The sequence below is a fragment of the Aplidium turbinatum genome, chromosome 5 (genome assembly GCF_918807975.1).
Source record: "Aplidium turbinatum chromosome 5, kaAplTurb1.1, whole genome shotgun sequence".
Classification (NCBI taxonomy): Eukaryota; Metazoa; Chordata; class Ascidiacea; order Aplousobranchia; family Polyclinidae; genus Aplidium; species Aplidium turbinatum.
Window position 1 is genome coordinate 8,909,038 of NC_137476.1, and position 144,179 is coordinate 9,053,216.

At 37.4% G+C, this 144,179-nt stretch overlaps 7 protein-coding genes across 7 annotated transcripts in view; 2 read left to right on the forward strand and 5 right to left on the reverse strand.

Annotated features, from left to right (window-relative positions):
* Positions 1 to 2,872: 2,872 nt before the first annotated feature.
* On the reverse strand, positions 2,873 to 9,546 carry LOC145771267 (uncharacterized). Its single transcript, XM_082583003.1, has 5 exons — positions 9,305 to 9,546; positions 7,780 to 7,986; positions 6,981 to 7,096; positions 6,605 to 6,761; positions 2,873 to 3,404 (listed from the first exon to the last, which is right to left on the reverse strand). Exons 1-5 carry the CDS (start codon positions 9,479 to 9,481, stop codon positions 3,039 to 3,041), a joined length of 1,023 nt encoding a protein of 340 aa, XP_082439129.1. The 5' UTR covers positions 9,482 to 9,546; the 3' UTR covers positions 2,873 to 3,038.
* A 6,448-nt stretch (positions 9,547 to 15,994) lies between these two features.
* On the reverse strand, positions 15,995 to 16,573 carry LOC145770914 (general transcription factor II-I repeat domain-containing protein 2A-like). The gene has a single exon (XM_082582658.1). It carries the CDS (start codon positions 16,571 to 16,573, stop codon positions 15,995 to 15,997), a length of 579 nt encoding a protein of 192 aa, XP_082438784.1.
* A 7,916-nt stretch (positions 16,574 to 24,489) lies between these two features.
* Positions 24,490 to 38,356, reverse strand: LOC145770324 (L-rhamnose-binding lectin CSL2-like). Its single transcript, XM_082581924.1, has 7 exons — positions 38,099 to 38,356; positions 36,162 to 36,291; positions 35,256 to 35,459; positions 34,583 to 34,708; positions 31,032 to 31,134; positions 26,928 to 27,172; positions 24,490 to 26,000 (listed from the first exon to the last, which is right to left on the reverse strand). The coding sequence occupies exons 2-7, from the start codon at positions 36,229 to 36,231 to the stop codon at positions 25,996 to 25,998; spliced, it is 753 nt and encodes a 250-aa protein (XP_082438050.1). The 5' UTR covers positions 36,232 to 36,291; positions 38,099 to 38,356; the 3' UTR covers positions 24,490 to 25,995.
* A 9,969-nt stretch (positions 38,357 to 48,325) lies between these two features.
* Positions 48,326 to 57,539, forward strand: LOC145770561 (L-rhamnose-binding lectin CSL3-like). The gene is made up of 6 exons (XM_082582245.1): positions 48,326 to 48,619; positions 49,479 to 49,624; positions 53,620 to 53,728; positions 54,442 to 54,732; positions 55,378 to 55,553; positions 56,161 to 57,539. The coding sequence occupies exons 1-6, from the start codon at positions 48,450 to 48,452 to the stop codon at positions 56,163 to 56,165; spliced, it is 897 nt and encodes a 298-aa protein (XP_082438371.1). The 5' UTR covers positions 48,326 to 48,449; the 3' UTR covers positions 56,166 to 57,539.
* A 1,123-nt stretch (positions 57,540 to 58,662) lies between these two features.
* LOC145770915 (L-rhamnose-binding lectin CSL3-like) lies at positions 58,663 to 67,110 on the reverse strand. Its single transcript, XM_082582659.1, has 6 exons — positions 67,041 to 67,110; positions 64,150 to 64,270; positions 62,758 to 63,048; positions 60,117 to 60,407; positions 59,410 to 59,591; positions 58,663 to 58,700 (listed from the first exon to the last, which is right to left on the reverse strand). Exons 1-6 carry the CDS (start codon positions 67,108 to 67,110, stop codon positions 58,696 to 58,698), a joined length of 960 nt encoding a protein of 319 aa, XP_082438785.1. The 3' UTR covers positions 58,663 to 58,695.
* Positions 67,111 to 98,564: 31,454 nt separating this feature from the next.
* On the reverse strand, positions 98,565 to 105,218 carry LOC145770510 (L-rhamnose-binding lectin CSL3-like). The gene is made up of 6 exons (XM_082582179.1): positions 105,089 to 105,218; positions 104,010 to 104,130; positions 103,235 to 103,525; positions 102,260 to 102,550; positions 101,428 to 101,603; positions 98,565 to 99,203 (listed from the first exon to the last, which is right to left on the reverse strand). Exons 1-6 carry the CDS (start codon positions 105,135 to 105,137, stop codon positions 99,199 to 99,201), a joined length of 933 nt encoding a protein of 310 aa, XP_082438305.1. The 5' UTR covers positions 105,138 to 105,218; the 3' UTR covers positions 98,565 to 99,198.
* Positions 105,219 to 114,415: 9,197 nt separating this feature from the next.
* LOC145770917 (cysteine-rich motor neuron 1 protein-like) overlaps positions 114,416 to 144,179 on the forward strand; it is a 37,377-nt gene continuing 7,613 nt past the window's right edge. The window contains exons 1-10 of the mRNA XM_082582660.1: positions 114,416 to 114,438; positions 119,627 to 119,772; positions 125,100 to 125,261; positions 133,500 to 133,745; positions 134,050 to 134,167; positions 136,184 to 136,308; positions 138,012 to 138,215; positions 138,667 to 138,819; positions 141,019 to 141,144; positions 142,009 to 142,159. Of these exons, the coding sequence (XP_082438786.1) occupies positions 114,416 to 114,438; positions 119,627 to 119,772; positions 125,100 to 125,261; positions 133,500 to 133,745; positions 134,050 to 134,167; positions 136,184 to 136,308; positions 138,012 to 138,215; positions 138,667 to 138,819; positions 141,019 to 141,144; positions 142,009 to 142,159 (1,454 nt within the window). The remainder of the gene's footprint in view (positions 114,439 to 119,626; positions 119,773 to 125,099; positions 125,262 to 133,499; positions 133,746 to 134,049; positions 134,168 to 136,183; positions 136,309 to 138,011; positions 138,216 to 138,666; positions 138,820 to 141,018; positions 141,145 to 142,008; positions 142,160 to 144,179) is intronic.

Sequence of the window (144,179 nt, forward strand, 5' to 3'; positions counted from 1 at the left end):
AAGGAGTGACCCATCCATAAGGCTGTTGATGGTGCATAATGCTTTGCGTCAAAAACACGATGTCCGGCTAGGCTACAACCTCGATCTCAGTCTTCAACATGGCATAAAGAAGCCGTTTTTATTCTGAAAAGGAATATCCGTAAGAAATAATGAAATAACGTTCTGGCCAAGGAAAAAAGTCTTCTTGGAAAATAAAACCACAGTAGTCTACACTAACCTACCGTACAATAATAAATGCGCCAAGTAGCCTAAGTGTAAATATGTGCATGTTAAATAGGCTAGCCTATATCACCTGGCAAAAAAATCGGATTTCGGTTCCTATTTTTGGCCAGAATTTCAGACTCTAGTTCCACTCCGACTCCGGCTGAAAACCGACACCCCACTCCTAAATGCTCAAAAACTCTGTCTCCAATAGGCTAGGTCCAGAGCCTCTGAGAGAAATTTTTACTAGGGGTACGAAGAGTCATTCCGGGCCCCCTTTGTCTTGGGAAAAAATTGTGATGTTTGCTTTGGCGTATTGCACACCACACCACATTTTACTGCAGAATTGGACATCTGTGCGCAATAACAACATATCAGGCTGCAATAAAACTATTATTTAGTGTTGTGCATATCATGTGATATTCCCACGCCAATTTGTGTATCCTGCATTGAATTCGTGTGTCAGTTGTTGATGGTGCTTTTGAGAGGTGTCGCTTTTCGTCGCGAGGTATAGGCCTAGATTTTTTTCGTTTTCGCTCTCATTTCTTCAGCTCATATCAAAATTAGACAAAATTGTTAAAGAATATGGCTAAGGTCAATGTTCATTGATTGTGTAAATATGTTGAGAATCGAATTTATTTTTGTAAAGTTAAAGCTTATACAAACCTTTTTGAAAAGTGTATAATAGGTCCTGCCCCTGAAGGACCTATTACACACAATTAAACATTGAAAAACAAAACATGTCGATTCACTTTCACTGCAAAAAAAGCGCATAAAAATGTGAAATAATAATACTTATTGTTTATGAACACTTTAATTGCCAAAGTAAAATTAATTAGCCTAGCATTACATGAATAGCTCTTAACTGGGAGAGAGACGTCTTCATAAGGGGGGGGGGGGGGGGGGGGGGGGAGTGTTAAACTCTTTTCCACCATAGCCAAATTTTATTATTTTTGTTGAATGAGTTTTGGAGCTTACGTGTAATAAGTTATAATGTTGCTAGAAAAGTAAGGTTTATTTTCAAAACCCACAAAATTTAATTCTTCAAGTGGCTTAACTCATTGTGTAATAGGTCCTGGACGACGTTACCGGTAGCCTACTGTATACTAATAGGTCCTTCAATGATTCATTTTTAATTCTTAGTTAATGCAAAAATATTTGTACAAGCAATCACTCTGAAATTTTGTGACAACTTAGGTTAATTAGCCTAATTACCACACAACCGCAAATAAATGCAAACTTTTACAAAGAGCTTTAATAACAAAATTTATCGCCTTATTGCTGAATTCCCAAAAATTTGCATTCTGACCCTAAAATTGAAAATCCTTTGTTTCTAGCTTTTATCACACGAAACTTCATACAACTTAGTTGGACTAAAATCTTGATCCAAAACCATAGAAACCGAAAACATTTATTTTGAAGTAAAGAAAATACAGCGCTGTATAATAGGTCCTGCATCTCCCATACATCTTTAATGTAAATTTTTTTTAAATTCATTTTTTTATTTCTCTTAGATGTAGCCAGGGCCGGATTTAGCTGATGGAGAGCCCGGGGCACTTTTAGATCGGGGGCTCCCCTGCAAAAAAATTGTTCGTGCCTACGGCGCGAAAAACCACCTCTGTGTCTATAGGCTACATGAGCATCAATCCAGCACTGCACAGCATTTTGCAGAGACTTCAAAGGCTGAAAGGAAGAAAAAAAAAACAACACAAAATCACATTTTTTCCACTTAGGGGGGCCCTTCAAAAGTCGGGGCCCCGTGGCACCTGCCCCCTCTGCCCCTCCCTAAATCCGGGCCTGGATGTAGCTTATAATTATTTCTGAAGAGGACACTATGTGGTGTCGAAAACGTTGGATTTAGTAGTTTTTTCATGTTTTTTTTGTGTGTTTAATGTTAAATCCGATAACGTTACTGACTGTTACAAGCCAAGCTTTCTACCAAGGCTTAAACATAATATCTTGTTAAAACATCATCTAGTTAATCATCTGACCAATCCTAACCTTTCTTCCTTAATTTTTGCATTCACCACAGGCCCAGCACTAGCAGAGGTGAACGAGAGAAGTCACTTTTTTGACTCCGGCTCCGGTCCTGCTCCGAAAGTATTCTCCGGCTCCTGCTCTAACTCAGAAATTCATTTTGAAGTGAAATAAGCGTGAAACTACCTTTGTCAAATAGTTTTTAAAAAACAAACAAAAAAACACCCGGGCTTTTTCTCAAACCTGCTTTTGCTACACTATGCCCCTCCCCCCCACCCCGCACAAGAGAATAACTAACTTTTATGATTTAATTTAAAGTGCTTTTAAGAGAATATTTTGCACGTAAAACCTTAAATTACCACTACTTTGGGCCCCTAATTTGCTCGCAAAGCACTCGATTACCCTTCTGGGCCCTTTTGCTAGATTACGGGCCCCCCGGACTAAAAAATAACAACTTTTATGCTTGAATTTAGTCGTTTAGGATGGTTTTAACCAAACATTTTTGCGCGTAAACTATAAAACCACAATTTTGGGCCCCCCAACAAGCACAGGCCTGGGCCCTCAAGGGTAGCCTACGCCGTACCCTCCGTAGCCCCCTCTCATAGGCCTTAGCTAGCCCTACACCTCTGCTGGCTACCTTATCGCAAAGAGTTATAGCTGGCTAATAGCGTTTTTGAGTAACGTAGAACTTTAAAAGCAGCGTTTATTAAAAAGAGAGAGACTATGCAAAATGATGTCGTAAAAAAATTCAAAAGCATTACGGTATTTTCTAAATCTTGAAAACCAGTCAAAATCTTGAAGAGAACCAGAAATAACTTCGCTTCAAGATGTGATTGCCATTCACTTCTGAAAGTGCAGGATCATTGAGTGATAAAAGTTACATTTTTCTTTTGACGGTCCCGCTTTATTTTGTAACTGCAAATCCAAGGAGGACTACGTCGGTCTGACGCCAGCTGACGGTCGTTTCCAGTTGTTTTCACACACGAACTGGATTGGGCAGAATACGGCATGCCAAACCTGCTTGGATGATACAGAGTTTTCTTTTTGCACGCTTCTGTGTTTCTTGACAAAGAAGAAAAATCTTGTGTCTTTTGTTCTTCTGCTTCTCCAGTGTGGCATTCTTTGATCATATTTTCTGAAGGAGTTGCCAGATTTGATTTTTTAATACCTATTGATGATTTCGAATTGATTATTGGCGATAATTCCATCTTGTTTTCAGAAGATATCTGTAGACACAAAACGACATGCATTTTAAACAGTAGTCTAGTCTCTTATAATGTATTATAGCCTATCTTGGCAGCTGAATGTAGCAAGAATTGACAGCGGTAGTATTTTAACTTACTTTGGATTAGGCTACCAACCAAACTACCGAAGTAAATATTTTAGAGAAGCCTAAAACTACGAAAACCCGTTTATTAAACAATGAATTTTCAACCAAAATCAATTCATTTTAATCAATTGTTTAGTCAGAAACGCCTTCGCTTTTATTGAGCTATTGCGAAAATCATCGAGTCTTTTTTTTAAATTTGAATGCTAAAATACTGCGCTTTCAAACAGAAAACATAAGCCATTGTTAACTTTAACGAACAAATAACTTTGACTTGGCCTTCGCGAGTGTCGACAGCTCTCTTCCAGACAGACGTGTGCTTGAGAAGTTCCCGCGGTCCCAACACCGGCCGTCCCTCATCATCGCCCCAAAACTTGTGGCTCCTGTCCCGAGTTCACCGGTGAAGCGATGGAACTTCAAAAAAGCCGATTGGAATCAATACAGCCTCCTAACCAATGAGTCTGCTGCAAAGTTACCACCGACTGAAACATGCAACGCAGACGAGGCATACCAGGACTTCTGCAATGCCATAATAACTGCGGCAAAGGCCACAATACCACGTGGCCATCGAACCATCTATACACCATGCTGGGACTCTGAGTGTGAAGCTCTCTACCGCTCATACCTAGCCGCCACAAGTGGTGCTGCTTCTAACACCGCCGCCACCAGACTACTTGAGCGGCTGGACACAAAGAAGCTTGAGCGGTGGAACGAAGCTGTCCAAACCATCGACTTCTCACACTCAAGCCGCAAAGCATGGAGCATCATCAACAACCTCACTGGGCGCTCAGCAAACTCCCCTTGTCAGTGCCCCGTTTCTGCTAATGCCATCGCTTCCAAGCTAGTGCAGAACGGGGTGTACAAGACAATGGACCGCAAGGCATGCCGCCTTGTTGCCAAGGAAGTATCTGCCCTATGGCGAGTGGAAACACCACCAGAAGAAACAATCTCTGGAGACTTCACTCCAGAGGAATTCGCCACCGCCTTCCGCCTAGTGAAACCACACAAGTCTCCAGGGCCCGATAAGATCTGCCCTGAGCTTGTGCTCCATGCTGGCCATGCCCTAAAGTCCTGGTTACGTAGATTCCTCTCTTCCTGCCTGCACCACCTCACAATCCCAAAAATCTGGAGAAAAGCTTTAGTAGTTGCGATCCCTAAGCCTCACAAGCCACCAGAGGACCCAAGGAGCTATCGTCCGATATCCCTCCTCTGTGTTCCTTTCAAGATCCTCGAAAGACTGATCTATGCCCGCGTCAACCCAATCATCGACCCGCTCCTTCCAAAAGAGCAAGCCGGGTTTCGGCGCGGAAAATCCACTGTAGATCAGGTCACACTGTTGACCCAGGACATCGAGGACTGCTTTGAGGCAAAAAAGAAGGCCGGCGCTGTCTTTCTAGATCTCACAGCTGCCTACGATACTGTAGGGCATCGCGGCCTTACTTACAAGCTGCTTCGCCTGCTTCCTGACCAACATATGGTCCATATGATTATGGAACTTGTCAGGAATCGAAGCTTCACCCTCACCACCGGCAACCCACGGCGAAGCAGACTGAGACGCCTGAGAAACGGCGTCCCACAGGGATCGGTCCTGGCTCCACTTCTTTTCAACATCTACACCCACGACCTGCCAACCACGGTCTCCGCAAAATACGCTTATGCGGACGATCTGGCAATTCTCCACTCCACAAAGTCGTGGGAAAATCTAGAAGACACCTTGAGCCAGGACATGCAAACCATCTCAGCTTATCTCCAGAACTGGCGACTGAAACTCAGCGAAACCAAAACTGTGGCGGCAGCTTTCCACCTGCACAATCGGGAACTTGATCGTGAGCTACATGTCCACAACAACGGAAAACCTCTGTCCTTCTGCCCCGAGCCAAGGTATCTTGGGGTGACACTAGACAGATCGCTCACATACCGCCACCATTTGGTGTCACTGCGCAAGAAACTGACATCCCGCGCTGCATTACTGAAGCGCATGGCAGGCTCTAGCTGGGGGGCGAGGGCTGACACTTTGCGAATAGCAGCCTTAGCCCTTGTCTACTCTTCAGCAGAGTACTGTGCACCTGTCTGGTGCCGCAGTGCTCACTGCCACAACATCGACACTGCCATAAACAGCGCCCTGCGCACAGTGACCGGATGCTTGCGTCCCACACCATTGGACAATCTCCCCATTCTCGCTGGCATCCAACCTGCTGAGCTTCGTCGCAAAGAAGCCACTCTGTCCCTCGGTCGACGGGCACTGGAGCCTAATCATCTTCTCCACCACAAGATCTCTGCCTTCCCAAACGGGCACCCCCGCCGACTGAAATCAAGACACCCATTCGTGCCAGCCGCTCGGCTTCTGATCAACGAAGCTGATGAACAAGACATCTCTGCGGCTACTTGGGCGGACCATAAATGGAATTCTGAATGGAGGTCAAGCACCACCAGACTCCATTCAATCATCCCCGACGCCGACACACGCCCCATCGGCCTGACACTACGGAGACAGGCATGGGTGCGCCTCAACCGTCTCCGTACAGGCGTCGGGGTTTTCCGCTCAACCATGCACCAATGGGGAATGGCTTCTTCCTCCTCCTGCGAATGTGGTGCCGAGGAACAGACCGCAGACCACATCATCAATGACTGTACCATCTTCAAGCCACCTAACGGAGTGGAAGGTCTGCGCGTCATGGATGATGAAACTAAAAACTGGCTGCTCTCTAGCAGCCTTCCAGTGTAGTCCGGAAACATCGTGAATCTGGGGTGGTAAAAGGATAGACCCTCGGCCCCAGAAGCTCAGACGACGACGACGACGACGACGACGAACAAAAGAAGCACAATATAACGTTCGCGTTTTGCCGCTTCTACTTTTTTCTAAGCTTAGACCTTTGCTATGTTGACGATGACGTGTATAGTTTTCGCTGTGATGGTCAGAAATAAAAACAACTGAATTGAATGTGTGTGAGATTCGTTTTGGACTTTCTAGTAACGAAGAGTGATCAAAACGAAAATTCTTTGGTCAAGCAATAATTACAGTAAACAAACATAGGCTACTTTGTGTGTGTAATTCGGCTAAGAAAACTTAGCCTTAACCTATCTTACGTTATAACACACCTGCCTTCTGATACCATATCTTTTCAGATTTTTGCCTCTAAGTAGTCTCGGAGCAGCAGACATAAACCGACTTTGATAACTTTCTAAGCGCCGGGATTTGTGTTCGTTGGGGAAAGTAGGAAGGAAATCGCATGGTAGTTGACAGCCCGGAAACGTGCTGTTCAACATAACAAATTATAAATGTGATAAACTATAATGACTTGGCGTCTCATTGCCTTCAACCCTCGACAAGAGGAAGGAGCTTAATGATGATGATGATAATGACAACTTACAAGCAAGTAGGCGGTAGCATCGGAAACTTGAAGTTTACCCTCTTCTTTTAAATTTAAAAGCATAGTTTTACAATGTAGCCTATCATAAGTCTACTCTTTTATACCGATTTGAATTCGTCAAACTGTCATCAAAAACTTCTGGTGTTGATGAGTGTTCAAATGTATTCTGGTCAGGTTCAATTATTTTAGACTTAAGTGTTCGACTGCGGACAAGCTTTTCCTGAAAATAAAATAGTTTATTAATGAAAAATAATGTTGTAGCTAAAATGAGTTAAACCAGATCAAGTGTTATTAGAAAACTGAAAGTAGGTTTAATGCAATCAAAAAATAAAGAGCCCAAAGTGTAGATACCAAACTCATGTTCAGCAAACAAACGTTTCGAAAACTATACTGTCTTCATCTTGAAGACAGTATAGTTTTCGAAACGTTTGTTTGCTGAACAATGAACATGAGTTTGGTATCTACATTTTGGGCTCTTTATTTTTTGATTAGATTAACCAGGCGTTCTAACCATTTTGCTCCTAGGTTTAATGCATTTCACAAATTGTGATAGCCATATAGCAAATGCATGCCATGCCTTGCCTTTATTGCTAGTGTTAGGTGTGTGTGTACCTGCAAGCTGTCGTTTCTCTTTTGAAATTTTGGTAGTTTAAGATAAGGAATATATGTTGAAATAGCATAGACCTACTAGTTGTTTCAGAGATAGGAATTTTGATTTCCATAAATAAACTTTGTCTAACTACCCCCCTATTGTGGATAGCCTAGGTATACGAAGCCGAGTAACGTTGGCTCAACAAGACAAACTCTCTATCAAAGCTCAATCTTCTCTTCATTGGACAAAGCGTTGCAGACTGAAATGTTGTAGTCAGAAGTCTAAGCTATGTAGGCAGAATTTCGTCTTACCCTAACACTGGGCAAATATCCCACGTTGGTTGGGCCAGATGCTGGTCTGCTGCTGAGTATCATTTCGCTGCTGGTTTCAATGTCGTTGCCCTTACAACCGATAGCCTCTCGAGCAAACGGAACATTGCAATGCAATACCAATCTGCAAGGATCCTGTTCTGTCGTTTGACCGTCAAGGCATCTTTGATCTGAGCTTTTTCTGGAATTCTGAAGACATGCAAGCACTACTGTATATCTATAATACCTATTGTAGGATACAAACATTTCAAACCGGACTGTTCAATAGGCTTACACTAAATTTTATAAACGTGATTTTGAATGTAACTACAGTCTAAACTGATGCATCAAACAACTTTTTAGGCCTATGTCTGATTTGCATAAAATTCTTAGGTGACGAAAACTGGAGCAAGGCTTTCCGAACAATAAAGGACAAACAGTGGCTATAAAAGTGAATTAGTTCCTTTAAAAATGGAACTGTTCTCTGAGTCAAAATACCAGAATGTTAAAGTACTATTTTAATTAACTTTTCTGTCAAAGGTAGATAAGTTACAGAATGAAGAAATCATACTTTAGAATTATATACTTTATATCAATGTGATCATGAGTGAAGTGATTGCGAATGGTTTTATATTAGGCTCATAGAGAGTTATTCATAAAACTTGTTTGAATACCATATCCCGGGACTTCACCGAGACAGAAATTCCAGAGCCTTATCTTCAGCATTACGCTCTTATATTTACTCCGAAGAAAGTAAGGTCAAATTATTTTTGCCATACCAGCCACAGATAGACAAAGCTTATACTGTATATGTAAAATGAAGACGTTGCCAGCGGTCTAATCCACCTGTTGAGTATATTTCGCTCTCAGATAATAAAAAGTTACACACCCCTGGTATAGTATACCAATTCAACAGCTGTCAAAGTGTTTATGAAAAAACAACTTTAGCATGGGCTACCACTGGTCAGGGATATCTAAAGAAGGGGATGCGAAGGCTCACAGCGATTGCATTATTCTGATGACACTACCAGGGCGGTAGTTTGTAGCGCGTGAAACATGCGGTTCTTTTCAAAATTGCAGAAAGTTTTGTAATGCAGCTGGTACAGTCAGCTACCAAAGACAGTTAGTAAATGTTATATAGAGCGTATTTAAATAATACTTGTTTGGAAAGTCAATTGAAAAGTTACCAGTAGCCTAAGCTGTTTTTCTTAACAAAGTCTTTGCAGCAGGCTAGATGTAAAGCAACTATATACAGGTACTTGAATTAACAAGTAAACATTATGAGCATGCAGTGAGCATCCAGGCCTGATGCAAATAGCGCAATGCAGGTTATCATAACAAGATTAATTAAACTACTATCGGTGCCAATTGTCATTTTATAGAGAGATTATTATTTACGATAAACAGAAGCCCTTCTATTGTCAGACGCAATAAAAGCCTTCGTATCCCCTTCTTTAGATATCCCTGCCAAAAGTCTATCTAATGTAGCCATCATTGGACTTTAAAAAAATCCAAAAAAGTCGCTTACTTGAACTTCTGCGATATTGACGCGAGTTGACATAGGCCAATTTGGTTTCAGGAACTGAACCTCTGTGCTAGGTTGGGTAGTAGTAGGCATTTGCTCACAGCTCGACCACGTAAATCGAAAAGGATTGTAACTTATGCAGGAAAGAGAAAGTTCTGGACGACTACGTTTGTTGTCCATGTTTTAAATAAATAATTTCTGCTCTAGCTAAGTGATGTTAGCAATTTTTTTTTTAATACTTCTGTTTTTTATTGTGCATACAAAAATTAAGATGAATGTAAAACTCAATGAAATGTATGTTGAGCATTGTGACATCACAAGCAAAACTTAAGTAAAAGGTAATTATCATCATCTTTTGCCGTCTCCAAGCCGAAAGTTTGTTATCATTTGCTTCCAAAAGTCACGTTCTCCGCTATTTTTTGTTGTTCTTCTTCGATGGTTGACACCTCAGGCAATTGTTGTAGCCTACTTCATTGTCCTTTGACGTGGTTTGATGGCAACATTTTTGTAGTTCAAGCATGACATCAAAAAGAGTTTTTTTCACTTGTTGAAATAAACAGGAGTGGTCAGATTTCTTTTGTGTCTTTGATTTAACAATGATTTAGTAGGAAGTAGATTTTGGATTGAACTAATTGTTATGAATTGTAGCCTACTTTCATTAAGTAAAAAGGTTTTGGACTGAGAGGTAAAATGCTTCAAAATGAGTTTCAGGCACCAGTGGGACATTTTGTTTATAAACGTATAGGCCTACATAATTGCATATACAACATATAGGCTACAGTGCTGTATTCGAGGGTATACGGCGGTATACGCAGTATACTCTCTGCTTTTTCGAGCAACTAATAGTATACCCTCTGGTTTTCCAAAGAGAGTGCCTATGCTATCCTGACTGATTCCTAATGTATGATGTTCTGCAAGAATTACCCATGTTATCCATTGAACTTCAGTCTCGAAGTACAACTTTAGCTTGAGCCGAACTTTTAATAAAAAGGACAATACGAATTATTGAGAGTTTCAAGGAAAATCCGGGAGAAAAAACACAGTTGGCTTTAGGAGCAAAGGATAATTTAATGTTCAGACATATTCCTCTGATACAGAATTCTAAAATGGTGCCAATTAATGCAAATCAATTCATTCAGAACATTGTTAGCAGAATGCAAATGAGACTTTGCGCTAATGCCGACACTGACAATGGTCAGCTACTGGCTGATAGGCTATTGCTAACTTGCAACCTGAAAAAATGATAGAAGGAAGTTTGCGTCATGAAGCAGAGGTGAGAAGAATTTGTAAACTCTTTGACATTGATGAAATACAGTCAATTCAAGGATTAAGAGACTTCAATGAAAAAGTTGAATTGTGCCCAATAATTTGAAGCCTCTCTTGACAGCTATTTCAACTTTACCTCGTTCGACAGCAGAAGAACGTGGTAAAGTTTAAAGAACAATATTAGGCTATCACAGGTTTAAGAACATCTTTGCTCACTGATAATGTGAGCTGTTTGATGTTTATTACTTGCAGTGGACCACCTGTGGCTCAATTTACCACTAAAAATATGTAAGATCATGGCTGCTAAACCACCGATCAGCTAAGAATACTAAATCCCAAATTTGTAAAGAGGATAAAGATGTAGATTCCTCTTGGCAGGCTGTTTGGAATGTATTCATAGAAAAATAATAAGAGAAATTCGTCGGCTGCGTAGTCGAGTAGTGAGAACGTCTGCGCGACGTTCGAAAGGACTTGGGTTCGACACCACTCCAGAGCACGCGGCTGTGTCTCGGCAATAGCACTTAATGGCAAGCCAAAATAAGGGGAGCAGTTGACTCGAAGACTGTATATGTCACTTCGCTGCTTCCTGTATGTCTACACGATTATTATTATTACAATTTGGTACCTCTCGTCCAATTTTGATGTTGATAATTCATGTTATGGTAGAACAAAGACTGGTATTTTGCAAGTTGTGTATTATTTATCATTTTGGCAAATATGACAGTATACCCTGTGCTTTTTTTAGGAATACAGCACTGAATATAACACAATATGATGATGTTGACAAATCCTTCTCTTCAAAAAAGTCGTGGGACATTTAAACAACTCTATTGTGTATTTTGTTTTGTTTTCAATAGTGTTTGTTTTATAAATTTGACAGTTTCACTGAGTCAATTCATTAAAACTATTTATTTCAACATTTGTTTTGATGTAAAGTGTCGCAACACGCCTTCTAATACACAAATGCATGCATGAAGGCAATGTAAAATCTCTGTTTTTTTTATTTGCAACTAGTTTCTTGTTGCATTAAATTTTTCTTTAAAGTGTAGGCAGAGGTGGGCAGTAACTAGTTACAAAAGTAACTAGTTACTGTAACTAGTTACTTTTTGAGTAACTGTAACGGTAACTTCGTTACTATTTTCCAAAAGTAACGAAACGCGGTAACTAGTTCCTATTTTAGCACTTTTTCAATAGTTACAGTTACAAGTTACTTTTGTATTGAAATTTCAGTTTTTAATTCCCGCTTATTTCTCTACATGTGTTTGTGTCTTGCTTAGTGCGTGTTTGCTCCGTTTCGCGCAATAATGCATTTTTCTCGCAGATGTATCGGCGCAGCACTGCGCATGCGCGGTTCTTTAATCGATTAATCGTTCTTATCGTTCTTTAATCGATCGATCGTTCTTAAATCGATTTTTTAAGATGTTTAGCTTCATATTTATGATTTGGCTCCTTTTTGGCGATTTTTGATAACTGATTTGGCTAAATTAATTGTTCTTGGCGATTAATCAATATGTACCAAGACAGGCAAGACACAACAATACAACAGGGTTGAGCATTATAATAATATATTTTACATATTTACAAATGAGTTTAACAGTCAAACGTTTTCGGTTTAACTTAAGCCCTCATCAGGAAACTGAAAATATGTATAAAAATGCAGTAAATTTCAACTTCTTGAAGGTAACTAACTAACTGACTATAAGCATCAAGAAACACGCAGCAATTAAAAGCAATTTGTTGATGCTTATAGTCAGTTACTTAGTTACCTTCAAGAAGTTGAAATTTATTGCATTTAGTGTAACGCTTGCAATGCCTCTAAAAAGATTGTCTGACATTAAAACCAGCAACAGCATTGCTGATTGCTTGCCGTTGGTGGACGTTCTTGTGGAAGCAATACAAACCAGATTTGGTCATTGGTTCGAGGACAGCGACTTTCAGCTTGCGACTGCATTCCACCCACAATTTAGACTTATTTGAGTTTAATGCCTGATCATTAAGCGACACTGCTGAATTAAAGACCAAAATAAAACAGAACATGCTTCAAGCAATTAAAGAAGCAAACTGCTCTGCTAAAGAGGGGAGTATAGCAGCGACACCGAAGTGGATGGTGGTAGGTACAGCCACGGAGGACTTTTTGCACCACTTTACGCAAAAACCAAGAAAAGAAAGCAATGCGCGTTGAATCTGTTACAGAAGTATTTGGAAGCGGACCCTGAGGACAAGTTAAGCGGATCCAGATTCACAATTGGACGGATGAAAAAACTGTTTTAAAAACATAACACTCCCATTCCGTCAAGTGCTGCAGTAAAAATATTGTTTTCATTGCAGCACTTGTTCATCACCAGACTTTATTCGTTCATCCCCGACGCCGACATACGCTCCATCGACCTGACACTACCAAGACAGGCATGGGTGCGCCTCAACCGTCTCCGTACGGGCGTCGGGCTTTTCCGTTCAACCATGCACCAATGGGAAATGGCCTCTTCCTCCTCATATGAATGTGGTGCCGAGGAACAGACCGCAGACCACATCATTGATTGATTGATTGAATAAATCTTTATCCTCGGACTGGGAAAGCTTCTTGCAGAACTTAACCCTGGCAGTTTCGCATACTTGTAGACTAAAGGCTTTAAATCACTGACGCAGGCTCGGTCACCAAGATTGACAGAGTGAAGTTTCTGATTGTTGAAGTCTTGTTGCCGGGAAATTATTCCATCTATTAGATGTCGCTAAATGGAGAGCAGTCCTTAACGTGCGTTGCTCAAGCGTATGCCCTGAGAGTCGAACCAGTGCCGCTTGATCTTGAAGCTTCTTCGTTCCAGAAGTGACGCGCTAACCAATTGAACTATCGGGGCGGACATCATCAATGACTGTAGCCTAACATCTTCAAGCCACCTAACGGAGTGGAAGGTCTGCGTGTCATGAATGATGAAACCAAAGACTGGGTGCTCTCTAGTAGCCTTCCAGTGTAGTCCGGGAACATCGTGAATCTGGGGCGGTAAAAGGATGGACTCTTGGCCCCAGAGGCTCACACGACGACGACGATTGGTCAGGGACATTTTAAAGCCCAAAAGGGCAGGCCTGAGTGACGAGCACTTTGAAATGCTCGTATTTCTCAAAGGAAATAAACATATAAGCCACTGAGTATTTTTTTTAAATAAAACCTTGTTGGTTTTGTACTTGTGCTGTTATGTTAGCATGGTTGGCTTTAACACTATATATCAAATATTGCGGTTAACCTGGACTTGCATGCAGAGCTGGCCAGGTGCAGAATTTTATGTTGATTTGTGAGCAACTGAAAGTAACTAGTAACTGTAACTAGTAACGGTAACTAGTTACTTTTTAAAATCGGTAACTGTAACGGTAACTCAGTTACTATTTTGGCCAAGTAACTGTAACTGTAACTCAGTTACTTTTGAAAGTAACTTTGCCCACCTATGAGTGTAGGCTACCACTGCTCTTTTAGGTTAGGCTTAGGCACCAGTGCGACACTTTAGTGCGATATTTAAAACTGGAAAGTAAACATTCAAACATTACATTTTTTTGTTGAAATGATTTGAAGATGTGAGCAAAAACTAAAACTTTACGAAAATGTGGTTTGGCACACATTGCTCGTACATTATTTGAGTTAATACAGAAAAAAAGCTATTTTCGTCCGACTGGTCTCTGATCTCCCGTATTGCCTATAGGGCTGTTCGAAACAAAATGCTTTGTTTTAGTTCGAGGCGAAATTCCTTTTCTTTTATTAGTTTTGCTTCGAAATAATTTTTTTGTACCAAAGACAGGCAAGACACAACTATACAACAGGGTTGAGCATTATAACAATATATTTTAAATATTTACAAATAGTATTAACAGTCAAACGTTTTCGGCTTAAGTTAAGCCCTCATCAGCCTCAGAAATCTAAAAACATTTATAAAAATCAATAAATTTCAACTTCTTGAAGGTAACCAACTAACTGACTATAAGAATCAAGAAATACGCAGCGATTAAAAGCAATAGAGTGGAAATCAGACAGACAGACGGAAAAAATTAGCCTTTATTAGGAAAAGGCAACTACGTAGGCCTAACTACAAAAGAATTTGCATCACAGGGTACATGAAACATCAAGTAAATGTTGAGGAGAATGGACTCGCCTCCCGAAAATAATTGTTTGTTTAAATTTGGGTTGTAGCGTTTGATTAACAGCGCTTCCTGAATTTTTGTGTCAAATTGGGATTTGCGTTTGCTTAAAATTTTAAATGAGTCAGTGGAGAATTTTCGATCTTAGCAAAAAGAACACTCCATGATATGGTCTTTGATGGCACTTTTCTTTAAGTACCTAAAGTTCAGATGCTCCCGTACTCTCGTGGTAAAATGTCTAATGGACATACCGATGTACCACAATGCCGAATCACACGGACATGTAAAATGTATACAATATTTGAGCAGAAAGACAAAGGCATCTGGTACTTTAATAAATAGCTGAAAATACGAACTAATTTTGAATGTTTTGTAAATAGGAAAAACGTCCACATCAAATTTACTTTCATAAACTGTCTGATTTTAAGAGCAAACGTTTTAGATTCTTTTCCCATTCCTGTTTGTAAATATGTAAAATATATTGTTGTAATGCTTAACCTTGTTGCATTTTTGTGTCTTGCTTGTCTTTGATAGGTCTACAAGAAAGTAAACTCTTTCCCGAAACTACAAATAATTTTCTAGTGAACAATTTTTTTTGTTTCGAATTTCAATACATTTCGTTTCATTATGCATTACCGGCAAACACAACAGAATCCGAGAATGCAGAAAGCAATATAGGTTATTGTAGTTCACACTGTAAAGTAAACTAACGTTTTTTTCAAACATTTAATGCTTCAACTACATTCGGAAAACTTCACTTTGACAATCTCGGTGATAACCGGCCCTGCGTCAAAAGCCAATACAAGTGGACGAAACTACCAACAATAACCCATCAAAGGCTTTGTCAGTCCGAGAATAAAGATTCAAAACCTATTAACCAAAGCGACTTTGGCCATTTAGTGCAAGCAACCTTCAAAAACTGATGAAACAACAGTAGCCAGCTGCCATCAAACTTATTAAATTTCAAAGTCACAATAGTCATAGCCTACAAGATTGTTTTAATGACGAGTGATGGTAGGCTATAGGCTATGTACAGTTTTTTTTTTAATTTTGTATTTTTACAATATACAGCAGGCTAGTAGGGGCTTCGCATATTGTGCATTAAGTTAATTAGGCTACACCAGGGGTAGGCAAACTTCTTGTACTGAGGGCCACATTTGAAAAAATATTGCAGTCGGGGAGCCGCACACTCTCATTACAAAGTAGGAAAATTTACCTGGTGTGTAAATAAACGCATATTCATATTAAACACAACTTTTGTATTTCACAGTTACGTTTAAAGCTATGCAATCATCATCACAAAAGTTAATGAGACTTGTGCAACTGTTCACAGTTTTTTACAATCTTCTGCAAATTGGGAGCAAGTTTTCTGGTAGATATCCTCATAACATCATGCAAGTTGGTGTCTGTCAGCAAAGACCTGTTCTTCGACTTGTTTATTTTTAAACAAGAAAATGCTTGTTCGCATATGTATGTGGATCCAAACAGTGTCAAAAACTTAGGTGCAAAGTTTTTTAAGTTTGGAAACAAATCGTCAGACAATGACTTGTAAAAGTCAGGCAGTGAATCTGACTTAAACTTCTCTTTTAAGTCATTATTTGCTTGCAAGTCCAGCAGTTCCAGCTGTAAATCCTCAGGAGCCGAATAAACTTCTGTAGTGAGTGGAGAGCTGAGCATATTAAACTGCGGTTCCAGGTTCTTTAAGTCTTGGAACCTTCTGCCGAATTCGATACCCAAGGTATCCAACTGAACTTTATACTTTGCTGCAAGTTCATCAGAAATGTTTGCTTCTTTCAGCAAAGGAAAGTGACAAAACCTGTTGTTACGAGCTTGTTTGAGGAACAATGACAGCTTCATTTGGAATGATTTAACGTGGACGTACATCTCGGATCTCTGGACGTACATACAAACCATAAAACTGGCTTCCGTTGCAGCCTCTTGTATGGTCGACTGTTTGGTGAAAACACTTTGTTGTTTCTTTAGCTTGTTCACTAGCTCTTAGCATTTCCGTTTTTTTTCTTCACTGGTGAAATTTTGTCCAAAGTTTGCGTGCTTGGTTTGGTTGTGTCTTTTTAAATTGTACTCCTTGAAAACAGCCACGGACTCACGGCACAGCAAGCAAATACATGTTGCAATACATGCGCGACTGACGTATGTGTGTTTACGCACTGAAAGTGAAGAGAAAAACACACTCGTAAAGGGAATAATATTTTGTCATGTAACCTGTTTAATTAAAACAATAAGTGATGATTAGGAGTTTCTGCAAGTGCCGGCGGGCCGCATAAAATGGTCTCGCGGGCCACATGCGGCCCTGAGGCCGTAGTTTGCCCACCCCTGGGCTACGCAGTACATGATGATCATGGATATGAATACGATTCCCGAATGAAATTATTTTTATGGGGTAGCTTGAATTACATAAAAAACCATCAATGTCCTGATCAATAAGCGTCTGTAGTAACGTTGCTAAATATTCTTCCGCAAACCTGCAAAAGTAAAAAGCAAGTGCTGTATACAATATAGGCCTACACGCTCCAAATGCATATCAAGTAAGCTGCATTGTAGAATATGTATTGAGAGTAAAGGCAGGCGCGGATCTAGGAGTTTTTTCGGGGGGGGGGGGGGGGGGGGGAAGAAAGTTTGAAAATCAATTAAAAAGAAAGAAAAAGATAAAACAGATATAAACAATGATACTACGACATATAAGTTACGATATGTTATAAAATAAGCATTAAAACAGCCATTTTGATCAATTGTGAATGTTTAAAAAATATTTATTTCTTATATAAAAATTGCTAAGCATGCAAAGCAAACTTGAAACCTGGTTTAAAACCATGTATGCAGTGTCCATGACCAATTGGATATTTGTATGTTTGCAGGCAGTGGCGTACGCAGGATTTTTTTAAGGGGGGGCCATTGAAAATGCTTTTGAGTCGAAACAAAAAAAGTTAAAAAACGCCCATTTGCTAATAATAGCCGATAGTAGTGGCGTAGCCAGTAATTTTAAAAGGGGGGTTTTGACGGCCGGCGGGCGAAGCCCGACGGCGTCCTCGTCAAAGGCGACACCTAGCGGCGGGGAAATCTGGGAGGTCTCCCCCACAAAATTTTGAAAAACTACTTTAAATTTGGTGCATTCTGAGAGCATTTTCAACAAAAATGTGGGTATAAATATTCCTGTAAAATGGTGCTGTCCGGTGGCATAGCAAAACGATAAGATCATGTTTTCTTAGGCATTTTTCGGTAATAAAGCTAAGTCTCTATGTTTTAATAAAAGTAATTTGCGTTCTTCTGGTGACTATTTACTAGGTTACCTCCTGATGTTAAAGATGATAACTAGCTTTTGTATTTCCGACGTTTCGTAAATAATAAATAGTCACCAGAAGAACGCAAATTACTTTTATTATAAAATGCCTGGTGAACAGTCTCTCTCTGTTTTCTCTATGTTTTTTTGTTGCTAATTCCTGGCTGAGTTTTATTTGAATGTTTGGTATTGGCAAAACTCGCTTTTATAATGCAGTTTCGTTTTAAACTTTATTTTAGAGACATAGAGACTGAAAGCATCATTCTTAATACTTCTTAATATCGTGACGCCACACGCGTGCCAAAGGGGGAAGGTTGTAACCCCCAACCCCCCCCTCCTTGGCTACGCCACTGGCTGATAGGTTACTGGCATAGGTAGCCTACTCAGCTTGCATTGACGATAATGTTTTAATTTGCAACGGCTAGTTTACTCATATGGATAGATGTTGTATTGAAAACAAACGATACGACATAACATTCTTAACGTCGCATTTAATGCCTTACGTAAATGACGTAGTTGGCTTACTAAACCCAATGAATTACGCGTATTGAGGGTACGTTCAGTGGCGTACGCAGGATTTTGTTCCGTGGGGAGGGGGGCATTCGATATAATTTGACTTTTTTTTTATCAAGAGTTGCCTTATACTACTCTATAAGTATAGTCTGACCAAGGTGGTAGCTTATCTGTTGGTGAAATATAGACTCTCAAGTCTCACGGTCTTTGCGTATGTCACTGTACAGATACCGATTCTGAATATGAAAATCATGATAGTAGATCTAAACGGAGAAGTAAAAACCATAATAGTTCGATCATGATAGGCAACGTCATTACCTTAATTAAGCATAAATCGAACTACTCTGTGAAAGTTTAAATATCGAATGCAATTTTAACTTTAATCAAAAATTACCGCACTCTGAACTATAGAACGAAAAAGAAGGCCTACCTTAAACCACCCTCAAGCCAAGGCCTATGAGAGGGGGGTACGGAGGGTAGGCTACGGCGTAACATCATCTATAAAACAACATTGTCAACAACATCATCTATAAAACAACATTGTAATCCAAACAATATTAAATGCCTTAATCTACGTCGTTAACTACTAAAACATTTTTAGAAGGGGAGGCCATGGCCCAATGCCCCCCCCTGCGTACGCTAGTGTTTGCAGGAATATACGGTAATAGATTGGAATTATAATCATAAACAGACATAACCCAGCAAAACAATAAGCTAACGTTTTCGACTAGTCATACAGCCCTTTCCGAAAACGATAGCTTATTGCGTTTGTTTTTATAATGCTAAATGTAGTGTTGTTGCTGGGTTGTGTCTGTTTATAGTTTAAAAAAAATTACCTCTCTACCCAAATTATATGAAGTTATAATGAAGACAAAAAATTATAAAACAGCCATTCAAGGTTTCAAATTGTTTCAACTGACGTCATTTTGTTCAGCGTTGGTTTCAGCTGAGTCAGCTCCAACAAATGTTGCTATTAAAATGTATTTGATGTTGTATGAAAAAAAACAACGGAGTCTAATCGATGAATAATTTCAACCATAATAATAACAAAAAATTATCCCTCTCCGGGATAAGTTAAGTCCGCCGTGGGACTAATATCGTCTGTTTAGAAGCATATCAAACCATTTGATGCGGAAACATTACAATTTCAACAATTCCCCACAAAATTTCGGGGGGGGGGGGGCCGGGCCCCCCATAAATCCGCGCCTGAGTACAGATTATTTTGATAATATTTGTTTCTTTTCCTTAAATCTGCTCTCCTTTGCATCGTATTTGGTTTGGGCAGTCTTTTTGATATACAGTGCTGTATTAGTAGGCTACCATCTATAAGGCCATACGAATAACATGAAATAGTAGCATAGGCAGCATTAAGCCTAAACAATGTTCGTTTTGTTAGCTCTGTTACGGCACTCGAAGGGATAGCGGTTTGACACCGTTCAAAAGCACGTGACTGTGTCTTTGGCAGGGCACTTAAAGGCATGCCTGGTGGATACGAAGATTGGCTTCCTTGCCTTCTCGTCCACTCAATTTAAATCTTCAACCACCGGACGCAAGCCTGGATATGACAAAACACAGTTTTTTTATAATCTACCATTTCCCTATCTTGGTTTCATGGATGAACAAATTATAGGCTACATGTTTTTAACGCCGCGGTGAGAAAGGTATAGGCCATGGCGCCCTCTATTATAGCTCGCCGTGGTATAGGCTAATAGATTGTTTGATCGTAGCAATGTTTATCCTTGGACAAAGAAAGCTTGACAGCTTACTCCTGGTGTTCTCATGCCTGTAGAGGCTTTGAACTACTGACGCTGGCCGGTTAGCGAGAATGACAAATAGTGGTTGTCGATATCTTGTTAACAGATGTGACGATAATAGTAAAATAAAGAGAACTGATTATGGAAATACTGTATACCGTTTTGAAAGTGCTACAATTGTAAAGCTCTTTCTCTACAAGATTTTGCTAGTGCATTGCATACAAGATGAGAGCAATTTCATAAAAAATCTTTGTCCACAAAATGTTATATTACGCATGTGCTGATAAGAAATAAAACGTCAACCAGCTGAAGTTGACCGATTAACTGCTTAACAAATTGAACTGCTGAATACTCACGAGTTCTGCGCACGCAGTAGTACTGCATCTTCACATATTTGTTGCTTCCAGGGCATGGATCGATACCAAACGCGGAGTTGGAGGCATGAATTTCACAAGAATTGCGCCCATCGCATCGTACTTTGATGAACAACCAAGACCACGCAGCTTTACAATGGCCTACTCTGACTAAACCACCAGAACAGCTGAAGAATGTAATTATTCATAAAACTCTTGCATTTTTTTACCAAAATATACGAATAACATAAACAATAGGCTACATAGTCTGCAAATTAGACTCGATTTGAATGCATGCATAGCAATTGTTGCATAAATTAAATTGCATCGGCTTTAAAAAAAAAAATTCCATGGAAAAATAATTCCAACAAGCTTCAGTGTAGGGGTATATGCATTTTCTGTGTTCTAAAATTCCTGTTTTCTTATAGTGCAGCTGATAACCTCTCATAATCAAATCAATTGTGCAAATTATGACTAAAGCATGAAATTTTCACCAGTGTTAGCACATACCATAAGGGTCATTTAAAGATTGGGAGGTAAGTCAGATTTGACCTCTGATGACCTTGAGAGGTCAATGACCTCAAAGTATCAGAATATTGATATTTGACGTCATTGGTCAATCTTAAAGATGTATATGATGTACAAACCATGCATATGTGTCATAATAAAAGTGTCTACACATTCTACAGAGTGTTGACTATGTTAGTGTGTTGGTCATTACTATTGGAGTTGCCAGGTTGGTCCTTTTACGGTTAAAATTCACAAATGTGGCCCTTTTTGAAGTCGTTTGGCCAAAAAAATTGGGTTTGGCTTTTTGGCCTTATTTTGGCCTTATTTTGGCTTTTTTCATATTGGTTTGGCTCCAGATTTTCTGTTTGGCGTTTTGCATTTAGCTTACTGTATTTTGTAAGATTGAAACAACAATGGCAACACTTGTCTTGTATTCTTTCAGTAGTGGTGATGGTTATTTGCGCGCATCTGCAGAGTGTGCAAGAGTGTGCAGAGTGTGCAAACATAATAACGCCATGACAGCAGTCTCAAGCCGAAGAAAAGAGATCTTATAAAACAACAACACCTTGACAATGCCATTTGTCACTCGTACATGACTACAAAACTGTGTTCCGAAAGCTCGTGAAAAACCTACCTTTATCACAGCGCACCCGCAGCAATACGCTGTGAAAGTACAATCACTTGTGGGAAAGACTGGTTAACTTGCTTCTCATGGTGGTGTAAGTAAAACCAATTCAAGGCACAACGTGACTAGGTCAAGTTTTGCTCTTAGCTCTTTCGCAACCATCGAGGTCACGACGTTTAATCTAAATAACCAGACATTTTTCACAAAAATCTGTTCTATTTACGTCGTAAAAACATCTCATGTGATCGATGTAGACGCACAATCTTGACATCAAATGAAAGCATACATCTTCAGCTACCCGAAGATGCAAAGCTTTGCAATAAAATTTAAAACATTCAATGTACAACTAGCAACTTTCTAAACGGTATTTTTTCTAATTTCTAAAAAACTTAAAAATTGGAAGAAAAGTATACTTCATTACAATCTTTACTACCCAAGCATGATACAATAATATGAAAATATATGTAGTTTAATAATAATAATGTTATGGTTTTATTTATTGTCGCTCTACAACAACTAAGGTCTTTTAGCGACAGGGCTCATTTTTAATTTATATCAGGTTTACGATGTTATCACATTATTACCCGACTCATTCTCACTGCGCTATGCAGGATAGAACACAATCGGTACCGTTTTTAAAGTCTGCGGTTTGACCCGACCTGGAATCGATCTCAGATCTACCAGCACCAGAGCTGAAGGCGAAACCACTCGGCCACTGAGCTGGTTCCTATATGTAGTTTAATCGAATGCCAAAACAATTCTGCACTTGAGAAAAATTTTACTTCGTTTCTGCTCGCAATGCTTTAGGAGGTACAGCAGAATAATTATGGACAAATTTGGAAAATTTTAAGCAAAAAGGTTTACGTAATTTACAGTCTTTTTGATCGAAAAATTCCATAGTAAGGGGTTGCCATGGCCACCTGGAGATGCGGCCTGATTTGTCACATTTTGCAGATTTTGATTACAGCTACTGCTAGTGCTTGACTGACATTTTTTGAGATGTTTTTACTTTTTGTGGTTTCCTAATGACATAAAACTTTTTTGTTGTCTTGGGGAAGCAGTAGCAAATGAGAAAAAGTAAGTTGAAAAACGCAAAATCAGACTGTTATTGAAAATTAACAGTCTGACTAAAATCTTCGAAATCAAATTTTCTTTGTTTATCAACATGTGAGGATGTTAAAACCTATTGTATCATCTGGGTAAAAGAATAAAGAAAGCGTAAAAATCTAATTTTTAGAAAAATGTATTTAAACGTTCGTCCAAAGTTAGAAAAACCTGGAAATTTCTGCAAAATGTGAAAAATCAGGCCATATCTTTAGATGGCCATAGGGGTTGCCAAGCCAGTTTTGACTGCCAATTCCAATGAGTGAAATAAAAATAAAAAATATACTGTCCCCATCTTTAAGAAGTCCTCATCTGATAACTGCACCGCCAAAATATATATTTTTTTAATTAGCCAAAAAAGAACACGTAAAGACAATGGATCTGCTATCATTTACATTTTTTGCTTGAAATAGGCTACCTTTTAACCTTGGACGTATGGATACGTCCTTGGTCATCATGGCAAAAATCCAAAGACGTGTGCAGTGGCGTAGCTAGGGAATGTGCCGCCCGGGCCGGATTCTGATTTTGCCACCCCTTCAAGATTCAGATTTTGCCGCCCCATTTTTTTAATTGACTTAAAGTCACCCAGCGGCGGGGGGTCTGGGGGGCCTACAGCAGAAACTTTTGAAAAATTACTTTGGATTTGGTGCATTCTGAGAGCATTTTCAACAAAACTGTGGGCATAAATCCCCTGGTATAAATATTCCTGTAAAATGGTGCTGTCCGGTGGCATAGCAAAAGGATAAGATCATGTTTTCTTGGGCATTTTTCGGTAATAAAGCTAAGTCTCTACGTTTTCTTGGTGCTAATTCCTGGCTGAGATATTTGAATGTTTGGTATTGGCAAAACTCGCTCTTTTAATGGAGTTTCGTTTAAAATGAGGCAAACTTTGTTTTAGAGACATATAGACTGAAAGCATCATTCTCAATATCGTGACGTCACACGCGTGCCAAAGGAGAGGGTTGTAACCCCCCCTCCTGGCTACGCCACTGTTTTGAACGTTGCCATTCTGTTTGCTTTTATTTTTCGTGTACTTTTGCATTATCAACAAAAAAACAAAACGTCCTGTCTGAAAGTGCCGCCCCCAGACGTGCCGCCCGGGGCGGTCCGCCCCCCCCCCCCTAGCTACGCCACTGGACGTGTGTATACGTCCGTGGTCGCGAAAGAGTTAGAAAACTATACATAAAAAAATCACGGCGAGAGAGCTTGAGGTTTTGCAAAACACAGCACCTTAAGAATAAAAGATTTCTCCGGTCTGCGTCTATAATAATTAATCTTCTACGCACGCATACAAAACTGGTAGGATTAAGCTTACAAAGAGGTTTTCTCATTTCAAAATTAAAGATTCCCAGAATCAACTAATCAAACTATAGCCTAACAGGAAATCAAACTACCCTATGACTGACGAATGAGTCTGGAACAATGTTTCAGTGAAAAATATTTCGAATTGCCTAACAAACAAAGTCAGAGCTTTTTACTTTGCAGACATAAAAAAAGATCTAATTTGACTATTTATTGAAGAATTGGTGGGTGAGTTGACTAGCCTGCAAGAATTGCTGTCTTTCTACTTCAGAACAGAAATATCTACCAACTTCATTTTCCTTTTTCATTAGCTCACTGAACACAACAAGACCATCATGATATTCTGATGCATTTTGTTAAATCAATGATTTATTCGATCATGATTTGGTACTGAGTAAATTGTATTTCAATGTAGTAGAAGTAGATTTTGGTTAATACATCTACATACTTAATAATATTACATCTTGGTTAATACATCTTTGAGCATACATAAAAAACCGCTCGTCACATCCAAATTGATTGGATCATAATATATTTCTTTGCTCATTCCCCGTTATATCGGTAGCCTACCTAAATACCGAGTTGGTGGTGACCATCTACTTCAGATACTGTACGAACGAACATTACAACCAGGGCATTGGAGATGGGCTGATAAACAAGAAAGTTTATACTTTAGACTTTGCTTTTGATTTTTAAAGACCAGTGGTTCTCAATCTTGTTAGACCCAGGCCCCACTGTTTTCTTTAAAAAAAAATCAGGCCACACATGGCCACCTAAAGATACGGCCTGATTTGTCACATTTTGCAGAAATTTCCAGGTTTTTTTAACTTTGGGCGAACGTTTAAATAATTTTTTCTAAAAATTAGATTTTTACGCTTTCTTTACTCTTTTCCCCAGATGACAAAATAGGTTTTAACATCCTCACATGTTGAAAAACAAAGAAAATTTGATTTCGAAGATTTTAGTCAGACTGTTAATTTTTCAATAACAGTCTGAATTATCGTTTTTCAACTTACTTTTTCTCATTTGCTACTGCTTCCCCAAGGCAACAAAAAGTTTTATGTCATTAGGAAACCGCAAAAAGTAAAAACATCTTAAAAAATGTCAGTCAAGCACTAGCAGTAGCTGTAATCAAAATTTGCAAAATGTGACAAATCAGGCCGCATCTCCAGGTGGCCATGGGCCACACCAGAGCCACTACATGTTTTAAAAGCGTTTATTTTCTCTACGACTACATTCCTTAAAGTGTGATATGAGATATAAATGGACATTTCACAAGGTTTATTAAAAGTTATTACTAAAGGCTATTTAACAATTCGAATGAGTTTGAATTAATTTGATGGTGAAGATGCATATTTGCATTTTGTGTCTCGAGTCAATTTGAAATGCGAGACTAGGATAGTGATTAGGAAAGTCAATAAAGTGGTAGATCACCTTCAACTTCCACGACCAACCAAAATTTTGCCATACCCCATTTGTGAGGCACAGGCCCCGCGTTAAGTATTACAATTATAACCCAATTTGAGTCAGGTTTTATTTAATTTAGTTTTCTGATTTAACAGATTTTTTGACAATGCTTCATTTTCGTAGAATGCAAAAGTTTCAAAAGTAAACGCAGCATTTTGATATGGACCTGCATTGCTACACTTTTACTCTGGTAGCAATGAGGGAGTTTTATGTGCGGTCTATGATTTGGCGCAAAATCAGTTCGGCGAAATTGATTATATTTGAGCAAGAATTCTTGATAATACATGATAATATTGATAATATGGTAAGCTACATGATTAAAAAACGTCATCAATTCCGGTAGTTGATTTGCTTCTTTTGGATTTGTGAAGTCATTTCCATTAATCTAAAAAAATGATAGAATAAACAATATTATTGCTGCTTCTGAAACAACTTATGTGCATAACAACAGAAGTCTATCAATGGCGCAATGGGATAGTACAACGGTACACAATGAAATTCTGGGCAATAAAGAGAAAATACTTAACCTTTTTTTTTCCGAAACTAGATTCAGAATCATGGCGATCTATACTACTAGTAGCCTACTAGCCTTCCCAACGTCGCAACAACCAAACAATGTGGAGGCCTACAAAGTTTTGGCAACTAACAGGTATTAGGCGTAAAAAAGGTGTCTTTGCATGAATTATTACTAACAAACAAATACTTCTGGAGCTACTGAGTATAGGCTACTGAGTGTTTTAAAAGTTGGGTCACTCTTCATTTCGTGTACCTTGATTCTGTTGATATCTTGGTTCTGATGGTATTCTTAACATGTAGCTATTGTTCTGCTTTCTTACCACTTATTTAATAATATTACATCTTAATTACGTTTTGGCACTGTATTTACAGTTTTTAGGCTAAAAAACATTACTTGATCAATGAAAATTGCTGATTATATGTTCTAACACTTATTTCAGTGGGTAAATTGAATTTTCGTACCCCCACATTATTTGGCTGTTGCCACATTGGGAAGGCCAGTAGTATAGATCGCCATGTACTGAATCTAATTCCTGCTTGGCACTGAGCAATGGAAAAGATTCGGGTAATAATTGCGCCTCTATACGGCTGCTTTGACACTGTCTGCTTTGTAAAGCGCTGAGGAGCAACGCATTCTGCGATGAATACGGCGCTATATAAAAACAAGCATTATTATTATTATTTGCTTTCTTTCATATAACCTATATTTGAAAATATCATTTTTACTGTGCAAAATTTGTATGCACATTGATGACTTGACCAGGTGGAGAAGTGATGGTGTCTTGTTCGTACTTACCGATGATCGCTTTCACTTCTTTGGCAACACAAGTGTGTTGCATCTCCACATACTTAAAGATTCCACTACAAGGGTCACCAAACACAGAGTTGCTGGCATCAATTTCACAGGAATTGTATCCATTGCATTTTGTTTCAATGATAGACAGGGCATTCTTAGCTTCACACTTTGTGAAGATGTTAGCTCCGAAACATCTCAAAAAGCCAGCTTCACAATTTCTTAACATGACGCCACTCCCACGACATCTGGCAAAACAAATACAATTATTCAACAATTCCAATATTTCAATGTCTTTTTCTGTAAATATTTTGTTGTTGTTTCGTAAAACGTTGTTTTATTACAAGCCTAAGCAGTTTTTACTTAGCCAAGGCATGAGGACATTGTTGCATTGGTGATCATGCTGTATGATATCCTCCTTGAAGCTGGGTTACTGGGTATTCCAATAACAGATGGTCTACTTATTTGGGGCGCTGCATTTGAGACAGTTTGGTGGGGTTTTCATCCCCCATTGTTAAAGGTTAGTTTTGCTTCAGTCTGTTTTGCCTTTGTGTGGTTTCAAGTAAACCATAATTTTCAGGTAGCCTATCAAGCTTGAAAGAGCATTTTGTTTGGTTTTTAGTAAGGTTAACTCTACATCAATAGAGATTTTGTTTTTCACACTGTTAAAAGCAATAGTTATTTTATTTTAAGAGCTTTATTGGAGAAAAAAGAATGGTTAGGTTATATTTTCTAAGATTTTGAAAATTGCACAATAATGGAAGAGAGAAGTGCGTAGAGGAGATGTGCTACCTTTAGGACAAAAATGACATTGTTTGCAATAAAACGTTATTTCAACGCAAACTATGACTTAAACCAACTGTGTTATAAGGGGTAATCATTGCTTCATAAAATTAAAACAGTAACGAATGCAAAGTTCTTTTTTTTTGTTTTTTTTCTATCATTAAAATATGCCATCCCATAGGTTGCTTAGGGGAAGGGAAGGTAATTTGATACACCCCTTCACAGAAATGTACAAAAAATGTTATTAGAAAATTCTCTCCAAGTCGAAGGTCTGTGAAAATAATACCTACAAAAATGACATCTTGCAGCTATGTCGTGCTTTTGTGGCATAAAATAGGAAAAGTGTGTTTTTTGAGTATTTTTGTAAAGTTTTTAGCTCATGATTATTCTCGTCTGTAAGAAAATACAAATTTAACAAGAACGATGCTCCTCCAGCGAATAATTGCTTGTTGAGATTAGGGTTGTGCTGCTTTATTTGGAGTGCTTTATTCATGAGGCACTCCAAATAAAGCAGCACAACCCTAACCTCAACAAGAAATGGAAGAAAAGTTCCACAAAGATGAAACCAAACTCATTTAACAGTTTATTGATAAGGCTTCAAGGGCATGTCATGTTTCTTTTTTGCAATGTGCAATGTGCATCCAAGCATACAATAATCAAAATTTTATATTTTTTTTTTGAAAAAGATAAATTGATACATGTAGCAGAAGGATTGATTTAGTTGATTTAAATAAGTTATTCTTCTTTAACTAAACCGGCTACTTTGGGAAGCAGCTATTATATTGGCTTTCGTAGGCTTACAAGCTATCTGCTTTCAAAAAAACGAGAACAGCGTAAGGCCTGAATCTTGAATAAGAACTCCAGCCAATCATCCTTCCCATGTCCATCCTGCAACAGAAGCTTTGCCTCACACATGGGCCTCAACAGTCATCTTTGCACCCAAGCACACCAACCACATATTAAATTTTATTGTTTTGCTGTCAAAAGGGGATTTCTGTATTAGTTTTACTGTATCAAATTACCTTCCGGGTGTATCAATTTACCTTGCACGGAAGGTAAATTTAACAAATATGTATCAATTTGTGTATCAATTTACCTTCCGTGCAAGGTAAATTGATACATTTGTGTGACGTTTTTAAAATTTCAATTAAAAAAAGTAACAAAAATAGAAAAGTAATTTTTTTTTAAAAAAGTGTGTAAGGGACAGGGCTGTAGCCAGACCGCAGGGCAAAGGGGGGGGGCAACTTTTTTTAGGGGGGGGGGGGGCGAAAAAATTTAAATGGAGCTCTGCAACGGGAAAGATGGGCAAATGGGATTTTGCCCAGGGGGGGCAAAATTTTTTTCAGGGGGGCGAGGCCGCCCCTGGCCCCCGGCTGGCTACGGGCCTGATAAGGGATCAGATTTTCATTTTAGTATAAAACCAATAATTTGTGTCACGTAATTTTTGTAATTACCTTTCCTTCCCCTACATAGCTTACTAATGGGACAAAGAGATATCTCCAATGAGACACTTTATTAACCAATTGAAAGTAGATTGATTGTTGAAAGTATGAGGAAATAAAAGAAACTCAGGGAAAGGATCGCTGATATAGCTGATAGCAGGATAGCGGCTAGCAGATGTCAAAACAATTATGTTGTAAACATTATTCCATACCTTGGAGCCCAAGAGTTGACGATACAACGATACTTATTACTAGTTGACGATACTTATTACTTAGTTAGAGCTTGTGACATCTGACACAAAATATGTCGGATACCAGTCAAAGTGGAATTTTGTTTAAGCGTAAAATTTCCTTTTTTTCGTTTCGAATGGAAATAAAATTAAATGTATCAAATATGTAATTTATGATGTGAGGTAAAAAGCACCAGGCCTACTGTGCTTGCAGAACCATTATTATTACTATTATTATATTATTATGGCGATTTATGATATTATTATTACGACTATAAATAACGCAGCGGTTTTTGCTTAAGATTTAAAGATCAAAGTGAAATTTGTCATAAAGTACAAAAGAATGAACATGACGCTGCCGTGATGCAAAGTAGGTCTGGTGGGAAACAATATCATAAGCTACTCGCAAAGTGAAAACACTTCTGTTTCTCTTAAAAATGAAAAAAAAAAAACTAAAAAGGTTTAAATGTTCAATGCATCCAATCAATAATCGTTCGAATGCAATTTCATGTGCTACGCAATCTTTGTGTCAGGAAAATGTCTGTTTGGAAAGATCGTTGATGGTTTCAAAACTGCAAATGCACGTTTCAAAGATGTGGCAATAGCGTTGCGTTTAAAAAATTAAAAATTTTATTTGAGCTACTTGAGTTGTCCCATTGCTGGATCGGTTATGCAAATGCCTTAAAACAAAGAAGGAGCAAGATCAAACCAAAAGCATTCAACTTTCGAGGCGCGTGCTTGAGCAAGGCACTGCAAGGACAGCTCATTATTCAGCGCTTTTATTGGATGGAGCAACTCACAGGCTAAAACACTAACAACAATCACCAGCTCAGTGGCCGAGTGGTTTCGCCTTCCGCTCTGGTGCTGGTAGATCTGAGATCGATTCCAGGTCGGGTCAAACCGCAGACTTTAAAAACGGTACCGATTGTGTTCTATCCTGCATAGCGCAGTGAGAATGAATCGGGTAATAATGTGATGACATCGTAAACCTGATACAAACTAAAAATGAGCCCTGTCGCTAGAACCTTAGCTGTTGTAGAGTGACAATAAATAAAACCATAACATTAGTATTATTACTAACAACAATCGGAAACTTCACTCAGTCAGTCTCGGCAACATTAGTGTTACAGTTTAAAATCAAAACAAATATTGATATATTTGAATTTGATGACCTTAAACAAAGAATATGCCTATTTATGACTTTACAGTCTGATGATATTGTGCAATTTTTTCGTCCGCCCTGTTAGCTCAGTGGTTACGCGCCCGGCTCAAGATCATGCGACGCTGGTTCGACCCTTTGGGTGTGGGCTTGAGCAACACATTTCAGGACTGCTCTCCATTTAAGCTGCACCTAGTGAATGGAATAACTCCACGGCAACAACACTTCATCACTCGGAATACTTCACTCCGTCAATCTCGGTACCCGGCCCTGCGTCAAGAGCTTCTACAAGTATGCGAAACTACCAGAAATAACCTATCAAGGCTTTGCCAGTCCGAAGATAAAGATTCAAACCAACCAACCAAAATATTTTCACCACTAGCAAACTTTCTACAACTTTCTGCACCAGTAAAAAGTAAGACTTGTTACTGACCGTAGTGATGACTTAAAAAGACTACGTAAGTTACTCATAATTGTTATTCAATGATCTTACATCTGTTCGTCTTTGCGTCCGTATAAGGCACTGGTTACCTTTATCACTTGACCTGTAGGACATTGCACAGTTTTCTTGGATTTCTCACAAATCACATTCCGAGCTGTATCACCAAACAAAAAGATTTCATTAGTTTAACCCCAATGGCCATTCCAGTGTAAACACTGCACTGACGAGGCTGGGAGGCCGAAACGGTGTGCACAGTCTGCAGTTATATCTCAAAAATGTTTTTGATTTCTACAAGATTGGTGAAAAGGCAAAGATCAGCAAATAACTGCTCATATGCTAGATCCAGCTCAATCTATCAAGCTTTCTGGGACGCAATATCGGATGCTACAATATAGAATGCTTTCAACATGGCGGAATTGCTAACGTTGAGTGGTGGAGCTGATGAACAGAGTTTTGGGCAGATCTATTTCAGAGCTGATCTATTGGGCAGCTTTAAAGCATTGAATATTCCAATAGACAAAAGCATAATATAGAAGAGTTTGTGCATGATGATGAAAACAACGAAAAATTCATCAACGAAAAATTCTCACGCCGTTAACCAAAATACTATTTGAAGTTATGGGGTTCAGACTGTCAAAGACCATTCCCTATTTATCTAAAAACCTTTAACCTCGTAAAAAGCTTGTTCAACATATAGCGCAACAATTCTATTTGCTCATTTAACGCGATTTTAGAACTAACGCATTCAAATTGCTATGGTTTCTTTTAACAGTAAATGTTGCTTTTCTGTTAAATTGTAATTTTATAATGCTTATTTTGTGAATTAGTACCACGTTTATAATACAAGAATAGTTGTTTCAAGTTAAATTTTGGTTGGAGCTGCATTAAAAATTCCAGATGGATTATATAGTTAATATCAACTAAAGTAGATTCACGTAGTATGAAGAAAATAATACAGACCAAAGGCATGATTAAAACAGAGTTTTTGATTCAGCTCATCATCTAATAGGACAAGCCAAAATAAGTGTAAGCTATTTCTGAAATAATATTACTCAAATAATGAAAAAATATTTGATGTAAAAGCGACTTCACAAAAAATATGCCAGTCTGCTAATGCAGTTACAATTAACTTATCACGTACATCTTTCACAATCTTTTCCGGTGTAACCATTTGGACAAGTGCATGTGTAGTCGACACATGAATTTGCTGCTGTACAAGTTCCACCATTTTGACATGGATTAGATCAGGGTTGGGCAAACTTTTTGTACTGAGGGCCACATTTGAAAAAATGTTGCAGCCGGGGGCCGCACACTCTCATTACAAAGTAGGAAAATTTACCCGGTGTGTAAATAAACGCATATTCATATTAAACACAATTTTTGTATTTCACACTCAGTTACGTTTAAAGCTATGCAATCATCATCACAAAAGTTAATGAGACTTGCGAAGAAGAAGCGTTCTTCCCGGCCGTCAGCACAAGGCTGAGCACTCACTAGTACAGCGAGCAGCAGTTGTGATTCGCTAACCATAACGGTGTAGCTTCCACGCTAGCCATTCAGACCTCCAATAAACGATAAGTTTCTGGGCAGCCGATTTGTAGCAAGAATTGACAGCGATAGACACGTGTTTCGCCCATGAGGCTGGGCTCGTCAGTATCGCGCCATCAGTGGCAAGAATACGGTGCGATACTGATGAGCCTAGCCTCATGGGAGAAATACGCGTCTATCGCTGTCAATTCTTGCTACAAATCGGCTGCCCAGAAACTTAAAGTTAATGAGACTTGTGCAACTGTTCACAGTTTTTCACAATCTTCTGCAAATTGGGAGCAAGTTTGCTGGTAGATATCCTCATAACATCATGCAAGTTGGTGTTTGTCATCAAAGACCTGTTGTTCGACTTGTTTATTTGAGGAATAAGTCTGAGGAACAATGACAGCTTCATTTGGAGTGATTTAACGTGGACGTACATCTCGTGTGCAAATAAACCATTGCCCTGAAGTTTTACATTCAATTCGTTCAACATTTCCATGATATCAATGGCAAACCTAAAGTCCAACCTCCACTCTTCATCAACTACGTTGGTACTAAAATCACATTGAATGCTTGTGTGTGTTTACACGCTGAAACTGAGGTGTGTGTGTTTACGCACTGAAAGTGAAGAGAAAAACACACTCGTAAAGGGAATAATATTTTGTTATGTAACCTGTTTAATTAAAACAATAAGTGATGAGTAGGAGTTTCTGCAAGTGCCGGCGGGCCGCATAAAATGGTCTCGCGGGCCGCATGTGGCCGCGGGCCGTAGTTTGCCCACCCCTGGATTAGATGAACACGGTTGAGCAACACCTAAAATAAATGTTTCGTTGAATTTTAAAACTTCGTAAAAATGATAAAGTTCTGATTCTGTTGTTGGTTAAAGCTCAAAGTATGATCAAGTTTCTATGTTAAAATTGATTAAAAGTAAAGATGGAGTCCCATACTTGATTACAAGTGTCAGGGATGAGAAGATAAGATTCTTTTTGTAATAAGCCATCGGAACTAACGAGAGTAAGGTGGCCAGTTCCTTTCTCTCGGTCACCTTTTTTCATCAATTATGCCCACACAATTTATTACATCTTTGGGTTTAGGCAGAGGTGAGCGATGTTATCAACAACCAGCTTAAGCTGGGAGTCGAACTAGGTTTTAATTATTGGAAAGCCGACGCCTCATCCGCTACGCCATTCCACCGCCAAAAAAAAAACAATTAGGCGAGTAAATTATAATGTCTAACCTAAAAACCTAACCTAAATGTAATAAATTATAATCCAAAACAATGAGAGTGAAAGAAGAAGATGTTGCATACAGAGTGATGTGGAGGACTGCAATCTGCACCGGTAACCCCACTTTAAGTGGGCATTTAACCAGAAGAAGAAGGCGAGCAAATTATAATACAGAGTTAAACGAAACTCTTCTGCTTGAGACTTTTTTTATTCTCATCACAAAATTCGTTAATTTGATTGGGTTTCGAAATGCTTTAATGGTTGTTGCACATAGAGGTCGATTCCTCGAGCTGTGACAATAAATCACCATTGTCAAAGTTTAATGGTTGAGTAACTTGAGACCACGAAACACCGTCTTGTTTTTGGTTAACAAAGCTTTAATCATATAAGAATCTTGCTCTAATTTAGCCGCAGCAACTCTATTTATTTGGCTGCCGCGATTTTACGAATAGCCTACTTTCCAATCCTTGTGTTGTGTTTTTAGACAAATGATGCTTTTCTTTTAGCTTGTATTTTTAACACATTGGACGCATAACCAGGGTCAAATTGTTCTTGCAAGTTTGATTTTTGTTTTATTTAGAGAATAAATTTATCTGCTTTGCATTTTCTGACATCTTCGACAAAGCTATTTTACACAATCTTACATTCATTCAACATTTGCAGATCGATTTTCTGATAAGCTACATAAGCCCATTGAGGTCTTCGTGATCTCTGGCTGTTTTTTAAACTTAAACAAACCAACACAACATGGTAAATCTAGCTAGTTTTATCATTTTGTACGTATTGTGATATTAGAAAAACTTTGAGGATTTCATGAATGCCAGACTTGTATAATTGATCACTCACATGATTCACAGTCTCTTCCAGTATAACCGTCCGGACAAACACATCTGTAGTTCACGATGCAGTTTCTATACCCGATGCATAGTCCTTTATTTTGACAAGGATTATGTGAACACTCTTGTTTTACGCCTGCAATAAGAGCGATTTATATAAATCTAGTTTCGAGAGAAACTTTGATTTCTCGTACCAAAGACAGGCAAGACACAACCATACAACAGGGTTGAGCATTGAGCAATGAGCATTACTCATGTAATTACTCTGTGAAGCATTACTCTGTGATGCTCATTGCTCAACCCTGTTGTATTGTTGTGTCTTGCCTGTCTTATACAAATTTGTAATTTTAAAAGGATGATTTATTTGCTTGTTACAAAAACTGATTGAAACTTAAAACTGTATTGAAACAGCTTGTCGTTATTCAATTTTAAGAATATTTGTATTGTGTTTGAGTTGTACAACTAAACCCTTTTTATAACATACAGTATCTATGGCTGTAGAACGTGTTGGTGGAAGTAGTGCAATTATGTTTAAGTTAGTATAATTGCATCAAGATTACCAGTGCGTAATAGGGAGGGCCGTCGGGAACAGATCGCTTAGCAACTCGAGTTTCTTAGGAGGTTCGTCAAGTAAATGACGAAATCGAAAACCAAAATGTATATGTTTTATTTAGTAGTTTTACCTGGGCATTTATGGCAATAATTCCATTGATTATACAGATGTTCCGCATTATAAGAACACCACGGTTTATTGGGACTATTTATAGTTGTGCACTGGTTGTAAGTGACTTCGTTGTAAGTGAATGGAAAGGTGCAAGGAATGAAAGCAGTGCCTTTTTGGGTACAATAGCAATCATCTTTATCCGCACGCAACATCGAAACAAGTTCTGCAAAGTTTATTTAGATTTGACTTTTAGGAAAGCTTATTCTAGAGTTGATAAAAAATAAGACTTTTGAAAAAAAACTAGGATTTATGCCTATACTGTACAGTATATTGTGAAATTTACAATAACTTTGTCTGACAAACACTTTGGCATGTTTTGTCGTAGCCAAAACTGTTTGTGTTTGACAAAACATTTAAATGAAGTATATTAAGGCTAAACATTAGACAAACTTTGCAAGAGGTGGTCCAATGTTCTTTTAAGAGATGCTTATAACTCTGATCAAATACATAAACAGTCATAATCACATCGACATCAAAAATATAAGCTATGACAAAATCGGAATTATTCAAATTCTCTTCACTCGAAAAATCGGACAGAGTGACACTGTCTTGGCTTAGAAACATATGCTTTGAAATCCAATCTACAATTACACTAATATGTCGAGTAGAGTAATAAGGTCAAAGATTGAAGTCACGGCGTAAAAGTTTGAGCAGCTAATCAGATGCAGTAGTTTATGTTCAGCAAAAATAAAGATTGTAAAGAAAATAGAATAGATATTGCTCTAATACAAGTGGAACAAAAAACTTTGACAACAGCGTGCTACAAAGATACGAGTCTATGTCTACACATTGGAATTACATTATACAATGAATGCAATTCAAGAATGTATCAATGAGCATGTTGAAACGTAGTTGCAATACTTACCAGTACTTTCACTGAATTTGTGAAAACACACAGACAACGCCAACAGCATGAAAGACAGACGATTCGGCATTTTCTTACAGATCTCTTTTTTTGATCACAAGAGTTTAAAAAAACACAGACACACTTGCAACTGCAATTAAAAATAAAGAAAAAAGATTATAGCCTATGAGCTCATCCAGACAAGTGAGTCAGTAAAAAATTGAAAATAAGTGCAAGCCAAAGTTGCAAATCAGAAAGTTTTTTTCGTATCACGAGTCTTCGCGTTTGCACACCTGTATTTCAATTTATTCACGTTAATTGGATTTGAATGCAGGCACAAAATTCTGCATTCTTTTTTAGATTACCTAATGACCGTTTCATGACCATCGTACAGAGTTATTGTTTTTGGAATTTGAAACTGCAGTAAGAAGATTTTTGGTGGCTGCTTTTATGTTAAATTGGTTAATGAAAGGTCAATTAGATCCAACGAACGTTTTCCTTCCTTGTATTACTATCTTAAATACTGTGTCAACTAGAAGAAAGTTTCTTGAGTAAATCGGAAAACTAGTCCTAATATACAATCATACATTTTAGAGTAAATATACAGTACAGTATATTACCTTTAAAGAGAAAACATATGTAACAGGGTTCATTTAAATATCAAAATAACTTCTTTAACTATTAAAAAAAAATTAGGTTAAACCAACGTTTTTATAATTTTACGGTAGGAAACAAAAAGGAAAAAAAAGTGACGCAAAATATGTTTGAAAATTTGTTATATCCAAGCAAGTGAATAAAATCAGTTTGATAAAAAATTGATAAAGCATTGGCTTCCATAAAGCTGCCCTTCAATATCTTCCAACTCTCAGTTTCCAAATTTTATGTTCCGAATGACATTCAAACTGTTATTTGCTGAGATGTCAAACCAAACAAAATAAAGTAATAGGCATGTTGAAACATTTTGTACCATTATTAAAATTTTATTTCACATTCTTTATAAAACACAACATTTATAAATAATAAATAGCTATTATAAAAAAGCAGTTGAAAATTTACACTCTGATTAGCAATGTATTTGTTATCGTATTGGACCCCTGAGGGGTCCGCAGACTAGTTTTAGGGGGTCCATGAAGGTCCAATGGAAATCTTAGTGTATAATTTCAAAAATGGAATAAATTTTTCAAAAGAAAATAGATTAAGTTCAAACAACACCGATGATTTTCCTCAGGTCATCGCTACTCATTGCTTTTACATCGCCAAGCATTAGCATCGAAAACTCCCCCAACAAATTTGAAAGAAATTTTGTCTGGTAGTGTGAAAATCGTTAATTGTATCAGAGCTTGTACTTTGAACCATCGAATATTCAAGAGGTCATGTCAAGAAATGGGAGCGGAACATGAAGTTTTCCTCTATCATACAGAAGTTCGCTGGCTGTCAAGGTGACAAGTTTTGAAGCGCTTATTTGAACTTCGAATGAAAGGGTGTCCGACGTTTTCTTCGTAACAGTTCTTCGTAAAACAGTTCTTCGTAAACAATTCTTCGTAAACGATTCTTCGTAAAAGCAATTCTTTGTAAAACAATTCTTCCCAAAGCATTTCTTCGTGCATGCAATTAAGATTTGATGTAGCCTATACAAAGAAATGCTTTACGAAGAATTGTTTTACGGATTTCATTTCACCAGTAACTGTTTACGAACAATTGTTTTACGAACAACTGTTTTCGAAGAATTGTTTTACGAACAACTGTTTACGAACAATTTGCCTATAACCGAATGAAAGTTTCTTTTTTTCTAAGGGACAATGTGCAGACATTTGGAAGCATTGCAAAACTCTTTCAGAGGTTATGAAATTAAAACACTGCTGAACACTTCTAACAAGACGAAGCTTCCGATATCCGTTGAGACTCAACAATACTGCTTAGCCGCAGAGAATATTAAAAATACGGCATGGATACGTTACCCTGTCCTCGTTGAACTGGAACTTTCACTGATGAGGACCTTGCAAAAGATCAGTTCATTGAACTAAGAGCAATGGAAAATTCGAGAAGTATTGGCGATTTTTGGAGTGCGTTGACGCAAGCATATCCTCTTTTGGTAAAGAGAGCCATGGCTGTTTTCAATGCCGGTCTTTAGGGTGTGCAAACCGTGTGATTGCACAGGGCCCGCAAATTAGGGGGCCCGCAATTTACTCAGAAAATGCAGCGTTATTTCCGAAAAATGCCAAAGAAAACATGATCTTATCCTTTTGCAAGCAGGTAAAAGTTCTAAAAATAAAAGACATTCACAAACTAGAAATTGCTAAATTAATGTTTAAATATAACCATAATTCTTTACCCTGTACCTTTTCGAATTACTTCAAAAAAACATCAAACGTTCATAATCGCTCAACTAGATGTTCAATCAAAAATGATAATTACTTTGTTCCTCTGTATGCTACTACAAACTTCAACGAAGCATCAAGTATAGTGGAATAAAAATATAGAACTCAATCCCACTAGATATTAAAAAAAAAATCTTTTGACTCATTTAAAAAACTTTACAAAAACTATCTAATTGCAGAATATTAAAGTTGAATGCAGTGTAATTTACTAATGTGGACCGATACTCTTTAAGCTTTTAATCGTTGACTATCAACACCTAAAATTGGAACTTGTAATTTTGACATATCATAGATGCAAGTTTGATTCTGTCTTGACTCTTTGTTGCTAGTGTAGAAATTTTAGTGTAATGTTTACTAAATGTTTATTCATTGACTTGGCTGAGGGTGGCTGCTTGACTCGAAGACCGTAATGGTCACTTCGCAGCTTCCCGTTGTGATTTTACTTAATTTCTGACATTTTAAAGCATTTATTTGGAAACTATAGCCTAGTATGTAGTATTCGCTAAAGTCGTTAAGAATTACATCAAGATTAAAAATCAAAGCAACGTGTGCATGAAAGTGCCCTATTTTAATCAAACACCTCAACAACCATCTCTTTGAATTTTTGCCAATGTATGCTACAAAGCAAAGTCTGTCGTAATACTGAGCACACTCACACAGACAAATCGGTTTCTTCAGAAAACCAAAACAAAAATGAAGCAGTGGCCATGCTGTTCCAGAATAAAAGCAAACAAGGAGGAAATGCTTTTAATTAGATGCCAGGAAAATATTCAATAAGGGAAGATCAAAGGTTCTCTCTTTCCTGCCCTCCAATCTAGCCTGAAAAGATCTGCTCATACGCCTATGGTGATGAAAGGTTCTCTGTATGTTTTTTTATTGATCCTACGTTAACCAATAGCTTGATTCTGCATAATAAAATTTGCAGCTGTGCACCTCGTCACCTGGCGCAGCTGCAATGTTCAGGAAAAAAATATAAGAGATATCACCAAATAACTTAAGGTACTTGAAGAAAATGCTGCACAATGAAAGTGATGAAGTTCCTCAATTTACAACTGTCTCAAAAAAACAACACCAATTGGTATTACCGTATCTTTTACTTTTGAGACAGCAATCTTGGAAAAATGTTTGGCAAAAGTGTATCTAGAATTCATCAAATACTGTAAAAACAATTGAAACTTATTACAACCATTACAGATTACCCACACATGTTCATTTTTCTTCGTCTAACTTTAACATTGGACGAAAGAAAAAACCTTAAACCATTAACGACAGGAATTGTCGAAATTTGTAGTTTAGTTTCATGTTATTATGTTAAATGCCATCTGGTTGTTAGGTTTTATTAGCCTATGGTTAAACAAAAAATCCTTCTCTACCAAAATTGTATCAGAAAAGCGTTAACAAAAAACTACATTCTAAAACTATTGAAAATTCGATGTACCTAGAACGACCACACCGGTCAATGGACCGGTAGATGAGGATATTGTTGTTTGTAGATGTTTCCCAAATAAATTGTTTTGTCGAAATGATAAACCAAGCTTATGCCAGAAAGTTTGTCAAATAAGTTTGATTATTTGATATCTACAAGAATAATTTTATTCAATAATTTTTATAGTTCCTACCTAACTCGAGGATTAACCGTAATATCAGCCGAATGTACGCTCATTGTCAGAAAACAACGAAAAAAAACAAATGCCCTACCGGTCAATTGATCGGTATAGTAGTTGTAGGGTTAACTTTAACTTCTTTATGTTTCCAATCGTGAAAAATTAGTCGACAAAACAAGTACAGTATATAATGTTGTATTCTAGTAGTTAATATGCAAGACTATCAAACAAATAATACATTTTTGAGTGCATCAGTATTTGAGATTAACTGGCATCATGCTCCTTTTTCATCATGTGGGTGAAGGTAAGTTCTCAATTACAGTTTGCCTCAATAAAGTTTCTGGGAATAATTGTAAACGAACATTTGTCATGGAAATCTCATATGGAAATCTTGCTTCAAAAAATAAGATCAACAGTTTGCGTGACAAAAAAATTAAGCCTTTCCTAAACAAACAAGCACTTTTATCCATTTACCATTCTCTAGTTGAGAGTCAAATATTGTATTGTATCTCAACATGGTGTCATGAAAACAAAACTACATTGCAAAATCTGCAAGGTACATGCAATAACTTTCTTCGTACTGTATTTGACATTGACCGCAGAGAAAGCATAAAAGGTGTAATGGAACTCAATAATTTAAAATCAATAATTTAAAATCAATGCAAAATACAGAGATTGCAACTTTCATGTTTAAATATTCAAAAAAGCTACTTCCCACAACATTCAATGATATAATTATGTGTAAACAATCAAGTAGCCTAACAACAAGAAGTAACTCTCCTTATATTCCTATATATTGCAGAATTAACACTTGCAAACAATCAATACGGTACATGGGGCCAACAGTTTGGAACAAGCTTCCAACCACTACAAGAAATGAATGTAAAACAGTAACAGGCTTTAAATCAAAAACAAACAACTTAAATTTTCCTTGAAATAATCCTATCTAAGTATTACATACACCCTGGACCAAACATACTAATATTTTCTTGCCCATCAATGATAGGCCAAGGTGTGTAGATTTATAAGCAAAATAGTAAGATTGTAAATCCTCCTACTGGCTTTCTGGTTCTTGTGTTTTTTGTCCACAGAATTTTTACAGATTCTGCAGAAGTTTTTCCATCCTCTTTGACCAATCGCCATCTTTCGGTGAAGCGGTGGCCATGTGCTCCAACCAGTTGTTTTATATCAATATCTTGGACTGGATCGTCATGCTATTGTCTGTTTGTTTATCCATTTTCTAACGTAATATGCCGAATTGGATTTTTTTTACTTCTATTATCGTTTAACATGTAAAATATGCGGTAACCCAAATTTCTCATATTACTGTGGCATGCCACTACTACATCCCACCTAGAAATGCCTGTCATTTTTGCACTAATTCAACGTTTGCTAACGTTGGATCGGTGTAGATGTGACAAGTTTAGCTGACTGGGGTCTAAACTTATCGGTTTATCAACGCAATTTTATATCAAATGATATCTTCAAGACATAAGTACTTTCTTGGGTATAATTGGATTTCCGCAAGATGATGATGTTGTTTTTGCTAGTTTGTTTTAGTCATTGTTTTCATGTCGTCAAGTTATAACCTATCTATTTTGTGAGTCGTACTGCGTTGCGCTTGAAATGGCTTTGCCCGTGGTAGGATTTCTTTGTGAGGTTTTTCTTTGCCTGCCTTGCTCTTCTTTGCTATGAGCTAAACGCATCAAGACGTGTTCCCCTCACGACCATCAGCACTCTTGATAACGCACCATGGCCGATCTTCATAGCAACTGTCCATACAAATCTTAAATATATCAGCTAAAGCTGAGTGGGCTAATAAAGCTATAGCCTAAATATATGTTGTTTATTTGTTTTTTTGGTTTGTAACATTTTATTTTTTTATTTTTCCTTTATATTATAAATTTTTTTGAAAGTGTTGCGACCGTTCAAAATTTCTTTTAACTCAATAACTTACTTCGGTCACAAGCACGTTTTAACGTTCGCGTTTTGTCGCTTATACCTTTTTCTCGACCTTTGCTATGTTGACGTGTATTGTTTTTGATATGATGGTCAGAAATAAAAACAACTGAACTGAACAGCTTCTTCTTTCGTATGAGAGGTTGGTTTTTGGACTACGTTTTATTAGGGAGAAATGTCCGGGGATTCTTCGAGCAGTAACTTGATTGTAGAGTCCTCCAGCCTTGACAGACCGACTGCCCTTGGTGGAGTAAATGTCGGGCAGTGGTAGAGAATGTGGTCTGCTGTCTGTTCCTTTGCACCACAATTGCATGCCACAGTTACACCTCATTGTTTGTGAACAATTATTCCTACTTCTTTAAAAGTCGAGTCGTGAACTACAACTTTGCCATAGGCCCATGTCGCTTATGGTGTTATCCAGCGTAGTCTTGCGTTCTCCTGATGAAAATGAATCGTCTTCTTTCGTACGAGACAGGATTGTCTAAACTTCAGGGCAGGTTATGGAAAACCAGATCAGAGGAGCTTTCATTTGGTGTTTGTAGATGACACAATCAAGAGTGACATAGTAGGCAGTTTTGGCAGATGAAAGAGCCGAACACATTGATGCATGTTAGAATTGAAGAGGCTAGTAAACTTGAAGAATAAGATGATAAAGATTTTAAGGAGGATGTTAGGACGTCATCCTGGTTAGGCTTCTTCTATTTCTTTCCCGAGGATTCATCCTTTTACCATCCCAAAGATGCCTTGATGTGTCTCTATTTGTTGCCTAGCAAGCGTCAAAATTGTGAACACTTGCAGGTATTATTGGAACAATGAAGATTAAAATCTTTGGTTGTTAAATAATCGTTGCTAATTTGTTATAATCAAAATCTCTTTCTTTCTCTCCTAGGGGAGTTCTGTTACTCTAAGGCAAAGGTTTTCTTTGGAATAAATGCGTACTGGTGTATTTTTATGGCAAATACGTACAAGTGAATAATAATTTTAATTATTTAACTTAACATGGGTTCACCCTCAAAACTAAAAATCAACTGAAACTTGTTAGTTTATAATAAAATTAAAGGAGGAACCAATGTTATTAATTACAAGGCAAAGAGATAATCGTTCAATATGGACGGAAAGGTGAAAGGTATTTTCCTAAAGCACCTCGAAATTTAATGGGGTCAGTGTTGTTGTTTAGCATAGGCAAAAGATCAAAGACCAAAGGTGGCCTAATTTCCTTTAGAAACCACCTCAAAATTTAATCATGGTTTGTGTTGTTATTCAGTAAAGGCAAGAAGACCAAAGACCAAAGGTGGCCTAATTTCCTTTAGAAACCACCTCAAAATTTAATCATGGTTTGTGTTGTTATTCAGTAAAGGCAAGAAGACCAAAGACCAAAGGTGACCTCATATTCCTTCGAAAGCACCTCAAAATTTAAGTATGGTCTGTTATTTTGAAGCTTATTTGTTGCTGTAAACTACATCACAAAACTTATTGGATGATGAGATCTTTGCTGGTACATTTCAGTACATTACATTGAGTAATAAAAAACGGCCACATTTATACAGGTCAAGAAAAGCGATCTGTATAATCAGACGCAGAGCAGGACGATTGCAAAACATGGAACAGTATGAAAGTAGTAGCAAACCCAAGGAGGCACTTGGCCATAAACTCCTCCACAAAACCAAAGAAATGTATTCTAACATTGAACAAACGTGTTTTCAGCAGTGGATAATAATTTTACGCAACCCAAACCTTATCGATATAACTGTGTACATTTTGTAAACACAAGAAATTAACCCAGCGTAATTTTCATCAAATGTGGTTTTGAAAGCACCCACTTTGAAAGAAAGGTAATTTCGACATTGATTTTTCATTTTATCCAAAAAGTTACGTTGACGTCTTTCTGTTTACATTTTGTGAACTGTATCTTTTTATGGGTAGTTTCCTGGTTTCCACAACCGAATTGTAATTATCTGATGCAATAAAAATTGATTGAGGCTGTTCACCAGGCATTTAGTTAAATAACATGATAACGTTCTTCTGGTGCAAACTAAGCTATTATTATAAATACACTGATAATTAACATAAAAGTGAGAGAGGAAGAAAAAGAAAGACCTTATGAGGTCACCAAGTCAGCTTCCACCCCTGCGGCAGTATTTTACAGAAAATATTACCAATGAAAATTATACTGAAAACACTTAGAGAAAATAATGAAACGTTGAATAAGGTTACAATCGCAGTGAGTTAGTTAGGCAAAACCCTACAAGTACATACAAGCCAAAACATTACAAAATTGTATATGAACATAACATAACAACAAAAACACTGAAATCAAACAAACACAAATTAAATCCCAGAAGCTGTCAGACATGTCAGATCAACACTGTCAGATCAATTCCACAGCAAACTGCACAATGGAGTTGCCTTTAGCAAGAGTAACAACCAACCAAGTACATTTGATATTGCTTTTTAAATCTAGATTGGATGTGTTGGAATTAATGAATTTTATAATAGGTCTCAGATTCCGGAGTGACATGGCCGATGAACTTTGATCTAGGATCTTGCAACATACATATATATGTTCTAATTCTTTGACCAGTGATTTTGAAAACTTGCTGCCTTTTTTACATTTGTAAGTGTTTCATCAATGCGCCCATTAAAATAAATGGCAAATGGGGAATCAAAATCTGCATTACTGAAACTTTGTGCTTCTTTTCGGACCTATCTTTCTCGACGAATTTTATGTCGATCTATAACAGAGCTGTCATCATTTTTACTTATCACCCCAATATCCAGCTACAATGAGCTTGCAATAAAGGCTGCTGTTCTATCAGACACACCTGCTCTGTCGCATACTTGAGCTACAGATGAGAGACTCCGACTTCTCCTTTGATTGCTTTTACCGAAAATATTCTTAGAGTCAGCAAGCTCTTCTTCGCAAGTTAATGCATCACTATCTTCACATGTTACCGATGTGTCTGTGTCACATTCAGACGATGATGAAGCCAGTTCAATCCTGCGTTCAACGTATTGATTTGGCTGTGCTGCTTGGCACTGTTTCAGTTTGTTTTTCCGCTGATTCATTTTTCTAACTCTGATCGTTTCAATACCAAAAATAATCATTTTTCTATTTGTGCGCTGGTCAATCAAGACGTCCTGCTCCTTGCAGGGCACTTTTTTAGAAGCAGAACAAGTGCAAGATGTAAAATCTAAACTTTTACAAGGTGCAATATCAAATAGTTTCTTTCCTTGATTTTGAATATTTTGTAGTTTGTCTTGGTACAAAGGAGTGTCTGCTCTGAATGAATAATTTTTCAAAATTTTCAACAAAATGGAAATTTTCAGAAGCTGTGAGGAAGCTGGAGGAATAGTTCAAATGACTCCAATTTTTTTTCTTAGGTTAATTAGATACATCTAAACAATATTGTTTCTACCCAAACTAAAAATATTTTTGCCAAATATTTTTTTAGTTTTTTGGAAAAATTGCGTTTTTTATCCCATTTTTCGATTTTTGAGCCGCATGAGGAGGCTGAAGACATTTTTTTACGAATCTCAAATTTTGTCATGAGTGTTTTCTCACTCATTGTCACCATTTCCCCACTACCCCAAGAGAATTAAAAACAAAGCTCAAAAACGAGCCACCCTACTCTACAAGTCAACCCGGCTCTGTTTGTCAGTGGGTAGCAGATAATTTCGATTTTAACATTTTAACGATTTTAACTTCGATTGTAGAGTCTTCCAGTCTTGACAGACCGACTGCCCTTGGTGGAGTAAATGTCGGGCAGTGGTAGAGAATGTGGTCTGCTGTCTGTTCCTTTGCACCACAATTGCGTGCCACAGTTACACCTCATTGTTTGTGAACAATTATTCCTACTTCTTTAAAAGTCGAGTCATGAACTGCAACTTTGCCATAGGCCTATGTCGCTTATGGTGTTATCCAGCGTAGTCTTGCGTTCTCCTGATGGAAATGAATCGTCTTCTTTTGTACAAGACAGGATTGTCTAAACTTCAGGGCAGGTTATGGAAAACCAGACCAGAGGAGCTTTCATTTGGTGTTTGTAGATGACACAATCAAGAGTGACATAGTAGGCAGTTTTGGCAGATGAAAGAGCCGAACACATTGATGCATGTTAGAATTGATGAGGCTAGTAAACTTGAAGAATAAGATGATAAAGATTTTAAGGAGGATGTTAGGACGTCATCCTGGTTAGGCTTCTTTTATTTCTTTTCCGAGGATTCATCCTTTTACCATCCCAAAGACGCCTTGATGTGTCTCTATTTGTTGCCTAGCAAGCGTCAAAACTGTGAGCACTTGCAGGTATTATTGGAACCATGAAGATTAAAATCTTTGGTTGTTAAATAATCGTTGCTAATTTGTTATAATCAAAATCTCTTTCTTTCTCTCCTAGGGGAGTTCTGTTACTCTAAGGGAAAGGTTTTCTTTGGAATAAATACGTACTGGTGTATTTTTATGGCAAATACGTACAAGTAAATAATAATTTTAATTATTTAACTTGACATGGGTTTACCCTCAAAACTAAAAATCAACTGAAACGTGTTAGTTTATAATAAAATTAAAGGAGGAACCAATGTTATTAATTACAAGGCAAAGAGATAATCGTTCAATATGGACGGAAAGGTGAAAGGTATTTTCCTAAAGCACCTCGAAATTTAATGGGGTCAGTGTTGTTGTTTAGCATAGGCAAAAGATCAAAGACCAAAGGTGGCCTAATTTCCTTTAGAAACCACTTCAAAATTTAATCATGGTTTGTGTTGTTATTCAGTATAGGCAAGAAGACCAAAGACCTCATTTTCCTTCGAAACCTCAAAATTTAAGTGTGGTCTGTTATTTTGAAGCTTATTTGTTTCTGTAAACTACATCATAAAACTTATTGGATGATGAGATCTTTGCTGGTACATTTCAGTACATTACATTGAGTAATAAAAAATGGCCACATTTATACAGGTCAAGAAAAGTGATCTGTATAATCAGATGCAGAGCAGGACGATTGCAAAACGTGGAACAGTATGAAAGTAGTAGCAAATCCAAGGAGGCACTTGGCCATATACTCCTCCACAAAACCAAAGAAATGTATTCTAACATTGAACAAACGTGTTTTCGGCAGTGGATTTAGTGGATAATAATTTTACGCATCCCAACCCTTATCGATATAACTGTGTACATTTTGTAAACACAAGAAGTTAACACAGCGTAATTTTCATCAAATGTGGTTTTGAAAGCACCCACTTTCAAAACAAGTGAATAAAACAAGTGAATTTTAAATATGATTGCCACAGATTGTATTGAAGTAAGCAAACTGGGAATAAACTGGAGCAAAGCGCTAAGCAGAGTAAATTTTCAATCGCCAACAAGGAATTTAGTATTCGATGTAGCAGAGATTTCTTGATGACTAGAGATCGACCGGTTGGTGATTATCACAATTCTTTCTAGTTCTTACATGCAAAGAGACTTTGGAAAGATTGGTGACGTAGTTTATTGGGATATCAAACATTAATAAACAGTCAGATAAATGGTCCTATAGTTACATTTAGTTATATAATATCTTCTAGTTTATATACGTTCAATAGTTATATATACGTTTTTCTTTTGTTGAGGGTGGCTGCTTGACTAGAAGACCTTCCAAGTCACTTCGCAGCCACCCGTTGCAGTATCCACACATTCTACGTGATCGTTTGTATTATTTGACTTTGCTTGATGAATGTGTGTATTTATACTCGCAACAAAATAAACGCCAATCAAACAATCAAACCATGGTGGTCAAACTGTCTGTGTGTCTAGGAATGATACAAGTTTAAGAAACCTAATAATATTGTAATACCGGTGTTTGCGGTGCAATGTTGGTTATGTTTTTTGTTTTTCTACTGATATCACAACGATAAGCCTCTTTTGTATTGTATTAGCTTTATTGCTTAACTTAAAACATTAGCCTGCCAATGGAGGACTTGAGTTCAAGAACTACTTTTAGATTTTAATTTTGTGCATGCATAAATTCTTGGTTTCAAAACTGTGTTAGATTTATTGTTATGAACCTATCATTCAGCTTAAATTTGCGTTCCTTCACGACAAAGTTATTAGGCTACACAAAACGACGTAGGCTGATTAGGAAGACGTCGGTGACACTTTAAAAATATCTAGCGACTACGTCTAACACACCTACGTGTCTCTACGCAAAAAATGCAAGGCGTAAAGAACTGCAGAGCAACAGCGCTTTAGAAAATAACTTGTTTCGATTTACATCAACATAAAGTAGGCTTCCTGGTGAAAGTCTACTCTACAGTCGAGGGAAGTGAGCTCAGGTATTCGGTTGTACTAAGAAGGTTTTACTCCCAGATAAACATTCAGTACCAACAAAGACAAGAAAACCATGGAAAAGACAAATGTTCCTTCAAAGAGTTTGTCAGCAACTCTCCTCTGTTTTGTCTTCATTGCGTTAACTCAACTTCAAGTCTCACATTCGCTCTCTTGTGTGCCTTGTGACAGATCCAATTGTCCACCTTTGCATTGTGTTGGCGGAACGCATCTAGATGTTTGTGGGTACGCATTCTTTTTTTTGTTATGTTTAAAGCGTTTGACGTTTTTTCTCCACATTCTAATTATAATAAGTCGGATTACGAAAGGGACCGATTTTATTTTCTGTCTTCAATCATACAATGGTTATTCAAAAACTTATCCTCGTGATTATTTTAATGAATTTTATCTAAAGAAGCACAATTTACATATAATAGCCGATTGTATTTTTCAGTTAAATAAAGATTTCATATAAACTGACAGACAATTTGTTTGGTTGTAGCTTACTACAATGCAAACCTACAAGACATCACAGAATTCAAAATTACTTTAATTTAACATAAGAAACAAGCGAATGATTCAAACATTTTCTACATCCACGAAGCTTCAAAATAAAACTTATATATTGTCTGTAATCTTATCCAATGGTGGGAAAAAGAACACAGAATAAAGTTTAAACCAACTGGTGCCCTTTCAAACGCTGAAGAGCTCTTAACATTGGACTATGCAGCCGACACCATGCATGTAATGGCATCTACCAATAATAAAGCTCCAAAGTTATGTCTAAAATCCATTTTGTTTTATTCATGTACTCACTTTCTCATGCACACTTGGGACTAGCTATAGCTTCTTGTGGTTACGATGAATTTTCAATAAACCGGTGAAATTTTTTTTTTAACTGGGTTTATTTCCTTCGTGGTTGTGTTTGACATGATTTTTGATTTTGAAAACTGTTCTGACAAAACTTGTTTTATTTACATTGTTTTAAAGTCAACTGATGATTAAACAATATGCTTTGAACACACGCTAAACTTCTTGTCACAAAACTAGTCTTATTTAAAATGGACTTAGAAAAGAAATAAAGTTTTATTTTTCTCTTTCTCAGGTGTTGCCAAACATGTTCGAAACAAACCAACGAAAAGTGTGGAGGACCATTTGAAATTTACGGGAAGTGCGACAAAGGCTTAACTTGTTTTACTGAACCTCAACATGAACACCAACGTTATTACTACGAAACTGGGACTTGTCTACGTAAGATACCTTTTAACAAATTGTAGGCCTACAACTCAAACAAACAACAAAGTTAAGCTTGGTATTTTATAAAACGTCATCAAAATATTATTTATTTAAGTCTGAAGAACACCTCTAAGTCTGAACAATTTACAGATGCAAGAACGGGAGTATTATAAGCTACTTTGTGAGGCTTTTGTGGTCAAAGATTTTCATGTGTTACATTTTTGTGTCGAGAGCAACATAGAACCAATGGGTAGGTGTTGCAGTAAAAAAGAGATGATGAAGTAATTTTGCGTCAAAATAAAACAAAATTTCCTTTAAAAAGCTTTGAAACTAAGCTGCAGCTTACTCCCTCAATCAGATGTCGATCATCCAAGCAAAACTTTCCCGAATAAAGTTAACGCGTTCTAGTGAACAGCAAAAATATAACTGACTGAGACTATTGTAGGTTCGCAATCAATAAAAAATAGTCATGTGAAGTTTGTAGATCGTTTAAACTTCGACTTTATTTGCAAGTCATTGGTTGTGTTTTGTTGAAACAACCCTACTGGGTCTCCAAACGACTACAAAGAGTAATAAAAGTATTATTTTTTATACCAAACTGCATTTTCATTTGTTTTAATTTTTTGTTTTAACAGACGATTCCTTAGCTGCATTGTCATAACATAGCTTATCCTAACTTCAATTTCGGCCGAAGAACCTAAAAAAATTCAGTTTAAAAAAACGGTTGCCTATGTCATAACTAGGGTGATTTTTTTGTAACTTAAAAAACTCAATAAGTTGATTTTAATTTTGCAAAAAAGTAACCAAAAAGTAACTTTATTCAACAAAAACAAGAATGCGAAAGAAATAGCAGCAATTCAACATAAAAAAGCATCTAAACAACATTCAACTTGTGCTCAAATTATAATTACACATTCAAATTACACATATGAAGGTGTTTTACATTCTCTGGCAGGAAGTTTCTGTGAATCAAACACTTTAGCTGTTACAGTGAAAACAAGTGGTTAAATACAGTTAACACAATTTGTTTCATCGAAAAAATTACTTTCGAGTTTTCGGGCATACACGCGATACGAACAAGCATGGGCTCATGCAAACCTAAAAGCAGATATATTAAAAGTCTTAGCATTACATAGAATGTAAATTTATCTCTCCAATAGCAATGAAAGATTAATTAATGGAGGAATTAGGCAAAAGTATGCAAAATAAAGTGACCTAACAAATGAAAAGTAACCTAAAAACACAAAAAGTGACTTTTGGTAACTTTATAACTTCTTAAATATTGACCTCACTACCATGAAATTTTGGTTCTATATTTCTTTTGTTAAATGGTGCAACCAAATAAAAGTAACTTTAGTGACAGAAATCGCCCTAGTCAAAACAAACAATAAAACGACTGAATGTTGACCTCATTTGGTGCACGTCTTATAGTTACCCGAGTATTTTGGTTCCTAGTTTCGTGGTTGCATTTATTTTGTTGGTTTTATTTTTAGTTTTCTTATTTTCTATGTTTTCGTCTGGGGTTAAATTAATAAATTCCTAAAAACTTTTTTAAATCATTGATTTGTATCAATGTAATTCAAGCAACGTTCGATGAAGTAAATTTCTTCTTTTTCTTTTCATCAGAATCGTATGGAATATACAGTACGTGAGCCATTGCTTGACTGTAATTCTCGATGAATAGTATAATCAATATAGCTTACTAACTGATTATAATTTAAAATTTGGCATGGCAACTTTGCGATTAAAAACATTTCGTGTTCGTGATTCAATCAATTAAGGTCAAAACTGATTTTATTTCGTCTCGAGCCAAAATACGAACACGGCTTAAATTTCGAAAAGATTTTACTTCAATGCTCAACGTCTCTATCCACGTGACACTTTCAGCAGAGCAATGCTGTAAACTGTCCTTGCATCTCACGGTGGCTTGTTGTGTGAGTGTGGAAACAATTGAACATAGCCTACAAGCAAACCATTTGCAAAATGTCAGTCATAAAAGTTGCTGTTTTCAATTTTTGATTCAGTGTCATGATATTGAACAAATAATGCAAATTGTTACTGCCCCAATGCAATCATCTTCACATTCCAACCCAATTTTTCATGTTTGCATTTTAGAAATCTTAATTTGTTGCAACTGCAATTCTCTGAGATTTTCTAGAAAGTTGCTGAAGCTACAGTTTCTTATACCAACAGTTTACTTCCTTTTTTGATTTCCTTGTGGGTGCATACTGCATATGCGCATTCACAGGTCGTGCTGACACAGGTGATTTATTTTGATAGCTATCAAACATTGAGCTTATGAAAACATAAGGAAGTAGCCTACTTTCGACTCACAATATAAGAAAGTTTCAAATAGCGTGGGACAGTTAAAATATGAAAAATTTCACAAAAATAACTTTACAGAAACTTCACACTGCTTTATGTAGTCAATTTTTTCGACAGTTAGAAAAACTTCCTACAAAATTTTCTAGATGTACTTTTTAAACTTTCTTACAAGTATTATAGCCTAATTTTTTCATTGCATTTTTTTGCTGTTATATTTCTGACTACTAATAGCGATTTCTATATTATATTTCTATTTCTAAATTACTATAGCGAAATCGATTCTTAATAAATTACACTAAGAGGTTAAATTGCTGTGTAAATGCCAGCATTTGGTGAATGCAAAATAACGTACCATATTTCTGATTAATTGTTCCAGAATTAAAAAGAATAGCTTAGTGATTGCGATAAAATGCGCCTAAAAGCTATCGCTGGACAAAATGCTTTATCTGAAAAATTGCAGATAAATTTTTTCGACGTTTGAGCCTTCTGTACCGTATAAAGGTAAAGGTGAGTCCCATACTTGAATCCAAGCGTTGGTGGATGAGAAGACAAGGTTCTCATTATACTAAGCCTTCGGCACTGTCGAGGTGGCCAGTTCCTTTCTCGCAGCCGCCTTTACTTCAGCAACTACCCCCACCCAATTTATTACACTCTGGGTAGAAGTGAGCGGTGTTTGTCAACAACCAGCAAATGCCGGTATTCGAACCAGGATTACATACAGTACATGATTAGAAAACGAACGCCTTACCCGCTGCGCCAGCCGATTTACTTTTATATTTGGTTATATTTGTGCTATTGATGTTTCCTGATTATAGACAAAGAGGCTGGTCTTCAGTCTTCTTTTGATCCTCTATCTTTTCCTCCCCTCACAGGCTACACTTGAGGGAAGGGAAATAAGCCATTATACTACACTTTGCATGATGTGATTTATTTTTTTTTCTGACAAGGGTACAGTCTGCGCAAAAAAGTGTTCGGTTAAACTAGAGGCTGTGCAAGTTGTAAGACACCGATTGCTGAACTCAGTTTTACCGATGCATACTTTAAATTATTTAATGTTCCATCTTTTCTTATTGCTGACACCAAATTCATGTGTTTACTTTGCGCCCCCTACATTTTTGCGCCAGTAATGAAAAATTAAGTTGACATGAAATTGTTTGCATTAAGGACGTAGCCTACTCCCTGCCCAGTCGTCATCACTTTGGAATATAAGCTACTTTAGCGGTATTTATAACGTAGGCATAAGTAGTTGAGCATATTGGAATGTAGAATAGTAGAGTTCTTGCTTTTTATAATACGGATATTCTTGTTGTAGGAACATCTTCATCCAACTTCACACTTCTTACTTCACACTTTTTACTCCTTCACTTCACACTCCTTCACACTTCTTAAAATCATGTCAAACATTCAAAAGTTGATTTTCACTTGTGAGAGTTGTGAGTTATCAGTAAGATATTGGATGAAAGTGTTCGCAGTTAAAATAAAGAGTTCCACCATCAGAATCATGGCTTAACTGGTCAAAAATGTGTGATTTTAGCAAAAATAGAAATGTTCAGGCCTCTGGTGGCAGGGTATTCCATCATCTGAAAGAAAAATAATTGCCATTTATGGATTTCTCATGGTCAAAACCATGGAAAACAATGCGAGAAGCTAAAAAACGTTGAAGTTTTTTTTTAAACTTTGACCAGGTTTATTCAAACACGTCATATGTGAGCAATCCAAAAGGACCATACGATGTTCGAGTGGCCAAGTGATTCAAGTGATCAATGCTTTTTATGGGCGCAAAGATAGAAGCACGTAAGAATGACAAGTAGTTGTTAGATGAATAGCGAAAGTAAGCAGTTGCTAATTGTATTGCCAACACTTTTGAATATGACTATCATGCACAGTAGCCTACAAAGAATGAAATATAAATCATAATTTGTCCCGTTAGCTCATTGGTTAAGCGCTCGACTCAAGACCAAGCGGTGCTGGTTCGGTTCTCTGGGTGTACACTCAACAACTCATATCAGGACTGCCCTCCATTCAGCGGCACCTAGTAGATGGAATAACTTCTTGGTAACACATCAACAATCGGAAACTTCACTTTGCCAATCTCGGTGACCGCCCTGCGTCAATGGTTTGAAGTTTCTACAAATAGGCGAAACTGCCAGGAATGGCCCAGGATAAAGATTCAAAACCAATCAACCATAAGACTGTGCAGTCAACCTTGAAGTTTTCAACCAACTCACGATAAATGAAAACTTACAACAGCAATCGTAGGAAAATTTGATAATTGTTTGTTTAGATGCTCTCTAGAAAGAAACAATAACTGCATATAAATCATTCTATTTGAATAAGAATGTTTTAAACATTCTTTCAAGGATAAAACATAGGCTACTTTTAAAGTTTTTTGAAGAGTAGTGATTTTACTTTATTTTATACATTTTAACTAGTTTACCTTCAAAGTGAACTGCTTTAGTAGAAATCAAAAAAGCTGAATACGATCAGATATATTTTATATTTTACAGGTGTCCTAATCTTCCTATCAGAACAACAACGTGCCCGACTGCCGATTCTTCAACAAGAATCAGAAATACCTGTGATGGTCAAAACTTTTGTGTTGTTAATGCCAACAACTTTGTATTTGGTGATCCTTGTTATGGTACTACAAAATATGTAGAGATTGACTACATCTGCAACAAGCCAATCAAGCCAATCAAAGCAATTATCTGTGAATCGGATTGGCAAAGAATTGCTTGTCCGCCTGGTCAAGCCATTCATGTGGAATCGGGCTTCTACGGTCGGGATGACTTAACCACGTGAGTTTCTGCATTGGTTAGTGCAAGAAATTGGATTCAACCCCCACTTAAGATGGGTAGTGCACGAGCAAGAAACTTTTCATAAAGTAACATTGCATTGAGGTTAATTAAATTATTATGTTTGTTCACATATTACTACCAAGCAGGTAGGTGTTTGGAAATCAATGCTATAATGAAATTGTGTATTTTTTCTGAAAAAAAAGCAACGTAAAAGTGAAAAGTGGATTTGTATATTTTCGAGATGTCCCAGCCATCCCTTCCACTAACACATTTTGTGTAAAGGGCATTGTTATTTTAAAGGTTACAATCTCACTACTTTTAAACTTGTTTAAACAGTATTTTTGGTGGCAAAGAACCTGTATGCACACTGCACAGTCAGTAGAGAATACAGACAAAATGGGCGTCATAGTTTCAATGAAACACAAATTCTACAGTATGCAGGATAATGTAAAATTTGTGATGAAAAAATTTAAAATATTAGTTGGGTCTTGTACAAACAAGCCGTGTATATCTTGTTTCATAGGCTACTGGAAAATAGACTGAATAATTTAGGCTATATAGTATATCTTTCTTACAATATTGTATAGCCAAAGACTGCACATGTGTTTATAAGCCACGGAAGAAGTAGGCCTATATGTTTTTCAGATGTCTCAGTCCTACCATTCTGACAAAGCAATGCAAAGCTGTTGGATCTTTACACAAACTCGAAGAAATGTGCAACAGACGCAATTCATGTTCAATCGATGCAAGTAACAGCGTGTTCAAAGAGCCGTGCTATGGTACTACGAAGTATGTGCAGATGATGTACCGCTGCGTGAAACGTAAGTATTAAGTTCTTTCTCTTACGAGCAATTAGTTATTATTGTTCGTGTCATAGGCTAATGGTTAAGTAGCGATAACGGTTTAATTTCTATGATTTGAAAAAGGTCTAAACTTAAGCATAAACTGCGCCAACTACAGACAAATCGTTTATGGTTGATACGGTATGATTCCTAAAAGCAGCGGTTTAAGCCTCTTACATATTGTATAATTATTTTGCAGCTTATGTAACCTTAATCCTACCAAGCGGGGTCCAATCAGACCTTAACAATATTAAAGATAGAACATTTTTTTCAAAATATTTGATATTTGAAAATGTAGTCTATCGTTTTTAATGCACAGTAAGTAATTTCAATTCATCAGAAGATACGTTCAAAAAGATTTGCTTTTCTAATCGAAGGATTTGCGTCCACCAGTTTTTGCAAGAATTGCAGAAATTCAATAATTATTTTGTAAACTTGCCACTTATCACGATACGCCGGGAGTGTGGTTGATTTGCTTTCCGAAGCTCTCTATCAGAGACTGCTACAAACATGCACTGTAGGCTACTAAAATACCAATTTTATTGTAAAACCAGAATTAGAATTATTTATAGCAATCTTTTTATAGATTAATGCAACAAGACTGGAGAGTATGGAGTATAGCAGCTGATTCAAAAAGAATATTGTTGCATTTCAAAGTGAACGATTATTATTTTTGTCAAAAGTTTTAATTTCAATGGTCGCACTGTAAATGAAAACTCGAGTTAAAAAATGTTTTAGTCATAAAAAGCGTTTTTGAGAAAAGTAGGTAAAGTTTTGCATAACTGCAGCTAAGAAAGTGTTGAATGATGTTGTACATAGGTTGGCTTGAGAAAATTGAAGAAAAATAATGTTTGCAAGAGAATACGCTTTGATCATTATTCTCCACAACTTTAACACTAAGTTAAAATGTTAAAATTGCATTTAAGTAGATCTCTTAAACTCAGCCACGTCTTCAAATGAACGACATAAATAAGTTCTATTTTTTGCGTGGTAGAAGACATGGTTAACAATGAGTCTAAAGCCGGGATGGACTTGTTGCTTTCTTGTTTAACGTATAAAATAAGGATCGGTTATCTTTTCAAGTACTAAAGCAGTCTTTTAAAAATGCAAAGAATATGGTTAAAAAACAAACTTATCTTTTATTTGAATGCAGAATTAATTTGATGTTGCGTACAATATACAGTTTAATCCCACATACAGAAATTTATTGTTTTTGCTTTGACGTCAAAGAATATGTTGTGTTGCATATATCTGATTACTATAATAGCCAAATTATAACTTTAAAATGTAATGAAAATGGTAGCTGCTTTCCCGCAAAGCAGCAAAATCATGCACGGAGAAGTTGTGTAATTGCTGTGAGTCAGTCAGTTACTTGTCCGGCAGCCACTCAGCCGCAGAAAGATCGCTGTTTCTTTCTCTACATACCTTGAAACTATCTTATTGTCGACATAGATATTTTTTTTAATAATTTTTTTTTTAACCTAAATGTTTCTGTAGGTGTTGCTACCGTGCCCAAATTTTTAACTATTTTTTGTTTATTTGGTTTTCAAGCACCTCTTAACGTTTGCATTTTGTTGCTCGAATTTTTTCTAAGCCTTTTCTATGTTGCCATGTATTGATCTGTCGCAACACAAGTATGTATCGTAAAGTTCATTAGTTTTTCTTGATCTCATGCTACCTACCCTGTGTATGATTCATTTATATTAACTCTGATATTTCTCAAAAACCGAACAAGTTATGCAGTGTCTTGTGCTCTAAACTAAAAACAAAATGCAAAAAAAGTGGCCACACTGGACCAAATTTGAAAAATCGAGTCGAATGGCCAACTTATTGGCAGAATATTAAGCCAAATCTGACAGCTCCGCTGGTCATTATTTTAGCTATTATGATGATTTTGCTAAATTTTCGGTTTTATGCAAAAACTTGCCTTCATTAGTTGAAACTTAATCATCTGAAAAAACTAAAAAGGTGAGTGACTCAACGCCTATCCCCCCTGCGTACGCTAATGAAAATACTGTATCTCAATTACAAAACGCAGTAGCCTGCATTTTAAATAAATCAACTTTGCAGTCACCACAACAAACAATTATCAAAATTGTGAAGGAGCATTCTTCTTGGCTATGAGCACAAGGCTGAGGACTCAATAGTAGGCTTTTGCGAGCAATTGCGATTTTAGCAAATTGCCTGATTTCACACCCGACACAAGCTCTGAGGGAAGGATGAAAGCAAACAAAACATAAACACTGTTGATTTTCATCATCCAAATGACTTTAGAAACAATGAAAAATACCTAATTTCAAAAAAGTAGCTTAGGAACAACTTTTCATAAATTTCCCTACCATCCCTAATTTCCCTGCACAACAGTAGAATTTGTTTTTGAAGATATATGAGCTTAGACTGCATTGGCAAATTCATTTGAAAACTTCGTTTTAATTGGGATTTCTTCAGTCTAGAAAATCAAAGATTCACCATAAATTTCTTAATATATTTCTGAGAATAGCTTAATCATCAGACAGAAATATTGCCATCAATTTTATTAAATCTCAAAGTTACAATGAATATAAGATAACTTCTTCGTACTTTTACTATTACCAGGAGAAGTTTCAAATTTGAGTTTTGAAAACATGATCCGGCAATTTTTAAACCAAAAATGACAAGATGATTATCAACCCAGACTTCAATTCAAATTAATTAATATCTGAAAATATTTTTTTTATGAAAATATTGGAATTTGTAGAAATAAAACCCCGATCGAACAAAAATGGAAGACGCCAAACTCGAGTGCCACCCTTGTTTGGAATCAGTGGTTTATATCCAAGTAGTCTTGAGCGAGAATTGAACTTCCGACTTGATAACAATTGTTGAAGATGTCCACAATTTCCATCAAGGAAGTTTGATTCCGGTCCAAAACAACCTGGATGTGCTCTACTGATGATCCTAAACAAGGATGAAACTCGAGTTTGGAGTCTTCCATTTTCATTTGATCGGGACCTTAAGTACTGTACTTTTTTATTTACACAAAAACGTTGGCAAAGTTTTTGCTTCACTGGGTAGCCTACAACAAAATGCAAAACTTGTTGTCAGCAGGCCTATGTGTTTGGAGTTCCAAGGTCTTGTTCCATCAATCTGCAATTTAAAAAAATGAGATGAAAAGTAGTCAGTTTCCAAATTGTTTCTTTAAAAGATATCTTGTCTTACGTAGAATATGAAATCTAGTGGAGGTTAGCAAGGCACATGGGTTAGTTTTTTGCATAATAGAGAAAATGGTTTGGTCTCAGTGTCAGCTACGGTTTCATTAAATATTTGGTTTCAAGCAGACTGATACCAAAAACTTTAAAAATTAGTTTTTGCTGTTTCCTTCCTCATGCTAAGCAGTAAAATAATGATGAAGACTGTTCTGTGAGCATGTTGTAAATTTGATACAAAGCTTCAAGCTAGGAAGCAACAATTGCTTGTAGAGTGACGAGATATAGAATATCGACATGATTATTATTACTAGTAGGCTAGGCTCAAAGCCGACTATAGTGGACCGTGATAAGCTATCAATGATGTAACCGCCTTCCCAGACAGCCACTTAGTCTGGTTCAGATCTGGTTGAAATTTGATCAGATCCGTACCCGATCTGGTAAAGATCTAGACCAGATGAAGTGGCTGTCTGGGTTGTTTAATAAAGAAAAAGATCTTTCAAACGTTAAGTTACCTTTAAAGATACAAGTAGGATACCAACCTTTTCTTCAATTGTAACAGAAGAAACAAATGTCTATAAAGACCGATCATGCGCAACGTGGTTTTGAGATTACTCAAGCAATCAAAGATTTAAATTCTAAATACTTACGGTGTTCGTGTTCGCAACGGTACACCATATGCACATACTTTGTTGTACCACGGCATGGATCTCCAAACACACGGTTACTAGCGTGTATGTAGCAGGAGTTGAGACCGTTGCAATATTCTTGAATAGCAGCAAAAGAGTTTTTAGCCTTACACTTTGTTGTCTTGATAGGATGCCTGGGACATCTGAACAAAGTAAATCTTTATCATATTTAAGCCATTTGAGTCCTTTAAGCGTTTAAAAATGTGAGTTTATCCTTTCAGCGGTCTAGATAGCGGGTATTCTCCAGATAACCCCGAAAGTCACGAACGAGCAGCCAAGCGTTAACATTACCAAATGTACCTTAATATTTTATTGGATTTAATTTTTTATCCTTAATGAGCGTAGACTGTACCGGTATGTCAAAAAGACACAACACTTTTTGCAGTTATCAAACATTCTGTGTGAATAATTTTAATAGCACAAACACATCACAACAACAAATCATTTTGAAAATTAATTCATTTTACCTGATTTACTATACATTATAATACAAAGTGACTAAAGTAGGTAGGTAAACTTTGTTGTGTAAAAAGTGTGTTTGAGTTGTGACATGTGTGTGCCACATGGTATGCATCATTAGCTAAGTAGTGGCGGTAGCATTGCTGATTTAAGTACAAATGGCAAAATAGTATAACAATCATAAAGATCTGACGTGTTCAAACTCTTACGTAGACGTTCCTATCCTTCCATAAAAACCAGATGTCACTCTGATCACCCAGCCAGGAGGACAATTAATATATTGGCTATCCCGTTCGCAGATGGTTGCGATTATTCCTTGGTATGGAGTACGACAGGTGTATCGCATCTCCACGTACTTTGTGGTACCAACACAGGGATCGCCAAACACAGAATTGCTTGCATGCACTGTACAAGTATTCTGACCATTGCAATTTGCTCTGACTTTGTACAGGGACACGTCTGCAGCACAATGGGTTGTCTTTATGGGATTCCTATGACATCTGAAGAATGTAGTTATACATTATTTATTTATTTTTGCTTTATGCTTAGTATTAAGACAACAAATCTATAGGATTAATGACTAAACTAGAACTCTTGTATAGCCTACTACTTTGTTTGGTAGAAACTTTACTATATGCCTCCTCTACACTACACAATATTTTGAGCTGAAAGTGGCTTTTTCTTTGTTTCGTTAACACAAAGCTTCTTTCGGCAACTGCGCCACTGAAAGAAGCTTTATGTTAATGATCATCAAGATCACGATCTTGATTATCAAGATCATTCCCGTCTCTACCTGTTAGTCAATGGTCCTTCGACTCTTCATTCAATGTTAGTGGCTCAGTGCAATGTTAGCAGTTTTAAAATGTCTGCTCTTTGCTTTCAATTTTTTCTAGTAAGCTATGCTATTGTTTTCCTTTGATGGTGTTGGAAGTATTGTTCGGTGAGTGTTTGGTTTTGTACATTGTTTGGTGCAGATTCACTTGTCATAAACTACTAATCTAAATTGTTAATGTTGTAGGTGTTAGTAATGTTCACAATCACAAGCACAGATGGTACAGTGTTGGTAAGGGGAATCGCTGGCCTAGTGCTAAGTGCAATGCCCCTGTAGCCTAGTATCTGGCAGTCAGGTAGGTTTATTTGTGCATGAGATCATAATAAAGTGGTTTAAACCTGTCAGGCAAAACATGGTTAGTTATGGTTTAGGTATAATCACTTTTTTTTTTATCTAGGCATTTAGTGACTCACAATATGTAACCTACCATTTAAGTACATATGCGTGGCTTATAATATGAAATAGTTTTGACCAAGTGTTGTAGTCTTGTGAGAGGTAACGACTTTTTATTGTAGTTGAAATCAAACTAACAGTGCAGATGTTGGGCTAAGGTGGGCATGATTCTCTGATGTACCACAGTGGGACACACGATGATGAAGAAGATCAAACTACCATGAGACAACATAAAAAAAAGTAGGCTACATGACAATGGAAACTTGTATTAAACTCTTAGACTGTTTAAAAAGTAAATTAGACTTACTTACAGTAATTCATTAGACTCTTAACTTAAACCGGATTGTTTTTATTTTCAACAGCTTGTTTAACCAATCTATAAAATAACTTTGTCATTTTGGAAATGCAAGGAATTTTTAAGAGGATAAATAGATTTACAATAAAAACTGATACTTCTACAGTATCTTGTTACATCAAACCAGTCATGTCATATGGAAGTGAAAGTTGGACCTACAGCCATAGGCGTAGCCAGGGGGGCGAAAGGGGTCATGCCCCCCCCAAAATTTTCAAAGATTGGATTCCGAATTTGAGCCCTTTGTTGAAAATATAATAAAATTTGTAGAAATTTATAACGTTTTCCAAGACATCTGGCTATTAACACCCCCAAGGATTTGTTTTAGACACACAGAAAGACACCAATAAGTTTTACAAATCGTAAATCGCGCAAAATTTACGCGATTTAGCCTACGTTTCTTTTAACTAATTTATAGATCAATTTCAGAATGGCTTGCTCGGTTGGGTCTTTGTGTAGTTATTGAGTTTTTGTGTAGCTGAGTTTTTGGTGTTCTCTAATTTTAGCCGCAGTTTTTGCCCGTTTGTGTGTAAAAGCTACTTTTAATAAGTTAATAGCTGTTTTTCTGCTAATAAATTTCATACAAATAATACTCTAAAAGTGTTTCCAGAAAGCGCTATAATCCATTATTTGAGTGTAAATTTGCAAAAATTTTCCGGGAGAGCATGCCCCCGGACCCCCCTAGAATACGCGTGCCTTTGGCACGCTCTAACCCCCACCACTTTTATTGCTTCCCTTGCTCAACCCACCAGAATATGCCACTGCACACCAGGTGGCGATGGCTTAATCAATTGGCGTTCTCATCATTTCATCAAATATTTGGCCTCCCCCAAATTTTTTTTCTGGCTACGCCACTGCCTACAGCAAAGAAATTCACAAAAAATTAATGCTTTTCAACTCTGGTACTACAGAACACTATTAAAAATATCATATAAAAAACACATTACAAACGAAGCAATTAGGAAAAAAATTGGAGTGCAAAATAGAGGGGCAAACGACTTAGCAAAACAAAAGATGAGATTCGCTGGACATATTTTGAGAGGATCGGCAGGACAGCTACATTGGTTATTGAAGGTATGGTAGAAGGAAAGAAGTGCAGTGGAAGAAGGAGACGAAGATGGGGAGATGACGTGATACAGTGGAGTGATTTGTTAAGCATTGGAGAAACAAAAAGAGTAGCGGAAGAACGGGACTTGTGACAGCCAAGCCAAGAAAATGACAGCCAACCTTCGGATCGGAGACGGCACGTGATGATGATGATAAAATAACTTACGTTTTCCTATTCTTCCGTCCGTATACAGCAGATTTCACGTTAATAACTTGACCAGGTGGACAGGTGATGGTGCTTCGATCTCTCTCACATATGATCGCTTTCACACCATTGGGAGAAGCACGACAACCGTATTGCACCTTCACATATTTCGTGGTACCTTTGCAAGGATCTCCAAATACGGAGTTGGAAGCATGAATTTCGCAAGAATTGAGACCGTCACAATTTGCTTGGATGACTGCAAAAGACCCCGTAGCTTCACAATGGGTTGTCCGAATTGGATTCTTGGGACATCTAAAGAAAATATTTGTTTGTTTAACACATTTTTTTATTCATACAAAAAGCTTAAAATATACACTATTAATACACCATAGAGCTGACTCGATATAGACTTTTGCTGCTTCCTGTCCGTTGTGGTATCTAGATTGTTATGGTGATATTTTATTCGTAGTGTTACAATTGTACCGTACTATTCTTGCAACAGACGAAATAAAAGTTTTTCTCTCTCTCAATTGATTAAAATTGAATCAGGTTGCATCAGCCTAGGATTTGTTTTTAAAATTATAAATTATAATTTAACAGAAACTTTATAAACTTTTCTTGCTTTTATCACACATTTCCATTTGCTTACAGTATTTTGGGTGCAAATCTTTTCAATCTCAATCAGTGGCGTAGCCACTGATTGAGATTTGGGGGTTACGGGGGTTTGGGGGTTACAACCCCCCCTTTGGCACGCGTGTGACGTCACGATATTGAGAATGATGCTTTCAGTCTAAAAACAAAAAATTGCCTAATTTTAAACAAAATTGCATTAAAAGAGCGAGTTTTGCCAATACCAAACATTCAAACATCTCAGCCAGGAATTAGCAACAAGAAAACACAGAGACTTAGCGTTTTTTCCGAAAAATGCCGAAGAAAACATGATCTTATCCTTTTGCTATGCTACCGGACGACACCATTTTACAGGAATATTCGTACCCACATTTTTGTTGAAAATGCTCTCAGAATGCACCAAATTCAACGTAAATTTTCAAAATTTTCTGGGGGAGGCCCCCAGACCCCCGCCGTTGGGTGGTCAAAACTCCCCCCTTTCAAAATTCCTGGCTACGCTACTGATCTCAATTGAGTTTCTTGTAACGTAGGCTACTGCAGCTTATCAATCACAGCTGACAATCCGTGATTTCAAGCAGTAGACATTGTGCAGTTAATTGTTGAATGAAAGCAAATCAAACACATACTTCCCCTCCTTTAAAATATAGAAATTACAACTTGCAAATATTTGTTACTCAACCACCAAATAGGTCAATGCAACTATGGCTTGTATATTGCGCTATTTTGATTTCATAGGATTCCATTTACAGTAAAATAAATTCAAAAGTAGAATGTTGATTTTACGTGTCACTGTCTTTGCGTCCATACAAGCCCCCAATAATTTCAATCACTTGACCCCTGGGGCATCGTATTGTTCCTCTGGCTCGTTCGCATATGACTTCATCATACAGGGAAGAAGCGGTTGCTGAAATGACAAACATATTAAAAGTTGAATTAAAACCTGTGGCCCCAAATCTGGTACGAGCATTAACTGAAGTGAAATTGTTTGGTTGGATGTATTTTTTAGAAACGAGTTTTGACGTGTGGATTGCGTGACATTTGCAAGTTAGTAAAGTTTGGAAAAGCCAACATAAACTTGCAATAGGTTTGCCTATGCATTATAACTAACAGTAGCATTTATTAACCGTAATAGTAAAATATTAAATACAACTTTATACACTATCAAGCAATTATTATTTATTATTTTAATTATATTTTTTGGAAACGAAAGTAAGTTACAAATTGTAGTGCAAAATAGAGGGGCAAACGACTTCACGTGGTCGTCCCCGCAAGTACCAACGTCAGGAAACTAAATTTGCTACCACTGTCGCTAAAAAATTAGCCTGTGGTGGTTATACCCTAGTAAACGGTGGTGCCATGAGGCGTGGTGTTAACGATGGTCAAGCAGCACATCTCCACTTTGTCAAGTATCCAGATCTTCGTTTGAAAACCAGTTGGGCCATGGCCTCTCTAGACCTACCTCATCACGGCATAACCGTTTACTCACTGGTGTTGGACGTTATGGTGCAGACAGGTTACGTTGGGACTTGGCAGAGAGTGTTACCTGTGAGTGTGGTGAAACGCAGACGGCAGCACACACAATCAAGAATTGCCCGCTGTACAAACCACCTCTTGGCCTGGAAGGTCTAGCCTTCATTGACGATGACATCAGGCAGTGACTAACCAATGGGTGCCTTGATATATAGTGACAACACGAGAAAAGAAGGTGATTTTTACTTCAGATTAGTTACGAAACGGATGAAAGTTAATATTGAAAGTTATAATTTCAAATAGAACTGAAACCACTTACCGAAAGCCAAACAACAGATCAACCCAATTACTACCAATACCTTCATTGCTATTGACTTTACAGCAACTATTCAGTTTTCTTTAAAGTTTTCTTCTAAAAATATTATATGACGTCAAGTTTACTTGACGCTTAAGCTATTAAGTTTTTAAAAAAATAGTTTTTTAGGCCAAACTAAACGTGTGCTTCAACGATTTTAATATTGTACGAAAGTTGTATGAAGGTGTAGTGCGAGACTATAGCAACCTTTAAAGCAGGGGTTTTCAGCCTTCTTTCACCACGACCCCCGCCCCAGTAGTTAAATTAAATGTACACTAAATTTTTTCAATGCCATTGGAAATGATACTGAAAAATCCATATTTATCATACGATTCTAAATAATCTTTCTTTTTTTCCTTAGCGTGGTTATTGGTTAACTTTAGTCTGCATAAAGCAACGTACAAGAACTTGGTGAAAAATATCGAATGCTTTCCTATTGTTATTGAAGCCTTGCAACGTCTGAAAGCTTGAACAATAGAATAATCTGAGGTCAAACGGTCGATTTTAATCTATTCTGGCAAAAATAATTGAAAACATTGCACAAAATTTTCATGCTTCTGGCGACCCTCCGAAAAACGGCTTGCGACCCTCACAGGGCCACGAACCCCAGGTTGAAAACCCCTGCTTTAAAGTCATTTCGCTTGAATGGTTTGCCGCTTTTGTCAATTTGTATGAAAAGTTAATCTAAAAACATCACACATCATTTATTATGCGTTCGGCACTGGAATGTGCGCGCCATGTTGAGTTCAGTTTTGATGACTACAGTATTTAATTTTATAATGATGTTGAAGTAAGAAAACATGCTAGAGTGAGATGATGCTTCTTTTTAAGTTCGTGCTAGGCTTATATTGCTTTGCGTTTATCCAACTCTGACTCACTCGTGCAGTTATTGAATAGGTGTCACTCCGCGCGAAGCAATATATACTGCCAGCGCAATCACTGATGACGCTGTTTCATTTGGTACCTTTCCAACGGTTTCTATGCTGTTCATGTCTGATTGGCTTGTAAACACATGAAGATTGACTACAAGTAAGTCTGGACAATGTGTTTGGCACGTACAGCGTCACGAACTGAAAACACCGCAATTGATAATTACCTAAAACAGACTCAACAAAGAAACATCCCTTGGTTATTTAAAGCTGTTTCAGCATTTTTGCGGAACTAATTACTTTTTACACGTTGATTATATTTTTAACAAATTTTACATGTCTAGATCAGCTCATGCCAAGCATGACAGGCATAAAGATAGTTACTCTTTCACCAGACTTTGCCAGGTTTGTGACATCTATTTGGCATCCTCACCACAACTTATTATATAACCTACCAATCACAACCAATACAGTCACGATATGTGATACCGATCTAGATGAATTCAAAAGATTTAAACCAGAGCATTAACCAACTTCGCAAGCCACGTTTTCAGCTGAGGTAATTTTTAAGATTGCTTTGCTGTTGAGAAAGTTCTTTATTTAACCTGTGCTTATTACGTCGTACAATTTTTAACGTTTTACAATCAATAAAAGCATTGATTTCCAATTAAATTATATCTTTCATTAAGTGATTCTGATTGGAGAGCTTTGCTTGAATTGCTTTGATAATGCTTACACTCCGAGGAGTTATAGTGATTTAGATTTTGCGACTTTTTTCCGCAATATTTTTTCATTGTTTCAATATGTTCAACCAATCCAGAGCATTGAACTTGAGTAAATCTTTTATAAAATTGAAGTCCGATTTAGGTAGGCTATTTGCCTGGTTGTTGGGGTTGGACGCCACCATTCAATCATGATGTGCGGGTTGTTGACTGAATAGCAGTTAATTGAAGTGGCTGTGTGCAGCTGCGGCACCATACCAGTGGGATATGCAGCCAAACGAACAAGGCTGGGGTTGCTTTTGCTTGGTGTGGGACGGGTGCAAGCCATTGTCTCTAAGTTATGCGCACCAGACACCATAGTGAGGCAAAACAAGATAAAGATGTTTTGTGTAGCAGCTATGGATGGCAATGATGTGTCCGTTATCGAGTCAAGATTTGTGGTATCTTATGATATCCACAAACGATTATGAGATTGTTCTTGGTCACTTTTATATTATGTCGGCTGCATAGCCAAGCGCCGGAAGCCTTGGTACGGTGTTCGTATTTATAATCTGCAGGTGGAGTGTTTTCAACGATAGAGACTGTAAATTTTCTTTAGGAACCAGATGAATGCAGCATTGTGAGCCTTCTAGCACTCAACCAAAGAGCTGATTCTTGCTTTAAACTGTGTTTGATCATTACAGAAGAAAAAAGATTAATGGCAGGAGTGGGATTCGAACCCACACCATCAAGATAACTATTCCTTAATCCTAACCATCTCGAGGCCACTCAAGATGGTTAGGGCTAAGGTCAAAACATTGATTTAATTTACTTTCTAAAGTGCATGAGTCGCATGACTGCAATCAGCTGAATTAAATCTTACCTTCTGATTGGTTAATACACCTCATTTGCTGCAGCGACCTGCAGATTACGAATATGCACACTGTTTCAAAAAGGCGCCGGCTTGACACTGCCGTTTTTGGCAGGACACTTAAAACATATATTACAGTACAGTAGAAGACTTTCGAAGATACTGGCTTAGACTGCACTTACACTAAAATAATTTATTTGAAAACTTTTTCTTAACTGGAACTTTTTCAGTCTGTAAAGCCAAAGACTCACCGTAAACTTCCTGGCATATTCCTGGAAAAATTTACCAGACAGAAATACTGCCATCAATTTTATTAAATCTCAAAGTAGTCATGTGAAGTTTGTAGATCGTTTAAACTTCGATTTTCTTTGCTTTATCTTTCCAATCTTTGATGAGTTAACAAATACGATAATCTCACCTCTAGCAGGTTAACGCTTAAAATTAGGCTACTGTAGTAAAAGTCATTCTATTTGGGGCTTTGACCATTCAAAACATGGAAATCTTCTTCTTCGTCGTATGAGCTGTTCTTCTGGACTGTATGTTTGGGCATGATGTCATCAGCCACTCGACAGTCTCGTCATCCAGGGCTTTCAGTCCAAGCGCTCCATGTGGTGGTTGATGGATTGGGCAGTCATGGACGACATGATCTACTGTCTGGTCTGTGGCGCCACACTCGCATCCCGGTGAGGGAGCCAGGCCCCATTTGCACATGTCTGAACGAAAGCGACCGACGCCGGTTCGTAGGCGGTTAAGCCGGACCCACGCAAGTCTTGCGAGGGACATTCCCGGAGGGTGGGGATCGACGTCGGGTAGGAAATCACGGAGTCGGGAGGTGTTGTTTTGCCACTCCATGTTCCATGTGTAGTTCGTCCAGTGTGCCGCACTTATTCCAAGATCTTCAACGTTGTTCAGAAGCTGTCGTGCGGCGGGCACAAATGGGCGTCTTGATTTCAGTCGCTGCTGTCCTCCAGGTAGGCGCTGGAATGTACTGTGGAGGAGGTGGTCGGGGTCCAGTGCGCGACGAGCAAGGGAAATCATGGCTCCTTTACGGAGAAGCTCAGCAGGTTGGATGCCTGCAAGGATGGGAAGGCAGTCCGTTGGAGTAGGACGCAGGCATCCAGTCACAGTGCGTAGTGCGTCATTGATGGCGGTGTCAATGTGGCGGGTGTGAGAGCTGCGGCACCACACTGGTGCGCAGTACTCAGCGGTAGAATGGACGAGGGCCAAGGTAGCTGTGCGAAAGGTTTTCGCATCAGCTCCCCAGCCGGAACCCGCCAGCCGCCTCAAAAGTGCAACGCGCGCAGATAGTTTTTTGCGCAGTGACTCCAGGTGTCGTCGGTACGTGAGTGACCTGTCCAGGGTTACGCCGAGGTAGGTGGGTTCGGCGCAGTAGGGGAGGTGTTCGTCATCGGTGGTAATGTTGATCTCACGTTTTTCTTCCTTGTTGTTTAGGTGGAAGGCCGCCGACACTGTCTTTGCCTTGCTGAGCTGTAGCTTTCATTTCTGGAGATATGTTGATATAGTTGACATGTTCTGGCTTAGGTTCCTCTCCATTAACTGCCAATCTCCGGCTGGATGCAGGAGAGCCAGATCGTCTGCGTAAGCATACTTCCTGGAGATGGTGTCAGGCAGGTCATAGATGTAAGTGTTAAAGAGGAGGGGAGCCAGGACAGAGCCCTGTGGGACGCCGTTCCTGAGTCGACGTAGTCTACTTCGTCGGCCGCTACCGGTGGAGAGGGTAAAGCTGCGGTTTTGTACAAGTTCCATAATCATATGGACCATGTGCCTGTCAGGAAAGAGACGGAGTAGTTTGCAGGTAAGGCCGCTGTGCCATACAGTGTCGTAGGCAGCCGTGAGATCGACAAACATAGCTCCAGCCTTCTTTTTTGCCGAGAAGCTGTCCTCGATGTCTTGGGTCATCAGAGTGACCTGGTCTACAATTGATCTTCTGTGACGAAAGCCGGCTTGTTCCCGAGGGAGCTGAGGGTCTATTATCGGTTCGACACGGGCGTAGATAAGTCTTTCGAGTATCTTGAAGGGGATACAGAGCAGAGAGATGGGGCGGTAGCTCTTCGGATCCCCTGGGGGCTTCTTCGGCTTTGGGACTGCAACCACTAGGGCTCTTCTCCAGATTCTTGGGATGCGCAGGTGACGCAAGCAGCAGGAAAGGAATTCTTTTAACCAGGACCTCATAGAGGGGGCAGCTTGGAGTATTAGTTCCGGGCATAGGTGGTCAAGGCCCGGGGATTTGCCTGGCTTTAGGTGCTGGAGGGCGGAGGCAAATTCTTCTGGGGTAAACTCACCAGAGATGTTGCCCTCGACAGGTGTTGGGACCTTCCAGAGGTCCGTCATTTCCTTGAGGACGGACTTGTCTGATTCACGGTCTCTCGTTCTGTGCACTCCATTTTTCACAAGTTGTGAGGCGATGGCATTTGCTGAAATGGGACATTGGCGACGAGAGGCACGTGATCTGCCAGTGAGGTTTTCCAACATGGAAATGAATACTTAATAATCGTGGATTTGACTGGAGTTCTGTCGCGTACGCCCAATGTAAGATATGGCGAAAGGCGATGAACTCTGGAGCATTTTGGTGTGTTTACACCAACAGTCGTTCTTTTATAGTTTTTAAATTAATTCTCATAGCACTTTGCATTGTTATGGAATCAAGCTTAGTGTCGGTTTTGATTAAAGATTGAAAAAAAAGGTCACCCATAATTCCACATGCCAACAAGACCATTCTCATTTCATCTTCACTACGTTTTTTAGCATTTATGATCGTCACTTTAATATCATGCTTAAATAATAATTATTCCTGAACCAATAAGTTATCGATTCTTATTTTAAAACCCTACCACTGTCGTTGCTGCGAAAACTTCACTTCATTTTATTTAAAAGCGAAACACTTTAGCCTACATAGTTTTTTTTTGTATTTAGGCTTATTGTGCGTTTATTCTTAATTGCTTGTGTTTTTGATTGTTTTTTTTTGTAAGTTATTGGTTTTAAGGTTCAGTCGTCCCCGCATGGCTTCATGAGCTGGCACATCTCCAGTTTCTTTAGGTATGTGGAGCCAACTGGTTCTTTCAACTAATTCATCTATTTTAATCTGTTAGGTTTGGTGGCCGTGCTTAAATTACTTTCATCTACGTAACCTTTAAATCTGCATCTCATGCACGTTTTAGACTTTTTTGGTTTTGCCAACTTTTCCTTTTATTGGTTTTGTTCCGGTACACTATTTATAACTTTATCATTGCTGTTGTTTTCCAACAAAGAAAAAATAATTGAATTGAATTGATTAAAGTATAGACACAAAAGCAGAACATCTAAAAATGAGCAAGCTCTGATATAAATTACCGCAATCCATGCATTCTATCTAAGACAGGCCCGGATTTAGGGGGGAGCAGAGGATGAAGGTGCCCCGGGCCCCCCGACTTTTAAAGGGCCCCCCTACGTGAAAAAAACAATCTGTTTTTTGTGTTATTTTCTTTTTCTTTCAGCCCTTGAAGTTTCTGCAAAATGCTGGAGTAATGCTCCCGTAGATGTAGAGGTGGATTTTCGCGCCATAGGCCCGAAAAATTGTTTTGCACGGGCCCCACGATCTAAAAGTGCCTCGGGCCCCCCATCAGCTAAATCCGGCCCTGATCTAAGAAACATAACCCCTTCACCACCTGAGTAAAATTCAATTTCTGCCAACGTATTAAGTTATGTATTTTATGTAGCATTGTTTCCTATCGTCAAAAAGTCACGCAAGACTTGATGCACTTTAAATGGCTTCGCCGGTCCTTAGATTACCTTATGTGGGGCTTACTTTGCTTACCTTTTTTTTCTTTGCTATAAGCTAAGCTCATCAAGATGTGTTCCCCTCACGACCATCAGCACTCCCCGCACAGCAAACAATGTCGGCTGATCGTTGACCAACGGTCGCGAACGTCGCGGTCGGCTTTTCGCCGCAAAACAACCATTTGCCAACTAACATTATTTCTTTAACTGGACAAACAATCAGTAAAAAAGGGTACAACATGTTATAATTTGGTGATATAAACCACATAAAACATTTTTTTTACCAAATATATATTGTGTAAAACTTGGTTGTGGACACAATGCTAAGACAATGGTGGGCCAACGTCGCATTTGTCGTCGTGGGCATTCAGTTGAAAACCAACCTCCAGCCACCGATTGTTTATTTTGATATTCCGGGTGAAATAATCTTACATAATGAAAAGTACCCATTACAATTCTGTGAATTAAAGCTTTTATAAATTTTTATTTCAACAAACGTCAATATCATAAATAGGTTGTTAACACAACGTTGAACCAACGAAGAACCAACGTCACGTACGTCACCGTGGGCATTCGGTTGTCAGCCAACCTTTTGAGAATAAATCTCAATTTTGGTGTTTCTGGCAAACGAATTAAGAGATATGGCAAGTATGTATTATAATTCTGTGAAATGAAGAATTTTTAAAGTTCATTTCAACAAAAATTTAATATGACTAATATAGTTGTTGACGCGACGTTGTGCCAATGGTGGATCCCACAGCGCGTTCGTCGCCGTGGGCATTCGGTTGTGAACCAACCTTTCTACAACAAATATCATTTTTCGTATTCACAACAAAATAATTCGAAGTATTGGCCAGTATATGTTACAATTTGATGAAATTAAAGTGAACAAAGGTTTATTCTAACAAAAACGCTATATAAAAAATAGTTTGTTGACGTGACGTTGAGCCAATGGTGGGCCCCACAGCGCGTTCGTCGCCGTGGGCATTCGGTTGTGAACCAACTTTTTTACAACAAATATCATTTTTCGTATTCACAACAAAATAATTCGAAGCATTGGCCAGTATATGTTACAATTTGACGGAATTAAAGTGAACAAAGGTTTATTCTAACAAAAACGCTATATAAAAAATATTTTGTTGAAGCGACGTTGAGCCAATGGTGGGCCCCACAGCGCGTTCGTCGCCGTGGGCATTCGGTTGTGAACCAACCTTTCTACAACAAATATCATTTTTCGTATTCACAACAAAATAATTCGAAGTATTGGCCAGTATATGCTACAATTTGACGAAATTAAAGTGAACAAAGGTTAATTTTAACAAAAACGCTATATAAAAATAGTTTGTTGACGCGACGTTGAGCCAATGGTGGGCCCCACAGCGCGTTCTTCGCCGTGGGCATTCGGTTGTGAGCAAACCTTTTGCCAAAAAATCTTAATTTAATTTTATTTATTTATTTGCAATCAGACTCAAAGTCCATAGAATTCAAAATGCTTAGCCTACGCAATTGAATCAAATAGCTTTCAATCAGAGAAAACACAAGTCTCACGAAACAAAGTGTTACAATCACTCATACAAACAGCCTATATTAAAATGTTGCATGACCAAATGCTGCATAAATTTGATTAAAGAAATTCATCTTTTGATAAACGTTTTTACAGCTTTTCAATAGTTTATAAGTCAGTAAATCGGTTGGATATCGGAAATTTTTGGAAATGAAATATAAGCCGTCGCCAAAAATTCATATAAAAATAATATTTTGTTGAAAATACAACCAAGAAAACTCAAAATGCAAAAATTTTGTCTTGTTTGAGGATAAGGATTTTCATTAGCCTACATCTGCCGTATTTAACGTTTGACTAGAATTAACTACATCAAAATAAAATAATTTAATTTGGACCAAAAAAATGATTTCATCATGTTTTGACAATAACCGCAAATATCCCCCATAAAGTAGCCTACAAATGATCATATGAATGTTTGTGGTGGGCAAAAACTATTTCTCAACCATTCAGACTTTCGAGTGTTCAATACAAATTACTTCCTTTAGACACAAAACTTGTTGTTCTCATCTCGTTTGCTTCGAATTTTCGAAGTATTTCGTTTCGACCTAAAAGTTTCTTTTGAAAAGCAAAGTCCAATTTTTTCACATTCATCCAATGTTTGAAGATGTTGAATCAATGTAAAATGCCTGATTTTGTTCGCCAGTGATTTAACCCAAATAGAATTGTGGTTTAATTAAATCCAAAGTTTGATTGAATTGAATTAAGTTTAACTACTAGATTCACCCGGACAACAGAGCAGAAATTGATTTTCATTGATTCAACGTTCACAGATGTTGATACAAAAGCATGCTTTGCTGGCTGGCAATAAACAGCTTTTTGTTAATTAGGTCATGAATTGGTGTTAATTAGGTCATCCTCTTCTTTTTTCATTTTTTTCCCATGCTGCCCTACTTTCAAATTTATTCACAGTGAGTTGTGACGGCTTGAGGGCTTGTACGAATTACGAAGATAATATTGCGGTGCTTTGGTATGTCAGCAAGGTCCAACCAATGAAATTGCGAAAGATTTTAAGCCTACAAGCTCCAGCCTCGAATAATATCATTAGTCGCCTGGAAAAGCATTGGTGAGTGTATACTAGGTACTGCATATCGCTGTTTTTATTGTTGTTAGCATTTTTGATAAAGCATGAGATGGTTCAATTAGTTCAATGTAGTAGCCTACTATAATTAATTATAATGCAATACCGATACATAATTATTCATAAATTTAGATTTTAGGACACACCTGGGTGTGTACTGTGCAGTGCATTGATTTTTGTGTTAGTTTCGATAATACTAAATAGCTTATCTCCTGTTTTTTCAATGAAGTCAACGTTTTGTAGCAAGCTTGCGCGGTGCGTTTTTTGTAAGGATTCTGAAAGTAACGAAAAGGTTCCAGATGCTTGTTTAATAGATCAATGAAAAGTCAATTCAATACCATTACTTATTTTTAAGTCAGTTTGTTTTAAATGGACACTGGTAAGCAAAGTGATTCCTCCTACATTGATAAAAAAAAGCTCACCCTCAATAATTTGTTTATTTTTTGTCGCCAGTTTTGTGGCTCAGACTACTGTCTTGTATCGCAATTTTGCAATTTTGGTACGATCTAATTGATTAAAAGCAATTAGTTTTAACACAAAATCTAAAAAAACACTAAATTATTTGGTCAAGTTTTTGTTAGGTCATTAAGGTCATTTTCACATTTTAAAGTAAATTGTTTTGAATATTCAGGTCGATGAAAACTTGCTCTATTTGTGAGGAATAGGCTGATGATGATGGATGATGGTGATGATGATGAGGCTACATCAGATTTCGATAATCCTTTTTCACTCCAAGCACAAGCATGGTCAGCTTAAGCATTTACCCCTTTACCTTATGTTTCTTTTTCAACAAACTCTCAGTTTTTAATGAATAATAACTACAGACAAAGCTTCCGTAGTTAATTTAATGCAAGGTTGCATGAAAAAGGTGTTTATTACAGTGACGAAAAATCATAATTTTGTATTTGTAATAGAAGTAATTCGCAAAATCTTTGAAGAAATGATTTCAAAGTTTATTTGTAGCAGGATAATTCTCATTTTCTTTTCCAGACTGTTGTAATCAATGTAATTCTGAGTTTATCCATGGGAGATACTTTCAGAGCTTTTTCAGTGTGATTAGTTCATTGCTTTATGGGAAAAAGTTGCTTGTTAGAGTTAGTTACGTGGCTTCAGCAACCAACCTTTTCCACTAGACATACTGGTTTGGACCAGCTATTGGCAATTTATCCCAATGACATTATTATTTTTAGATGGAGTACGAAAAACCCATAACTTGTCCACAGCAACAAATTGAAATATCCATGCCGCTATTTCAGACTGGCTGAAATACGCAAGAGATGAGGATTGAGAAGTTTGAGAAGAGGAAGACAGGAAATTTGATTTAATTTGCCTCATGCCCTTTTCTAGACCGCTGTTATATTTAGCATGTTCTTTGTTTTTGCTGTGATGGTTAGAAATAAAGACAAACTTAACTGCCATCTGTCCTACTTTTTGCTTGTATGAGTGCCTTTTCTAGCAATGTTGTACCGAGTGGAATGCTAGTATAGTAAGTGATAAGGTTTACTGCGAATTGAGGCCTCGATCCCACGTCTTCGTGGTCATCATTTTCAGCACAGATTAACTCGAAAAAAGTGAGTTAACAACACGCCACCATGTGGTCAAAGTTAAGAAACGTTTTCGGTTTGGTGAGGCCGTAATGTCTAACCCTTGTCAGAGCAAAACGTGAGCGTTTGGTCGTAGATTAGCAAATGATGGCCAACGTTAGGCCCACGAGTAACCAAATCGTTTTCGCCAGAGGGGATGATTGTAAATTGCGTCTTCCACGTCGACCCAACGAAAGCGTTTGGTCGTAGGTTGGCCAACAGTGCACTAACGTTGGTTCTACGATTAAACAACTCTTTTTTGCCACAGTGAGGATAGTTGTAGGCTAAATTGCGTCGTGGATCCCACGTCGAACCAACGAAAGCGTTTGGTCGTCAGGTTGGCCAACAGTGCACCAAAGTTGGGTCTACGATTAGCCAAGCATTTTTTTTGCCATAGTGAGGATGGTTGTAAATTGCGTCATGGATTCCACGTCGAACCGACGAAAGCGTTTGATCGTAGGTGGCAAATGGTCGGGAAAGGGTTGGCCAACAGTGCATCACCGTTGGGTCTACGATTAGCCAAGCCTTTTTTCGCCACAGTGAGGATAGTTGTAAATTGCGTCGTGGATTCCACGTCGAACCGACGAAAGCGTTTGGTCGTCAGGTTGGTCGCAGGTGGCAAATGGTCGGGAAAGGGTTGGCCAACAGTGTGCCACCGGGGGATCGACGTTTAACCAACCGATTTTTGTGACTGACGATTCGCCCAAGGTGGCCCGCTGGCCAAATTTGTTACGCGCCAACGTCGGAAACCAACGGAGGGCCCACGGGACGTTTCCGATGGTCTAATTGTCTTTTTGTACATACTGTACCTTGAAACTATCCTATTGTCGACATAAGCAATAGGATAGTTTCAAGGTACAGTATGTATATTGTTTTTAAAAACTTTTTTGTGCTACCGTGCCCAACTTTTTAACTATTTTCTGTTTATTTGGGTCTCAAGCAAGTCTTAACGTTTGCATTTTGTTGCTCGAATTTTTTTCAAAGCCTTTGCTATGTTGCCATGTATTGTTCTGTCGCAACACAAGTATGTTTCGTAAAGTTCATTAGTTCTTCTTGATTCCATGCTACCTACCCTGTGTATGATTTATTTATATTAACTCTGATATCTCTCAAAAACCTAACAAGTTATGCAGTGCCTTGTGCTTTAAACTAAGAAAAAAAATGCAAAAAAAAAAAAAGTAGACACACTAGACCAAATTTGAAAAATCGAGTCGTATGGTCAAATCATTGGCAAAACATTAGGCCAAATCTGACAGCTCCGCTGGCCATTATTTTAGATATAATAATTATTTTGCTAAATTTTCGAGTTTATGCAAAAACTTGCCTTCATTAGTTGAAACTTAATCATCTGAAAAAATTGAAAAGGGGTGACTCAACACCCATCCCCCCCTGCGTACGCTGCTGGAAATACTGTATCTCAATTGCAAAACGCAGTAGGCTGCAGTTTAAATAAATCAACTTTGCAGTCACCACAACAAACAATTAGCAAAATTGTGAAAGAGGCAGTCTTCGAAATTAGCGTCGGCAATCGGCAATGCTGGCAATGCCGAGGTGAGTGCCGACGCAGATGCATGAATGGGGCATTAGCGTCGGCAATAAAAATGGCGAGGCCACACGAGAACTTCTAAGGTTGGGGTTAGATATTCCCCCAGTCGTTATGCCACAGCCATAGATTTGTTCCTTAGTCAACACCCTGATGGAGCTCTGCGAAAGAGGCGTGTGGATGGGTATCAAAGCACGAAAGCCGCAAAACGTGGACGCTTTATTGCGAACGGCGAAGACAGTGTAGATTTACAGCCAAGCGATGAGCCTTTTGATGTGTCTGATTTCAGTGATGATGTGATAATCTCATCCTCTTATAATTATAGCATCTGATAATTTCGATTCTGACAGCTAGTTCTTTATCAAATATACTTTGTGTTGCTCGCAGTATCCTATAATTGTGCTGAAATTATGTTAGTGTAGGTCTATCGTAGGCTGGCGCAAAATCTCAAAAAAAATTTTTTTTTTCTTTTAAAATTTTTGTCAGTTTGTAATATTGTTCCTTTTGGTAAATGTATCTGCTATACCAAATTTCACAAAAAAATATTAACGTTTGACCCTGGTTCACCTGGTTTGAATTTTTTCAAAATATCGAATTGTCGCTTTTCCCTGAAACTGCTCACCCGCTATCTTCTAACGCACTCTAGCATCTTAATGGACACAATATGAGGCAGTAACACAAACTTGTAGCAAGCAAAGTAGTTTAATTAGCAACTCCATGAACACTGACACGTGTATTACTCTCAAAATATCGAATTCTACCACATTTCAGACATGATTTTCTTTGTGCACCGTTCACTGTAGTAAATATCTACTGTTTTCAGTTTCTTGGATCATTTGACGATGTTTATCGATTTTTACAGGCCAACAAAAATTTTTTTATATAAAGGCAGGGCATGTGAGAGTCATTTTAATGTATTTCGAGGCCCATGATTCTGAAAATGCACTAAGTTTTATCGAATTGGCTCTAGTTTTTGAGTTAGCCAAGATTCCTGCTACCACTTTTGATAACTAAATCTTTAACTACTACAGTATAGGTGGTAGAAATGGTTTTGAGAAAAAAGCTTGACCTTGCTCCAAAACATTACTGAAGGTATTGAGGTTACTCTCAGTCATGCCTGTTTTCCTACTGTTTCAAGCAAATCACCACTTGAAACAAGAGAGGGCAAACAAAAAACAGAAATAGCAACGTCCACGCAATGATTGCCTTGCACACTCCATGTAAACATGATGTTCCAACTTCCTTCGAACATGCTCACCGTACAGAAGTATCAATTTTCATGGTGATTTTGCGGCTTTCTTTATGCCATGGCACTCTGAACTTCTTAGCCTTGAGCCCAGAAACGGGTTTGAGTGCAATGTTTGCATACTTTAGGAGGAACCCAGGACTCATCTTGATCACCCAGCTTCATGTCAAAGTAATAATAAAATGCTTGTTTTTATATAGCGCTGTGTCTATCGCAGAATGCCTTGCTCCTCTGCGTTGCCTCATGCAGTAAAATATATCTGGGTTGTTTGTACAGCATCCTACTTGTCAAAGGCGTATTTTATTAGCCTATATGCCATTTATTAGCCTATAGACCAGAAAAAAACTTCTTGCTGCAAAGACTTGGCCTTAGAAAAGACTTAGAATAAAATTTCATTTGTACAATATCCATTTCAGTAGGCCTACCTTTTCAATATAAAGCTGCATTCATAAACACATGACTCTACTGATTCACAACTGTTTTCATTGAATATTTATGTCTCCCTTACGTTAAACACAATTCATTTCAACCTTTGCTTGCGTTTTTAACTTTTGTGCAATATGAACCAATTGAACTAGACAAGTGCAATTATGACATCATAATGGTAAACAGGGTTGAAAATAAGTAATTTGCTAATTCAAAGCATTTGAGTAACGATTTCAAAAACATTTTCATTGTCGATTATCTCGAAAACTAGAGCCAATTCGAAAAAACTAAGTGCATTTTCGGAATCAGGGGCCCTGAAATACTTTAAAATGACTCTCATCTCTTGTGCCAAAAATTTCTGTTGGTCTATAAAGACTCTATATGTCATAGATTCACTGACTGCGAAAAGGCTGTAAAATCAATTAAAATGACACTAAAAGCATGCACTATTAGTGACTCTCAGACTTGGAGTAGGGTAAAGATGTTCCACGTGGAAGTTAACAGAGGAAGTGACGTCAAAATCACGTGGTCAAATTTTGAGAAATCCCCTCTTCAGATACTGCTAAACCACTTCGAAATTTCCTAATTTTTCAGAAAAATTCAGAATTTGTCCTTGGGTCTTCTTCTTGCTTATGAGGCAGCAATTCAGGTAACATCTCCCAATTGTTGCAACCAGAGCAGTGCCTTCATATCAGGATCTATGAGATTCACATGTTCTTCAGGTCGAAACACTGGACAGTGATTTATGATGTGCTGTGCTGTTTGACAGTCACCACAAATACAGGCTGGTGAGTCACAAAATCCCCAGGTAAACATATTGTGCTTGAAGCGACCAACACCAGTACGGAGGCGATTCAGAGTTACCCATTCTTTTCTTGGCAGGTCTGAGCCAGGTGGTACCGTAGTGTCTGGTGTGACTTGGAACTGGTTGGGCCGTGAGATGGTTTCCCAGCGGTCTCTCCATGACTTCATCAGGTCGAAGTGACCTTCATGAAGCGCCACAATGTGTCGAGAAAAAGGGCGCCTGGAAGGCAGGCGTTGACGTGTGAGCTGTTGTGCGTCAAGGACTACATTGTGGAAGAGATGGCAATCATTGATCTCTGCCTTTAATGCGAGCCGTATGGTAGAATTCTCTCTGCGTAGTTTTGGTGGGGCGATGCCTGAAAGCACTGGTAGTAAGTCTGTAGGAGTTGGACGCAGGCATCCAGTGATTATGCGCATGGTGTCATTAAGGGCGATATCTACTTTTCCTGCGTGTGTGCTGCGGCACCAGACTGGAGAAGCATCTTCGGCAGCACTGTACACAAGCGCTAGGGCACTAGTGCGTAGTGTTGGGGTTTTGGATCCCCAAGTCGACCCAACTAAACATCTGAGAAGGTTGTTTCTTGCTGATGCTTTGGCACGAACTGAGTCACAATGTTTTTTATACGTGAGTTGCCGATCCAAGGTCACTCCCAGATATGTAGGGCAAGGGTCATGTCGGATAAGGGTTCCATCTAGGGGGACTCGTAACTGGCGGCCAGCTTCCTTGTTGTTGAGGTGGAAAGGTGTGATGGTGGTTTTAGCTGTGCTGAGTTTTAGTCCCCAGTCCTTTAGGTATTGTGAGATCAGCTTCATATCCTCGGTGAGGACATCCTCTACCTTAGTCCAATTTTTGTTTGTATATAGTAGAGCCAAATCGTCTGCATAGCTGTACTGTGTGGACTTTGTCTGGGGAATGTCGCTAATATAAATATTAAATAACATGGGTGCTAAGCAAGATCCTTGAGGAACTCCATTCCTTAGACGACGGGGGCGGCTCGATTGTCCATCGCTAGTTTTCAACACAAATGAGCGGTTTGCTATAATGTTAGCGAGAAAGCAAACAAGTTGTTTGTCAGGAATTTTTTTTAGAAGTTTAAGCACTAGGCCTTGGTGCCACACTGTGTCGTAAGCAGCCGTTAAGTCTACTAATATGACACCGGATTTATTTCCCCTCTCGAAACTATCCTCTATGTCATTGGTCAATTTAGTTGTTTGATCGGTTGTACAACGTCCATGGCGGAATCCAGCTTGTTCTGCCGGAAGTTGCGGATCAATGACTGGTTCAAGGCGTGTCATAATGAGCCGCTCAAGAATCTTGTAGGGGACACAGAGGAGAGAAATAGGACGATAGCTTTTGGGGTCGTCCAACGTTTTTTTTGGTTTGGGTAGGGCAATCACGCTGGCCTTCCGCCATATCTTAGGAATTGTGTTACGGTTGAGACAGATTGAATACCCAATACCACTCTAAACCCAATACCACTCTAAACCTCTCCTTGGGTGAACCAGGGTCAAAGGTCAAAACCCAACAAAAATTTTGGGTTTGCAAATATCAGTGAGCAAAATAGAACATTATTCCAAACTGACAAAAATTTTAAAGAACATCAAGGAAAATGAGCCACCCTAGTCTATAGCCTACGTAAATCGAGGCAATCTTTTGGCAGGGAGCTATTAATTTGTTACCGGTACCTGGTTGAGCTATTAACGATATTTTATGATAATTCAACGTCGCTAGATGTCGAATTAATGTAAAACAAACGTAAATTTTTTATTGGGCATTGTTACACAATATAACCCAACTGGAAAATTAAAGCGATTTGTGCGGACTCGAACGTTGAATCAAACCAAACATAACTTACTTCCCCCAGTGAGTTATTTAATGTGAATTACTGTAACAGCATGCCTATAGCGTTGCTCGCTTTATCGCTACTTTTGGTATTATTACATCACAACAAATCAAACAGTGCGGTTGTGATAGACTACTCTATTATATTTTTCGCTTCTCGTTTCACATGTTTTGGTACAATTATTTTTTTCGTAATAAACGTTCACATTGCCGAGGCAAATTCAACTTTTGTCACTCGGCCTCGGCAACGTCTTTGCCAAAATAAAAATATGCTAATTTCGAAGACTGAAGAGGGAGCGTACTTCTTGGCTATGAGCACAAGGCTGAGTACTCAATAGTACAGCAAGCAATTGCGATTTTAGCAAATTGCCTGATTTTACACCCGACACTGCCCTGGTTGAAGGATGAAAACAAACAAAACATGAACACTGTTGATTTTCATCATCCAAATGACTTTAGAAACAATGAAAAATACCTAATTTCAAAAAAGTAGCTTAGGAACAATTTTTCATAAATTTCCCACCACAACTTTGAAAAACGCATGTGTTTTGAGTTTTAGAAACAGAGTCTACAGAACAGTAGAATTTGTTTTTGAAGATATATGGGCTTACACTGCATCGGCAAATTTCGTTTGAAAACTTCATTTTAACTGGGATTTCTTCAGTCTGGAAAATCAAAGGTTCACCAAAAATTTCTTAATATATTCATCTAATCATCAGACAGAAATATTGCCATCAATTTTATTGAATCTCAAAGTTACAATGAATATAAGATAATTTATTTGTATTTTTACTATTACCAGGCTACGTGTTAAATTTAATTTTTTTAAATATGATCCGGTACGTTAAAAAATTAAGGCTGATTTTTAAACCAAAATGACAAGATGATTAAGCTGTCAACCTCAACTTCAATTCAAATTAAATTATCTCTCAAAATATTTTTTTATGAAAATATTTGAATTCGTAGAAATAAAACCCTAATCGAACAAAAACAGAAGAGGCCAAACTCGAGTGTCACCCTTGTTTGGGATCATCAGTGGTTTATATGATTGATTGATTGATTGATTGATTGATTGGTTGATTGATTGAATTCTTATCTTTGGACTGGGAAAGTTGTCGTGAGCAAGAATTGAACTTCCGACTTGATGACAATTGTTGAAGATGTCCACAATTTCCATCAAGTCGGAAATTTGATTCCGGCCCAAGACAACTTGGATATGCATCACTGATGATCTCAAACAAGGATGAAACTCGAGCGTGGAAGACGCCAATACCACTCTAAACCTCTCTTCGCCCCCAGGGTCGGTTGAAAACAAGAGACACTATAAAAAACTACGCCGGGACAGGATATCTAGGCTTCCTGAGGAGGACGGAGCTCACGTCCGCATCTGGAGGTAATGTAATTTTATATGGTTAGGGTTGTCCAATAATTTCTAGTCATTTCTCTGAATATATTTGTTTTACAAATGCTACCGACATAAACTGCCCACTGTCTGCGGTTTCATCGTGGTATGGCGTCTTCCATTTTCGTTTGATCGGGTCCTTAAGTACTGTACTCTTTTATTTACATAAAAACGATGGCGAAGTTTTTTGCTTCACTGGGTAGCCTACAATAAAAGGTAAAACTTGTTGTCTGTAGGACTATGTGTTTGGCATTGCAAGGTGTTGTTCCATCAATCTGCAATTTAGAAAAATGAGATGAAAATTAATCAGTTTCCACATTGTTTCTTCAAAAGTTATCTTGTTTTACATAAACCATCAAATATGGTGGAGGTTAGCTAAGCACATGGGTTAGCTTTTTGCATAACAGAGAAAATGGTTTGATCTCAGTGTCAGCTACAGTTTCGTTAAAAAAATTACCATTATTTAGTTTCAAGTCGACTGATACCAAAAACTTTAAAAATTAGTTTTTATTGTTTCCTTCTTCATGCTAAGCAGTAAAATAATGATGAAGACTGTTCTGCGATCATGTTGTAAATTTGATACAAAGCTTCAAGCTTGGAAGCAACAATTGGTTGTAGAGTGACAAGATATAGAACATCGACATGCTTATTATTAATAGGCAATGTACTTGCTTTCCAAGAAAGCCACTTAGTCTGGTTGAGATCTGGTAGAAATTTTATCTGATCCGTACCCGATCTGGTAAAGATCTAGACCAGACGAAGTGGCTGACTGGGTTGTTTAACAAAGAAAAAGATCTTTCAAACGTTAAGTTACCTTTAAAGATACAAGTAGGATACCAACCTTTTCTTCAATTGTTACAGAAGAAACAAATGTCTATAAAGACTGATCAAACGCAACGTGGTTTTGAGATTACTCAAGCAATCAAAGATTTAAATTCTAAATACTTACGGTGTTCGCGTTCGCAACGGTACACCATCTCTACATACTTTGTTGTACCACGGCATGGGTCTCCGAACTCACGGTTACTAGCGTGTATGTAGCAAGAGTTGAGACCATTGCAATATTCTTGAATAGCAGCAAAAGAATTCTCAGCTTTACATTTTGGTATCCCGATAGGATACCTGGGACATCTGAAAAAAGTAAATCTTTATCAATTTGAGCCATTTGTGTCATTAAGCGTTTAAAAGTGTGAGTTTATCCTTTCAGCGGTCTAGATAGCGGGTGTTCTCCAGATTACCTCGAAAGTGTACGGACGATCAGCCAAGAGTAGGTATCACCAAATGGATCTTAATATTTTTAATGGATTTAATTTTTTATCCTTAGTGAGCGTAGATTGTATGCCAAACAGACACAACACTTTTTGCAGTTGTCAAATATTCTGTGGGAGTAATTTTAACAGCACAAACACATCGCAACAACAAATCATTTTGTAAATTTATTTTACTTGATTTACTGTAGGACTTTATAATACATAGTGACTAAAGGTAGGTAAACTTTGTAGTGTAAAAAAATGTGTTTGAGTTGTGACATGTGCGTGCCACATGGTATGCAATATTAGCTAAGTAGTGACGGTAGCATTGCTGATTTCAGTATAAACGCTAATATAGATCAACAATCATAAAGATCTGACGTATTCAAGATCTTACATAAACGTTCCTATCCTTCCATAAAAACCAGATGTCACTCTGATCATCCAGCCAGGAGGACAATTGACATATTGGCTGTCCCCTTCGCAAATGGTTGCGATTATTCCTTGGTATGGAGTACGACAGGTGTATCGCATCTCCACGTACTTTGTGGTACCAACACAGGGATCGCCAAACACAGAATTGCTTGCATGTACTGTACAAGTATTCTGACCATTGCAATTTGCTCTGACTTTGTACAGGGACACCTCTGCAGCACAGTGGGTTGTCTTTATGGGATTCCTATGACATCTGAAGAATGTAGTTGTACATTATTAATTAATTCTTGCTTTATGCTTAGTTTTAAGACAACAAATCTATAGGATTAATGACTAAACTAGAACTATCGTATACTACTTTGTTTGGTAGAAACTTTACCTTATGCTTCCTCTACACTACACAATATTTTGAGCTGAAAGTGTTTTTTTCATTGTTTCTTTAACACAAAGCTTCTTTCGACAGCTGCGCCACCGAAAGAAGCTTTTGTGTTGATCATCAAGATCACGATCTTGAATATCAAGATCATTCCCATCTCTGCCTGTTAGTCAATAGCCATTCGGCTCTTCATTGAATTTTAGTGGCTCAGTGCAATGTTAGTAGTTTTAAAATGTCTGCTCTTTGCTGTTAGTTTTTTCTAGTAGGCTATTCTTTAGTATGTTGCTCTATGCGCTGTTAGTTTTAACATGCATGTGATTTGCTCTCAGTATCCTCTAGTAGGCTACGCTATTGTTTTCCTTTGATGGTGTTGGAAGCATTGTACGAATGTACGGTCAGTGTTTTTTTCGTAAATTGTTTGGTGCAGATTTACTTGCCGTAAACTACTGATTTAAATTGTTAATGTTGTATGTGTTTGTAATGTTCACAAGAACAAATGGTACAGTGTTGGTAAGTGGAATCGGTAGCCTAGTGCTAATTACTGTGCCCCTGTGGTATCTAGCAGTTAGGTAGGTTTATTTGTGCATGAGCTCATAATAAATTGGTTTAACACTAGAAGCCCTGAAATGTTTCCCTCCCTTTAAGGACAATTGCGGTCATTTTTCACCAGTTGTACGAAACGCGTTTTTTTATTTTTTTATTTTAGTTCAAACATTGATATGAAACAACCAGGCAATAATTTTTTCGTGTTTTCTGGACGGACAAATACAAAGAAAACAATATAAATTAACACTAGAAGCCCTGAAATATTTCCCTGCCTGTAAGGACGATTACGGTCATTTTTTGAACGGTTGTATGAAACGCGTTTTTGTACCGTATTTTCTTTATTTTAGTTCAAACAGTGATATTCGTACAAAGATATACAAAGATGTACAAGATATACAAACAAACATTGTTCGAACATTAGAAATCTTCTTATCACGCACCGGTCATTTTTGACCGGTCAGGGCTTATAGGTAGATGTGTGAAATGCTCTGTTTGCGAAAGTTCTAGTGAAAAATTATTACAGCTACTATAACTCTATCAAAAGTTAGAAAATTTCAAGGAGTATGACCTAGCAAATTGCAAGAACGCCAAAAATATGAAGCGCCAAAACTCAAAACCGGTCAAAAATGACCAGTCAGGGCTTCTAGTGTTAAATCTATCAGGCAAAACATGGATAGTTATGGTTTACCTATAATAACTTTTTTTATCAAGGCATTTAGTGACTCACGATATGTAGCCTACCACTTTAAATACATATGCGTGGCTTATAATATGAAATAGTTTTGACCAAGATTAGTGTTGTAGTCTTGTGAGAGGTAACGACTTTTTATTGTAGTTGTAATCAAACTAACAGTGCAGATGTTGGGCTAAGATGCGCATGATTCTCTGATGTACCACAGTGGGACACGCGATGATGAAGAAAATCAAACTACCATGAGACAATACAAAAAGTAAAAAACTACATGACAATTGAAACGTGTATTAAACTCTTAGACTGTTCAAAAAATAAATTAGATTTAGATTTAAAGTTAGACTTACTTACAGTAATTCATCAGACTCTTAACTTATGTGGTATTTTTTTATCTTTAAGATCTTGTTTAACTAATCTATAAAATAACTTACGTTTTTCTATTCTTCCGTCCGTATACAGCAGATTTCACGTTAATAACTTGACCAGGTGGACAAGTGATGGTGCTTCGATCTCTCTCACATATGATCGCTCTCACTCCATTGGGAGAAGCACGACAAATGTATTGCACTTTCACATACTTCGTGGTACCTTTGCACGGATCGCCAAATACGGAGTTGGAAGCATGAATTTCACAAGAACTGAGACCATCACAATTTGCTTGGATGACTGCAAAAGACCCCGTAGCTTCACAATAGGTTGTCCGAATTGGGTGTTTAGGGCACCTAAAGAAAATATTTGTATACGGTATTTAAAACACATTTTTTCATTTATACAAAAAGCTTAAAGTGCAACTGCACAATCGAATTAACATTGGCTAGAAGCCATTGCCAAGACATCCGGTACCGGTTGAAAAACTCACTTCCTTACAATTGAGGCCCACAGCCAAGAAACCGATCTTTTTTCCACTCTCTCTTGTGCTTCTCTCTCACGCTACCTGGAAGTGACTAACTCGTCAACGCCATCTGGTGACATGACGTCAGTTCAAGGCGAACTTAGTGAAGATCAAACTAGCCGAGATAGGCAAAAGCGATTGTCGCTTCGAGGTCTGTCTCGAACTGACGTCATAATACGGTGTGTTGTGTAATACAATCCGTCCGCCATTGCAGGAACCTGACCAAAAATACAAGCGCGTGGAAAACCATGGATTTGATAATTTTTATTGATAAACATAGGCTTAGCTTTAAAATGTATCGGCGAGGTTGGTATTTATAGATTGAAACATGCTTTTTCAGATAAAGTGCGGTAGTGATGCAAGCCGCGCCGTGCCGCGCCACGTACGCGGCCGCTTTTGACTTTTTCGCCGCGTGCCGCGCCGCGTGGAAGGTTGAAATGACAAAGCCGCGCCGCTTGCCCCGTAAACTTTCAAGAAGTTAAACTTTCGTAAACGTAAACTTTCAACTTTTCAAGAAAATCAGTTATGAAACTTTAAATTTAAATTGGAAACACGGATTAGTTTTTTTCCTTCGGAAACCCTAAGCTGGAAAGATGTGCAAATTGCAAATGGCTTGCAGTTGACAGGGTTTTGGGGCTGGCTTGTGAGGGAAGCTGTACGAATATTTTTGGTTGATAGCCTAGCTGATAAGCTCAGCTCCCAGTTACCAGGCTATAGGCCTAGCGCAACTACCGCATTAGTTACTATAACAGTTAGCCCAGTGAGTTCAAGCTATAAGTTTTACTCTTGTGTGTGTATTCATATAGCCACTAACATTAAAATTGCATTATTGCTTACAAAAAGTGTTCAAAAGTCTTGATACTGGATCCAGGAACATTCTATTTGTCTTAGTTTGTATTATGTCTTAGAACTTAGATGTATTGCTGATCGGTTTATATGAGAATATAGAGAATATGATCTGGTTAGCCTAGTCAATTAGTGCACAACTGTAGGCTACTGGTAGGTTACCAGTTATATGCCATGGGTGCTTTTTGGCACAATTGACTTTCTAAAAAATAACGCGTTAAAATATTTTTTGAAAATTTTGTAATTTGCGGTGCAGTGTCAAAGTTCCAGATAAATTGCGATGCGCGGATACACTAGCGTACGCAGGGGGGGGGGGCCATTGGGCCATGGCCCCCCCCCCCCCTTAAAAATGTTTTAGTAGTTAACAACGTAGATTAAGGCATTTAATATGTTTTGGATTGCACTGTCAGAGCAATTAACAATGTTGTTCTATAGACTAAGCTAATACGAAATACATGGCCCAATCCACCAACCCCACCCCAGGTATGCCAATGTGGCATAGTGTTCTGTAAGCCTATTATTGTGAGAAAAAAATGGATAAAGTCTAAACTAAAACCATACTGGGATATCATGAAGACGTCTGGGATATCAATGGCCAGTGGCGTAGCCAGGGGGGTTTGGGGGTTACAACCTCCCTTTGGCACGCGTGTGACATCACGATATTGAAAATCATGCCTTCAGTCTCTTTATGCTTGGGAATGATGCTTAACATTCAAACATCTCAGCCAGGAATTAGCAACTAGAAAACATAGAGACTTAGCTTTAAAACATAGCTTTATTTCCGAAAAATGCCGAAGAAAACATGATCTTATCCTTTTGCTATGCCACCTGACAGCACCATTTTACAGGAATATTCATACCCACATTTTTGTTGAAAATGCTCTCAAAATGCACCAAATTCAAAGTAATTTTTAAAATTTTCTGGGGGAAGCCCCCCAAACCCCCCGCCGCTGGGTGTCCTCTCAGGCAAAAACACTGTCGGGCTTCGCCCGCCCTTGTCAAACCCCTCCTTTACAAATTTATGGCTATACGCTACTGTCAATGGCCCCCCCCCTTGACAAAATCCTGCGTACGCCCCTGCGCGGATAGATGAGTCAGTTGCGGTGCGGTGTGCGGATAAAAATTTTGGGTTCGCTGCATCTCTAAAGTGCGATAAAGTCATCGTGCAGTGGCGCTTTAATATATACACTATAAATTCACTTTAGAGTTGACTCGATGACTGATATAGACTTTCACTGCTTCTTGTCTGTTGTGAAATCTACTATAGATTGCTATGGTGTTATTTTATTCGTACTGTTTATAATTGTATTGTACTATTCTTGCAACAGACAAAATAAAACTTTTCTTTCTCTCAATCGATTAAAGTTGAATCTAATTGCATCAGCCTAGGATTTTTTTAAATCTATAAATTATAAATCAACAAAAAGTTTTATAAACTTTTCTTGCTTTTATCACACATTTCCATTTGCTTACAGTATTTTGGGTGCAAATCTTTTTAATCTCAATTAAGTTTCTTGCAACGTAGACTACAGTAAGTAGCTTATCAATCACACTTGACAATCCGTGATTTCAAGCAGTAGATATCGTGCAGTTAATTGTTCAATGAAAGCAAATCAAACACATACTTCTCCTCCTTTAAAATATAGAAATTACAACTTGCAAATATTTGTCACTCAACCACCAAATAGGTCAATGCAACTATGGCTTGTATATTGCGCTGTTTGATTTCATGGGATAACGATTCCATTTACAGAAAAATAAATACAATACTGGAACGTTGATTTTACGTGTCACTGTCTTTGCGTCCATACAAGCCGCTAATAATTTCAATGACTCGACCCCTTGGGCATCGTATTGTTCCTCTTGCTCGTTCGCATATGACTTCATCATACAGGGAAGAAGAGCTTGCTTTAACAACAAACATATTAAAGGTTAAATTAAAATCTGTGGCCCCAAACGCGGTACGAATTGAAACTATTTGGCTGGATGTAGTTTTTAAAAACGAAGTTTGACGTGTGAATTGCGTTACATTTGTAAATTAGCGAAGTTTTGCAAAACCAACATAAACTTGCAATAGGTTTGCCCATACATTATAACCAACAGTAGCATTAACCGTATTAGTAAAATATTAAATACTTTCATTATTTTAGTTATATTTTTTGGAAACAAAAGCAAGCACCTTCAAGTGGCCGTTCCCACAAGTACCAACTTTGGGAAACTAAACTTGCTACAATCGTGGCTATAAAATTAAGCTCTGATGGTTATCCTAGTAAACAGTAGTGCCATGAGCAGGGCCTCCTAGAGAAGTCAGCACTGGTCGGGAAACAATACGAAAAATGGGCCCCATAATATTTTTTAGAAAATATACAACTAATTTGTATCTTGCGTTGCATGTTCGTGTTAAGCTGAAATTAGCCTACTTTCCTCAGCATGAAAAGAACTTCGTTCAATGTAAAAATCATCAATACCGTAATAATTAATCACTGGATTACACTTGCAGCAAAAATGCCATTGAGGCAAACTATTTTGTCTAGAAAGCTTTGTAAACACACAATAGGCTTACAGGCAACGAAAATAGTTCAACCAAGCATTTAATTCAGGAGTGTCCAAACTTTTTCCCACGCGAGCCAGATTTGATAATAAGTGTTCGCGGCCAACAGCCACAATAATTTTTCTGAAAACTGCAAGTTGAATTTATATGATTTTTGTGTGTCTGCAGGCCAAAAATAACACATTGTACAACAACAGGCGCGGCCATACAAAAACAGCTCGTGGGCCGGAGCTGGCCCGCGGGCCGGACTTTGGACATCCCTGATTTAATTCAGCCCTTTCTGTACTTTTTGCAATGCAAAGTTGCGGATCACAGCATCAAATGATAAAATTTTGCGACGTCTGAATTGATGCACAACGTGTATAGTTAGGCTTTTCAATCGGTTTTGAGTCATTGGCCTACTGGAGCGCAAACAATTCTTTACAAATTTCAGTAATTGCTAAAACCACGTTCTCAAAGCGCAACCGTTGGAGGTAGCTACCGGAACACAAAAAAAATCATAACAAAACTATTTGGAAAAACTTTTCGAAAGTTGCAATCAATGATTCCTTGTATTGATTATGGGGTGGTTCGTTCTGGTTTGCAGCTGAAGTTTGCTGTGTGGCTTTCTGTCAAAAGTACCAACTCATCCAAAATGTCTTGAAAAATGTCATTGTTGTAGCCTACAAAAAGTACAAATGGTTTAAATTTGTCCCACATGCCCGCAACTGCACAACAGACATACGATGAAATTTTCATGGAAATTCAAACTCATCGACGATATGTTTGAGTTTGTTGATACATTTGTCAATTCCAACAACTGTCGAATTCTTTGCAATGTACGGTAGAATACATTTCTTTCGAATGATTCAGCTAGTTAAGTGGACTTATAAAAGCGTTCTGTCCTCAGGAAAAGAAATTCATTTTCTTTTAAATTTATAATCGCCACTGTAACTTTAGCTTGCGAGCAGTAGCCTACTCTTCTCAGCTCTTACTTAAATTACACCTTCCTTTAATTTCATTAAATTCATCAGTGAATCTTGTGTAGGACCGTAATCCACATAATGCAAAGCAGTCACAAATTTAAATTGCTAGTTGTAGGCTACTTTAGCATTGACTCAGCTTCCGATCAAACTCTTGTTGGTTCCAACTTGATGCATTTAAGAAACGTCTTTAGAGCTTCAATTGCAAAAGGGTAATATAAAGCATTGGGTTTGACTGCACCACGCCTTGATTACCCTCTCGAAGTCAATTTTCTTTGCAAGATGATCGGACAGCTTTTTTTAGATTTTTCAGAATTTTTCCTCTGACTGAGCTATAACTTTAAAGATGCCACAAGCTTACAGATAATCAATTACTCCAAAAATGATAAGACATTTGAACAACGCTGTCTGTAGGCAACATTATGAATTCCAACTAGATTTAAGCAACAACATCCATAAACAAAAAACTCAAATAAAGAAAAAACTCACTACCTTCCAAAATCACATCATGAGAAGCGTGACCAAAAAAAGTCTACTTGACCATACGAAAACAGAAGATCTTTTAACTATGACAAAATTACATCCAATTGCAGCAATAGGCTAATAAAATCAAAAGTTTTAAAACTGTTCGGCCACACTAAAAGATCACAATTCGGAATCAGCAAAGTTTGCACAGAAGGAAAAGTAGAAGGAAAAAGAAAACGTGGTAGACAACCAAAACGATGGCAAGACAACATCCAATCATGAACCGGACTCAATTTGGCGACACTGGGCGAGCTGGCTCAAAATCGCCACTCTTGGAAGCAAATAACTCATGTTGATGCGCAATCTGCTGCAGGCGGAGATGATGACTGATGATGATCCATAAACAAAAAGTATACAGGATTTACTTTCTTTAATCGTGCTTGGACTGATACCTTTAACTTTCCCAGATAACTTATGTTGGATACAACATCCTATGCCTGGCCAACGCAGATTTTGAAGTTAAGGTTCAGTTGTCAAGCAAAAATAGTTTCCGCTTAGCTAAAACAGCACCAGTTTTCAAATTGAAACTATCAATACAATCGAAACCGTTCAGTGATACAGAAATCATTTCAGCTTCAGATTTTATGTCTTGAAGCTGTTCAACATCGCCTGCCTTAACACGAAAATGATTTGTTCTTGATGAGAAGCATCGAGAGTGACATTTACAATGCTTGAGAAATACTTGGAATTACGCACTTCATTTAAGAATTTGTTGATTATTTAGTTGGCACATTTTTACCTTTAGTACTAAAAATGGGCCCCCCTCAAAAGTGCAAAAACAAAAAACTACTCGTTTTTCCTTTACAATGTTTTGCTAGGGAGGAAACTGGCCGACTTCTCTCCCTCTCGGAGCCACTGGCCATGAGGCATGGTGTGAACGATGGTCAAGCAACACGTCTCCACTTCGGTAAGTATTCAGATCTCCGTTTGAAAACCAGTTGGGCCATGGTCTCTCTAGACTTGCCTCATCAAGGCGTAACCGTTTACTTACTGGTGTTGGACGTTATGGTGCAGACAGGTTACGTTGGAGCTTGGCAGAGAGTGCTACCTGTGAGTGCAGTGAAATGCAGACGGCAGCCAACATAGCCAATGATTGCTCGCTGACCGCTGTAAAAACCACCTCATGGCATGGAAGGTCTAGTCTTCATTGACGATGACATCAGGCAGTAGCTAGGGTTCCTTGATAAATAGCGGCAACACGAGAGAAGAAGGTAAATTTTTACTTCAGATTAGTTACGAAATCGATGTAAGTTAATATTGAAAGTTATAATTTCACATAGAAATGAAGCTACTTACCGAAAGCCAAACAACAGATCAACCCAATTAGTACCAATACCTTCATTGCTATTGACTTTACAGCAAGTATTCAGTTTTCTTTAAAGTTTTCTTCTAAAAATATTATATGACATCAAGTTTACTTGAGGCTTAAGCTATTAAGTTTTGAAAAAATTGTATTTTTTAGGCTAAACTAAACGTGTGCTTCAACGATTTTAATATTATGCGTAAGTTGTATGAAAGTGAAGTGCGAGACTACAGCAACCTTTAAAGCAGGGGTTTGCAGCCTTTTTTGCACCGCGACCCCCTCAGAGCAATCAACGTAGCCTCGTGACCCCTCATAAAAATATTCAACAAAACTAGTATTTAAGCAAATTTGATTTATGTCGACATCCAGTTACGTTTATTTTTGCTATTCCAATGTAAACTTGTGAAACCAAAAACGTTTTTTGCGATGTTATCACGGCTTTTATTACATTTCCTCCGATTGTTATTTCCATTTTCTATCAAGTTAGGTTAGATTACAAAAGAAAAAAAATAATGAGAATAATCTACATTTTTGCATTTTCTCCGGTTGAATTTACTGCAATCCTTCTGGATTTATTCAAATCAGTTTCAGGGAAATGGTTGCGTATTTGTAACAATTAAGCTTGTCAATACGTGCACCTGTTGCTGAAAGAATTTTCAAACAAAATTGCTGACACTAAATTTTTTCAATGCCATTGGAAATGATACTGAGAAATCTACATTTATGTTATCATACGATTCTGAACAATCTTGCTTTTTTTTTCTATAGCGTGGTTATTGGTTAACTTTAGTCTGCATAAAGCAACGCACAAGAACTTGGTGAAAAGTATCGAATGCTTTCCTATTGTTATTGAAGCCTTGCAACGTCTGAAAGCTTAAACGATAGAGTAATCTCAGGTCGAATAATGGTCGATTGCAAAAACACAGGTTTTAATTTTTTCTGGCAAAAAATAATTGAAAACAATTCACTAAATTTTCAGGCTCCTCGCTACCCTCGGAAAAACGGTTCGCGACCCTCCCGGGAGCGCGAACCCCAGGTTGAATACCCCTGCTTTGAAATCATTTCGCTTGAGTGGTTTGCCGCTTTTGTCAATTTGTATGAAAAGTTAATCGAAAACAGGAATTTCATTGTAATTTACTGACAATTAAAAATCATCTAAATATAAATAGGCTAATGCTAAAAACTTCATCACACATCACTTATTATGCGTTCGGCATTTGAATGTGCTTAAGCGCCACGTTGAGGTCAGTTTTGATGACTGCACTATATAATTTTATAATGATGCTGATGTAAGAAAACATGCTAGAGTGAGATGATGCTTCTTTTTAAGTTCGTGCTAGGCTTATCTTGCTTTGCGTTTATCCAACTCTGGCTCACCCGTGCAGTTATTGAATAGGTATCACTCCGCGCGAAGCAATATATACTGCTAGCGCAATCACTGATGATGCTGTTTCATTTGGTGCTATTCCAACGGTTTCTAAGCTGTTCATGTCTGATTGGCTTGTAAACACATGAAGACTGACTACAAGTAAGTTTGGACAATGTGTTTGGCACGTACAGCGTCACGAACTGAAAACACCGCAATTGATAATTACTTAAAACAGACGCAACAAAGAAACATCCCTTGGTTATTTAAAGCTGTTTCAGCATTTTTGCGGAACTAATTACTTTTTACACGTTGATTATATTTTTAACGATTTTTACATGTCTAGATCACCGCATACCAAGCATGACAGGCATAAAGATAGTTACTCTTTTACCAGACTTTGCCAGGCTGTGGCATCTATTTGGCATCTTCACCATAATTTATTATATAACCTACCAATCACAACCAATACAGTCACGATACATGATACCGACCTAGATGAATTCAAAAGATTTATACCAGAGAATCAATCAACTTCGCAAGTCACGTTTTCAGCTGCGGTAATTTTTAAATTTTTTTTGCTGTTGAGAAAGTTCTTTATTTAATCTGTGCTTATTACGTCGTACAATATTTAACGTTTTACAATCAATACAAGCATTCATTTAACTTACAATTAAATTATATCTTTGTTTCGTGATGCTGATTGGAGAGCTTTGCTTGAATTGCTTTGCTGATGCTCACACTCCGAGAGTTGAACCATGTTGATTTAGATTTTGCGGCTTTATTTTCCACAATCCTTTATCATGTTTTCAATTTGTTTAATGAATTCAGAGCATTAAACTTGAGTAAATTTGTTATAGAATTGAAGTCCGATTTAGGTAGGGTACTATAGCCAGTTTGTGGGGTTGGACGCCACCATTCAATCGTGATGTGCGGGTTGTTGACTGAATAGTAGCCTAGTTAATTGAAGTGGTTGTATGCAACTGCGGCACCATACCAGTGCGATGCAGCTAAACCAGGAGTCACCAACCTTTTTTGCATGCGGGTCACTTTGGCACTAAGGAGAGTTGTGGTGGGCCGCACTGATAAAATTTTAGGTAGGTTGACTCTTATACAAGAAAAGAATGCATTACGTACCCAGTATCCAGCATTACATGTTGTTAATACAGTATTTATCTTAGAATACCGCAGCAACAAAATTAGTCGAACAACGCTACTGCCAGGCCAAGCTCTTTTAACAACACTTTTAACTTATTTAGCACTGCCTAATAAACGAGGCCACTTGTTTTGCGCACTTAAAGCGAGGCGAGCGGTTCCATCAGAATATTTATCGCCAAGTAAGAGTGATGTTGTCACTTCGTTTCACAAAAGATATCTTGCAATTAACAGTTTCAGTAAACAAGGAAATGTTTGACACATCGCAATAGAGGCAACAATAGCAAAGGTGGGCACCTGCTACTTTTAAAGTAGCTCGCTACCCGCTACCGCTACTCGGACCAAAGTAGCGCGCGCTACCGCTACTTCTTCCGCTACTTTTGTCTAAAATGACACTAGGAAACACTCTTCAAGTGCCTATTGACGCAAAAATGTCCTTGAAAACGAATGTTATCATTCGTTTACACTGTCATTTTAACGTCGTTATAGACAACACATTCTAAGGGAAATTTATTGTTACGCCTTTTTCAAAAACACGAGCCTTTCAAAATGAGAGTCACTAAGTCCTGCCCGCTTTGGCTTAAGCACACCTTTTCCAACAGAAAAAAGTGTCTCCACCGCAGCACTGGAATGAATGGGGGTGTTGTATTTAATGAACAAATGTTTTAACTCGGTATTCGAAAGGCTCAAGGACTTGCTCCTGTCCGAAAAAAAGGCGTATACATCTACAATTGCTGTTTCCTTCTGCACCGACGTTTCACGGGATGACGCCAACACACAAAAAAATCACCATGTGTTGGTGTCACTCTTCTCGGTATCAACCTGGCTCGAGACTTTGCAACCAAACCGATTATATAGCTTCTTGACCACGCCAGTGTTGCCAAAAAAACGAGTATGTTTTCACTTTAAATTAAAAAGTAGCGGATAGCGGGAGTGCGACTGAAAACAGTAGCGCCCTCCCGTTATCCGCTACTTTGGAAAAAATAGCGCCGCTACTGCAGCCGCTACTCCAACTAAAAAGTAGCGCCGCTACCACTACTTTTACCAAAAAGTAGTTACAAAAGTAGCGCGTTACTGCCCACCTCTGAACAATAGTGACCTGCAAACATATCAGCAAAAAATAGGCTCCAATAACAGGATGAAAAAAAACAGGCACCATGAAACAAACGCTTGTGGAAATCATCGAAAAAACGTTTCTATCGTAACTCATGAACAGTGTTCCATCTAAAAAAGCAATGAGTTGGTTTTTCATCCTGTTTGTGATTGCCTATAAAATCGTCTTTCTTTGAATATTAGACAACTGTCACTTGTGGTGCTGATCAGCATGACAAGAATTAATGTCAATTAACAACATTTTGCAGTACTAAGCTAACTATTTTCATAATATACAACCAGAAAAAGTCTTTAAGTTTATACATAATATTTTGCCAAATTATTGTAAATTGAGTTGGCACACCGACCTATTTTGCCAACAAAAACTTGCATAAAGGAAACACTGCTCGTGAAACACAACAACGGTGAAATGCACACCAGTGTTTACATGACATTTACAAACTAAAATTAAGCAACCCTATGCTCACAGACAATTTCGAAATTCGAAAACATACGTTTTAATCAACCACTGCGACAGTGTGGTTGGACATCGCATTGGAATAACGTTAAGCGACCCTTACCTAGAACTACAATCTGATTGGTCTGTCGGCGGAATCGTATGCAAAGCGAAAATATGCTTCCCGGAAAGTATTTTTTGCCTTCATGCTCTTTAACTCCTCAAGAAAAGTATTTTTGGTTATGCTTATACGCTGATACCTTCCGCGGGCCGCACATAACAGCGTGGCGGCCGCCAGTTGGTGACCCCTGAGCTAAACGAACAAGGCTGGGGTTGCTTTTGCTTGGTGTGGGACGGGTGCAAGCCATTGTCTCTAAGTTATGCGCACCAGACACCATAGTGAGGCAAAACAAGATAAAGATGTTTTGTGTAGTAGCAGCTATGGATGGCAATGATGTGTCCGTTATCGAGTCAACATTTGTGGTATCTTATGATATCCACAAAAGTTTAGGAGATTGTTCTTGGTCGCTTTTATATTATTTCGACAGCATAGCCAAGCGCCCGAAGCCTTGGTACGGTGTTCGTACATATAACACTGGTCAACAAAAAAAAAATTTTTTTTTGCATGGGCTTTGAGAACTGATTTAAGGTAACTTTGGGGTGCTGAATCCGAATCTGACTTCAGATTTATCCTATCACGTCAGGTTTGTGAGATATGATAACAGCAAATTGCTACTTTTGTCAAAAGTGGAAGATTCGGCGTTGCGTTTACCACCAACATATGCAGTGCTATCACGAAAGGTTAGTGTTAGACAGGCCAAAACAGCCTAAATAAGGTTACTGAATAAGCATTGCCATAGGCCTGTTGAAATCTTTGTGGTTTCATGAAAAACATTGACAGGGGTGGGGGTCAGTTATACTTTTAGCCTCCCATTTAGCATGTTACTACTGCATGGTTGATAATGTTGCTTAGAAAACAAATTGGTATCAAGATTATAGTTGGTGGGTGTATTTTAGCTACTATGTTCTACATGGCCTAGATTTCTGGATATAGCATAATGTGTATGTTTAATAAACGCAAAGTCAAATCTTCCACTTTTGACAAAATAAAATAATTTATTTGAAAACTTTCTCTTAACTGGAACTTTTTCAGTCTGTAAAGCCAAAGACTCACCGTAAACTTCTTGGCATATTCCTGGAAAAATTTACCAGACAGAAATAGTGCCATCAATTTTATTGAATCTCAAAGTTACAATGATAATAAAAGTAATTTATTTTGATATAAACAGCATTTATTTATTTTCTATTATTGCGTTTCAATTATGATTTGTCAACATAAGAGCCGAGCACGTTAAAAATATGCTCTGGGTGGCTGACGTCCTGATAAGAACGAAGTTATTATGAAAAGACAGGCGGCAAATATTGGACATAGTTATCACAAGCGTGGAATAAACGTCCAGTAATGATGGGGCGACTGTCAGGTCAAGGGGGTCAAGGCTTCTACGTCTGGAAATTTTTAAAAATTTAGTAACAAGGACTAATAAAGATTTGTAAATTTACTAAGAACAATGAACGACCAATCGTTGTGGAGGATCAGTGCAACTGATAGATCATCTACTTTAAATAGGCAGGGCAGATGATGACGATGTTGAAAAATTAATAAAACTCTTTATTAAGCCAGTAACGATAAATTGATTGTCAACCCCAACTTCAAATGGAATAAATTAACGTATCAAAGTACTTTTCATTTACACAAAAACGATGGCCTTGTTTTTTTCTGTTTCAATGGGTACAATAGAGTGCGAAACTCTATCGTTGTCAGCACGAGTCTGCCATTCTAAGGTCTTGTTCCATTAATCTGCAATTAAGAAAAATTAGATGAAACCCTTTCCATCTAGAGCAGCAGTAGAATACTTTGCCTTGCAAATTAAGGGAGCACTAAAGTCTAAAAGAAATCAACTTTTTTTTCCTTTACGATTTCAGTCAGAAATTTATCATAGATTCAAAATCTGTGTTTGGTTTGTACCTATTCCAACTATTTCAACCTTTAATTTGAGTTTTCTTGAAGGTCCTAGGACTTTTAGTAGGTGAGCTTAAATATCATGTTTTTAAAAATCTTTTGGTCTTATGTACTGTACAAAATTAAGCATTAGGTGGATAAAAAACACTAATGATGTTTTACTATGCTCTTATACTGTATGCACTCATCTGCAATATAATATTACAAGCAGGGGCACTACTGACTCTACCAAACTTAAAATTTTGAACATCATGCAAAACAATGCACTGAGATGTATGGTTAACTGTAAATGCAATACAAAACTTCCCCAAATATAAAGTGTTTGACATACTGAAGATGGATGATATTCATAAACTAGAATTAGGAAGAGTAGTGTTTAAAAGTCATCATAATATATTATCAAAACATTTTGAAAACATGTTCACAAAAACCAAATAAATTCCCAACGACTCAACTAGAAGCGCTAAGAATAAATTTATATACATTCAATCAATAAAAAAATGCATCAAATATGCTGGAGCACACTTGTGGAATAACATCCCAAAGCACATAATAATGTTGTCGTTTTATGTATTCAATAAAGCACATAGAAAGCAGCTTATTTCAAACTATTAAAACCGGCCTTTGGCATTTTTTACTTTCTGAACTCTACGCTGATATTAACTGATGCATTGAAATGCTATTTATTATTATTTATTATTATTGCTTTAGTTTTGTTAATAACTCATTATTTTTTTATTTTTTTTCCGTAGACTAATTCAATTATTTATTGTACACAGAAAAATATCCCATGATGTTGGCACATTGACTTAGATAACCGCATGAGTTTTTTGATGCTTCCATGGTATAGCTTCCATGAGTAAAAGTAGCCTAATATGTTATGTTTTCTACTATTGTAAATTGAAACGAATATGGAGATTTACCGAAAATAAACTTGATTGATTGAAGGTTTTGGTCCTCCAGAAAAATCAAACAAAAAATTAAATCACTTGCGATAATAGTGGATGAAAATCATTTTGGCATCACTGAATGCGTCTAGATTTTAGGATATGGCAACATGAACAGAACATATCGATAACTTGCTCTTATTGCTGATAAATGACTTATTTAATCATGAACATGTTGAAGAGTCAGTTTTATGATTTGTTTGAGATCCTTTTTCAAACGCGATTTACTCAAAATGATATTTTTTGGACAAGAATTTATAACAAATACAAAACTACTGGTCCAAACTGGCTATAAAATTGCAGAGATGTCCAATAGACCTTTATGCCATGGTTCAAAGATATCAACACATTCAACAGTCATCGTTTGCTGACGGTAAATCTTACTGGTTGGTTATTTAAACAAAATAAGCTTGTAATTTCATTCCAATTACTTTTGCGCCTCAGCTGCGTGTGTACTACTGTAATCTATGTCTTTCATTTTTGTATTTCTCTTTTTTGTGTGATTTGAATATGGACATTCTTGTCTGATACAAATAAATAATAATAATATGCAAACTTTAATAGAGCGATTTTGTAATATTTTTGGAAATACACACTTTGTAGAAGAAAATGTTAAGTAAATTTTGCCTTTTTGGGGACCGTTTCTTAAAATTTTTGATTTTTTCAAAATTAAAAATGACAGAAAAAAATCCCCCCATAGGTATGTTGCTATTATAGCCTGCCATCAGCTAAATGAAGTTGATATCATTCTCTCCAGGTCTTGGTTAGTTTTACGGAGTTTCGTGGAGATAGTCAGCAATTTTTTAATCAAATTTATATGCTGTAACTATTTAATACTTTAGCCAATTTTAAAAATAGTAACGTTTTTGGAGAGGTTGTCTCCTGATTTTTTCCGGCAATATATAGTTTGTTGTTGCTTGGATGAAAGTTAGTGGTGTAGCCTATGTGCGCGTTTATTACGAATACTATAAATCCGGTTCTAAATAGTAGGCTAGTGCACTCTTAAGATACCAAATTTTTTCCTAATTGCAGAAGAAAATGCTAATAAAACTGATCAAGCGCAATTTAGCTGTGAGAAGATCAGTCAACCATTTGAAAGCTTATAAAATACTTACGGTGTTCACAGCTGTACACCATCTGCACATACTTTGTGGTACCTTTGCACGGATCTCCAAATACACTGTTACTGGCACGTATGTAGCAAGAAGTGTATCCGTTGCAATGTTCTCGAATAACAGATAGAGATCCTCTAGCCTCGCAACCTGTTGTCCTGATAGGATGCCTGGGACATCTGAACAATATAAATCTTTATTACTTTGAGCCATTTCTGTCGTTTGAATATTAAAGTCTTGCGTTTATTCTTTCATTAGTCTAGACAGCTGGTATTTTTCAGATTATCCTGAAAGACTACAGAAGTCCACAAACGTTAACATCACCAAATGGAACTTAATACCTTTAAAGGCTTTAATGGATTCATTTTATTTTCAATTCTTGATAATATGAATGTAAAAAAGCTACACTTTTGTAGCTTTTAAATATTCTGTGGGAGTAGTTGGAGTTTTCAGCACAAACACACCATAAGCAAATTATTTCGTAAATCCTCCATCACCGGGGTCGACACGTTGTCGTCTGATGGAGGCTTGCGAGGACAAAGAAATCTGTCAGGTAAGTAAGGTGATGGAACACTCACACTTGATTTGACTACATGAGCTGTCAGTCTAAGATTGACCCACCCCGGCATCACGCCAAAGCTTATAGCTTATAATTTCACGAATTAAATTTGTTTACTTTGCAGAACATAGCCTAATAGTTAAATGGCTGGGTTGGTTCACAAAAACAGAAAAGTTTTATGAGTCCACCTAATGGTAAAGGTACAAAATCCTAATGATGTGAAAACAATGATAGAACAATGTATTTCTATAATATCTGATATGTTCAAGCTCTTACATAGATGATCCTTTTCTTCCGTAAAAACCAGATTTTACTCTGATCACCCAGCCAGGAGGACAAGTGATTGCTTGGCTTTCCCGTTCGCAAATGATTGTAGTTATCCCTTGGTATGGAGTGTAACAGTTGTATCGCATCTCCACATACTTTGTGGTACCAACACAGGGGTCGCCAAACACAGAATTACTTGCATAGATTTTACATTTATTTCGATCATTGCAACTTGCTCTGACTTTGTATAGGGAATTATCAGCAGCACATCTGGTTGTCTTGATGGGATTTCTACGACATCTGAAAAATGTACATTATTTATTTCTTTGTGTTTTAGACTGCTAACACTACAGATGACTGAATTGATGTCTAAATTCAAATTGTTGTCTATTTGAATAAACACCTTTGACGGTCACGCAAAAGGTGAAACAGGCTGTAAAGATTACTTTGATAATAGTGATTCAATGTACTTGAATTGACTCTGCTCAGCATCGCGCTTGGCATCTAGCACTCTTGTGTGATATTAATACCATTTTTCGTATTTCGTCATTTAAGTAGAAAAACCTTACTTAGCAGTAAATGTTAGCCAATCTACACACTACTTAGATCAGTAAAAATTGATAAAAATCTGATTATAGTATTTAAAGTTATATTAAACATAATCAAGTTTCCCCGTAAGAAAGATTGCTCATGATGATGACGTTTTGTGGTTGCAATTAAATTATCAGTGTTGGTACTTGGCAAAAGTCGCAATGATTCTCTCATAGCCCATACCAGCACAGTGTGACACACGATACACGATGAAGAAGAAGATTAAACTACCATGAGAATGTAGAAAAATAAATAGGCTACTAACTGGACAAAGAAAACTCCTATTGCTCAACAGTTAGATTAGACTTTGAATTGGAATTAAACATTTTTTTAGATTCCTTAGGCGGGATTTATTTTTCAACATCTTGTTTACTAACTCGTGATATAACTTACGTTCTCTTGTCCCTTCGGCCGTACACTGCAGATTTCACGTTGATGACTTGACCAGGTAGACAACTAATGGTCTTTCGACTTCTCTCACAAATAACCGCTTTCACTCCTTTGGAAGGAGCACGACAATTATATCGCACCAACACATACTTGGTGGTACCTTTGCATGGATCTCCAAATACGGAGTTGGAAGCAGAAATTTTACAAGAATTGAAATCATCACAACTTGCTTGGATGGTTGCAAAAGACCCCTTAGCTTCACAATGGGTTGTCCGGATTGATTTCTTGGGGCAACTGAAGAAAATATTTGTTCATAAAATTCGTTTGTTTATTTTTTCATTCTTGAACTTAATATAGGCCTACACTTTAGACGCAGTTTCTATTATGATTTTAGATTAAAATAAACTACATCTAGTGCATCAGCCAAGGATGTTTTTTTTTAAAAAGTCTATAAATCATTCTACAGAAATCTTTTCAAGCCTTTTTACCTTTAAAAAAGGATTTTCTTTGGTAACGATTCTTGTTGGTGCAAAGGTAATTTATCTCATTTGAATTCTTAGAGTTCAAACTGCAGCTATCGCACAGTTAATTGCTCGATATAGTTGTAAGTTAATCTAACACAAAATTGTTTTAGAAAATATTATACACATTAAAACTTACGCTTTTTTTTCATTCAAATACCAAATGTGTTAATGCACCTAACCTTTGGATATTGAACTTTTTGGTTTGATAAAATGATGATTTAAAAAAAATATTCAAATATAGATGCTACTCTTACGTATTTTTGTTTTTGCGTCCGTAAAAAGCGCTGATAATTTCAATGCCTTGCCCACTTGGACATCGTATAGTTCTTGTGGAGCGTTCACATATCACGACACGAAATACTGAAGTCGAGTTTGCTGAAACAATAAACATAAACTGAAAGATTAAATTAAAGTCTGTGATCTGATGTAGGATGCCCATAAACTCAAGTGAGGCTACTATTTGTTTTTACAAATCTGTTAAAAAAAAGAATTCTAACGCGTTGTTGTGTGAGGTTTTGAGTTTGCATGATTTAATTTTGATAATAATATTTAGAAAACTTTTGTTGGAATTTACCAAATTAACTTCTTTTTAAGTTAATTGTCACACATTAAGATCAACAAAGTTTTCTATATTTTGAGTAAAGAAGGATGTTGCACCGATGGTATAAGCAGCAAGAAAAGGTTTATGTAATCATTCCAAGCTTGTCATTGAAATAATCAAGATAAACGTTAAAAGGGGAACAAACGAGAAATTTTGACGTTAGGTTGCTATTTCCATCTGCTTTGTAAACTAACAGTAGATTTCTCTCGTTATAATGTACAGAAACTAAATTGACCGATTGTGGAAATATACATCCTCGCACAAAAAAAGCTTTTTTGAGAGCTTAATCCTGGCAGTTTTGCATACCTCCTGTACAGGCTTTTAACATCAAATAAGTTAGATGAAAGGAAAGAAATAATAAATTGGATCTGATGATGGTAGTTGTTTCTTGTTCATAAATGGAAGCTCAATTCAGTAGTAGGCTACGTAATTTTTTTTTATAAAATTTGAAATATAGGCTACTGTACAACTGTGCTCAGTCTTGTGAGCTATACCAGCAGCAATTAACTTTCCTTCTTTAGATTGAACTGAATTAATTACGCTCAAAACAGTTATATTTAGATCTTATTATACAAACAATTATGAATTGAAGTGCACGGTAATCATAACTTCAGATTGATTGTGAAATTGATGCGTTATAACCCTAGTTATGACTTATCAAGATTGTAATTGGAATATACTGCTAGCATTTTAAGTCATAATTTAGAACAAATATTAAGCTACTGTACTTACCGAACGTCAAGCAAGAAGCCAGCGCAATCATCAGTACCACGACCTTCATTATTGTTAATGTTACTTTGGTGCAACTATTGACTTTTCTTTAAAGTCTACTTCTAAAAATATATTCTTGATTATTTTTTTTTCTTAAGATAAACTAAATGTGTATTAAGATTCTCATATTGTGGATAAGTTGTTTAATAATCTAGTGCCAGTACCGGATTGAGCCTTCAGTCCTTTCACTTGAAAGATTTGTCCTTTTTGTAAATTTTCATGAAAAATAAACCAAGAAATAACAATTTTAATGTATTTTATTCAAAATCGCTTGTATGTAAATAATATCAAAACCTTCATCATGTATTGAGTGGGTACTTGAGCGTAGGCCTACTTGTATGCTTGAGTATGCTGTAAACGCCGTGTTGCAGTTAATCTTAATAAGTATAGCCTAGTTATCGATACACCCTCAGTAACCACACTACTACCAAAGGCACATCGACTCCCCAACCTGGCCCTTGCTTTCTAAGCTGGCGAACCTCCCCACCCGGATGCATCGCCGGCCGCTCTCCACCGTTTTCAGTACCACATTCGTTTACACTGCCATTTCAACGTCGATATGGAAAAGGTGAAAGTGAAATCTCATTCTTATGCTCCAATGTATTTTTATCAAAAGTCTCTAAAAGCGATCTATTTTGTTCTACTTTAAATTGGAAAGTAGCAGAATTACGACTGAAGCAAATGTAGCGCCTATCCGCTACTGCTACACTGGCAAAAAGTAGCGTCGCTACTGTAGGCGCTATTCTAACAAAGTATAGCGCTATATACTGCCCACCTCTGGTGGTAACCGAATAGATCAAAGGACGACGGGTTAAATTATTCTTTCAGATGTGGTGAAATCAGGCATGGAGAAACCACATAGGCCTTGTAGGCCACCTACCTTATTTTCTGGGTGAGCCTGCCTACCCACTTTCGAAAGCCAAATTTTTTTGAAAAGGTAGCAAAAACGGAAAATCAGAGACGGAGTTCCAAAAATAAAGGTCTTCACTCATTTGATACACACTAGTTTGATTAATTATCTTTGATAGTTCAATGATGAAATCCAATTTTCAAACTTTTCTGTTGAGCCCAATATTGATGGGAAGCACGTGTGGGTGTGGTTGGTGTGATTGGCGGAGCAACTTATCAATCAATACACTGCAATTATTCTCTATGATAGAAATTAAATATGAAAGGAAAGTTGTTACTGGAAAGAAAGCATGAAATTCTGGGTGTTAGCCGAGATTCATTCCAAATACTTATGCAATACCTCGGAGCTATTAAAAGAGAGCAGCGAAATGTAAGGCTTCTCCCCGAGGATGTAGTGATGAGGATCACCTCAATTTACACAGACAAGGCGGGTTCAACGTCGCAACAGTTAACTTCTTTACTAGGGTGAATCTTGCTGATTTGCTACAGGAAAGAAATATAACCATTGTTGGAACTGTTCGAGCTAACAGTAAAGGACTGACAAAGCAGATGACCAAGGATGGAGGAGAAAGATTTTCCAGTAAATTCTTTTACAATTCAACGAACAGCTGCATGCTTGTGAACTATCAGTGCAAACAAAAGAAAAATGCAAATGTCCTTTCCACTATGCATGACAGCCCCAGTATCGATGCAACAGAAAAAAAGAAAACCTCTTTGATCCATTTTGATAGCGAGAACAAAGTAGCAGTTGAAAGGGTTTGACCAAATGGCAAGAAAGTACACCACACGTGCAGCAAGCAAAAGATGGCCTCTTGCAGTTTGGACAAATATACTACATATTGCAGCTTTGAACTCTTGGATTATTTTTAGAAAACGTTCCGACAGCAACATCAGCCGACGTGATTTTATCCTTCAGCTCATTGAGGGATTTAGATAGATTTAGGTAGCCTGTGTTATTTTGTCCACGGAAAGGGCACTTTGCCTTTTGCAGATTTTATTCACATGGTAAATTAAATTCATCAGGCAAATCTCGACAAAGGTCTAAATCTGAAGACGCTTTAGCTTGCTTAGGTATTTTTGTATTATGTCAGTAGGCTATTCGTAAAATCCAAACTGTTGATGTTCTAAATCTAAAAGACCACGTTTGTAAGAGAGAGTGTTTTATAAGAATTATTTAAATACGTAAGAATGAATAAACAATGAACAATTTGCCGTAAAAGTTACTGCTGATCCAATTGGGCATAGTGACTATTTCCTACTTTTATGGGTTATTAATTATTATGGTTTAATTGTGTCGCAGTTCCTGATTTACAATGTTTTCACGAGGATTTTGACAAAATTACTCTTAAGAAAGACAAAAATTTGTCAAAAGCCATAATTTGCCAAATTTGACTTTATTGTCAATTTTGACTTTATTTTGACCTATAAACTTCTTAGAAACAGTCCCCTAGGTGCTAAAACAACTTTATTCTTTGATTCGTGGACAGACAAGGTCTTTAAAAAATTTTGACTTTATTGACTTTCGCGAGCTTTACTTATAACATAATTACTTCCTTTACGACATTTTGGCAAAGGGAAGGCAGGACCAAATTTGTAATCTTTTATGTCCATTGTAGAATTTTAATTGGTAAATATTAAGATTTACTGAATCACTGTTCTAAATAAAGAACATTGATTACTTTGTAGAATACAAAGCTATAATTTAATTCTGAACAAACTTTACATTTTAAACAGGTTGATGTTCTTTCTACTGTCAACAAAGCCAAACTTCCATTTTTTCTACGCTACAAAGTAGGCCTATACCCATTAGTGTTGTAGCCTACGCGCAAAATAAATTGATGCCGTCGGGATTAGCGCGAATTGCAAAGTTAAAGCCGTTATCAGTGGCACTAACAACACGAAAAAGTGATGCTGTGCGTTAACGCTAAGTAGCGCGAACAGATGCACATTTGCGTGTTGTGACTTTTCAGACCACTTAGCGATTTTTCCGGGCACGTTAGAATTTGCTTGGCACGTACGCACTTTTGACATGGAAAAAATAGCTTCTCGCCTTCATGGGAATCAAGTTTAATCTTGATATATAACCACGTGTTTAATTCAGGCCCTTCATTTTTGACCCCCCTTCATACTCTCATCCCCATTACATTTCCTCTCTATTAAAACAGTGCCATTCTCACTAATTTTAGATACCAAAAAAAACTTTTGCAGATTTTGTAGCTTGCATTAATTGAACTTCTGCAACAAAAAGCTCTGTGGAAGCAAGTGACCCTTATGCGTTATGCAGCAAACAAATTAAACTAAGCCAAAGAATTACAACCGCTTGCATTATCTTAATGCAGGGTTACTCAACTAATGTTAACAAAAGTCCAGTTTGACAAGTTGAGTATTTTTAGTGGTTCGGTGAATAAGTTATTTCCCACGCAACCACGAAAGTTAAATTATCTGTACCAAACCACTTTTTTCGGTAAAATGTAACTCGAATTGAAAGTTTTGGGGAGTCTGGGAGTTGAAGCCACTCAGCAATTAGGATAATCACAGAAAAAATTGCTTCCTTTCAGTAGAAATCTGTTTAAAGAAGCCCTGAAACGTGGCAATGAGGTTATTCTTCCAAAAGCTCAAGGTCCACCATTGACACTCAGAAGGTCCGGATTCGGACCGCGGTCCGCCAGTTGAGTAGCCCTGTCCTAATGTTAGGCTACTGATTACTTTAGTAAATTTCGTTGAGTAAAATCTACATTATATCCTTATGAAAACATTGAATGACCCAATGCTGTATGCACTGTCACTACTCTACTAACATAAAAAGGAAGTCTCTCACATAGCTATCTATACATTTCTATTCGATTCAACGACCTTGCTGGTTACGAAATAAATATTTAAGTAAGACGTGAAAAATCATGCCCTTGTACTCGCTGCTCTTACGTCAAAATGTTAGCACTGTTTTGGGTTTTTCCACCATGACACAAAAATATTAGGCTATAACACAACTAAAAATGAAATAACTGCCCTTCCCCCTGCCAGCGCCATTGTATATCCGGGCTGACAATGCTGATGGAAGAGTTTTTTACTTGCTTCCTTGTTTAGGGCTTAGTGTGCAAAACTTGTTTTGTCTTTTCGGGTGTGCGTCTTCAGGTTTCGATTTACCTAAATTGAATTGACGATTTGCAAGTGAAATTTCCGTGAACGCTAATGTGTTGACTCATCCCTCAAAATTGCAGTGATGAATTGTAACCTACTTTGTAACTTCACGAGCCACTGATACAAAATCATATCATCACGTTTCTTTTTTTTTCCTTCCCTCAAAAAGGATATCCTTGTGGTTTCTACGATGAAATCGGAATTTGACTGGTCTCCAGTTAGGCTACTGATTAAATGTTTTCTATCGATCGACAATTTGCTTATTTGAATTGGCAGCATAGCCTGTACAAGTGAACAGTAGATATTGTTCCTTACTACATTACACAAATTCTACCATTTTTAACAAGTAAGCGGCAAACAATAAAAAGATATTGAGGTGATCTGATTGATTGTCCGTATAAGTTTTTTCTCACTGAGAAAGCCCGTACAAAGCCAATTTGTTGAGCGCTTTTGCCTACAAGTTATTCCAACCACTGTGTGTCGCTAAACAGTTAGTTGTTTTTAAATTGCGTGCACAGATCTTGTTTGCAAGTAGTGATTGATTTAATCTTATTCCAAGATTGGGAAAGCTTTTTTGAGAGTTTAATCCTGGCAGTTTCAAACACGTGTAGAGGCGTTGAACATCTGATAATTTACATGAACGAGAAGAAATAATAAATTAGATCTGATTGTGGTAGTTTTCTTGTTCTGAAATGAAAGCTCAATACAGTGCATAATTTTTTTATATAAAATTTTAGATAAGCCTATACTGTACAACTGTGCTCGGTCTTGTAAGCTATTCCAGCAGCAATTACGCTTATAACAGTCATATTCAGGTCTACTTGACTACTTATACAAACAATCATAAATTAAAGTACACGGTAATTATAACTTCAGATTAGTTGTGAAATCGATGCGTTATGACCCCAATTAAGACTTATAAAAGTTGTAATTGAAAAAGAAAAACTTCTTCAATTTTATTGTATGAACCAGGCATCGAAGGCCTCAGATAAATAATTACTAGAGCAAATATTCCTATTATATGTTGCATGGACGATTGTTTCTGTCTTGTCGTTAATATTGTTTCAGATGAGTTTGTCTTTGTCTGCCAGGTGCCCGCTTTCCAAAAGAGAGATGCTCCAGTTTTTGCTTTCGTATTACATGGCCGAGAATTTGTCTGGTTTTCATACTTTTTAACAGAGATCTGGTTTGGTTTACTTGGTGTAAAACTTCTTTATTTGTCCTCTTTGCAAGCCATGAAATACGTTGCATTCTACGGAAGCACCACATTTCAAAAGCATTAATTTTTTCAGCCATTTTTGTTGAGATATTCCAGGTTTCAGAGTTGTAATGAAAAACAGCATAAATATAGCATTTTAAAATTCTTGAGTAGACCTTGTTTTAAAGGAGATATTTTTATTGCAAAAAAATGGTTTCATTTGTTGAAAGCTTGCTTTTGCTTGGGCTGTTCTTATGCTGAGCACTGTTTCGTCTCTTGCATCCCAATTCACCATAGTACCGAGGTATTTGAATTTTTGGACCTGTTTAAGAATTGTTCAATTAACTGATAAATTACAAATAAGAGTTTCGGCTTCTTTTTTCTTTATTGTGACCATTGTTTTTGTTTTCTTTTTATTTAGTTCCATGCCAAATAGCTTGCTTTTCATACACACAATATCTAAGATGTTCTGCAGTTTTATGTCCGAGTCGGCTATCAAAACAGTGCCGTCAGCATATTGCATGTGTTTTCTCCAATACTAATACCTCTTTCATCTTCAATACGTTTTAAAATTATTTCGCTGTATTGTATAATGAGAAAAGGTCGGGTGATAGCACACAACCTTGTCTTACTCCTTTCTTAATGGGCGTGTAGTCACTGCAGTCATCATTAGACCTTAATCAAGCGTAGTAATTTATCAATAAAATGAGTGTCAAAAGACAACGGACTGTTCAATTCTATGTGGGGGAAAAGTATTTTATGCCAATAACAATATTAAATCACATTGTCTGGTGTGCTTGCAAGTAATATCGATCCGAAAGAGTTCAATTTAACAGACTTTGCACTTAAGATGTGCTTCCTGCTCCATGTTCTGTAGCCTGCAGTAGGCTACATTTGCGAAAGTATCTTTTCAATTATGAAACGATTGAAAAGCGCCACACTGAACAGAATTGCTAATGAAACCCTGGATACCTGCTTATACGTCTGTTGAACACAGAATTTAAAGCAGAGATTGACATAATAACCAAAAGCAAAATATCAAAAAAATTTTTTGTTTGCTATTTTGTTGACGTTTTATGTTGATCATGTCTTCCATATCGGTTGTTATTCTTTACTAGCTGAAAATTACTTTTTTGTGTCGCAAACAAGCTGAAGATCACTTTTTTATGTGGCCGTAAATTTTCCTTAAACCTCAGTATGACCCTTCATGATCGCAGTCTTGGACCACCTTGTAGTACTTATTTCATGTGGTGCTAAAACAGTCTACCTGGCCTAATTTTAGGCTAATTGTCTATTACATGCACCGCAGGCTGAGTGATAGGGCATCCAGAAAAACAATTCCATACTGTGACAATTGCAACTGTTGCTTTGTCGTTATAAAAGAGCAAACGATTGGTAGATACGGTATATCCGGGCTGGCAGTGCTGATGGAAGAGTTTTTTTACTTGCTTCCTTGTTTAGGGCTTAGTTTGCAAAACTTGCTTTTGTCTTTTAGCACGACCATCTTCAGGTTTCGATTTACCTAAATTGAATTGACGATTTGCAAGTGAAATTTCCGTGAACGCTAATGTGTTGACTCATCCCTCACTTATTGCAGTGATGAATCGTAATCTACTTTGTAACTTCACGAGCCTCTGATACAAAACCATATCATTGCGCTTCTGCTTTTTTCCTTCCCTCAAGAAGGATATCCTTGTGTAATTGTCGTGAATACAGTGCTGTATTCAAGGGTATACGGCGGTATACGCAGTATACTCTCTGCTTTTTCGAGCAACTAATAGTATACTCTCTGGTTTTCCAAAGAGAGTGCCTATGCTATCCTTACTGATTCCTAATGTATGATGTTCTGCAAGAATTATCCATGTTATCCATTGAACTTCAGTGTCGAAATACAACTTTACCTAGAGCCGAATTTTAATAAAAAGGACAATACGAATTATTGAGAGTTTCAAGGAAAATCCGGGAGAAAAACACAGTTGGCTTTAGGAGCGAAGGATAATTCATGTTATGGTAAAATAAAGATTAGTATTTTGCAAGTTGTGTATTATTTGTCATTTTGGCAAATCTGACAGTATACCCTGTGCTTTTTTTACAAATACAGCACTGCGGTGAAAGTAGTCTTTTTCTCTGACTTGTTGATGAGCTTTGTTTCGCCTTTTCATTTGTCATTGAACTCGGCTACTCACAGGAGGGACCACGTGAAGGTGCTCATGATTTCTATGTTGAAACCGGAATTTGACTGGTCTCCAGTTGGACTGCTCAATGTTTTCTATCTATTGACAATTTGTTTATTTGAATTGGCAGCATAGCTTATAGATACTGTTCCTTCTTACATCACACAAATTCTACCATTTCTAGCAAGTAAGCGACAAAGAATAAAAAGATTTTCAAGTGATCTGGTTGATTGCCCGTATAAGTCTTTTCTTACTGAGTAAGCCCTTTAGGAGCTTTGGAGGTTTTAATTTTGGAGGTTTTGCAAAGCCGACTTGTGGAGCGCTCTTGTCTGAAAGTTAGTTCAACCACTATGTGTCGCTAAACATTTAGTTATCTTTAAATTTCGTGCACAGATCTTGTTTGCAAATAGTGATTGATTTGATCTTTATCCTCGGACTGGAAAAGCTTCTTTGAGGGTTCAATCCTGGCAGTTTCGCATACATGTAGAGCTGGGGAATTCAACCTTTTTTTTTCAGCGCGACGCCCTCAGAACAATCAACGTAGACTCGCTACCCCCCATAGAAATATTCAACAAAACTAGTATTTAAGCAAATTTGATTCATGTGGACATGCAGTTACATTTAGTTTTGCTGTTCCAATGTAAACTTTTGAAACCAGAAACGTCTTTTTGCGATGTTATTACGGCTTTTATTACATTTCCTCCGATTGTTATTTCAATTTTCTATCAAGCTTGGCTAGATGATAAGAGAAAAAATAATGAGAATAATCTACATTTTCCCACTTTCACCGGTTCGATTTATTGCAATCCTTCTGGATTGCAATCTATTCAAATTCAAATTAGTTTCAGTGAGATGGTTGGTGCTGCATTTTTCAACTACTAAGCTTGTCAATGCGTGCACCTGTTGCTGAAAGAACTTTCAAACAAAATAGCCGACACTAAATTTTTTCAATACCATTGGAAACGATACTGAAAAATCTATATTTTGCATAGGATTCCACATAAATTTGCCTTTTTGCCATAGCGTGGTTGCTGGTTAACTTTAGTCTGCACAAAGCAACGTGCAAGAACTTGGTGAAAAATATCGAATACTTTCCTATTGTTAAAGCCTTGCAACGTCTGAAAGCTTAAACAATAGAGTAATCTCAGGTCGAATAATGGTCGATTGCGAAAAAACTCAGTTTTTAATCTTTTCCTGCAAAAAAAGAACTGAAAAAATTACACTGGATTTTCCGGCGTGTCGCGACCCTCCGAAAAACTACTGGCGACCCTTAGGTTGAAAACCCCTGTTGTAAAGTCTTTGAACCACTGACGCAGGCCCGGTCACCGAGATTAGCAGAGTGAAGTTTTCGATATTTGTTGAAGTGTTGTTGCAGCAGGGGAATTATTCCATCCATTAGGTGCCGTTGAACGAAGAGCAGTCCTGAAATGCGTTGCCTAAGCGCACACTCTGAGAGCCGAACTAGCGCCGCTTGAACTTGAGGCCGGCGCGTAACCACTGAGCTAACGAGAACAACAGGATTGCAAACTCTTGAAAAAATCAAAAAACCACAAACACGAAATATTGTGACTCACGCTCATAAATTTAAGGAATAGTCATGTAAAAAGAGAGTTTTTATCTATAGTTGAATTTATTTTAATGGATTGAAACACAGTAAAAAGATTGTTCTTTTTTGTTTTGTTAAATGGCATTTATACTTTGGCCTTTACGTGTATTACACTTGCACACTACATTTAAAATTTGTTTCTGTTAAGGGTCAAGTTTGTTCTCAACAAAAATACTTGGATTGGTCTGTGAACTCTGTATGCTTTTTGGGTGTGTTCGTAGCCAAGAAGCACGCGATCTTTCACAGACGATAGATTTTGAAGAATGCGTAGGACGACGAAAAGAAGGTAGGTAGCCCGACAAACGAAAAATCTCACTTCGACATTTGACAGACAAAAGGAAAGGTTGTTATTCAAACTTGTAAGCTATCCGTGCTTGACGGACGACATAACTGACGATGTATAGTTGCGTAGGCTACTTGTTTTGTGTTTCTTTTTCAGGCAGTTAAAAAACATACAGTGTTTGCTCTGTAGTCCACTGAGTGAAGTTGATTTTATTCGCTCTGAAGCTGAGAGATTGAGCCACTTGTGAATAAGACTTTTATATCATGGCACAAATAAAGATTTTAATAGACTAAAGATTTACTTTCATTAAAAGTAAACACTGGGAACTGTTGGAGGTTTCCTGGTAAACAAGATAGGTGCAAGTCCCCATTGTAAAAGCAATGGGTAGACTGGCAATTAAGAATTCAGAGATATAGAATAGCGCAAAGCAAGGGTTAATGCAGTGGTTCCCAACCTTTTTTTGGCTGTTACCCTAATCTCCACCCTGAAGTGAGCCAATTACCCCCACGATCAATTTTCAAAAACAAAAATGTTTATTGCTATGTATTTCAAAGGGCTAACTATGACAATCAAAATGCAATACAATACTGAATACAAGATAACAATGCGTGGTAAACATTCAATGCGAAGGTCAGGCCTGGACTTCAGGCGCCAGCTTTGTGATCCTGGGCTTTGTGGTAGGCTACTGAGGACAATTCTTGTGTCGCTTTCGACATCCTGGCGATTGCGCTTCTTTGTCTTCCTTCCCAAGACAGTTAAAAATCCTTGTTCACAGCGATACGTTGTTAAAAAAGATGTCAGGATATTTAATGCCCGTGTCGCTAATGTTGGTGCGTCCTGGAGTCTGCTAAACCAGAAGGTTTCTAAGCCTTTCCCATTGAAATCAAGTTTCAACGCTTTGTTAATTCGGAGAGTGATAAATTCTTCTTTGGCCGAAAAGTCGTCATCATCCACCTGGCTGTCATCACATGTGAAGGGCTCAGTGCACCATTGAAAACTAGCCGTGTTCAAATTCGGAAAGTAGTTGTCCATCTTCTTGGCTAGCTGGCCTAAGTGGTCAGCTATGTCCTTCTTCAACGCCGCTGTCAACTCAAGTCCATTGCCTCCGAGATACATGTCAAACGTCTAAAACTGTGCTTCTTCCAACTCGCTTGTTCCACAATTTAACCTTTGCGATAAATGCTGCTCCGGCTACTTTGGTGTCGATCACAGTTACATTCTTGCCTTGAATTAAAAGATTGCCTCTGTTCGATTCACCAAAGATATCAGCCAGGTAGCACAGCTGGGAAATCCACTGTTGGTTAGAGAAGTATTCAGTCAAGTCGGACTTCTTTTCTATCAGAAAAACATGGACAGCCTCACGAAGTTCGACCAGGCGGGTTATCCTTTGCCATGAGACAGCCATCGTACTTCTGTGTGGTACAGTAATACTTCGTATATTTCTCCCATCTTCTTGCACAGTTCCTTGTAAAGACGACTGTTCCATTTCTTCGCTTTTATAAAGTTTACAACCTCCGGTCTCGTTACCCGCCGAAAACAGGCAAATTACCCCCCGGGGGTAATTTACCCCCAGGTTGGGAAACACTGGGTTAAAGGCAAACGAGGTCTACATCCTGCGTGAATGTGTATGGCTCTTGGTTCAATCATCATCATCATCAGTACCTTTTCAGAGCCTTTGATTTAAAAATCACCAAATTCTTTGCTGTGACAATGTTGTCATGCAGTTGGTAAACTAGCATTACGACGTCCGTGCGGTGCGTGGTGCTGCTATTTACACTCTGGCTAGCGTTAAGGTCAATGTCTAGCGGCGATGTTTACACAGAATGAGCTGACTGAAGGCAAGCTTCACAGAACTATCAGTTTTTAGTGTTTTTAAATATCAACCGCCAACCCTTGCTAACAGTTGTAGGCTTACTGGAGCCAGCATCAAATCGTCTTCACTGGTTAGAAAACTGTCTTTCAGTGAACCTACATTTTAAGTCGCAGCTGCAAAGTCAGTGACGGTCTTTCGTTTTTTTTTTGTTTTTTTTTAATTCTTAAACATTTTAGAATGAGAGATAGAAACTTTTTTTTGGGGGGGGGGAGATAGAAACAACTTTATTAGCCATGCGTTTGCCAATGACTGTGTGTTCGTTGATTGTATTGAGTGAATTAATCTGCTGTTTATTTGTTGTTTATGCGGTTTAGCTTTTCTTGTCATGTTGTGTCTGGTAGCATTTTAATTTTATCAAGTAGTCATGGTTTAACAGCAGATGAAATATTTCAGAGTGTCAATTAAAGCTTAGATCAGGATCAGCCAACAGTTAATTATTGCAAAGGCAGTACATCAGCACAGATCTCATGCAAATCGCAAGGACAGAAAAACGTGAAAACTTCGTGTTATGTCTACAATTTTTGACATAAGACAAAAAGCTGAGCCAAAGTGTCGTTTTCATATTCTTTTGTTTAAAACAATTTGCTGTTCTCTTGAGGTTTTGGTTGCAAATTATGGTCTTGAATAAAGAAGTCATTATTTTAGATATGTTTTCACAGGCGTTAAGTTTTGACAAAATATTTAAAGCCTACTGATTTAAATGCTGTTCGATTGACGTTTTTCCAAAAACTATTTCCTGCATCGCTTGTAAGGTAGTTACTATCAAGTAGGCTACCTAAAGTTTGTTGAAAAGACGAAGCTACCTTCGTGTATAAGTTACACACGCAGCAGTAACTCTGTTCGTCACATATCTTCCAGTGTTTACTTGGGAAGATGAACATGACGAGAACAAAAGTTTTTTCAAAGAATTTGTCAGCAACTCTGCTCTGTTTCGTCTTCATTGCGCTGACTCAACTTCAAGTCTCTCATTCGCTTTCGTGTGTACCTTGTAGCGAATACACTTGTCCACCTTTGAATTGTGTTGGGGGAACACATATAGATGCTTGTGGGTAAGTGGCGTTTTTTTGTTTGTTGTATTTACAGTTAAACTCGTTTCATTACCGATCGAAATAAGTCGGATTTAAAAAACGTGCCCATTTGTCATTCAGTTTTATGTCTGACAAATATCTCTCATAGGTGGTCAAGGGCCAAATACAAATATTTGATACATTTTCATTGTTTGATTTGAAAGTTTTGTGTTACTGTTCTAGTCAGTTTAGCAACCGTCTGATTTTTGCCGTTTTTTTTTCGCAATGTTATTGCATAAAATGATATTTTTGCATATAGGTTATAGCGTTGTTTTATTTTATCCGACAAAATACCTACACAAAATACTGTTTGACGAATTCAGCTGAGACATTTCCATGGTTAAGTTCAACCAAAACTTTTGAGTTTGGTTCTTGTTGACAACCAGTCGTTTTTTTCACATTGATTCAACGTCTGCAGACCTTGAATCAATGTAAAAAAGAACTGATTTGCTAAGTGGGTAAGTAACGCTGGAAACTGTCTGCAGATGAACTGCAAATTGCTATGATTTTGTGCGTCGTATTGAGAATAACTTTTAGCATTGCTTTTGAGGTTGGTTTTCTCCTATGGCAGTGAACGTAATCGTTTAAAAGTGATGTATGTGAGTGTTTTGTGGAGAAGTTACGTAATGAGTTCTTTATGTAAAGTCAATATTTGTGACTTCAGTGTTTACCCATGGAGATTGGAGATGGTTCACCTTTTTAAGCAATATTATCATAACCAACGTGATTAATTCAATGGGTTACACTTTTCTTGACAACAACTTTACACTTCGCAGCATAAAACTGATTTAGTTGTGTTGTGGATATCTTTTTCAAGTCAAACTTTTTTCAATTGATCTTTTTTGAAACTAACGTTGCTATCCGAACGCCGACAAGATGATTAATATTTTGATATGTTCAAATACTTAAACAGTTAGCGACAGCAGCGATCAATTTACTATGATAGCTGAGTGCATTGTTTCTAATTTCAAAAATAATATTAAACTTGACTGACAACAAGACTATGACGATAAGAAAAACCTTCAAACTAAGCCACTGAAAGCCCAATTGGACCAAGTAGCCTACCCAGCACGTTCCCGGACGTCCCAGAACAAGTCACTGCAAATGAAATAATATGACATCTATTGTAGTAAGGGAAATAATACTACAGTCGTTGAAGAAGGAGGTTGTTAGGAGCAAAATGGTTGGAACGCCTGGTCAATCTAATCTACAAATAAAGACCCTGAAATGTAAACTTTGCATGTATTGTACAGTGCAGTTCAGCATGAGTTTAGTATTTACATTTTCAGCTCTTTAGTTTTTGATTGAAGAGATAGGCTAGTTGTCTCCCAAAACGCAGCGGTCTCCATAAAACGATAGACTTGTTGTAAATGTATGTAACAAAAATATACAACGTTTTGTTCAAGTTCCCGGCCCTCTTGGAAAAGGTTCCAGGTTATTTAAAGTATCCCGAGTCCGGGATCAAATGTACATCCGTAACATCCTAGACTGATTGACAACGCTACTACTTCAAACTGCTATTCCCACATTTAATCTTCGATTTGATCTCTATTGCTATTAAGAACAGGCGCACCTGTCACGTTGTGCAACGGTTACGGATTCCACAAGATATTTTCTCAGTACGAGCATTAATATTTTAACAACCATTAAACTACAAGTACAATCTCCTTGCTCTCCAAAGTGACAAGTTTTACTGAAGTAAAAGTGATGCTTCCGACAAAACATTAATTAACATTTAACTACAAACAACAGTAAAATATGTGTAGAGTGTAGCCTACAACTTAAAACCTTTTTTATCGTTTTTTCTGATACGTTTTCTAGTTCTTGGGTATGGGCGTTTAATGCTTGTCATGGTTAAAGTATTCAATAGACCAGGGGTTCACAACCTTTTTTACACCGTGGCCCCCTTTGAAAATTTTGAACAATCAATCCCCCCCTATTTTTTCAACATTTTGAAAAAATAAAGAAACATCATTTTAATTAAAAAACTTGTTTATACCGCAACGAATTAAAGACCTTTTCATGGAGATTTGGGCAAAATGTAGCCTACTAGTATTTTTATTAAATTAAATTTATTTATTTATTTCGTTATATAGTGTTGGAGTGGACTTAGAGATGATAAATTAAATAAGTTATTATTTTTCAAATTTTTCCATGGCCCCCTTGAAAAAGGCTCATGGCACACTAGGGGGTCATGGCCCCCAGGTTGGAAACCCCTGCACTAGACCAATGTTTTTTTCAACTTTCTCAGGTGCTGTCCAACATGTGCGAAACAACACCTTGAAACATGTGGTGGGCCGTTTGAAGTTGATGGACTTTGCGACGTAGACTTGACCTGTGTTGTTCGGCCTCCCCATGATGCCACACTGATGGAGAATGAAGTTGGGACTTGCAAACGTAAGATAGGACTAAATAAATTAAAAACCTGAGTTGAAGAATTAATCCCAGTCAGCAAATCAATCGCTTTTTACATCGATTCAACGTCTGCAGACGTTGAATCAATGTAAAAAGCGACTGATTTGCTGACTGGGAAACAGACAAACGAGAGCTGTTGAGAAAAAAAGTTTGCATTGTTTGTAAATTTTATTTAACATTTAGCAAACCAAGTTTGGACAACTTTGTATCGGTTGGCATGACAAAAGTATTTAAACTGTTCATGAAATAAACTTTCACACAAGAAGGCACGTTGGCCACAACACTACACAACTTTAGAATTGACTCAAAATTTCAAGAATTCTACTTAAGTGCCTCAACTCAAGGTATTCAATGGGATAGTTCTTTAACTTAAATCGAACTGGAACAAATTTTCTTTTCGAAGATTGCATTAAGATATTATGAAAGTGACTATATGTATGAGCGTATGACTGTGTGAGTTCGCATTTGAAGATTAAAGCATTATACGTTTACATTCTAATCTACCTGAAGGTTATATGTTAGTTCGTTTCGTATACCCTACCTCTTTTATCTGGGTTCAGTTGTTTACCAGTTACAAAGATGTTTCTGAAGTGTTTTGTGTTTTCAATATATTTCTTTTTAGAGTGATCATTTTCCTGAATTGGACAATCTTTGATAACAAAATTTAAAATCCCGCGTAACCCTCACCATAAAGTTACTATCATGATATGGAATTTAGCTTGTCTGTAATTTTACAGGCATTTTTGTGTCGATGAAAGTTCATCTATCTGCAATAGCTATCACTAGCATGAGCATCAAGACTATATTTGGAAGCAACTTTGCTTCAGTACCTAACGTCGTGCAAGTTCAAATATTTATGACAACACAAAAGAATATTTTTGAAAGCTCTTAAAATAGTTCACATTTAAAAGCTTTAAGTCCTCCTAGTATTTCACCACCGGCTTCATCTGAGATCTGAAATATATTTCTTAGCTGTAGGATACATATCCGTTAAGCAAATAGTTTTATCGATATTCATCTGTCGGTTTTAACAACAGAGTGCCATTTACTGTACAAATCTTTTCTTTGAACCACCACAATAAGTATGATAAATATTTAAAACGTTAACACATTTTGTCGGTGCTTAACTATAGCGCGCTTTGTTTGACACCGGAAACTACCTGATTTCGACTTCAAAAATCAGTTTATTCACTTGTTTGCCTAAGGCTTAAGAGTGGTTTAGGCTGTGTTTATTTTAGATGTCTGACGTCATAAGATGAACGTCCAGGGACAAATCGGCCATTTTGAGATGTATAAATGTGGATTCAGCGCTTTCACATGAAATTTCTGCAATAGCAATTATAATTTATCTCTCCACAAAAGCGACCTTGCTCTGACCAATGCCATCAAGTAAAGCAGAGTTCCCCTTCCAAAAATTATAAATCACTGCATTATGAAGATATTGAAATAAGTAAATGAAGAAGGTGTAAAATGACCTTTTCACTTTCAGTATAATGTAAAGCTATCGATAGTTTGCCACGTTACTGGTTATGTTGTTAACAGTGTCCACAAAATTGAGTCAAAAATGCCATTTCGACTCCGCAAGTGTTGAAGTCCAGCGCCACACCACTGTCAAGTCGCCAAATTTGTGCTTTTTATGTTAATTCAATTTGTGCAGACGTTGAATCAATGTGAAAGTTGACAAATTTGCTCGAGGGGTTGGTTATCAATTCAAAACACGATTTGCTTGTAGCAAGTAGGCTATGGTTGTTCATATATGCTTTTTGAAAAATTTGCGAAAACGATGGTACAACATTCATCTACGTAACACCACATTTCCTTCTCATCTTTTCTCGATTCTTTAAGATTAAATAATCAGCTTTTGTATCAAAATCCAAGTTCATAGGTCACATCCAGTTCAATGTCAATGTTTTAATATTTTTAAGCTACGTATGTTGCCGTTAAATATGTGACGTCCTACAAGCATTTTTTTGAATATGTTTTTTTCACCACTTTATTAAATGTTTCATTTCCATAAAGTTGGTCTTTTCCGATGTCATAACTTCAATCTAGACGAGACTACCACACTTCTCGAATTGAATATTTTCAACTGATTTCTGAAGTGGTTATATTTTGTCATCTACAAGATCTAGCAACGTTTAAATCAGGACTGGCGACGTTGCAGCGATGCAATTCTGCAAGTTTTGTTTGCCAAGATTCAAGCAGATAACAGTCACCTGAATAAGTAACGTTCTGTCAAAGTTAGATTCAAGCTGACATTAATACCCTGACTATAATCCACTAAAATCTCAACCAGCAAAATCTATCGTTTGTTTCAACGTTTGTAGACGTTCTTTTAATCCAATAAAGATGACCTCCATGTTGCTAGTTTGACGGTTTTAAAGCTTTTCGACACCACTAAAGAAATAGCGGTTCACGTTACCAGCAAATAACGGCGATAGCAACGTAAATCTGTATAAATCTTTATGCTGTATCATGACCACAGCTGTCCGGCGTGGCACTTTTTTTATTCGATTTTTGACTCTCCTAAATATTACTCTGTTGGTGGTAGCCTACAGCAAAAGAAAATTTATCAGCAAGTTGTGTTTTTGCATTTGAGCAACAACCGCATGCAGACGCCATAATATTGATATGTTTTTACAAGTTGTTTCAACATGTTTCAAACTCTTGCCATTCCATTTTAGTTCTGCATATGTTATACAAAAAAAAATCGAAATCACCGCAAGCAAACTATTGAATCTAAATTTGAGCTGTCAGAATTTGATGCTGGCAAACCTGCACGTTGATCAGACTTTGAAAGACACACTTTTCCACAACATGTGTTTTATGTTTGGAGAAAACTTTTCAGTACGATTGTACTATCTCACCTGGTTCTTAGCCATGCTTGATTGTCTTTTACGTCACAATCTGACTCATTTCTTGTCAAAGGTGAATTGGACTTTGTTTATCTCACACTGTACAAGTTATGTTAAACTTATTCATTTTAAGATCATCCAGCCGACAATGAAAGAAGCCCTATTGTCTCTGATCACGTACCCTTTTCTCCTCGAGTGTTTGGATAGTTAACCCTTTTTTCTGTACGATGAATATCATTCAGTTACTTTTTGTGTTAGGAAAATCTGATAAGCAAACACTATTTGTGTCATTCATTTGAAAACAGTACATTTGGAATTTCTATCAGACCTTCGCCATGCATTCTTGTTTCTTACGGAGTTTCGTCATTTTACTAGCTTCAGGCACGTAGCCTAAGATAAGTTACTGCTCAAACGAACTGTTCCAGCACTATTGAATCTATTCAAAGGTTTGACTAGGGCACGTTCAAAACTAAATCATTTTAAAATATTTTGAAGCAAGCTTGTTTCAAATACGCACAGCTGTGTCGAAATTTTCCTATTTTCTTTACTGGCAAGTTGATAAATGATAAATGTGATAAAAACAAAGCGACATATTATTTTGTCCTAGTATTATACTCTCAGATATATATTTGAAGACAAGGTTTCAAGCTCAACTGACGTTTTGGAAAAGAAGAAATTGTCCGACCACACAGTGAAGGGTAGTAATTTTGTACTAAAATCATTTCATGCTCCAGGAATGACATTTGAACACTCCAGTTCTTCGAGTTGATACATAAATATTGTGGAAGAGTACAGAACGGCATTGTCCAAAAGCAAATCTGAGTGCAACATTACAGGCTGAGCTTTCACCTGCCTTTGAAGCTTGAACTGTAACCCAAGTGGATAACAGTTTCACTGCTTGAAACATAATAGCAGTGGAGAAAGATTTGCTATTTTTACGTCGCTTTAACGTAGAAAAACGTTTAATTAATGTTAAAAATACAGCGTCTGTTTGATGGGAACCTTGAGTTTAACATACCTAATTTGTTGCCATTGTTTGTACATTTACGCTTTTTGTCGTTTTAGTGATTAAAAGTTCAGTTAGAATGTCTTGCGTTTCAACTGATTGATGGTATGTTTGCCTTGAATTCTCATTACGATGCTTAAAGACGACGATAGGATATTTTGTTCATGTTATTTATTCCTGCTCAGTAATTTTCTCACCAAAGTGTTCCATTGAACTGTTTTCAGTTTCAACAGAACTTGTCAAAAACATATAAACAGTCAGATTTTCCTAAAATATCTTTTTTTTACTTGTGAAATGTATTTTTGCATACTCTTTGCTGCGTGTGCGTGAACAAAGCGGCTTTATACTCTTTGAAAAATGGTTGAAACGAAATTCTTTATCAAAAAAGTCCACTCGAAACAAAATTAAAACAAAAATTGCTAATGATTGTGTCTCTAACATTACCACACTATACTACCTCTCGATTATGGTGTAAAACCAGTGTGTCTTGCTATAGGCTTTGATTGGGTGAAAATATTCAATCAGCAAATAAATTCTTTTCACATTGGTTCAGTCTGCAAACGTTGAATCAATGTAAAAAGGACTGATTTGCTGGCCATCCAAACAGTCTTTTTAAAGGGTTTATGCGAAGTTCCTAAGAAAGAAAATTTGATTTCAGGAACAGCCTTACTTATTATGTGCGTACCCTATTGACAATACCCAAACAGAAAAAATCCGTCATTTTTACATGGATGCAAACATTCCAGACGTTGAATCAATGTAAAAATGGCCAATTTTGTTGTCTGGGGGGACCACAGCCGTCTGTTTGTACGTAAAGTTTTAAAAAACATTCAGAAGTTTACAAACGTGTAAATGGTTGTTATTCCGCGATGAAAGAAGAAAATAGCTTGAGGAAACCTGTTGGTGCCTTACCACGATTCCTGCTAGGATAAACAAACTTATGAAAGCGTCAAATTGGTGTTCATAATGGTGCATTTTGTGAAAGTGGCTATTGTTTGTGACTTACCTGGATGAATGAAACGAGCTGTGAAAGTCATGCGTCAAGCCATTATTTTGACAATTTATGAAATTACTTTGTCTGTCATTTTCAAGTCAGCTTAAACTGAAAACTTTTAACTGAAATCCGTAGACTGTAGTGTAGAGTGTAAACTGTTACGTGCAATCCTGGGGTTAAATTCGTTATTCATATAACCGTTTCGCAAACTTACCGCTTTCCAATTGGAAACATATCACAACCACAAGACACTTGAGTAGTTCTGCATCAATACTGTTTTAGTCAGTCAAAAAAACAAATTATTTCATATACGATGTTTTTTATTATACATTTTGTAGGGGCGTTAGAAGCCTCGCATTCCCCTCCTGTACCCTCTCATATACCCTTGTTTCTTTGAAGTATCAGTGATTTATTTCACCTGACATTCTGACATGTGTATTTGCTTTAATTTCAGCTACTGATTCATTGGCGTCTTCGGATGTATGTCGCGAGACGTATTTTTTTGGTTGCAACTTGGTACACGGAAAGTGCACCTGTGGCACGGAATCCGCATGTACAAATCCTTTCCGATTCAAATCACCTGTGCAATGCTATCTGTACAAAGAATCTTTGTCAAGTGAGTGATAGCTACAAAGTTTCGCCTCTTCAAAAGCAACACTTGAATGCGTTCAAATTTAATTATAGAAACTCTTCATTTTGTGTTGTATAATATATATCATCAACAGACATAAGTGAGCAACAACACAGCATTTATCCTTATAAAGACAAAAATAAAAAAAGCAAACTTTCATAATACGTGTTTTGGATGAACATAAAAGTATTACCTACAATATGTAATATTGCTGCTGAAAAGAAAATGTCGAATCGTTTTAAACCAAAAATGTAAGTCGGTGGGGCCATAGTATGTCCACCGAAGTTATTCGAAGCGGCTTATCCCATATTCTCCGCCAAATGCCTGGTGTCACCTATTATTCCACTTTTACCTTTTAATGGTTTAGTCACACTAGTAGGGTACAAATGAAGCCATAACAGAGTATAATTATTACAAAGCAGAAAGCAGTTTTACCAGACAGTACTTTTGTTTGCGATGTTTTTGAAATTATTAACGCATAATTTCACATGCTCATTCTAGTCAGTTCTATTTGTAAAGAAATGTGATCTGCTGATCCAACCGTAAAAGCCCACACATTTTCACCAGGTAGGGACTCAAAGAGTTTACTGTTCACCTGCTGTTTACTCTGTTGAACTGCTAAAAGTATATCCAGCTATTGTTTGCGTTTGCTTCATGAAAACCCACACAGCCCTCATCTGTTGTCAAGTGTAAAAAGGATTGATTTTCTGGCTGAGATGTACTGTCCTTTGCTTATTCACACCAACACAATAAAGCATATTTTTTGGATCAGTGTATTTCTCCAGGCAAGGCCTGACTTTGCAAACAGCCCTGGCTTTGCAAACAAACAATAAAGTTTATTTTTGACGCTTTTTGACAATTGTTGTTTGCCAGCATCATAATCATTTCATGTTTCACCTTTATTTTGACATACAAGACTACAAAGTCATTTGAAATTAGATCTTTTTCTGCTTTACTGTAAAATGATAAATATTGTGATTTTCAATACAGGGCTCATGAAGCACTCACTTTTTGATGGAACATTCTGAAATATTTATGTTACGTTTCTAATAGCCATATTGTGGAAGTTTCTTTTTAATTTTCTTTACAGTGTTATTGTTTCTTTTTTAGCCGCAAATAAATTTGATTATGTTCCCATAGCAATCATGTATCAGCCTACTATACCTGCATCAACGTTTTTAAAGGAATCTTTACGTCGACATCATATCTGTAACGTTTTGACAATTTTAAATGAAAGAATCTAGTAATAATTCAAAATTACAATATTTAGTCGACCTGACAAATGCTCTGAAATGTAAAACAATATGCATTAATGATTATGCAGCTGCTGTGAACGTGGTAGGCTATTAGCAACCACACGCACAAAGGCGAACTTCAAAAAGCTTTGAAGAGTTGGTAAGCTAAGGTCTTTGTTGCCACAGCCTCGAAAGAGCTTTGCTTCATTGCACATGGTTCTGTATATGGCTTTTTTGACATGCTCATTGCTCAGGTGAATGGCACTTTGTCATAACGGATCCACTACTGCTACGTGTTTTTAACTTGCAACAAACCAATTGGTTGAATTCAATTTTTGAATAAATCGGTTTGGTGCATAATTATGACGAACAGTTTCATTTCACATTATTTTACCTTAGTTTGCTCAACACGAAAGATTCGGTTTGGTAAGTTAAAATGGTGTCATGACAGTACACATTAGTGACAGTACATTTCGTTGACAACACGTTGTTGACGTTGAATCAATGCAAAATGACGGATTTTGCTGTCTGTAGTTTCACAGAAAGATTTGTTGGTATTGACTTGGTTATGCGAATGAAACTGCGTCTGGAATTCTGTCATTGATTAACTTAAAGACATTTCAAATATTCAAACCAACACCTCGCCTTTTAGACCACAAAAACGTAATGGAAGCTTATATAATCTTGTAACACATGAAGCTTTCACCTTGCGCACAATTACCAGCGTCTCATATTACCACTTACGTTTCTTTACGATAAAAGAGCATTGGTTAAATAATGATTTGAGGCTAATGGTAATTGCTAGAGGCCTGATTGAAACGTTTTGTCGATTTCTCTCTGGGTTTGTTACTAGCCGACTGCCTAGGCATGGACTGGACCGGCATATTGTCATAGTGGTTTCTGGTTAGTCTTCGGTTCTGGTGCTTGTAGGTCTGAGTTCGATTCCAGGTCGGGTCATGATAGAACTTTTAAATCTGGTACTTTTGTGCTCTTTCTTTCTCTTAGCATTCACGATAAATTGGGGTAGTAGGCCTATTGTAATGTGTTCCGATGCTAAATATCTCACGATTGAAAAAACATCATTCCCGAAAAAATCTCAGCAGTTATGAAGTGACAATGAGTAAATCACATTATTGTTAAGTTGGTAGACTAGTTAGCTGATTAATTGGTTGGATTATCTGTTAGATTAGAATTAGATGTTCTCTTGCGAGTGTTCGACCGCTATTCTGCCTTAGCCATGCGATATGCTAGACAGCAAAGTTGTGAAAAACAGAACTTTTACATATCTCGGCTTCCCAGACAGCAAAGTTTTGCTGCTTGGGAAATTCAAACGTGGCGAACTTTGAAAAGATCTTTTGTCGTAAAAATGTATTTTTTGTGTTTTCTTCGAAACCTTTTGCAATAACTTTTTTTGATTTCTTAACGGACATAGTGGCATCGGGCGTCTTGAACCTGCGACAAAGGAATAGGTCTTGTTCGCTCACTTTAAAGTGCCTCTGACAGAAAAATAAATTTGCGAAATTTACCTAAGATATCAAAAAGGTGACACTAACAAACTTCCCTGACCAGAAAATTGTAAAAAATATCAACAGGCTACTAAGTTACACGCTTGCAAACTTTCGTTGACATCGGCGAATCTGACACTCATTCTATTGCGAAAATAAAAACGGCAACATCGCTGTGACGTCACCGTAAGCTGGAAGGATACAATCTGTGGTGACTGGTGACTTGGTTAGGTATAGTACGGCTACTGCAAAACGTGAATGTGTTGGGCTCTGTTGGTCTAAAGCATGTGCAAATTAAGAATTACCGAAATAGAAAAGTGAACTTACTATTACTACCAGGTTTTGATCAAATAGGTTGAGTTTATTTTTATCAAACAGCATCTCAATTCAATTGAAATTGCAGTTTCATAGGGCTACAATTTTGATACTTTTTTATTTGTCCTAATCTGGCTATAGCCATTTGCAGTGTAACAACAGTATCTCACAAACAGTAGGCTACCTTTAATTTATGGTTGAGGCAATGCTTAAAAATTGCTGTTCATGTGTATTGTTGTATTTAAAAATATCTATCCCAAATTTCCTTGCCAACTGAAAGTATTAAATGCAATAATTCTCATTGTTCAGATGCTTCTCCTGTTGCCTCAATAGACTCTTTCTATAATATTATAACTGATGCTCTCAAAGCAGCTTCTGATAAAATCTTTGTTGGTGTAAAGAAGAAATGTAACATATTTTCTGTTCCTGGTTGGAATAATCATGTTAAGCAAGCTCATGCTACTGCCAGAGAAAGTTACATCATGTAGGTGAAAAATGGGAAACAGTGAAATGGTTAACTATCATATATGAGTTGATGCAGAGCAAACGAAAGGAGTTTAAAAAAGCCTTTCGCCGTTGTAATCATGCCTCTGAACAACATAGAGCAAATGTGCTTGCCTCAGCACTCAACTTGGACAGCTCACATAAGTCATTTTGGCAGAAAGTAAAAAAGTCTACTTGCAAAAAGAGTTCTCTTCCTGTAAATGTTGGTGGAGCACAAGGTCCTGGAGCAATTGCTGAGATGTGAAAACATCATTACAGCTCCTTGCTAAATTCTAGCAAAACCAACACTGAAAAAGAATTTGTTAACTCATGTATTTCTTCTAGGGATAAATATTACAACTTTTGTTACAACATGGACACAATTGGTTCCTTGCTTGTCAAACTGCCATAAACCGCGCTGCTGGTGCTGACAAAATTTCAGCTGAACATATTGTTTATGCTGATTATTTGTTTTTATATTAGTGTACTTTTTAAATATATATGTGTCTTAGTCATGGCACTGTACCAAATTCTTGCTTGAACACTGTCTTAGTCCCGATTGTAAAGAATTTGAATGGCGACATTCAAGATTCAGGTAACTATAGACTTATTGCTCTAGCCACAGTAATCTCAAAACTGTTTGAACGTTTTATGTGAATCATCTATTGCCTTTCTGGAATACCAGTGACAATCAATTTGGGTTTAAGTCTGGTCATAGTACTGAAATGAGTGTTTTTTAATAAAACAACCAGTGTCCTCTTATATCAGTCATGACACTCCTGCTGGGTTTTTTTTTTCGCTGAGACTTTTCGGTCATTTGTCCGAAATAACTTGAAAAAATTCGGTCATTTTTATTTATTTTGGTCATTTTTAGTCATATATAGTCAATTGACTATATATTTTTTCGGACATTTTGACCGAATTGACTATATTTTTTTCGGACATTTTGCTAAAAAATCGGTCAATGACCGAAAAATGACCCCAAAAAAAAACCCAGCACTCCTGTATATTCTGTCTTTTTGGATGCTTCAAAAGCCTTCGACAAAGTCAATCATCATTTATTGTTTAAAACGCTTATCACACGTAACGTGCCTACTGCCTATCTATTTTGTTCGCTTATTGGAATACTGGTGACCTTTGTGCCTTTATAGTAAAAAAACCATGCAAGTGAGGTGGGAAGGTCACCTGTGCCAATCATTTACTGTGTCCAGCGGAGTCTGACAAGGTGGGGTGTTAAGCCCCTATCTTTTTGCCGTATATATATATTGATCAGCTTTCTTATCTCAATAAAACAAAAGTTGGTTGCTATGTTGGCAACTCTTGTCTAAATCATATTATGTTTCCTGATGACATTTGCTGCATCTCGCCTAGTTTGTGTGGCTTACAAAATTTGTTAGATGTTTGCCACAAGTATGCTGTTGAACATGAAATTACTTTCAATTCTAAAAAGTCATTTGGTATGTTATTCTCCCCAAAAAACTTTTATCTTTTACGTGCTCCTCTGCTACATCTAGGTAAATCTGAAATTGTGTTCACAGACTCTGTAAAATATCTGGGTGTATTTATTGATAGTTCTCAGATGAAAATTATATTTCAAGGCAAGTGCGCTCTCAGTACTGTGCTGCAAATAATGCAAAATCTCAATTTTTCTAAATGCTCACCCGCTGTAAAAAACAGTTTATTTCGTTCTTATTGTATGTCGTTTTACTTATCCCAGTTGTGGAACAAGTTTAGATCTTCTAGTATAAAACGATTACGTGTTGCTTACAATGACTCTTTCAGAATATTGCACAATTTGCCTCGTTAGGTCAGTGCCCGTGAATATCAAGTAATGAATAATGTAACTACGTTTGATGCTTTATTGAGGAAAAAACATGTTTTCGTTTATTAACCGATTGCATACACTCCTCAAATCGCTTTATATCAGACATGATGTCATCTGATTATTTTTATCGTTCTGAATGCTTTCAATTCTTCCAACGCTCATTATATGTAAATTTGTGACAGTAGATAGCCTATTTAGTGAGCTTTTAAACCGACGGCATCCAAGGTGGCTCTCTGTGATCTTTGTGCATTTTCAGTTTGTGTATTACAGTATTTCGTTGTTTTGTTTTCGATGTGGACAGCTTTGTCTGACGCAAATAAATAATAAATAAATATGTGACAGTGTCAGTGACAAAGACCGTGTGGTTTCTTTTTACGCTTTCCCACAAAACAAGGTGCTGAGAAGAAAATGGTAGAAGTTTTCTTCAAGTGTTCGAAAGTAGGATGGGCCATACAAAACTAGTCATATATGTTCTCTTCACTTCACTGAAGATAATTTTGTTAATACCACTCAAGTAAAAATGGGCTTGAGCAAACTTTACATTTTGAAGGAATTTGCCATAGGCTACCATCTATAACAGCAAAGATGCAACCAGTTGCTGATGATGATTTCAGCACTTCTAAACAACAACGTTTACAAAAACGTACCCTTGTACAGGTAAACTAGGCTTTTACATGTATAGACTCTGCTATGTACGTACTGAGGGCACATTATGAGAGAGAGAACTTTTATTTATTATGAATAGTGATGATGAATTAAATATGAATGATGATTCGTACAATTTCTTCATTTTTCACTTCAAGTATATTTTAGGTTTTGTAGGAACGTATCCAGTACAGTTTTATTAAACTGTAAAAAACAACAGATCTTTGAAAAAAGCAACCGCTTGTACCAACTCCGACTAAACTGTGATCCAGCAATCACATCTAGGAAACGTATGTTTCATCCGTCGCTAAGAACGCCGACTTACAATGACGTAATACCACCAAAGTCGTCCCAGAGCAGTGAAATATGGAGTTTCGCCTGTGGTGGCGCTGCGGAGCCGTCGTTTGATGTAAATTACGCCCTAACCAGTCGAGCTACGAGGTTAAGGTTAAAAAGTTTGCTAAGTATGATTCTGCGCAAGGAAATGCTTTAAAAAGTTACTATACTTGGATCCAACCTGTCAGGGGCACTTTAAGCGTTTCAAGTTATCCAAGTTGATTTAATCCATTTTAAGTGCTACTAGAAGGCGGCTCATTTTAAAGGAAAGCACTTTTCTAATAATTTCATTTTGGCAACTTTATGGCCCAATTAAAGCAGTTCGAGTATGTGCCTTTTGTTGGTCAGTTTGTTGCCGATTTTTATGCATTGTAGGTTCTTTGGATTTGAACACATCGGAATTACAGATTTGAAACAAACAATTTATTGTTTTTTTAGCGTCTGAAAAACATTATTGTGGTCTCTTTCTAAGCTTGACTACTGTATTCTTTCAACTAAATTACTGAAAATTTTATTGATGTCTACCTGTTGTAAGATTGCACTGAGGATGATTCAATATCCGAATTCGCGATCAGCTACAAGATAATATTGTGTAATTTGAACTTGTCGTACAATTTCTTTGAAATTAAAAATAAGTTACATTGAAGTGCTGTTTTTCCAAATTATTTTATAACCCCTCCTCCACAATGATAATCGAAATTGAGTAAGATGTTGGATCCATTGGTTGGTATTTTCACAACAAAAGTTACATTCCAGTTGACAAACTTAGTCGTTTTTACACTGATTTAACGTATGCAGACATTGAAGTAATGCAAAAATAATGGCCTTTAGGGCTATAATGTTGATTTTGTTAGTCTGGAAGTTCTTAAAACGTAGATTTAGATTCTTGTCCACGCCAGCAATTCCATAAAAAAATTAACTCCCTTGGCTGTTCGGAATGCTTGAAATATGTTGGTATTTACGACATCACAGTTTATGTCACAGCACATGATTTTTAGACAAGTAGGCTCCAGATAGTAAATCAATCGTTATTGACTTTGAAGACGTTGAATCAGTTTTAAAAACGGTTGATGTGCTGTCTAGGCTAATATCTTGAGAATGACTACTATCTGTGGATAAAGCCAACAAAATGTACCCCTTTGGTTGGGTTGTCCTATTTTCAGTGCTACCTTACTTACAAAGCAGCTTTTGTGGGCTAGAAAGACTGCTGAGTGCTGACTGACAAAAGAAAACTACTTGACAAAAACGTACGAAATATGAATAATTTGTTCCAAGACAGCTCAAAGCGATAAGTTTAAGATACGATGAAAAATATTCTTGCTTTGTCCATGGTTGATTTATTAGTAATGCACGTTTTTAGTCTGCCATTAGTGAGAATATCCTAGCCAGAAAATTTGCCCCTTTCTACACTGATTCAACGTCTGCAGACGGTTGGTTTCTTGGATAAGTCTGTTCAGATTCTGATGCATTGTTCGTTTGTAAAATGCTTATCCAATCTGTGTTTTGTCAACACAGCAGGATTATGAAGATTAGCTAAACGCATTGATGCATGGGGGTGTCGAACCGTTGACCCCGTATCTTTTTCATCCGGACTATGGCTGACGTGCCGAAAATTTTTCATCTTTTTAGAAAAAAGTTTATCCAAGTTTTCTGAAATAAAAATTCGAAGGTATTTAGATGAATTTACAATCAACCATATTATTATTTTTTTCATTATTTGTTAATTTCTAAAGTAAATTGTCTGTTTCAGGAAGAGTAGCTATTCCTATTTGTAAGCCCGATGTTGCTTTGACAACAGCCTTGCGTGTGCTAACGTGGCGTTGGAAATTTTCACATACGTTTATTGCTTTGCGTTTTAAAAAAAAGTATATTGTTGCAGATTTTAGACTTGATTGCAAGCTTGTCAAATGCAATGTCCAGATGTCTGAGAACTGCCCCGACGATTCGGTTCTACTTGAGGGGTATGTCTCCCCAGGGGAGTGTTGCCCCAGTCCCAGCCGCTGCGAGTGCAGAACAGAGCGATGTGTTAAGCAGTTGTGTCCCCCAGGCTCACAGAGGGTGCTGATGAAGACAGGAACCACTACCCCCGGATCTTGTTGTGATGTATATCAGTGCATTTCCCGAGGTATATATCGTGTGTTGTATGTATATATGTGTGCAAGCACCACGTATATTTTGACATCTACAAACTTAGCTTTCGTATTTAGATTTGAAGAAAAACTGGAAATCTTTGAATTTTTTGTGTGTTTTCTATTTACCATATTACTTTGCTCATTCTTGTTTAGAAATGACTTCGGGGGTCTTCAACTCCCGTTTAAGAGATTTGAACAATAAAAATTGTTATTCCTTTAAGAATCTAAGTTGTTAAGACTTCATTGATAAAGCCTTTTTACATTCGATTCGTAACTTCTTTTTTTTCCAAACTGCAGAAGATACTGATGAATGTGCGGTTATTGATTGCTCTTCTTCAAGGGTGTTGTGCCCTTTGGATAGCATCGCTGTTCCCAGTTCTTTTCCACTCAACAAATGCTGTCCTGGCAGACAAACGTAAGTCTGCTTCATGCTTTATTTATCAACTTGCACGACTTGTCAAGGTTGCATTGCGTACCATCCTTTGAAGTATTGCAAGTATGAGCAAAAAAGTATGACAACAACTCTAATAGTAACCTAGATTTTGACTGAACGATTGCTGATATTGATACCAACGCAGTCACTACACTAATTTTCAAAGATCGCATTAGTGGTAGTGAGTGGTACTGAGCACTAGGTTTCCGTGTCGTCCTATGCAAAACCTCTTCTTGGGAAAAGTAAAGAGTTCGCGACCACAAAATAATGTAAAGCATGTCCATTCTCCAATCAAAGATGCTATCACAACTACCGAGGTGGTCTTAACCGAGAAGATAACTTTTCTGAACTACTTCTTGTGATAACCGTGTGTTGTTGTTTGGAGTAGCTACGTCATCAGATCTTTTACCTGCGTCATAATAGGAGACTTAAAAGTGACGACCTTGGTTGGGAATGAATTATTACATGATCAAGACATTGAGTACACACTAGATCAAGACATTGAGTATCAGAAGCTCCAGCTTGAAATCATTCTGATGGCGTTCGTTGCTGCGTAGAAGCAAAAGAGAATAGGCTTGTGAAATAATTCTTCCCTGCATTTGCTTTACATAACTGACAGCTATATAAATCAGTGAAACGTGTGCTGTCAACGCTAATTACCAGCAAAAGCAAAATGATTTTACACTTTTGCATTTTCGAACCCTTTCTTTTGACAAAAATGACATTTATCAATTGGCACTTTGGCAGTGTGTTCTATTTTAAAACTTACACTTTACTCTTCACCTGAAGCTATATTCCAACAGTGTTTCCGTTTGGAGTTGTTTTATTTTTGTTTTATTTACATTTGTTTATATTTGTTTGGTTTTAACTTCAGGCATAAGCAGATTTTGTACCAAATCACATTCCTTCAATCTAGACGTTTCCTGTGTATGGTGAGCTTGATACTAACACACAACAGCATATAGGCTAATCTCTTTTGATTAAAGGTTTTTAATTGGCACCCACACGGTTGAGTGGCCTTGCAGCTGCTAGGTAAAGCTTAGCAAAACAAACAACACCAGTTGGGATTAAGGCATTAGACCAGCTTTGTCATGTAATTCATCATCACAGGAGGCACAGTCAGTGAATATTAATGACGTTGTTTTCAAACGCTGTTTGCATTACTCTCAACGCTTTACAAGGCAGGCAAGTTAAGGAAAACGGAACTAATTTCTGTCCTGAATTCTTTTCTCGGAATAGAATTCAGTGTTATTTTTGTAAGATTTTTGGTATGCAAAGACTTGGTATTGAAATCATAGCTATTACCTACTTTTAAAGCACTGTATTCATAGGTTAGAATATCGGTCGTAGGTTACTGTAGTTCACTACACATCGCTAAAACAAATATAATACAGTATATACGATAGGCTAATATTTAATTATTTATAAATAATAATTAATATACGTGATAGATCGTGTTAGGGAAAGTATTTTAATGATGCCAGTATTTGTTTATTATTTATCAATAGAATTTATTTTTGATGGTATACATTTCTTCTAGTTTGATAATGTTGTGGTGTCACTGATGTGTGTCTTCCGTCGAAATGTGAAATAATATTCACAAACGTATTGAGTTGCTAGAGTTTTGAATTTATACGCCACCAATTGTGATTTGTGAAGCACAATCCGATTTCCTGCTTTGGGTCGTGTGGTATTTGCAACTCATCAGGTAGCTGCATAATCAAGCGGTGAAGCCCTGGTTTAACGTTCAAAAGGGCGCCGGTTTGACACAGCTCAAGAGCATGCAGCTGTGTCATTGGCAGAACATATAAAGCCATGTCTGAAAGTGGATACGAAGATTAGCTTCTCTGCCTTTCGATCCACTTGATCTAAATCTTCAATCAGGGGGTGCAAGCCTATATACGACAAAATTTTATAAGATGGGACACGCACCCGGTGCAGTAATCCTGGTCGGACATCTTAAATAATCTACTAGAATATCTTGAACTTTGCTTTTAGATGCCAGTGCGTAAAGCTCCAGTGCTACCAACCTCCTTCTTGTCGTGAAGGCCAAGAGCTGAAAGTGGCGTTTCGGGGGAACGGTAAACCTGGGTCGTGTTGTGATGAATATATCTGCACCAACGGTAAATAGTTTGTATGATAATTACTACTTAACCTGACACGTAAAACGTAATTGTACAATTGCTGTTGAGAAAGAGCGATCTTCCTGGCGTCAGCACTACCTGACTACTCACTATAGAACAGCGAGCACTGTATTTCGCTAACCATACCCCGTGTAGCCTCCACACTATAGCCATCAAGATTTTTCCAAAAACATGGCAGTCGAGTGTAGCAAGAATTGATAGCGATAGACACGTGTTTCGCTCATGAGGCTGGGCACATCAGTATCGCACCACTAATTCATGCCACATAGTTCTCAACCGCTGCGTTTATTAGTCAATTGAACCCTTACCTTCGTGGAAAGAAAACAACTAAACTAACTGTCGCCAAGGATATGCAAAATGCACTGTTGAGAAGGAGCGATCTTTCTAGAGTCAGCCCTACCTGACTACTAACTAAACAACGAGCATTGTGTAGTATGTATACTTGCTCTCCAAAAAGAATAGTTTTAACACTCATAATAACCATTCTTGATACTTCTTTGCCGGGGATTAAAACATCTGCGCTCCTAAAGCTTGTTTTATGTCCTTGAATGTGTACGTCTAATTACGTCTCTGCAATTCCCTGCAGTTTTGCCAGCACAAAAGTTGTTCTTTTGAGCTTCAATAGGAACATTGTCATTTTAAACACCAATTGATGCAGTGTTATTGGTAAAAAAACATACCTTGTGTTTTCTTTCTTGAAGAAGAAGTTCTTTTATTTTGCATCACCAGCACATGCGAAAAAAAAACCCATACAAGATTACAATGTGAGCTAGGTTGTTTGCTGATGATGATGGGAGTGACAGAAGGACCGAACTGGTCATCAAGTCTGCCACACCCATGTGGTGTCATGGCTTATTTGAAATGGAACGGTGTCGAAGTTGAACGCAAATATTGATTGGCTCTTGACAATCCGAAAATCAGCAACCGGCAATATTTATCAGCCTATGCTAGTACTTTTTTTTTTATCAGTGGGCTGGTGTGTAGTATATCATGAAGGCCTACAACTCACACACCTTTTCGATCCTTTAAATAAATTTTGCTGCACTTATAACCTATTTATTTTACGATTTTTAAGGTGATTCTTTTTACAACCGTTTGCGCCGTAAAGCTATAACAACTTCAGCTTTCTATCTCGCTAGCCGATAGTGTCTTTCTTAGAGTATCTTAATATATTTTTGCAGTGAATGTGCGATGGTATAACCTGTGGCTGATGAAAACAAGCAGCAGGCGATTACAACACTGGCCTTTATGGCACCACGACATTTTAATTGTTACCATTTTGGCGAGACATGGTTGTTATATGAAGGCGAAGCTGTTGCTTTATAAAATGCCGTTGCTTGTATCAAATTCCATAGTTCACTTTTTTTATATAATCTTTACACTCAATCTAATCAAAACAATCCTTGCAAAGCATATAATTATAATTCGATAAACTGCTCTCATCATGATGTCCACGAAGCAAAACTTTTTCTTTCTATTATTTTCTTTACTTGATATTTTACTCATACTTCATCTTTTACTATTTCCTTTTACCACTAACAAAATTTTATGTTAAATAAAACCTTTTAGTTTTGTAGACTCTTGTCTTTATCGTCTCATATTTTGCATGGAGATTTACCTGATGGTGCATAACTAGAGTGAAGATTTTGCCTTAAGTATCAAGTTGTTTATTTTTATGTTAGATACCGTCTTGACTGGCTGTAGTGTGAATGGCACACAGTACAAACATGGATCCACATACAGGAAAGACACTTGCACCGTTTGTGAATGCAAGTTGGGATTAAGCTATTGCGGACCGCCCGGCTGCCCAGACCTGAGCACTTGCACAAGGATAACTAAGAATGAGAACGATTGCTGCCCTACATGTTTAGATGGAGTTGATAAAGGTAACTAAAACAACAATGGAGTTTAATAGTTACTTAAATGTGAAGCTAGGTTCGTGCAATGTAAATGGGGTGCGATACTTTGTCAATTTTGTAGACTCGCCTACGCTACTACGCTTTCTATATAAATAATTAATTCATCAAAACAACTTTTTATCGTTTCAACCTGCCGTAGGCCTATACCATCTTACCTCCAGCAAATTCATCGAATTTAATGTCCGTCTTTCTAGTGGTTAATTTACAGTTTTATTCAATTGTTGTTTGGAGAGCAATGGATTCTTACAATAAAGAATCTAAGATTGATAGCTTTTTTATTTCTTGTCGATACCCAGATAGCAAAATCAGTCTCTTCTCAATTTGTAAATGTCAGATGTTAAATCAATGTAAAAACTGTTGGCATGGTATCTGGGCATGGAGTTGATCGTGTAGACTAACAAACTACTTATATTTTCAGACTACTCCCCATCCATCCTTCCACATCATTTATGCAAAAGTGATGATGATTTCCAAGCTTATGCAGTGGGGGAGACCTGGTCCCCTGATCCTTGTACTTATTGCACCTGCGAGGAAGGGGGCATTACAAGATGCACTGCTGCGTTTTGTCAAGGTGAGATGAGTCGGCGAGGTTTGTTTGTATGAGCAGTTAGCGAATGGTTCGACTATCCCAGATAGCAAATCAATGTTCTGCAGACGTTGAATCAACATCAAAAACGGCTAATTTTCTGTCTGGGATACCCCACTACCCCAACCAGCAAATCAACGCTTGTTGACATTGTTTCAACGTCTGACATTTACGTAATAAAAAGAGACTGACTTTTTTGTCCGGGACAGACCTGTTGTAAGGATTGTAACTTTAGCAAGAACAAAAAACTAAAATGGAAATTCTTGTGTGAAGTGGTAGAAGTTTTGTCCTGGGCCAATGTATATGATAGTACCAACAAAACGGCCGAACAGACTATCCGGTTAGATTTTGGGCGTCATTATTTTAACGGTTGAAGGTATTGCCAATTTGGTGATTTTAATGATGTTCTTTTATATGGTGCTTCTTTTACATATATTTCTTTATTGTATTATAATTAGATTATCCATCGCAGATGCGCATTGCTTTAGTAACATTTAGTAACACTTTAAAAACAGTTGTTGTGTGACCAGACAAGGTAATGAACTCACTTCTACCGATTCAAAAACGAACACTTTATTTAATCAACAAGCCATTGAGTCACTTTTCGTTGCGGTGAAAGAATGCTGCATGCATCTCATAAACTTTTCTTAGTTGTCATCAATAGCATTCAAAATTGATGTGTTTTATCTGAAATGTACCCTCACTGCATAATCTGCAACGCACAATTTTTAAACTACAACCACAAGTCATGATCCGATGAGGCCAAGAATGTGACACGCTTCTGGTCTTAGCCAACTATTCAGTTTTTCACAGTGAACGTTTGCAGACGTTGAATTAATGTAAACTAGGATGACTTGTTGACTGGGTTCTACACTAAGCACCACCTGTGAAACTGTTGATTGACTTATTGTTGGTGTCACGAATCTACAATCTTCGCTTTTATGAAGAAAAATTCTTTTACCTACTAAACTGTTAATATTCTCCGCACTTATATCACAGTATTTCGAAAGCCCATTATTCATATTGATCTTTTGTAGAAGTTTATTGCCACATTAGTGGTTGAGCCTTTAATGAGTGGCTATCGGATAAAGAATGTGTTTAGAATTTCTTTGTATAAAGTTTAAAAATCGATCTTTAGTTTCAAGCGGCTGTTGAATATGTATCACACTTTTCAAAAGAAAAACTTCAAAATATTTCTATTTTTACTTTAATTTTACGTTTCCAAGCTGTTTGCTGGAACTCAACCCAGCCAGCGAACTAGTCCTTTTTTACCTTGATTCAACGTCTGCAGACGTCAGGGTGACGGATTTATTTGCTGGGAAGCTTTGGAGTCACCTGGCACACGGGACTGTTTTGGCGTTTGTTTCTAATTAAAATAACGTCTAAACGACTAAGTACAGTACAAAGGAGACTTCTTCTTCAATTGCCTTGTCTGAACCAGGCATCGACGGCCTCAGATAAATATTAGACCAAATATTCCGATTGTATGTTGCATGGATGATTGTTTCTATCTTGTCGTTGAAGTGTTTCAGATGAGCTCGTCTTTGTCTGCCAGGTGCTCGCTTTCCAAAAACTTTACCAATTAACAGCTGCTCCAGTTTTTGCTTTCTTATTACATGGCCGAGAAATTTGTATTGTCTGGTTTTCATATTTTTAACAGAGATCTGGTTTGGTTCACTTGGTGTAAAACCTTCAAAGGAAACTGAGAGTTTCTATGAAAGTTTGAAGAATAAAATGACTCTTTTTTCGAATTCATAAAAAGATGTTGCTGGGGTAAACACAAGAATGATGTAAAATATTTTGCAGACCAAAAACTGAAAGCAACTTTATTGTATTAAGCCAAATAGTTGTTGATATTCTTGTAATGGCTTCGAAGCATTTTCCCCAGAGTAAACGCGTTCAGAATAATCAATTAATCATGTAAGAGACTTTGCAGTAAATTGCTTTTACTTATTGCAAAAACACATTGCAGTTACTGTCTGAATGGAGTTGTTTAAAGTAAAAACAACCACCTACTGTGTTGGGGTTTATAGGACATGAAACGTCAATGATCGCATATAATTATAGCTCGCCCTCTTGTTAGCGGATTTTTATAAATATTTTATCGACACAGCATCAAAAAGTAATTAAATTATCATTTCAATATATGGATTTTTTGCTAACGCGCAGCTTTCGGTTTTGCAGAACCAGTTGTGGCTACCTACACGCCGGAATGTGACAGCCTTGATGGCTGTCCCTTGACTGAATTGGAATGCCCTATTGGGTTTGAATATGACGATCAAGGTTGCAAAATGTGTCAGTGTAAACCTGGTATGTTAATTATAGTTCAATGTTTCACATCTTCATGTTTGCTTACGACCTTTAAATTTGAGGCAGTTTTTTATTCGTCTTTTATTGCATGAGATGTTCTCTGTATGCTTAATTTGTAGTTTTGATTTAGCAGTAAAAAATGGCATTTTCCGGGCAAAAGTGATGGTGTCCCTTAGATGAGACTGCATTTTGTAGATTCCGTCAGCGTTCAAACTACATTGACTTACATCATAAGGAATACATGTATTTTCTTATCATAGTTAAAACTCGCAGCAATGCTTGATCATGAAATTGCCCCACAAATGTTGTTGTAGCAAACTTTTCAGTCCTCTTTTTGCATTGATTCAACGTTTTTAAAAACTACGACTGGTTTGCTGGTGATGTGTGTGAAAATGTATTTCCTTGCTTGTATCAACGAATCTCATGATCAGATAGCGAATTCGATTTATCTAAAATCTAAACTAAATGGTTATCTTCTTAGCAGTTCATATTAATAAAGCCACTGATCTAATCGTTTACTGATTACATTTGACTAAACCTGATATCTAAGGGTGTGTGTGCAAAAATGGTTCGACCGGTAAGTACAGCGCTTAAAAGCACCCTTTTTATTTGCAATACAACGCTAGTTTTTCCAAGTAGATGGCAACAAAATGTTATGCCTTGGCTTTCGCTTAAAACGATTTGCAAGTAGAAAAGTGTTGGAAAATTGTTATAATAAGTAACTTATACTGAGTGTGTTTACCAACAATGTTATATTTCACTTACAAAACTTTTATAGCTTCGAGCAGAATTGCTGTACAATCTAGTATAAAAATTACGTCATCAGTAAAGTAGTCTCCAATTCCTGGCCTTTTTTTGTTTTAGACCACAACTCGTGCCTCCCAATGACCAACTGTGACCTTCACTGTCCCAGAGGTTACGTACAAGACCAATCAGGATGCCAGACTTGTCAGTGCATCGAGCGAAAGTGCAAGGATTTGTCGGCATGTCGAAAGCAGTGCCCATTTGGTTACAAGTAAGTGTTAAAAGGCATTTAAACTATATGACGTCACGACGTAAAAAGCTTTACGCAATACACCTACAATACCACATCAGTAAAATCTTGTATCAGCTTTTTTGCCATAATTCACCAAGTATCAGTGATCACTTCACTGGCCGAGGTATATGGCTTAATGCAGCGTTTCTTAACCGGGGGTGCTGGAACAGACTGTAGGGGGTGCTAAATGCATGCAGTATAATATCAAAAAATGTCTTTTTACTTTTTTGCATTTTTTTGTCTTTCTGCCAGTATCAGCTGTTGTCATATCAATAATTGCTGTTTCGAAGTAGCCTACGCCCCACATGATTTGCTGTTGTTGTAGTCATCTCCCAGTCAAGTACTCAAATCGATCCTGAGTAGATTGTGCGAACTCACCTGGTGGGTGCTTTGTTGTAATATTGTTGCTCACCTTTCGTTTCTAGAAACCACCATCACTCATATCCAGAGTGGACACAGCAGCCCTTCTTGGCAGACATGAGTGATGATAATTAATAGACTAAAAGGAGGGGTTGATTGACATGCAGGTGAATCAGAGTTGTCGGACAAAATTTCGTCCTTCCGCTTGCTGATTTCTGGTGTGATCAACTGACAGAATATCTGCATTATCACGAGCAGCATTGGAATTGGTCGTTCCATTTCCGACCACCTACCTGTGTGAAATGGCGTTCTCCACCATGCTTCAAATCAAAACAATTGGCCTGAACCGCCTTCAACATGGGTTGCTCGATGATATGAGAGTGGCTTTGACCAATACGAAGCCTCGAATAGAGAAGTAGGTCACACATAAGCAACAACAGAAATCACATTGATACATGTGTAACTAGTTACCCAGCTGGGTATGCTTAAGATTGTCCATGTTCTTTCACTATTCTCGGGTTTTCCTATTTCTTTTATCACCAATGACGACAGTAGTTTTGAAGAATAAACAAAATGATTAATTTGTACATCGCTTTCCTTTCAATAGTGCAGGCCAAAGTTTAATGGCGGCGCCGAAATTTTGACATGCTTTTTGATCGCTTGCGGTATATTTTGTATTCTTTTGTCGCCTAACAAACTGTGCTGTTGTTTTAAGAGAGTTGATTCGCTTGCATATGGTTATAATTGAATTTCAGTTGGTGAATGAAAGCCAAATACCAAATCCTGAATCAACTTCGTCAAAACAACTGCACAGTTTGTTAGACAACAAGAGACTTCATTACAAAATCTATCGCCAGCGATCTAAAGGCATGTCAGAATTTCGACCTCTACGAAACTTTTGGTCGGCACTGTAGTAGTCGTATGTCAACGATAGTTAGGGGGTGCTAGACTGTTCACAGGGATGCTAGAGTCCGAAAAGGTTAAGAAACGCTGGCTTAATGTCTCCAGTTCAATACTCCGTTCGATTCAGGGTGATGTGAAAATGTTGTCTGATATTCGAATGGTTATTAAAAGGGAGTTCCTGTTGAACGTTTTGGTTTTATCCACTGAGATTAAAACTTGTATACTGTGATAGACAAATGACCGAAAGGCATCCCGCCTTGTCGCAAAGGAAGTATCTGCCCTGTGGCAAATGGAAACACCACCAGATGAAGCAATATCCGAAGACTTCACCCCTGAGGAGTTCACCACCACCCTTCGCCTAGTGAAACCACACAAGTCTCCAGGGCTGGACAAGATCTGCCCTGAGCTTGTGCTACATGCTCGCCTTGCCTTCAAGTCCTGGCTACGTAGATTTCTTTCTTCCTGCTTGCACCACCTTACAATCCCAAAATTTGGAGAAGAGCTTTAGTAGTTGCGATCCCTTAGCCGCACAAGCCACCAAAGGACTCACGAAGCTATCGTCCGATATCTCTCGTCTGTGTTCCCTTCAAAATCTTCGAAAAGCTGATCTATGCCCGCGTCAATCCAATCCTCAACCCACTCCCCCCAAAGGAGCAAGCTTGGTTCCGGCGCGGAAAATCCACCGTAGATCAGGTCACACTTTTGACCGAAGATATTGAGGATTGCTTTGAGGCTA

What these genes read in the sequence shown, in the direction of transcription:
- LOC145771267 (XM_082583003.1), bottom strand. Translation starts at nt 9,481, where the DNA reads ATGGACAACAAACGTAGTCGTCCAGAACTTTCTCTTTCCTGCATAAGT. An exon ending in GATATTTGCCCAGTGTTAGG is followed by an intron (nt 7,097 to 7,779) that starts GTAAGACGAAAT and finishes TTTTATTTTCAG; the next exon opens with GAAAAGCTTGTCCGCAGTCG. An exon ending in AGTTTGACGAATTCAAATCG is followed by an intron (nt 6,762 to 6,980) that starts GTATAAAAGAGT and finishes TATGTTGAACAG; the next exon opens with CACGTTTCCGGGCTGTCAAC.
- LOC145770914 (XM_082582658.1), bottom strand. Translation starts at nt 16,573, where the DNA reads ATGTACGTCCACGTTAAATCATTCCAAATGAAGCTGTCATTGTTCCTC.
- LOC145770324 (XM_082581924.1), bottom strand. Translation starts at nt 36,231, where the DNA reads ATGCCGAATCGTCTGTCTTTCATGCTGTTGGCGTTGTCTGTGTGTTTT. An exon ending in CAAATTCAGTGAAAGTACTG is followed by an intron (nt 35,460 to 36,161) that starts GTAAGTATTGCA and finishes TAAACTTTGCAG; the next exon opens with AACTTGTTTCGATGTTGCGT. An exon ending in TTATTGCCATAAATGCCCAG is followed by an intron (nt 34,709 to 35,255) that starts GTAAAACTACTA and finishes CTCTTATTGCAG; the next exon opens with GCGTAAAACAAGAGTGTTCA.
- LOC145770561 (XM_082582245.1), top strand. Translation starts at nt 48,450, where the DNA reads ATGGAAAAGACAAATGTTCCTTCAAAGAGTTTGTCAGCAACTCTCCTC. An exon ending in CGAAACTGGGACTTGTCTAC is followed by an intron (nt 49,625 to 53,619) that starts GTAAGATACCTT and finishes AACTTTGACCAG; the next exon opens with GTTTATTCAAACACGTCATA. An exon ending in GGTCGGGATGACTTAACCAC is followed by an intron (nt 54,733 to 55,377) that starts GTGAGTTTCTGC and finishes TATGTTTTTCAG; the next exon opens with ATGTCTCAGTCCTACCATTC.
- LOC145770915 (XM_082582659.1), bottom strand. Translation starts at nt 67,110, where the DNA reads ATGGCTTGCACCCGTCCCACACCAAGCAAAAGCAACCCCAGCCTTGTT. An exon ending in TTTGGCTGCATATCCCACTG is followed by an intron (nt 64,271 to 67,040) that starts GTATGGTGCCGC and finishes TTGTCATTTCAG; the next exon opens with CAACCGCTTCTTCCCTGTAT. An exon ending in GGAAGGATAGGAACGTCTAC is followed by an intron (nt 59,592 to 60,116) that starts GTAAGAGTTTGA and finishes TACTTTGTTCAG; the next exon opens with ATGTCCCAGGCATCCTATCA.
- LOC145770510 (XM_082582179.1), bottom strand. Translation starts at nt 105,137, where the DNA reads ATGAAGGTCGTGGTACTGATGATTGCGCTGGCTTCTTGCTTGACGTTC. An exon ending in GGCTTCTTGCTTGACGTTCG is followed by an intron (nt 104,131 to 105,088) that starts GTAAGTACAGTA and finishes TTATTGTTTCAG; the next exon opens with CAAACTCGACTTCAGTATTT. An exon ending in GGAAGAAAAGGATCATCTAT is followed by an intron (nt 101,604 to 102,259) that starts GTAAGAGCTTGA and finishes TATATTGTTCAG; the next exon opens with ATGTCCCAGGCATCCTATCA.